The 144,179-nt window shown below is 40.5% G+C and overlaps 2 protein-coding genes and 1 long non-coding RNA gene across 5 annotated transcripts; 2 read left to right on the plus strand and 1 right to left on the minus strand.

Moving 5' to 3' along the window:
- Positions 1 to 17,432: 17,432 nt before the first annotated feature.
- Positions 17,433 to 61,450, plus strand: RPRD1A (regulation of nuclear pre-mRNA domain containing 1A). 3 transcript variants are annotated; one of them, XM_068936176.1, is made up of 8 exons: positions 17,465 to 17,690; positions 30,096 to 30,225; positions 30,953 to 31,059; positions 31,139 to 31,233; positions 32,204 to 32,330; positions 32,429 to 32,604; positions 59,517 to 59,713; positions 60,377 to 60,521. In XM_068936176.1, exons 1-7 carry the CDS (start codon positions 17,540 to 17,542, stop codon positions 59,664 to 59,666), a joined length of 936 nt encoding a protein of 311 aa, XP_068792277.1. In that variant the 5' UTR covers positions 17,465 to 17,539; the 3' UTR covers positions 59,667 to 59,713; positions 60,377 to 60,521. The 3 variants fall into 3 exon arrangements, with proteins under 3 accessions (XP_068792276.1, XP_068792278.1, XP_068792277.1); XM_068936175.1 differs by having other exon boundaries at positions 17,433 to 17,690; positions 59,517 to 61,450; XM_068936177.1 differs by lacking the exons at positions 59,517 to 59,713; positions 60,377 to 60,521 and adding an exon at positions 35,533 to 35,630 and having other exon boundaries at positions 17,446 to 17,690.
- Positions 61,451 to 66,524: 5,074 nt separating this feature from the next.
- On the minus strand, positions 66,525 to 74,737 carry C2H18orf21 (chromosome 2 C18orf21 homolog). Its single transcript, XM_068936178.1, has 5 exons — positions 74,618 to 74,737; positions 74,355 to 74,377; positions 73,555 to 73,754; positions 68,760 to 68,968; positions 66,525 to 68,343 (listed from the first exon to the last, which is right to left on the minus strand). Exons 1-5 carry the CDS (start codon positions 74,698 to 74,700, stop codon positions 68,190 to 68,192), a joined length of 669 nt encoding a protein of 222 aa, XP_068792279.1. The 5' UTR covers positions 74,701 to 74,737; the 3' UTR covers positions 66,525 to 68,189.
- An 80-nt stretch (positions 74,738 to 74,817) lies between these two features.
- On the plus strand, positions 74,818 to 96,214 carry LOC104139205 (uncharacterized). Its single transcript, XR_011139806.1, has 4 exons — positions 74,818 to 75,064; positions 75,687 to 75,911; positions 77,309 to 77,445; positions 94,685 to 96,214. It is a non-coding gene; the product is annotated as an uncharacterized lncRNA (long non-coding RNA).
- Positions 96,215 to 144,179: the final 47,965 nt, after the last annotated feature.

The following is a 144,179-nucleotide window of genomic DNA, read 5'->3' on the forward strand; positions in this document are numbered from 1 at the left end:
ATTCAACTAAGTAATCTTAGTAGGTATGGCACTCAACCTTCTATACGGGTAAAGGCAAAATCATATGTGAGCAGAGTCAGTCCAGTCCAGTAGCAGGCCTTTTGCAATTACCCTGTGCATAGATTTGCCATTGACAAAGATGGGACTTGGGGATGTGCTAAATGAAAATAGTGCATACAACAGCAAATTTCCAAAAAAAGAAAGATATCTCTCTTTCACTTCCATGTAGTCTTACTGAGATCAATGGAAATTGCACATAGGCAAATAATAGACTATTTTGACCACAACAGCACAGACGAGTGTTGTGCCCTGTGAATGAGAGAGGAAGAGATTTCCCTCTCCCAGTCAAAACACAGTAGTTAATTTAAAGCAGCCAGAATTTTAAAGGTATGTTACTTTTTTTTTCCTTGTTCATTTACAAATGTGATGTTTTTCCTTTGTTCTTTTTCTAGAGAAAAAATCAGCTATGGATATTTAGGAGAATGATTACTCAACACATCATTGTTACTAAATGATACTTATTCAACTGAAAGCCAATACAGAATTTGTTTACCAAAAGTAAAATGGTATCCTTAGTGATCATAATCAGACAAAAGCTCTTTGCATCACACATCTTAGCCACTAAGATATGTAAAGTTTTAGGGTTGAGGATAGAATAATCTTTCAAATCTGTTGGTCTGGAATAATAGTAGAGCACACACTGTGTCTTCAGGTTTCAAGCTGGCAAATATATCTTCCGGTGAACCTCACACCAACCTCGAGCACTAGCAGTAGCAACACAGAAGCAAGTGAGAGTAGCTCAAATAATGTTATTGTTAGAGAATGAGCAACAAGGCCTGGACTGTGTTGGCATTAGCAATTATTTAAACAAAGGAGATCATGTTCTGAGCAGTTAAATAATTTCTGTTGTTAAAGGGAGTGACTTTCAAATAACTTAGGGTCTCAAGTGTAAATGAGTTTGGAATTAGGCTTGCAAGTAGTTTGTGCAGTGTGAGTTACTTAGGTTACAAAGGTTTAATATCATTTTAGTGTTTATGATGAAAATTGCTGTACCAGGTATATATAGGCCATGATTTGCTAGCCTGGAAAGGAGACGACAGAGTGGTGATGACGGAAGTCTTTAAGTGGCAATGGAAACTGAGAAAATGAGTAGGAAATGATTATTTATGGTTTCCTACAGTACAAGAAATAGGGGGCATTAATTGCAATTATCAGCAGCTTGAACAGAAGGAAGCACTTTTCTACAGACTAAAATCAAACTGTGGAACCCATTCATAATTGTGAGTTCAAAGTAAAACTGGATTTAGAAAGCCATTAGAAAAATCCAAGGAAGAAAAATCCATCAAATGCAAGGATGTAGCTTCAGACAAAGGAAGGAAATATTTTTTTCACTGTAATTGTATTTGTACACAAGATTTTAATAAAGAGAATGTATTCTCTATTTGTTGCTAGAATATAACTATTTCTAAAACTGCTTAACAGTGTTCTTTATATATTTCTGTTTTATTATACATTTTTATACATCATTGTATGTCAATTTGTAGTTGAAGATATTTCTTAAAATCAACTTTTGGAGGCAGGTTTATTTTTCTTCCTTCCCTCATTTTTCCTTTTTGCTACTGTCTGTAGAAAAAAGAATATTTCTCATTCTTTCTTCCATGTTTGTTTTTTACTTTTGGTTTGCTTTATATCTTTGACAATCTGAAATTTTTCTAAAAATTTATAAACAGGCAAAAGCTAGTATAAGGCAAGGAAATAGGGTGGTTTCTTCTTAGAAACTTGAACAAAGTTACAGTGGAGAAGAAAAAGGACTTAGTACTGATGGCAGGGAAAAGTCATAGTGGAAAATTCTAACTGTAGCAGAAAGAGAAAGGCCTAAATCATGACTTAGTTAGATGTTGACAGAGAAAAAGAGGGCAGACAGAGATGGTCAAAAAAGAAGATGATGAAAGTCTGTGCAGCTTGACAGGGTCCTGATCTCAGCTGAGGCCTTTAAACCTCTCACAGTATGGCTAATTGTTAGTAAACATTGTTTAGAAGAGGCAGAGGAGGAACATGACAAGAACAGGACCCTGGGAGCCAGAAGCACAGTGATTAATGATGTTCTACAGACATGCAAAAGAAAATGCATTCCATGTTCACAGCATCAAATTCAGCTGCAATCTAACAATGATTCCTTAATTGTTCTCTTGGCATATGGCGTGAGTCTGTTTTTCTAAAAATCATTTTCTATTAAAATTCCTGGTAAGCCTTTTATCTAAACTAGAGTGAACTGAACAGTGACACTTGCTCTGGGGAAAAAAAACCCAAGTAACTCTGAGCGAAATGGCTGCAGATACAGTGGAGGAAAAGGGTCAGCCTGGAACAAAGACTACATACCATGTTGTAGCCAACTGTGCAACCTAAATAGCTTGAGGAGGAGAGAAGCGAAAGAAGTGTGAACTTCAGACTTGTCCTGTCTAAGGAGGCTCTCGTCCAGCTGGTGAAAAATTGACTCTGGTAATAGCAATTTTCTTCTGGAGCACTTCTAACGCCAGAAGCGGCAGGGCAGAACCTGAAGTGCTCTCCTGATCCCTAGCCAGTAGAACTACTCCCCTGGTATCAGATCAGAACAACCATGCTACAGTGTTCAGTAGAGTCAAGGTCTACCTTGCTGCCCTAGGGCTGGGAAAAAGCATATAAATGTGCTTAGTGTTACATTTACGTTCACCCTTCCCAAAATATAGAAACATCAACAAATCTTGCATCTTTCCTCATCTTTTGCAATCATATGCCACCAAGTTTGTTGACAGTTGGTGTTCATAGCAGAAAAAGAACTTTGTCATTCTTTCCTGCCATGTTCTTTGTCAGCATAGCTTTCTTGCTGTGATTTCAAGGTATCTGAGTGGTTCATTTCTGAGGGATAAATTGCTGTGCATCACTCATCCCTCAAATTGGGAGCCATTTTTGCATGCCACTAGCTTAGCTCTTAGAGTTCTGACCACAGTAAGCACAATTCCAGTAAAGAAGTTTAACACAGAAAGCCCTAAAATATTTTGGAAACAATCTAGATGTAGAATAGTTAGTCAGAAGCATAACGTAGATTTTTAACTGAATACTTATTCACTGTGTATCTTCAGCTCTTACAATTTCTGTGAAAAATAAAGAAAAACATCCCTTTTGAATCCACGGCCTTCAGAAGAAGTTGGCTTGGTAGTGCTTGGTTTTCTTTACCCAAAGATTGTTTTGCAGTTCCCTGCTCCAATGCTTTGCCCACAGAGCTTTTCTCTAAAGTAGCTTTTCCTTTTCTTACAGCATAATTTTGCACTGCAATGCACAAGACACAAAGATGAAGTGAGTCTCTGAAGTCTGCTCACAGAAGTGACCTCATGTCATTCTGCCACTAGGGCTACATACAGCTGGAATGGGAAGGAGGAAACAAAATGACAGTACAGCTCCACTGGAATGTGTGACCTAATGCTTCTCTCAGCGGATGGTATTAACGGGAAGGCTGTAACCCCAGTGAAGCTGCACCTGCAGCTAGCCGCAAGCAGCAAAGGTGGTTTCTTTCACTACAGTCAGCGAGAGCTGCTTGCTTCTCTGCTTTTCCGAAGTGGATGTTTTGTTTTGGCACCTGCTTTCCTCTTGGACTGAACTAGCATTCAGGATTGACTTTCCAGGCAAGCTGCAAGATCAACCTAAGCTTTGTGACAGAAGGCTGTGATATAGTCGGGAATTTACTGGTGAAGATAGCTACGGTTTGGGATTGATTTCATCTCAGGCTCTTTGGTATCTTATATTCTTCTGTGCGAAATAAAGCAGCTGCCTTTTTCTTTTATGTTGTTTTTCCTCTAACAATGTAGAAATACATTTACACATTTCTTAATGAAAAAGTAAACAATTGATAAAAAGGCAGAATTTACAATCTATGAAACAGTATTGGCAGAACATAGTGAAATAGCAACCAGTCTTATTGCAGAGATGAACTTTCCATCCAGCACTCCCTAATGAAAACAAAATCCAAGAGACACATCTTACTTTACAAATGGTACCTCAGAGCGGCAAGCAGAGATTCTACCTGATTAGCATCTGGCTGCACAAAGCATCTATCTGAGATGTGCCACCAGAATCTCTCATTTGCCACCCCCTCCCCAAAAGCACTCATTAATCAATTAACAGTCGAAATGGGAAGATTTATTCTGGGTACTGTTGAAAGCCTAATAGGAAAGCAGATTTTATTCTGATCAGCTGGGAAAACTATTGCAAGATATAATCTTGTTTTGCCCAGCTTGCAATTCTCTCTCTTTTCACTTTTAAGATGATACCAGCTCTGACTTCTGTGCAACGTTTTTGCTTGTTTCATGCTCCATTTTTTCCAGAAATCTGCTCATTAGCAGGTAGCTTCATGTCACTTTTAATTTCAAAATTAATGGTTAAAATCCATTCTGTGTCAGTAATATAATTAGTGGCATGTTGACAACTATTCCTTATGTCTTTGAGTACTGTATCAAATAAATTCTATAGCCAAAACAGAGAATATAGAGCTAAGTGGATTTTTTATACCAAATCAGAAATAACATATTGCTAGCAATGATACTGTGAAAATATTTATGTACTCTAGTATATACATACTGTTTACATACATACTGTTACAAACATGTTTTAGTTTGTAATCAAGACCAAATGTAAATATAAAAGATCAGTGACTGTTGGTTCTGTGTGTGTAATTGATTCTTTGGAAAGTATTTTTTGGATTATGCAAAATGTAAGTGCAAAATAGAAAATGCAATTGCTCAAATCTGTAAGGGTTCATTTGAAAAGCTTATTCCCGCTCCCTTGGAAGGTACTGGCTTCAACAGAAGCAAAAGCAGGACCTTAGGGTGGAGGTCCCTGTATTGTTTACCTACCTATTGTTTACATGCCTATCCACAACTAGATTTGAAATATAATCTTGAGTGTAGGAAAAGCTCTAGCAAGGAAGGTTGAATTCCATTTTTTTTCTTACATCTAGTGGGCAAGGATATGCTTTTACGGTGTACACTTGCCAGTGATCAACTTCACAATGATCAGTGGCAGAGACTTGGGCTATACAAGCTTGTGAAAGTCCAAAAACTCATGTAGGCATGCTAATACACTGATGGTGTTTTACTGAGGTAGCTGATGCTGTCCTTTGACTGAAACCATTATAAAAAAGATGAAAATCACCTCTGCTCTACACAATAAACTCAGATTGTAGTGCTTTGTTTTGCCCAGTAAACCCTTCTCAACTACTTCTTTTGCACTTTAAATCTTAAGATCATTTCTGGAGAAGTTAGAACTACAAAGGCCCAGAAATATTAAGTTAAAGCATACATTTGCCTACTAAAAAAAAAAAAAAAAAAAAAAAAGGACCAAAAAGGCCTGAGGAGAAAGAGAAGGAACCCAAATCTCAGTCAGGCCTTGCCATGCAAAGAATGGATTAAAATTTCACTTACAATTCAGACCTTCCTCATTCTTCCATAGGCCTAGTGGCTTCTTGATGCTAAATCTGAGGGTTTACCAACTCTCAAAGTATACTAAGACTGCAAGTGTTTGCACATGCATCGGAATATAACAGAGACCTATAAAACTTCCAGCATTTCCATGTTGTTAATCTAATTCCTATGTATTATGGTGTAAATATACCCAGAAGTCATATCTCGGTGCCTGAATGATTCCCACTCCAAGCAGCAAATTGGTCAGAGGCTAGTAAATTTTCAGCTGTAAAGCAAAAGATCAAAGATTGAGGGTAGAGAAAAGCATCTGCTTTCTAGGATTTTTCATGTTGAATGGGTGATAACCCTTAAGAACCGCTAGCAACCCTCCTGAGCTCCATTTTTGCAGCTAAGCAAGTGTACAGCAGACAGGCAGGGAATGGTAAGGACTAAATGCCATGATAGCAGATAGCAAAGACAGATGCATTAAATGAGGACATGGGGCAGTTGTGCATTGGATTTTCAGAGATATTATGCAATAAAATTAGGTGCTTATCATATGGACACAGGGGATGTCAAATCAGAACAATTGTCTATCGTTTTCTATGTCTATTGTGTGGTTATCCTCAGTACACTTCAGATTTCAGAAAACAGGCTTGCAGCCATTGCAGAGGATATTTCAAGAGGCTGAAGAAACAGGCTGCCAGAAACCTCATGAAGTTCAGGAGGGAAAAATGCAAAGCCCTGAATCTGTTGTGGAATAAGCCAATGCATCCGTACAGGCTGGAGACAAACTGGTTGAGCAGCAGCTCAACCAGAAGAAAAGCACTTGGAGGTCCTGATGGCAGAAAGTGGAAAACCCATTCACAGTACACCCATGTGATAATGGAGGACAACCCCATACTGGGCAGTATTATTGCACTACAAGCAAGTCAAAATAAGTGATACTTGCCCTTGGCTTGGCACTTATAAGATCATGCCTAGAGGACTGGGTCCGGCTTTGGGGTCCTCAGTACAGAGAGAGAACAACAAACGGAAAGTCCTGTGTTGGGACACCAAGATAGTTATGGGACTATACAGAGAGATGTGAGGGAACTGAGTTTGCTTAGTTTGAAAAAGAGAAGGCTAAAGGAGGATCTAATTTCAGCCTTCCATTTCACTCTTCAGCTACAGAAAGGGCAGCTCCACACTCTCTTCAGAGGTGCACAGGAAGAAGCTTGACAGGCTGTAAAAGAGTTGTAGCAAAAAGAACATAGGAATGAAACTGTATCTGCCATTTCTAAACCACTAGTGACACCTAGTTGCCAAGAAAAATACTGCTACATTAGCACTGCAACAAAAAATGCATCAGTGTTTATGCTAAGGTACAGACTCAGTAATTTGAAGGTTCTTGATAGCGTAACACAGAAAGCAGAGATCTTGACAATAAAAATATGTGCATTAATTCTCTGCTTCATAAAGTACATGGAACTTTGGAATGTGGCCTGTCAAGTGGAAGGCATTGACATTATATTACCTCAGAAATATTCCTGTAGCTATGTCTGTGCTGTCAGGCTAAATCATTCACTTCTCATTAAGGCCAGATCTCCTGATTGTCCGTGCATGCTACATATTGATGTGCACTCAGATGGCTTTTGGGGTGCTACTAGCTGGCTCCTCAGGTGGGTAATCTTGGACTTGGGTGGAAGCAGCTGGCTCACGTGCATGTCCTGCTCTCATAGGCAATACAGATGTAACTGAGCCAGGCCTGGCTTCAGCTGCCCTGCTTATAGTACTCCAAAGACCTTTGGGTAGGCCTTGAGCCTCCATTCCCTCACACTGGCCCCCGTGCCGACTTGCCTTCAGTGTCTCCCTACAAAATGAGCTGTGAAACAGTACTTTTCATTTCTTAGTTAACCCTTGTATCACTATACCGGCTGTGCAGACTGAGTTCATGACTCCCCACGGAGCTGGGTAACACTAGGGAAAGCCTCAGATCCAGACCTCATTACTTGGCTTAAAAATGTAACAACAGCAGGGAACAGACCTCCTCTTAGGTTAAAACAAAAGCAATGAGAGCAGCCCACTTTTGGCCTGGAGGATTGTCCAGGACCAGGCAGATTTTCTTGTATAGGACAAGAGCCAATCTCCAACAACTGTTTTGGTTTGGAAAGTCTATTGGTCAGGGACAAAAAGTCACAGGTGAAGATATGACACAGCATTCTGGTTCTGGCAGCCAGAAGAGGGACTATGTCCTCAATGCCCCTGGGCAGCCACAGTCTCCCAGAATTGCTACAGCACCCTCCTATCTTTCCCTTGGTCCAAATGTTTCCTCCTCCTGCTCACCATTTCCCCCAAAAAGGAGGAATCGCACTTCAGTAGACATGAGGAACATGTATTGTGAGTGGGCAGCAGCTGTGGCCAGTCATGAGAGGATGGGAGAGTCACAGTGGCAAAGCATATAATGGCCTTGACCACTGCCAGACAATGACAGCATGTGTGGTTACCACTTAATAGATAACGGAGGCCTCAAGAAACACAGACTTTCAATGGCATTCTTAGCTGATCCCTGCACACGACTGTTTGGCTCCCGTCATCTCAATGTTTTGAGTCAGATATGACAAAATGATGCCACACAAAACAAATACAGCAGAAGACCACGTCACTAACAACTATTGGCAAAACTGTTGCATTTGTAAGTCGTGTTCCTGAAGACGTCACAAGAGCAACATAAGAACCCCATCATCTTCACCAGCTTCCTCTTTACATACCCTCTTTTCATTTATTGTCCTTTGCCCAAAAAGCAGGCTCAGAAAGACATTTTGGGGGCCAACAAATAAACATGCCTTTGAAATAGGTACTCACTGCTCTGGCCATACTCAGGTATGCTCAGTGTGAAGGAGAGAGGAGAGCTAGGGGGCATCAGAAAATACAGGCATTGTATCTATGAACACCCACACATTTGGGGAAGCTGTGGCTACGGAAGTCATTGATGTTTTTGACAACATAACTGAAGACTAGCATGTAGAAGATGTGACTGATGGTTCTACACACCTGTGTAATAATAATCCTGACAGTCAACTTTTCCACCCCACCTACTCTGTCTGCTTATTGATCAGTAGAGTTTATGGTTAAGCAACTCCAGAAAGCCGCAAATACCCTCTTGGACAATAGAATCAGAGTCCTCATGATTGCCTGCTACAATTACAAAGTGGCTGCCAGCTCACAGCAAGGTTTGTTACAGGCATCCCTTTCCTCTTAAATTTCTGTACCATGACTTGTTGGTTCAATGTGGAAGACCAGGTGCTACTTGTCTCTCTTCTCTCCTTGGTGTGAAGAGTGAAGTGGAGCCTGGAAAAACTGCTTTGCTCTCTGCCAGCTAATACAGCTTTATCTATTACAGAGGATGCAGCTGGTTCTCAGGTGGGCCTCCTACCTACTGTTCAAAGCATCATTGGCCTTATTAGCAGGCTGCATGCTGTGGAACCAGCTAAGACAGACAAGACCTCATTTACAGTGAGTAGTGAAAGATGACAATGATTCACAAATTCGTCTGAGGTGCTCTGTGCAACAGGAGAGTAATGCTGCAGAGCTGGATAACCTACTGTGCCATGTGGATGCAACTGGCACAAGCCATATCAACTTAAACCTACAACATGGATTTGTACTTGTACTCGTATTATTTGGCTCAGCAAATGTGAATAGTATAGTATATAGACATAGTGCAGAGCACTACTCCATCAGAGAAGCACAGAATGATTCAGGTTGAAAGGACTTCTGAAGATCTCTAGTCCAACCTCCTGGTCAAAGCAGGATCACCTATGAGGTCCGACAAGACTGCCCAGGGCTTTATCCACTCAAGTCTTGAAAAGCTCTAACGAGGGAGACTGCACAACCTCTCCGGGAAATCTGTTCCACTGCCTGACTTCCCCTGTGGTGAAAAAGCTTTTCTTTACATGAGGTTGGAACCTCCCCTGTTTATTTTGTGACTATTGTCTGTCATCCCCTCATCACGTACATCTGTAAAGAGCCTGGCTTTACTTTCTCAGCCACCTCCTCGTAGCTACTGAGAAGGTGTTATTAGGTCACCTCAAAGCCTTCACTTCTCCAAGCTAAATAATCCCACTTCCCTCAGTCTCTCTTCACAGGTCACGTGCTCCAACCCTCTTGCTATCTTGGTGGCCTTCTGCTAGACTTGCTTAAGTCTACAAACATTTTTCCCATACTAGGAGAGACAAAAACTGGATGCAGTATTCCAAATGTGGTTTAATGAATACTGAGTAAAGGTGAATAAGCGTGTCCCTCAATCTTGGGGCTATGCTCATGTCAGTATTCTGGCAGCCATCATCTCCAAAGTAGTGAGGTGAGTATACAATAAAAAAATACAGCACTTCCTTCCTAGAGGTTGATGGTCTCCGGGACATAGTGTCCTCTGTTGTATCACAAAGGTGAATCAGTGCACTTAATTTGATTTAAAGTCAAATTTAAATTTGCATTTTCCAAAATTTCAGAGAAGGTACTCCACATAGTATATCAATCCATTACAATTTTCCTTTTCATTGCAAAGATAACATTATTTATTGTTAGGAATGTGCTTTATTACTTTTATGCTAGGACTAAGAGCTACATACACTCTGTGGCACATATTAATGACCCATTAATATATTGCTCAGATGTTTAAAATTACTCAGCTTAATGTTTCATGCTCTTCTGCACACCTGAGTTAATACATATCTTGGAATGCTTTCTTGCCTAGTTACAGTACTACCTCTACTAAGGAAAACTGGGATTTGATTGCATCCATATTTTAATCATAGTGTATGTTTACACAGTCTGACCTCACTTCAAAGTGTAGTGATGAAGAAGCCGGATGTACATAGCTACTCTGGCTGAATGCCTGAAAAAAGGAAGAATTTAAAAAAGCATCCTTACATCTCCACCACAGAAGGCCACAGAAACCACAGAAAGGACTAAATGCTAGTGAGAATTTTCCAGACTATGCAATCTATCTTTCTGCAGTAAATATGGGAGCCATTTGCTGGGTCATATATACATAGTTCAGTAAGTGGTTGCTGTTAATCTTGTAAGCAGCAAATAATTTCTGCCTTTAATGAATTACATTAAAGGGTGAAGTGCTTAGTGGTAGGAATTTATATAAAAGAGCCACTATTCACCCCTAGCTTTTCGGCTCCAGTATGCTGCTTGTTTAAGTGACTTCAATGGACTTCTTCTTTTCATTTAAGCTTTCTTTTATTCTCTGCCTACAGGCCTTAGCACTAATTCAAAATCTTATTTTTAATTTTTGCCTGAGATATGGCCCCTTGATTGCCAGTAAAAATTGGGCTTCGTCAATAAATTACCCAGATGCATTACCACCTCTCAGTTAGGAATCATTAGGGTCTTCTTTTTGTGTTTGTCCATTTTCATGCTCTTACTGGATATGCAAGTAGGAGCATGTGCGAACGGGGTCGTTAGATACACAAGCATATTGTAATGGAAAAATACGAAGTGTAAAACCTCAGAAACTGTTACACTGAGATTTGTGAGAGACCATGGACAGTCTGGACACTTGGAATAATAAAAAAAGAACTGCTGTATTTTTGAGATCCAGGCAGCAACTGGTATGCTGATTAACACAAATTCTCACACAGGAAACAAGACTAGAGAAACTTCATGCATCTCTGAATACTATTGAAGCTCCTGGGGTAGGATATTATTTGAGAAAAGCTACAAAACAATGGTAGAAAGTGGCAAAAGTAGCAAGCCCCAAACAGAGCAAGTTCTAGTCTGCTCTGATCCAAGAGGTGAACTCAGTCTATGACAGGGACTCACCACATAGAAGAGGGAAGTGTTGGATTTGTGTCTATACCGTCTCAGATCACATATGGCTGATGAATAGTATCTAGTAAACCAGTACACACACAGATTGTTTTACTGCTCTACGCCCTGAAGCAAAGTAAGGCTTCCTAAATAAGTTCAATGAAGCATAGAATATTCCTAAGGATAAATAAATCACCCAATTATATCTCTGAGTTTCTGTCATAGTAGGACCACTGTTAGATTCAGAGTTATGTTTGAAACCCACAAAAAAAGGCTTTATTTGTATTCTATATGTTATGTCAATCATATTGTCCTTTATATGACCCTGGGTTTGTTAATGGGTTTTTTTTACAGGGCTTCCCGCCATGTTATAAAATCATTGGTGGGGAGCAACGTGTGTTCTAGGGGCCTATGACTGTTAATCAAAAGAGAATATTCCAGAAAGAGGGCAGGCTCAGATGCTGGTTTGCAAACAGGTCCACACTCTTCCCCATGCTAAGGAGGATCCAGAATGGACCAATAGAAACATGGGCCTGAGTAAAATTTGACCAATAGTGGCATTTTGTTGCCTGCAATCACATCATGGCTTACCTATAAAAGGACCATGCGCCCTAACATCAAGGGCTCTTTCTTCGGCAACACAGAATAGAAGAACTGACCTAGAGTAAGAGCTGAAATCATGAAGACTGGAGCATTGGGGAGGAAGAAACCTAGTGGTCTTTACCAAGGCCTGAAGATGCTAGGCAGCCATTCTGAGGGCATTCCTCGATTGAAGACTGCTCCACCAGAGGCTGCGGGACAGCTGGCAGAGGAACTACATTGGTGAAGTCAGGCTCCATAGACCCGCTGCACCCACCCTGACCTGGGACGCTGGGTTAGGTATTTGGAATCCTGATCGCTACTGACCACTGAGCAGTAATTAATCCGTGGAGACTCATGAGTTGAATCCGGAAGTGCGAAGCAGCACACCCACCCCTTCCTCCTTTTTGGGTGTGGCCTGCTTTAATACTAGAGCTTTATGCTACGTGGCGGCACTCCCTGCCTGGTGTGGCCTGCTCAGGATACAGGCATTTGGGCCTGGAAGCAGCGCCACAACTCCAGGGGCGGTGCGGTCTGCTCAACCTTCCCACACCACTTGGTGTAACCCCCGAGCATCTCATCTGGTAACAGCAGCGCCCCCACCGTGTCATCACCTTGTGACATCCCACCCAGAAGAGGAATACATGTGTATTTGGTTGCTATCCTCTGAGCTCGTAGACATACATATATATATATATGTGTGTGTGTGTAAAATTGCTTCTCTTTTATATCACATCTATTTTAGAATTGAAGCTTTGGGGATATAATTGTAAATAAGTTAGTACATTGCAGTTACTATATATTATTATCAAGATATTGTTGTTGTTATTGTTACTGGTCATTATTAAACTTTGTTGTTAACCTATCAGTGGACATCTCTGTAAACTCATTCATAAGGGATAGGGACTCCTATACTACCACTCGAACCTTTCTGGTATATGAGGTCTGTCGAATTACCTAACCAAGCCAAAAATGCCTATCAGTTGGTTTGGTTGTTCTGCAGATGGCTCTCGGCAGTTTCCAAGAGGAAGTGACTTATAGAAGTGACTTATAAAAGTGACAGCTGTTTGGGGGGGAATATCACAGTGGAGTGCCCTGAAGGAAGCAATCAAAGTTAAAATTGACTCTGAAACTAAGAGATATTCATGTTCATGTTCAGCAAACCATGAAATAACATACTTAGGCTTTGTGAAAAGCAAAGAAGTAGTCAGGTGGTATTTACTCTTTTAAAGTTGGCATATACCTCTTGGATTTGGTAGTTAAGAGTGCTGTTCTGCAGAGCATTAGCAATTATTTCATACTAAAGCTGTCTTTGTGAACACTGGAGTGCAGATAATGACAAGTTTCACCAAGGCTTAATGAAGATACCTGAATCTACTCAGAGAAAACTAATTTTTTGCATAAACCAATTTGGAACAGCTAAGTTGTACTAAGAATGAAATCTTGATCAAGGATGCTTTGATTATTTAAAAGACAATCTGTAAACTAAGGTGAACAGAGCAGCCCTAAGCATAGGCAAAATAATATTTTGAGTAACATTTGAACGCCAGAGGCATGAGGCATGTCAAGCCATCCCTGCCTTGGGCAAGAAGTGGGAAAGCAAAAAGACAAAGCTGGGACAGATAGCCAATAAGAATGTAGGGCCTGCAGAAGTGAACTTGTTATGCCTCCTGGTAGGAGACTGGGAGAGCTGGTGCTAGTGATTACTGCTGCTCCTGGGAGGGGCTGCTCGGCTTCTCCAGCAGTACCCTAACACACTCAAGGGCACATTTTTGTGACACTGGCATAAGTACTGTAGGTAGAGGAGCTATGCCCATTTTGCTGTTCTGGTCACTCTACTAACCAAAGCAAACCACCTACTTTGCCCATGCCTTAAGCCTTATCTGAAAGACGAGAGATGCAGAGTTGGTATAGACAATCTACCTTATCCCTCTCAATACTATGCTCTCTTAACTTTTGCCCTTTCTTGCCAGTTTCAGAGAAAATACATAAGCCTGTGTTATCTTATCTTTTGTTTCTCTACCTTTATAATTTCTGGATATAAAAAAATCATGCTTTTGTCTTGGAGCAGCTTTGTTTTGATCATGGCTCCAAGAGTACAGGGAGCTAAACTCAGTAAGCTCTGCCGAGAGCTGTGCAGTCCAAGAAACAGGGTTCAACCTTCTGATCATGAGGTGGAAGGACTCAGGCAGAGAAGGAGCACATATATAGTTTTGTGGCTTGGCATAGTTGTGAGACAGACCTATAGTAGAGTCAAGACACTGCATGCCCTTGTCATCTTGGTAGAACCAAGCCTTCTCTTTGAACTAACACTAGATGACAGAAATGCTTAGGTATTTGGCAAAAACAAAAACAAAATAGAATGACACAGACTGGTGGTGGTGTATGCGGAGGGTGCTTTCACTTTTTCCACAATGCACCACAAGCACTGTTATTTTAGAGACAGATCAGCCCTTCTAGTGCTAAAACACTTCCTAAGATTCCCTCAAGGTAAGAGGGAATTCCAGTTGTTACTAGAGTGAAATTCCGCATTTAAGAACAATTTGATGTGGATGTCCTTCAGTGAGAGGAAATGAGAAGCATAAAATCTGCTTCTAGAACATGAACATACAGTGTATAGATGCTGTAAAGCCTTTTGGTGACTGCTAGTGCAATCTGAGATGTAACTACATTTTTGAACTACCTAGAGCTTCCTGGGCCCATATTCTACAAAAACATCAACTCCGCAATTTAATCACATTCATTGTCTTAGAACTCACATGGGGTCAATTCTCTGGGTACTGGAGAAGACAGTGGACTATCACTAACCCATGGTGATCAGATAGAAGTGCAGAATCAGACAGAAAGGCAGCAGGGCATAATTTTGCTCTTAGCAAATTAGAGGAAAGATGTTATTATGGTTTGAATACAGCAATGAGCGGAAGAAAACGTGACATCTGTTTATAACTCTGCCCTTGCAGAGCTGGGTGAATTTTTCAAAAGCAAGTGAAAGAGCTGGGACTGTTTAGCCTGGAGAAGAGCCTGGAGAAGCCTGATAAATGTTTATCAGATTATTATGTTTATCAGACTCAGGGGGAATCTCATAAATGTTTATAAACATCTGATAGAAGGGTGCAAAGAAGACAGGGCTAGATGCTTCTCAGTGATGCCCAGTAACAGGACAAAAGGCAATGGGAACACACTGAAAGACAGAAAGTCCTGTCTGAACATAAGGAAAAACATTTTTACTTTGAGGGAGGTTGAATATTGGAACAGGTTGCTCACAGAGGTTGTAAAGTCTCCATCGTTGGAGATATCCAAAACCCAAACGGACACAGTCCTAGGCAACCTGCTCTAGCTGACCTTGCTTGAGAAGGGGGGGGGGTTGGATCAGATGATCTCCAGAGGTCCCTTCCAAAGCCAGCTAATCTGTGATTCTGTGAATAATTCACCAATTGTTCTCTGAATTAAAGCTTCTCTGAATTAAAGCTGAGGTTTTCAAAGCTCCAAAGCAAACGAATATCCCATTGTGAATACTTGTTGTTTGAGATTCAGCTGACTTTGATTAAGTCTCATAGAAAACTCTGATTCTCTGACTGGATGAGCATAGCTTTTAGAATTAGATTATTGATGTAAACTTTTACAATTAAAAATTTAAAATGTGCTATAAATTCTAGTTTTGCTGTATAACACGTAATAATCATTTAGTCCTCTTGCCGTTCAAATATATTTATTTGCAGAATAAACAAAATACCTATCTCAGAGGATTTATCCTTGTTTATAAAATGTTTCGAGAATCTGGGATGAAGGATGCAAAGGAAGCACTAATAAGCATTACTGCAATTACTACTAACATTCTCTAGACCCGCTTTGTTATTTTTCCTTATCTTCTCTGCTTTAACTTCTAAAGTTTGCCCAGTTAGTTGTCAGATCCTTTTTCATCCACTATTGTGAGATAAATCTATATCTTTTTCCATAGTTGCACACAACATTTTCCACCATTAACTTCAGAATGTGCACCTCCAGAAAATATTATTTGAAAGTTAATTTCTAAATTGCTATTCATATTTAATTTTGCTAATGCTTGCATCTATGTTAGCTCTATCTTAATTTTACGTCAGTGGCCAGTTCTATATAATGCCAACAGTGTCCTCTGCTGTACCTAGCAAAAATAGCATGGTACTACACATTCTCTTTCATTCATGATTACCAAATTGCAGTGAAATTATAAAAAACAAGACTTCCCAAAGATTAGTGCAGCTCTTTGCTTAAATTCTTCTGCCGGAAATCATCCAAAATCATCAAAGCCGGACAGAAACAGACGATTTTGTGAATAAAATTCACCTGAAAATATATAACACCCCCAAGGTTTTATGTTTGACATGACTCATACTTTAAAAAGAACCAGTATTAAGAAAATTCCCTGAAAAGAATGCTCATGAGAATCATCTGGGCCATCTTCTCTGAATGTAAGACACGAAATATGGAAAAAAATTAGTTTTAAAAACATTTTAAAGATTTTTTCACAACTAGCTTGTTGCTTTTCAGTAAGAAGCAACTGGATGTGGATAGGGTTACAGGAACACTGTTTTAAGGGTGAATACTTAAACCACTGTCAGGATGCCCCCAAGTACAGTATAAGCATATTTTTCTTACACATATAATTGTATAGAAATATTAAAACAATATCTGTGACATTGCCTGCAGTTGTAATGATTAACTACCCAGAGAAAGGATTCAGGACGAATCTGTAGGACCTAAAGTGCATAGTCAGTGTCAGTTACTCAGTGATATTTAAAATAAGATGTGATGTGAGACATTTTTAAAAGAGAAAGACTAAGACTAGAAAAGCTACACATGCCCGGCAACATACAGTATCTTCCACCCAGGCACAATACTAAATAGATTTGGATTCTTCAGCTTGAAAAAGAAAATACTGAAGACGACACAATATGAAATCTCCAAAACGATGAACACCACCAAGAACCTGGGCATGGAACAACTTTTATTCACTGTTCCCACAACAGTAGAACTAGCGGGCATCCATCAAAGCTTTTAAGGGAACAGGTTTGAAACAAGGAAGAGGAAATGCTTCGGCACATAAACCATCATTATGGAATCATTATGGAACTGTGCCACAGGGTGGGGTCAAAGCCAAGAATTTTAAAAAGAAAAAGAGAGTGAAAGAAAAGGTTTTTTTTTTTTTTAGAAAAAGGTTGCCGAGGGCAAGAGAAGGCAGAGGGAAGGACTTAAGCGAGCTGCCCCGCGCCCTGGTGTGGCTGCGGGGGCACACTGTCGCCCGCCCGTCCACGTCCACGCCCAACCCCCCCCCCCTCCCGTCACCCCTCCCGTCACCCCTCCCCAACGGTCGGGCGGTTGGGGCACGCGCGAGGGCCGCTGGGACACGCGCGCGAGAGCGCGCGCACAAAAGGCGGGAACCGCTCCCAGCACTCCCCTCCCCTCCCCTCCCCTCGGCCGGAAGTGAGGCGCGGAGGAGGAGGGGCGGGGCCCGGCCCGGCAGGCCTCCGGGAGGGTCGGCGGCCGCCGCCATTTTGTTCGCGGCGGGCTGCCGGGGCGCGCGGAAGTGGCGGCCGGCGAAGCGGGAAGGGAAGGGCCGGGGAGCGCCGGGCTCCTCCCCCGCTGGGCGGAGCGGCGGCGGCGTCGTCGACGACTGAGCGCGGCCGGGCCGCGGGGGCGCTGGCGGCGGCGGCGAGGCCGAGCAGCGGCGGCGGCGGCGGCAGCGGCCCGGTATGTCGGCCTTCTCGGAGGCGGCGCTGGAGCGGAAGCTGTCGGAGCTGAGCAACTCGCAGCAGAGCGTGCAGACGCTGAGCCTCTGGCTCATCCACCACCGCAAACACTCGGCGCTCATCGTCAGCGTGTGGGAGCGGGAGCTGCGCAAAGGTGAGGCTGCCGCCGGCGCGGGGCCCTCGGCCGCCCGCCGGTGCCGGGTGGGGCCTTCGCCGGGGACGGCGGGGATGGAGGTGGTGGCGCCTGGCCCGGCTGCGGGGGAGGGGGCCGCCCTCGGGGCTGTGCCTGCCCGGGGAGGTCGGCCTGGTCTGTCGAGACGGCGAAGGGGCGGGGAGGGGGAGGCCGCCAGCCGTCCGCGGAGCTACCGAGACAAGTAACAAACCCTGCTTTCTTGATGACTCTGGGGTTGGGAGGTGTTTCTCCTTTCTCTTCCCCCCCCCCCCCCCCGCGGTCCCCCTCTTTCTCCCTCCTTCCTTCCCTCCCTCCCAGAGATGTTTCTGAGGATGCTGCTTTTCGTGTTGACTTGTCCCTCCCCACAGCGGCAAGGAAAAAAGGGGCAAAAGAAGGGAAGGAAGGCAGCGAGCGCGGGGTATAGGGCTTCTTGTTATAATAGTAATAGGTAAGGTACTTACAACATAACCGTTTTTATGCGTTATCTTTCGTTGTCTGCAACAATGTTAGCTTTGAAAGGGTCTGTGTGGGCTGACATGGTGGCTTTGCCCACTTATACCAGCAGTTATTCTCGTGGAGCAGCTGAAGATGGGAATACCTCAGGGGATGGGTGATTAATATGTCCAGAGGGGTTATTTACTTCCTGTTTTTGCAAGTGGACTAATACTGATGTTAGCATAATACGGATGAGTTTGTTTCTTTAGATGTATTCAGTTGATGTTACTGAATGCACAGACTTAGATTTTTGTGTGGCTGTCCTTTTAACAGGAAAGAACTTGCAACTGTAGAAAGTGGTTCAGCCACTGAAAGGCAGAGATGGCCTGTGAAGCCTTACCTGACCTGCCTAGAAAGTAACTAGATCTTAAGTTGACTCATTTAAAAAAAAAAAACAAAAAAAACCAGAATTACTTCCTAGAGCTCTAGCATGGTCTAGAAAATGTTATTGCCTTCCAATAGCAACTTTTCTACTCTCAATAATACTTGAATCTTTAATGGCAAAAGTAGAGGGCTAGGTTTTCAAGTGGAGAGGAAAAATGGAGCTAAGCCATTCCCTTAGTTTCAAGCGAATAACAGGAGAATATGACCTGCAGAAATGGTATTTGTTTTGGTATGCTAAGAGTGTAGGGCTGGATCATAATTACCTCTTAGGTTAGAGGACATAACTTCATAGAAAAAGGATTGAACTACCATAGAACAAAAATCTTGAATATGAAACAGTACAAAACTTTACAGTGCAATATGGAAGCAGGTTCTCATAAACTCTGTAGATATTCACATGACTACTGTATTTTTGTTTAAAATATATTTGTATGAAATGCTGTCTTTTGAACTTTCAAGTCTGAGTGTTTTTCCCCTTTAGAAGAAGGAATGACACATTACAGGATGTTTTAATACATAGTTTCAAATAATTCAATTTATTATCTAAAAAAATGTAGATTTGATGGCTTATCTCATAAGACTAAATAAAAATATTTCACTATATGGTTGTTGCAAGATTTTTTTATTTTCTTGTTCTGACAGCAAATGAATGGGTCTTTCATCTGCATATGAAACACTTCATGTTCCTGGGTCTTCTAAAATAAACAACTTCAAATTTTCAGTGTTCTCAATGATTGGTGCTCTGCCAGTGATTTGGTCGTCTTGAATAACATGCATAGTACTAGTTCATAACAAAAACATCAACGCTCAGCTCTTAAACTTTAGCATTAGCATAATTTTCCTGTTGTCCAATATGAGTAACTGGAAAAATGAAACTTTAGAAACATGGGCTGAATATTTGGAGGGGGCATTGGGAGGCAAGGATAAAGCCTCTGTCAAGAACTGATGGGTATGCTTTGCTTTCTCGCAGCTTTCACTGAGGCAATACTGTCCTGGAACTGAAAATTGAACCTTGCCTTTCTAAATCTTATATCCTTTGGTTGTATCACCTTTTTGTTGTTGCTCCCCTTCTCCAAACCTTTCTACCCTACGCCCTTTCAGGCTTGTGAAAGATTTGGCTAAAACATTGCGTAGCTGACTGAGTTGAACACAATATAGTATGAGATTGAATTTTTCTGGATGCTTTCAATTTTGATAAAAGACCCTTTTTTGTGTTTAGATCAGGTTGCATAGACTTTTCTTAAGGTGACTTTAGCTATTGATGAAACAGAGTTAAGATCATTGTTCTTTTGCTCCTAAAGATTTGTTTCTGATTCTTTGCCTTCTGGAATAGTTAATGTCTGTATCATGCTGGAGTAGAAGTGAAGAGGGGCAGCACTTCAAATGCACATATAGGTTATTGGGCACACTAAAATCGTAGTCTGCTCCTGTTTACTTGGATTATTGGCAGTGTTCTAATACCATATTACAGCATATGTACAAATCATCATATCTTCACCCCTTCACCTACAATTGTTCCATAGTTGAGCTTTCATTGATTCACTTGTTGTTCCTGTACTTAAATGCAAACTTAGAATGGGCAACACTTTCATGCCTTTGCTGTAACTGAGAGGGGTTATGTAACACTGGATTTGTCTTGCTAAATTCTGGTGTTGCTAATGATTTGTTAAGTGTTGATATGTCTTCAGTAATCAGATATACATACATCTATGTTTTTATAATACTGCTTTCACTTTTGTCTGAAGTTCTTTAAAATGCTGGCATTTAGCATACATAGGATCGTTCTTAGGAACAGTCAAAGCTTGGAGGAAAGTTAGTATGATGTGTTCTAGAATTGACTGTTTAGCAAAAGTACTGATTACTCTGGATTGTCAAGAGACTCTTAGTAACCCTCACAACAGTATGCTGAAAAAAGATGTCTTCATCAAATTACTGACTGTAGAAGAAATTATCGTAAGGGGTTGCATGCTCTATGTCTCAAGAGACTGAGTGTAGAGGCATCCTTTTTTATGATTGACCTTGAATATTTGCTCATGAAAAACATATGGATTAACTATGCCACTAGTGTGGAGCTGTGGCAGAGCTGGTGTTCTGCCTGAGCTATTAAATAATCCTGTTTTTGCACCTGTGCAAAGCCAGTCAGGCATCACTCCATGTTTTAGTGTATGCTTCTTTCATGTTATGCGGGGTATCAAGTGTCTATTACTATGATTAATGGAGAATTGATTCTGTAGTTCATTGATCTCTAGTTCATTGATCTCTTGGAATGCCTTGAACTTTAAATGACAAGTGTAACAAAACTGTCATCAAAACAGCTGCTTCTCCCTTCTGCTGTTGGTTAAATGTTTCTGTGACTTTGTTTGCTGACATTATCTTGTGTAGTGCTGCAGCTGAAAAATCTAACAAAAGCAATAATTAGCTTTTAACACCATGAGTTTCTTGATACAAAGCTGGTGCTGGCATTAAGAAGATTGAGCAAGGAACTCCTGGCAAAACTCCAACAGAAGAAGGAAGTCCACAGAATGTGGAAAAGGGGGCAGGCCACTTGGGAGGAATACAGGGACATTGTCAGAGCATGCAGGGATGCGACAAGGAAGGCCAAGGCCCATTTGGAATTCAATCTGGCAAGGGATGTCAAGGACAACAAGAAGGGCTTCTTCAAATACATCAATAGCAAAAGGAAGACCAGGGAAAATGTGGGCCCGCTGCTGAATGGGGCGGGTGCCCTGGTCACAAAGGATACAGAGAAGGCAGAGTTATTGAATGCTGCCTTTGCTTCAGTCTTCACTGCTAAGGCCCGTCCTCAGGAATCCCAGACCCTGGGGACAAGAGAGGAAGGCTGGAGAAAGGAAGACTCTGCCTTGGTGGAGGAGGATCAGGTTCGAGATCTTTTGTCCAAACTTGACATCCATAAATCCATGGGTCCCAATGGGACGCACCCACGAGTGCTGAGGGAGCTGGCTGATGTTATTGCTAGGCCTCTCTCCATCATCTTGGAAAGGTCCTGGAGATCAGGAGAGGTGCCTGAGGACTGGAAGAAAGCCAGTGTCACCCCAGTCTTCCAAAAGGGCAAGAAGGAGGAGCCAGGAAACCACAGGCCTGTCAGCCTCCCCTCCATCCCTGGAAAGGTGATGGAACAGCTCCTCCTGGAGGCCATCACTAAGCATGGGGAGGACAAGAAGGTGATCAGGAGTAGTCCGCATGGAGTCACCAAAGGGAAATCATGCTTGACCAACCTGATAGCCTTCTCTGATGGAATGACTGGCTGGGTAGATGAGGGCAGAGCAGTGGATGTTGTCTCCCTGGACTTCAGCAAGGCTTTGGACACTCTCTTCCATCACATCCTCACAGGTAAGCTCAGGAAGTGTGGGCTAGATGAGCGGACGGTGAGGTGGATTGAGAACTGGCAGGATGGCCGAGCTCAGAGGGTTGTGGTGAATGGCGCAGAGTCAAGTTGGAGGCCTGTGGCTAGCGGTGTCCCCCAGGGGTCAGTCCTGGGTCCAGTCTTGTTCAATGTATTCATCAATGACCGGGAGGAAGGGACAGAGTGCACCCTCAGCAAGTGTGCTGATGATACTGAACTGGGGGGAGTGGCTGACACACCAGAAGGCTGTGCTGCCATTCAGAGGGACCTGGGCAGGCTGGAGAGGTGGGCGGAGAGGAACCTCCTGAAGTTCAACAAAGGCAAGGGCAGGCTCCTGCACCTCAGGAGAAATAACCCCATGCAGCAGTACAGGTTGACCTGTTGGAAAGTAGCTCTGCCGAGAAGGACCTGGGAGTTGCTGGTGGACAACAAGTTAACCATGAGCCAACAATGTGCCCTTGTGGCCAAGAAGGGGTGCATTAGGCAGAGTGTTGCCAGCAGGTGGAGGGAGGTGATCCTGCCCCTTTACTCAGCCCTGGGGAGGCCTCACCTGGAGTGCTGTGTCCAATTCTGGGCTCCCCAGTACAAGAGAGACATGGCGCTACTGGATAGAGTCCAGTGGAGGGCTACAAAGATGATGAGGGGACTGGAGCATCTCTCCTATGAAGAAAAACTGCCTGTTCAGTCTGGAGAAGAGAAGACTGAGAGGTGATCTGATCAATGTGTGTAAATTGGGATCAACGTGTGAAGGGGGAGTGTCAAGAGGATGAGGCCAATCTCTTCTCCGTGGTGCCCAGCGACAGGACAAGAGGCAATGGGCAGAAACTGAACCACAGGCAGTTCCACCTAAACCTGAGGAAAAACTTCTTGACTGTGAGGGTGACAGAGCACTGGCACAGGTTGCCCAGAGAGGTAGTGGAGTCTCCTTCCCTGGAGATATTCAAAAGCCGTCTGGATGTGATCCTGGGCAATATGCTCTAGAGGTCCCTGCTTGAGCAGGGAGGTTGGACTAGATGATCTCCAGAGGTCCCTTCCAACCTAAACCTTTCTGTGATTCTGTGAGCACAGTATCACCACTTTAGGCAACAGCCTGCATTAACGGTGGCTTAAGTTGACCATGGGACTGCATGCTTCTGAATTTTGCAGTTGATTTATGGAATAAATAGTTGATAGGGACGCAACTCTTTTAGTACTTCATTTATCGTAAATGCCCTACTGATTTTAGAACGTGTCCCACAGTTTGGATTTTTATTCTAGAGCAGTGTAGGATTTTTTTCTTTGGTACTTAGGTTATGGCAACTTCAGCTTTGAAGTACCTTGTGAGGCTTAACTTTTGTGATAATATTGACACATACTCTAATTATTTTACAGAAGCCTTTTGAGTGGAGTTTAAGGAGAATTTGTAAAGGCTTGGAAAGTGTGCACTGAGGAAAATGATCCTGGTTCAGCTAGATTTGAAGTGTATGAAATGCAACACTCAAATAGTTACTTACCAAGTAAGCTTACTACTACTAAGTAGTTAAGTAATACTAGTTAATAAAGTATAATGGGAATGCATCAGTCATTCTCAGAATACAACTGGCGAGCCCCTCTTTAAAACCATTTAGTGCTGTGTACCCATAAAGGAATTGTCTTACAGGGGCTTATTCTAACAAAATACTGTATTATGCATGCAATTTTGTTGTGTAAGCCTGCAGGCATGGAGTGGCTGTGGGGAAAAAAAAACTCTTAGGGAACTCTCTTTCAGAGTCTCTCTTCTGAGATGGAGGCTGAATATTTTTTTGATACTTGCAAATCAGGTGTATTCTGTTGCATCTGTTTCTTGTTCCTTGGCTTCAGAATTCTTTGCAGCCCTAGTCTTTTGGTGAGAACTTCAGTTCTGTGATTCAAAGTTGAGCCTTCAAGAGTGAGTGCTTATTCAGTATGCTTCATGTGATATTAATCCATTAAATATTGGATTTGTAGTCTTGTAGGATACCCTTTGTTCTTTGAGTTAATTTTAAATTGCAGAAGTTTCACCAGGTGTTTAACTTCTGAGGACAGTAGTAAAGGGCTTTTTGTTTCAAGCTCCAGTTAGATGCATATAATACCTTCCTTTCCTTTTTGAATTCCAGTCATGTCACTGGTTATTGATATTTATATCCTGCTAACTTCCTAACAATTCTGTCATGTAGAATCTTTGAGTTTAATTTCAGATTCACGTCTCTGATCTGTTACTCAGCACCTCAGAGATTAGTTAGACTCCAAAACTGATCCTGAAACCCCCTTAATGACCTGATCTCTTTTTTTTGACTGTAGTTGTTGTCAACCCTTGTCACTGCTTGTTATCTTTCCTGCAGAGCTTACCCAGGTTAGCAGAGCCATTGTATATCTGCTTTTAGATGGCATAATTGTGTGAGCATATCTGCCTGCATTGGTACAGAAGAACATATTTTTAGCGCTCCACTCTGCTATTTTACCTACTTTTCCAGTTTGCTCTGTCTGATTTGCAGTGCTGAAGTGGTTCAGTCGTATAAGAAACAAGTATTTTTGCATATGTATATTTTCCTACTTGTCCTCAACTTCTGCTGCCTGAAGATATGCTAGCGTTTAGGTCCTCACTCGTTTTGGCTGTTGACATCGATGCAATATATTTCCTCTGAAGCTTAGAGGTGTTGTGACAGTTGTTCAATGCTGCCAAAAAAAGGCAGTTGGAGAATTGTAATAGGCACACTGAGTACGCCTAACAAGACTGAGACCACATTCGAAAGATGTGCTACATCTGAATTACTTTGATATTCCGTCAGCAGCCTTGGAGCACTAGGTGTGTGTTTTTTTTCTGCCATGAAAAAGAATCTTTTAGTGATTGTAACGTTATTTTACTTAGTGGTGGCACAGTGCCATTGGTTAATGTGCTAGACTTGAACAAAACCCATTTATTCTCTCATCTTCTAGTTAAACAAAACTATGGCTTACTGATTTCACTGGTTAGCAGATCTTCTTGAGAAGGTCAATATGATACTTAAGATGGAGGTGCCTGGGTACCTTCCTGCTTATCAGTGTGAAGCTTCTCTTGTACAGAAAAAAGTTCAGAAATCAACCACAAGCAGACAAAACTTCAGGTAAATATTAGTTGTTGAACTGAGTTTTTTTAAAAAAAAATATTTAATATGTAGGCTTTACTAAATGATGCATCACCATGAGCAGCAGATTGGCCTTTATAAGAGGCTTTCACTTGAAATAGTTGCATTTGGATATGTAATCCATCTTTTCTTGTGCAGCACTTTGCTATTAGTCTTGAAAGAGCGCAGGGTGTATGAGTCGATATGCGTTTATTGTTGTGCCATTAGTGTCCTGGTACCAGTACCTGTCTGGCTCTTGTCATTCTGGTTCTGAATGCATAAGATAGGAAAAATTACTGAACTTAAACCTGTTGCTTTTATTGGTATCCATCTTGCATTGCACCAGGCCAGGCAAGGAAAGGAATTAGTTTAGTTTGTGTGTTCAGCTGCTTCAAGATGTCCTAAGTGCTGTGGGAAGCTTCTGCAGAATAATTGTATTGGAAGGGTTTCCTTAGTTTATGTTCAATGTTTTCATGTCCCCACAGTAACTGCATTCTGGTGGCCTCTTTCCCAGCAGTGGCTGTATGCTGTGTTACCTTTGACTATTAGGCTCCAGATTCAAAGTCAAGATATCTGGACCCTCACGCCCTGAATGCAAATTCTCTGGGTAGTCTGTGCTCTATTGTTGTTGACTCCTTTCCCTCCTTCAAAACCCGACACAGCAGTTCTCAAACCTCAGTGAATTTCACTAGGAAAGTTAGGTGACGGGCGCAGTGCTGAGCACTTGGCCTAACTTTTCATAACAGGAAGTTAATGAATTTTCAGATTTGTAAATGCTTGTTGCACAACATGCCTCTTAGGGGTTATCTTCTTTGAATCACTCATTCTGATGCTAGCTTCTCAAGGTCTTCTGTAAGATGTACTTTTAAGTCGTGTCTCCAGAAACGCTGCACTTGTATTAAAAAATCAGTTTGGTTCTCAGTGAGGAGTCAGTGATCTTGCAGTCAAGTTTCAGGGCTGCTTGACTTAAAAAAGATGAGTTGTTGGGTCTTGTGTAATGAAAAGTTTGAAAGCTTGCCGGATGCATATAAAGATGGCATGCAACTTCTCATCCAAAATTATGGAGCATGTTATGGCACAGGAAGTATTGCAGGGTTTTTGGGGAAAAGTGCTGATGCTTTCATACTCTGTTACACGTATGTAAACTAACGTACTACAAAATATTTGAGCCAAAACTTTGAGTCCAGATTAGAGCACTTCATGGAAAGTAAACTAGAAAATTCTGGGAGGATTTTTCCTGAAACCTAGTAAAAGGTTGTCTCTGCTGGCTTTTTGCTGCTTAGTGCTGTTGACTGATGAAGGTTTTTTAACCTACTGATACCCATTTTCTCTGAACTTCTTAATAAATTATATTTTCCTTCAAGGTCATTTGTGTTGCAGAGCTGGCCTATAGATGGTTAAAGCCTGAGTTGTGTTTTCAGTTGGCTCGACAGTCTATTCACTTGCAGTGGGGTGCAAGTGAAATCCCTTGTGCTTGCATGTGTTTTTTTGTAGTTTTCGCTTGTATCTCTAGGATAGCAAATACCTCTTGGTTCCCTAGAGATGTAGAACAGCATGAAATACATGGACATATTTCTAGCAACCCTGGTGGGAGCTGTTGTTATTGATGTCAGGCAGAAAAGCTTTGTAAATGGCTAAATCTGAAGACAAATGTGGGTGATTATACTGGCTTTAATTGCCAGAGTTAATTTCAGTGAAAATGACATGCTTGCTGCCTTACCTGATGAAGTGCTTCCCAGACTTGCTTGCACTAAAGTGGTGGCTCTTGGGAGTCACAGTTCTCTAAGTAGTACGGATTCCTGCATGCAATGGCAGGGTGTCTGTTGGGCTGGAAGAAAATCAGAAATGCTGTGGCCAGATTAACAAATACATGTTCCTAAAAGGTGTAGGTTGCTGAAAACTAAGACTCGATAATGAGCGTGCTAAGTCCCTACAGTAGATACCTGATTACCCTGGTTGCAGGTGAAATACCATGAATACCTGCAGAGTACTCCTTGTCGTTTAAATGTGTCACGTTGTTTTTTTAGCACTATTCTTTTCAGTTGGCAGATGCCAAAACCAGTTAATCTTGTGGTGGATGCTGTTACACAGTTAGTCTCATTATGGATACTATTAAGAGGAATCTGCTTAAAATGGCTCTTATCCCAGCCAGCACAATTGACCTCCTAAAATATCTTGGAAATCAGTGCTTCTGGGAGCTTTGACTGTTGAACTGGGTAAATAGGAAATCTGACTGAAACAAGCAGAAGAATATTGTGAACACTGCGCGAAACTTCTGAAAGCGTGAATCCGTTCAACATGAATCCATTCTGAGGTTTGTGCATGCAGCTGCAGTGGTAGTGTAGCAGTGATACTGCGGCCTGACTGCTGCTAATGCTGTATGCTGGAGTGCGTGCCTTTCAGATCCTTCCTTAACCTAAGATCATACCTTTTCTTTCATTTTCTTTTTTCAATATCAGCTTTTCTTTAGTAGCATTGCCAAGCACTGAGGACACTTTTTTGTGTTTTGAACTTCAGCAATTAATTTGCAGACATAATAGCAACAGATTGTTTGGGGTTTTTCAACTCAATTGTCAACCTGAGTTGCTAAAGATTCTTTAGCAACTGAAGTCTTGCATGCAAAGCAGAGCTACAGTAACCTGTGTGTAACTCTTGAAGATCTGTGAAGTAAAAGAACACTGAAAGTTGGCATAATTTTTAGCTTTGGAATTTTGTGCGAAACATTCTTATAGCAGCAGAAATGAAATTTTGGTTCAGTGTTCTCTGTGAACATAGGGGTAGAATGTTAAACTACAGACCAAAGCCTTGTGGTAGTTTAACAGTGTGTTGAGGTTTTTTCCACTCTTTCCATTAAATGTAGCTTTGTTTTCATTGAGTAGTAGAAGGAAGCTAAAAAGATTAATATTAAACTTGAACATATTAAAAGCTTGAAAGTGACTTTCTGGGTTTTAGCATCCCTTTTCCAAACATGGTATCAATCTGCCTACTGTAGTGAGAGACAGAGTAGGCTTTATGAGAATCAGCCTCACCTGACTCCATGACACTATGCATCTGCTGTCTTTCTGGTTTCAGGCGATTTGGTTATTTGCTGGAAGCAAGAAAGTTAAGGCCTGTTGTCATCAAGGACTAAAACATGGCTTCTTTTTTTTCTTTTGTGAAATGCATAGATGAGAACCTAAAATACCTGCAATCCAGAGGGCGTAGTATGGAGAACTGTATGCCTGATCAGGTTCAGAGCCCTAACTCTGAGTTCCTTTAAGAAATTTGAGGGAGAAAGGGGTGTGGTGGGAGGTGACTTTCGTAATAGCTGGTTAATTTTGGTACAGCATGAAACACCCTGTGCTTTCTAAGATCCTCTCTTTGAATTGCAGGGGTCCTAAATTCAAGGCTTTCTATGTATTAGAACTGTGAATTACCTGGAACATGTGGATGTCACCATGTTTCCAGTCACTCTTTAACATATAAATGTATGCTACATAATTTCTAAAGTCTACATTTTGTTTTTAGTTTATACAATTTCTAATTTCAGGATATTGAAGTGTAAACAGGCCAGATGATCAAATCAGATTTTGACCTAAATAAATCAACTTCTGGGGTGTGTTTGTGTAGTGACTTGACTGATTGGAGGAAAACTTTTAGATATGCTTTATGTCCAGCAGTTCCAATCTGTTTTTTTGCTGCTTGTTAGTTCATCTTTATTTTAGCAGACTCATGCGTTTTTGCTATTAATAGAACACCTTTTCACTTATACACCAGAAGTTAAGAGTTTGCGATTATCTGTCCAAGAGAACGGGCATTTAATATTGTAAGCAGAAATCTTGGAGTCTTTCTGTAGAGCAAAACTTATACTCTGAAGCTTTTCCTTGGAGTGAAAGTATCTTAACATTTAAGTTTTGTTTTTGTGAGGATGGTTCTGCTGCATGTTTGAGAGATTGGAGAGGAAATTAATGAAATTAAATCATGTTAGGAACTGAACTGAAGCTTAAAAGAAAGCGCTAAATTGGCTTTACCACAGTGCTACTTTCCCTGAAAGGACAGAAATATTAAATCTTTTGTCTCAAACTTTTCTGTAAAGTTAGAATGTGCATACTGAGATTGTGTGGGGGTAACAGAAATAGAGGATTCTTCTGATGTTAGTACAAAATTAGATTTGATACAGTAAGAGCTGCAGCTCTAAGAAACCTGTTGACTAGTGAAAATTAGATGAAGCGTGGCAAAAATGAAATAGATGAGTAGGGAGAATTAAGGAACAAGGAATATATTTTCAAAAGTAATGGAAAGTTGGAAGCTTGTGTTGTATTAAGTTAATGGGATTGGGGTAAAATGCATAAAATGCTTGGAAAAAAGATATACCGTAGCAGCCTGAAAGTGATTTTTGAAAATGTTGCCTTGATTACAGCTGCAGGCACATAAATGTTTTAGTGATTAGGAGGCAAGGTGGGGGAGTATCATAGATGTCTACAAGTGAGTTGCAAGGGTTGAGTAGGGTTTGACTGTTCAAGGGTGGTTATATAAGGCTAAGAGTGAAATTCAAATCCAAACGAGATATTTCTTCACGTGAGTGGCAGTGGACCTGTAAAAACCCCTTGTCAGAGAACTTTGGGTGTAAAGAGTTTTATGCAAGTTGAAAGGGAAGCTGAGGTGCTTGAAAGAAATCATGAAGGCTGCCAATAGACAGATCAAATCAGGTTCAGGAAAACACATGAAAATAGTTGGAGGCCGAAGAATACTTCAGCAGGTAAAAAAAGTCATGTTTTTTCTGTTTGCTTTTGGTGATGGTGGAAGCTTGGGTCATATTATGAAAGTAGAAGAATCTGAGCCAAGAGCTGCAACAGAAAAGAAAAAAGACAGTGTGGTGGAACTCTGCAAATTGTGCATGTGTAGACACATACACAATTGAAGTGAAATGTTGTAAGTATTCATGAGATGGGGGAAACACATTTAGTCTGGTCTTTGCATTTAGCGTAAATAAGAAAAACTAGGTATTTATTGGAGGAATAAACTTCTAATTATTCTGGATTTTTATCACTTTCTCTTTATTAGCAAAGCCAAATAGGAAGTTGACGTTCCTGTACTTGGCCAATGATGTCATACAGAACAGCAAAAGGAAAGGACCAGAATTTACAAAAGATTTTGCTCCAGTAATAGTGGAAGCTTTTAAGCATGTTTCAAGGTACAGTAAACTATGCCATGTGCAATATCCTTCATACTATATTTTGAAGGGGGGGGGGGTGGGGAACTTTTTAGGGAAGTCCTCAATTCATTTCTGGCCCAGCGAGTCCTCATGTGCTAATTCTGTACTTGAAGTTATGTTAACTTATTCAGAGTTCTTTTAATCTTGAGTACTTTTAATGCTATTAAATGAAGGTATATAATAGTCCTCTGCATTCAGTCCCTTTTGCCTTAGAAAGCAGTGCCTTAAATCATGACTTTTTTTATGTTCATGAGGTACAACTTGGAATTTCTCATTACTGGTATTGCATGATATTTTTTCCTCCCCTAGGAGCCCATCCATCTCATTGCAGGAGTAAAATGCTAGAGTCTCGAAAGAATTATTTTTAAATACTGCTTTACAGCTCTAAAGCCTTATTTTAAGGCAAATCTATCTACAGTGCTTGCCTAATAGGGGTACAGACCAATTGATTTAGAGATTGAACAAACAAGTAGAGAGGGATTGGGCACTGGGGTCTCTTTTAATGCATTGTTGGGACATCTTGGACTGGTCTTTGTTCACTTTTCTGTAAAATGTGGTTTTGTTATTTTGTGAGGCTATTCAACTTTTGATTCTTTGGTTTTGGGAACGTATGCTAAGATTTTTGTGCAAAGGGTAATCACCGTTGCAGTTATGATTGTTTTGTACTTCAACCTAGTGCTGATTTTTGCTTTTTTCCTTGTAACAGTGAGTCTGATGAGAGTTGTAAGAAACACCTTGGCAGAGTGCTTTCTATCTGGGAAGAAAGGTCTGTTTATGAAAATGATGTATTAGAACAACTTAGGCAAGCTTTGTGTAAGTATTTTGTGCATGTATGAAGATTCAGTCTCTTGTTTGAAATTTTATTTCCCTGACTCTGTTTCTTTCCATTTAGATGGAGACAGAAAGGTCAGGAAGCGTACATATGAACAGATAAAAGTTGATGAAAATAACTGTTCACCTCGAAGTTCTCCCACTGATCCTCCACAGGTAAAAGCATGTTTAAAAAAATTTTAATGGCATATGTTTTAATGTTTGATATACAATTTTTGAATGCTCTTATTTCTGATTACTCTGCTTTTTTTTGTCCCCCATGAGATTTTTTTATGGGCTGGATCAGTGCTCAACATCTAGAAAATTGGAGGGAGAGTGACTACACCTCTATCGAGTCCAAGTGTTTCTAATATTCCCTGATAGGATATAAAATTTCCCTAGTGCTGTGCTTAGTTGTACTTTATGACCCTTATTAGTTTCATAAGGAGAGACTGCTGTGCTTTTACCTATCCCCAAAACCTTCTTATATCAAGATGAGATGGGTCTGGACTGGTTACATCATTTTGTTTCCTGAGGGTACCTCATGCTGTGAATCTTCATTCTTCTGTGAAAAGGCAACTTAACATTACAGTGATGTTTGGGCAATGTAAAGGAACTGTTGGCTTTGGAACAGTGTGTGGTTTAAAAATGAAATATAAAAGTCTCATTATCTAATATGTCTTTGCAAGGTGTAATCTACCAAAGTGTTTTGAACAAAATCTGTTTGCTTTGGTGCCGCCTTAAACTTCATTTTGAAATACTTTAGGTTACAGATTGGAGCTGGGAGGCAAAACTGCAAGAAAGTTAAATACATTCTAAAAATGTACAGTAAAATAAAAGGTACTGTAAAATATTCATTAGTGTCAAAAATAAAAGGTTTATGACTAGTCCTAGTGCAAGAATTTAAATGTAAATCTGTCTTAGGAATATGACCTTTAAAACTAAGATTGCAATGTTATGCTGAGAATTAATGGCTTGGTTTTATATTTTTTTAGTCTAGGAGAAGACAATGTTGCTATAATGCTGATATTGTAAATGCGTTTTAAAAATGCCATTAAATTTTGTTCTGTAAGCTTTCTATGAAGTATTGCTTTGTATTAGGTTTTATTTGTTTAAACTAGCTCTCAATCTTGCATGCTTTTTTCAGACCACAGATCTTATTAGAGCATTACAAGAACTAGAAAATGCTGCCTCTGGGGATGCAGCAGTTCATCAAAGGATAGCTTCTTTGCCCGTAGAGGTCCAAGATGTGTCACTGTTAGACAGAATAACAGGTAAGGTCTGGGGATCTGAAACCTGAAAAGCTGGCATGAGAACTTAGAAACATATAATGAAATCTTGCTTTACCTGTTTCTCTCTGCTTGCCTTTTAGATAAGGAATCTGGAGAGCAACTTTCCAAAATGGTAGATGATGCATGTATGTTGCTGGCGGATTACAATGGCAGGTTGGCAGCTGAAATAGATGATAGAAAACAGCTAACTCGAATGTTATCAGACTTTCTGCGATGTCAAAAAGAATTCCTTGCAGAGAAAGAACATAAGCTAGAAGTGCGTAACATTTTGTTTTAGTCCATTCTTCACTAAAGCTTGATCTTGCAAATGTTTTTAGTTTGCGTAAACAAATTTTCTCTCCAAAGGTAAATATTTAATCACTACTCTTAGGTCTTTGCTTCCAGCACATTAACAGGAATTCTCTAGTGTTGGTATTCTAAAACTATTAAACCAGCTCAACATTAGATAGTATTACAATTGTAATCATTTCAGTATTTGTCTTTCTATTTAACATGTTCAGTTTTCATTATGTAGAGAGACTTAATTTGACTAGTGTAGTTAGGAAGTTTTACTGTGAGTGGTACAAACTTAATTTTCTGTGCTGCAAAATTTTTTCTGCTCATTTATTCACTGAGGTCTTCATTATGTACTGTATGGTTTAATAGTGTCGTTTTTTTGTGAGAAGGGTTCTCATTTCTGGTGAAGACCTGGGTTTTTGAAACCACTTTTAAGAAAATTTAATAGCTGGTTTCAGCATGGGTTTTTGAAACCACTTTTAAGAAAATTTAATAGCTGGTTTCAGCATAACTTTTAACCTGATTCAAGCTTCTATTAAACCCAGTAAAACAAATGCATTGCAAAGTTTTAGGTGCTTCAACCTGTAACGCAGCTGATTAGCAGTATTTTTGGCACTGAGACATGTAGGATAGGGTGAATCATTAACGAGAGGGATGCAGGGTGAACAGTTCAGTATGAACAAATGATCCATTGAGTTACTCCAATCTCTGCTACTGCTGGTAATCTGTTTTCGTTTCCTACCTCATAATACTGTCAAGCCTCCAGGTGAACATCTCACCTGTCCTAAATAAGTCCCTTATTTCATGTGTTGCTTCCCAAGTGCCTTGTCTCAGCTTTGAGACATGAGTACCAACACTATCTTGGGTATTGCAGGAGGAGAATTAAAGCCGCATCTTCTTGCAGTGGCAGGTAGCTATGCGGTTGCAGTGGACTGTAACTGCAGCATATACACCTAGTTCTTGTAAGGTGCACAAATGAATTGCTTTTCGGGTTGCACAGGCCTATCATGAAAACTATCTTTACTCCTGTTTCTTTGCCCTTTTATAACTTCATACCTTGTGTTCAGGTTTTTTAGTGACTTGATGCAGGAAAATACTGTTCACGATGTGTCTGAAGAGATCAAGCAGCTCAATTATGTCATTCCTGAACTACTCTTATTTCCTCACTTGTGCTTCCTTTTGCTTTGTGCCTTGCAGAAAGGTGATTGATGAAGGTTCTTCCTGCCAAGTTTGTGTTTGTGTTCACCTGAGGGAAGGATAACTGCTGACTTCAGTTAAGATAGATGCTGCACAGTGTAGTATTGATTGCAGAAGCAACTGATCAATAATACAATACAACTTGAAAGATAAATGAACAGGAAGCTTTTAGTTTTCAGTTGCCTGCCCTGCCTTCCCCATGTGTGTGAGCCCGTGATGTGTTTGAAGGACAGAGGTTCCCATGGTACTGACGTAGGACTGATTGTCTTGAGACACTTGCTTCTCTTTGTAGAAGATCATTATCTGCAGTTACACTCTGTTTAGATAGAGTAGATCATTGGGATAGCGAGTGGATCAAAAGGTAGTGACTTATTCCTTCAGACAGGTTTATACTCTCCTGAAACCACAGAGCTTGATGCATCAGAAATTTAAGCAGAGTGCAGCTGTGAATAGATTACACATTTTTTGATTCAAGAAACAAGTTGAATTTCTTGTTATTAGTAGACCGAAGACTCCCAGAATATTGAGGTAGACTTCAAGGATCTTTTTAGGCTGCTTAATATGTATAAGTGCAAGCTACTGATAAAGATCTATAAGCCAAGGTGGTGTGGACTCGAGGCTCTAATGAGGAGCTGTGAGTGAAGAGATTGTAAAGAGCAAGAACCTAAAATCGAGCTTCTAAATTTGTGTTTAGGTGAACTTTTTCTTATGCTCACTACCTGTAGCCACTTCCAGGCTTGGGAACTGAAGGCTGATGAACAGTCTGAAGTTTTGAAATGTAAGATCGAGATGCCTTTCTGATGCTATCTGTAGGGCTAGCTGACAGCCATTCCTTAAAAATAAAGAACATATGAATTCTGTCTTCTGCGGTAAATACCAATTACCTATAGTCAGATACCCATCTAATCCTTTGTTTTCTGAAGCAAGGGCTTAGTTTCTGCAGATTGGGAGAACGCTATACCTCAGACTCAGCATTACTTTTGGGCTTCTCATTTGAAATAGCACTGGAAAATAGCCTGTCTCCTAATTCTTTGAGAATGTGTTTCTTGAACTGGCTGTTCCTAGGTTTTGTATCAAGCTTAACTTCTGGTAGAAGTCATTGATTCTAGACAAGTTGGTTTCCTTTGGTAAAGAGTTGACTATTGTTTTTGTTTTGAGTGTAATGCTGTCTCTGGGTTCTAACATATCAAGTCTTCATTTCTTTCAGAATTTGTATCACCCATCTGTCAGTATACTGTTGATATGCTATGTGATTGCTTTGTCAAACCCAGGTATGTTAAGAAGCAAGTGATTTTATTAGTGGAATCTTGAAATATAACAAGCTGTTGACCTGGTTTAATGGTATTAGAATTTGAAATCCTAGAGAGTTCTTGCTGAATTTTAAACTTGGAGCTTTAGTCCTAAATTTGCAGATCGTTTGTCTTCTGAAGAGAATTTACGGGTAAGTGACTTTCTCCACGTAACTTGTTTTTGCATGAATATTTTTTAAAATTATATCTAAACGGAATTTCATGATTCCCGTAAGTCAAGGTAGTGTGTGCATTGGCATTAAATCTTGACAGAAAATTTTGACCACAGATAAATAATACGGGGTATCATGACTGCACAAAAAGCTAACCATGCTGCTTGTTAGGTGATTGTCATAACTCTGCTCTGGGTAAGTAGTGTCATCTTTGACTCTTAAACTATGTTTTCTTTAATGTCTGTCTAGCTTCTATTGCAGGTGGTGGACATGGACGCATCTTCTAATGATGTCACCCTCCATTAGTACACACATCCTGCTAAAAATAAATTTCAGAATCAAAATCCTGTATTGTCTGTTGTTTTTGAAAACTGAGGAGGAGAAATTTTGTAACTACTCAACCAAACCTATGCTCTTTTCATCCATATTCTCACAAACATTACTGAGTTTATGCCCAAGATCAATAAGTGTTTATCCACTGTCACTGCTTTTTCTTGGAGACTAAAGCGCTCATGTTTGTTGCTAAAATTTGTAGGTCCTTCTAGTTAAATTATATGGGATTCTGTTTGCAAAAGGTTAGGTGTCACTTGCATTGAAGTTGCCGTTACCAAAAGGAAAGAAACTGTGAAAGCACCACTTTTTTACTTAAACTTTTTAGCTCATACTCTAGTTACTGGGTTTACATGAATATCAGAAATGAAAAGTGATGCGTGTAGAACCTGTCCTTCACAAGCACAGTAAGGAACTTACACTTCATCAATTTACATTTATTTTCCATTTTATATAGCTAACAGAAGATGCATTTTATAATTGATTTTATGGCCCTTACAAAAAAAATCTTCCTAAATAGCATTTTCCTTCACTTTTGTAAGTGTTAAATAAGTGTAAGTGCTAAAAGCTGAGTGTACTTCGGTTGTACTTGGAAACTTGTATTGGATTTACAAGTAGATGTCACTCTGTCCGTTAGAGAAAACAAATACTTGTTACATAGTGATATTGTAGGAAGCATTTTTGCAGAACTTTGAAGAGTAATATCACTTCCTGTTTTCCACTTTGCCTCACTGCACCCCTTCTGTCTCCTTCCATTCCCAGTTTTTGAACAGAGAAGTTGGTTAATCTCAGTCAGGGCTGGTAAATAGAACTATTTATGTAGTACAAGAACAGAATAAGCTATACACAACTTAGCCATGTGCTTTCATCTCCTGTGATAAACACCATCCTCTAGATATTCTAGAATTAATATGCCCTTAATTATAGGAATGACTTGAATGAGAGGAGTACTTGTTTTACTGGGGTTTTTTTCAGTTTACTTTTACCTCTTCCACAATCTCATTGGTAATGCAATAGATAGACTCTTGAATTTCAAATAAAAGCTTTGGAAGTACAGAATTTTGCATGAATTATTTAGAAGTCTGGACGAGGGATCATCTATGACCTTTTTCCAAGCATAACACCTGCAGGCAGCCTCTGTTCGTCTTCATTTACTGTAATGAAAAAAACATGGTATTGTTCTGCTAGTGAGTGTATACTGGGGTGATCCAGTCTCTTGTACGTAGTACTTGCATCTACTTAACACCTTAAATTTAGGAAGATTCCTATTGCTAAATCCAAATTTTTAAGTACTATTCTGGGAGGCCTGCTGTATTTTAGCAGCTTCCATTTAATTAAGAGGTTTCTGTTGATGTTGCTGTTTTCTTGCATTCATGATTTTATACAGCTCTGCAAACAATATTTGTGTCCTTAAACTAGTGCATCTGTTCATCACTGTCTGGTTTTTTTTAGTATGTCAGAGAACATATGTTCAATGCATTTTTAGTATTTCACAATTGAGCTATAAACTTGCCTTCCTAAAGGGTTTAGTTTCATCACTGGATTTTTAGGGTAAATACACGCAGTTAATCATCCTAGTCAGTAGCTCTAGAAAAAAGAGGGTATGTTTTTTGGGTTGGGGCAGGGTAAGAAAGAGAAGCATCAGTGCTCTATGAAGTTCCAGTTTAATGGGTTTCAAATGCAACCAAAAGTACTAAGCTAAGTATTTAGAGATGGTGATGGCATACCACAACAAGCCTCTTGCATTCAGGTTTCTCAATACAAGCCTGGATTGGCACTGTTTGTCTCCCTCCATGCCCTTAGTGTTATCACAGGGCGTAGTATTTTCTTGTTATTTCTTTAGACCCGCAGACTTACCTAGTGCCTTTGTATGTGGTTGTTTTTTTGTTTTTTTTTTTAAAGTGTCAAGTGAACTTGGGGTAATATATTCAGTCATTGATTTCTTACTTCTCTAGTCCAGTTGAAATAGGTCAGGACTCATAACCTTGCAGCTGAGCTGAGCAGCTGAAGTCTTTTGTCTTGCACTTGAAAAAGCTGAAGATTCATCTGTAGCCTGAACCCTATGCTGCTTTTTGTTTGTGTGGTGTTCACTTCATAGCGTTGTAGGTGATCTACAACTCCCCAAATGTGATAGACCCACAGTAGCTTGAGTTAATCTTGAATTAGAACTGAACTGTGCTGCAGCTGCTGCTGCCAGTGCAATGATTATAAAAACTGTTAGTTGAGGAATATCATCAGGAAGTGAGAAATAAGGTGCATCCATGCTTCTTAGGTCTGTTTTGAATATTCAGGATCTTCTGATAAACTCTGGACAGTAAAAAATCTCCCTGTAAGTAGTGATACCAACCACAGTTTTTTGTTGCGGGGTCTGGCATTGTGAATTACTGCATTCATTTCTATTGAGGATTACAGCTCCAGGAGTTGAAGCTGGTTTGTGCCTACTTCCATTTCAGAGTAGGGTGTGACTTCTACTGAAAGATGTGTTTGAGTCTATCAAATGTTCCTGGGCTGAGGAGGCTGTGACCTTGGATCTCCTGTTTCCTCTACTTTAACTCTTAACTTGCAATAAAGAGGGAGAAGGCATTCACCAGTACTATTTTTCCTTTTGCGGGCCAATTTCAAGTAACCTTAGCTGTTTTTCAGAGAACTGTATGTAGCTTCTAACCATCAGGAGAGGCTTGTAGACTAAGGATCTCTAATGGATGGATTCACTTCATTCTATTTTTTCCCTGCTATACCCTCTATGAAATAGAAAAGGATATGAAATAGACCCGGTGCTTGAAGTTTCCAGATGGCTAGTTCTAAGCCCTCGCTCACAGGCTTGCTTGGAATGACCTTTTAAAGATGCTTTTCTTCACATGTAGTGTATGTGACTTGAGACTCCAGTCATCTTAAAGCTGAGTTGGTGCAAGTCCTTTACTGAATATAGTCCTTGATGTTGGAAAAGAAACTTAAGTATACCTGGTAGTAGATCAGAGGTGACTGGGGAGATTTCAGCAATCAACTGCAAGACTTGTCCCTTTGAAGATTTACTAGATTAGAAGTTAAAGTATATGAGGGGGGTACTTGCAATGGGAGATTGACACAGGTTGCATCTCTTACCTGCAATAGAAATAGGCTTCCTAAACATACTCACAGATTGCTAGCCTGTCTTTTAAATGTAGTTGTTCTCTTGCTTCCACAAACCTTTTATTTCTGCACTAGAAAGTGGCAAGAAATGCTGTTGTAAAGGTTAAGCTTTTGTAGAAGTAATTTACTGGACTAGAGTGGAGAATAGCAGTCCTTATGTCAAATGCAGCAAAGCAAGGTCCAGAGGTCAGTGCATTTTGTTCCTCAGTGCCGTACTCGTTTTATGAGAGTAATACTTCATTTCCTTGTTTCTCATAACAAGCTTATAATCTGTCTGCACTTGACCAAGACCAATACATAGCCTCTTTAAAACTAACAACTGCGATCTCAGATACTCTGTTGCAGGCTGTAAATAACAGTGCCATAATTAGTAGCTGAAAGAGTATTAGGTATCAGAGTTCTGTGTTGCCATTCAGAGAAGCAGGAAACTCTTGAAGCTTTTCACTTTCTCAGTGAAATTAATCAGTGTTGAGATTTGAACATAAGTCCTGGCTTTTGTAGCAGATCTTGTAAGTTTTCCCTTGCTTGTCCTTGTAAAACAAGGATAACTTTTTGCCTCGGTTCATCACGTTTTAAAGCATTGTTCGTCACGTTGAAGATGCTCTACTTTTGAAATAGAATAATAAAACATTGTGCAACTTTGTTTTCCTTAAACTTTTTACCAGTTTTACCCTTATTTGTAGAGGGTGGTTTTTTTCAAGCTTCACTCTGCAGCTTACCAGTTACTCTTATTTAAAAAAAAAAAAAAAAAAAGTGTGTGTGGGGGGGGAAGACCAGGACTTTCAATCCAATACTCTGAGGTACCTTTTAAATTCCTTATTGTAAAAATTTGCAGTGAGGATAGTGGCCTTAGTAACAGCAAGTATTACCTAGATAGTGAGACTTCTAGACAAAATGTTCTTGGCTAGAGCAAGCCCGAACTTGATATTGCTAACCAAATTAAATGGGTTTATTTCCACCATCTTCAGAAGAACAAGTTTTTGCAGGTATGTAATGAGATTCCTCTTTTGTGCTAACAAAGATCTTAGGATGGAAAATTGAAAGCAGAGTAATCAGTGGGATATGCTCCATCTAGAACTACTTGAGTTTTTAAGGGATAGGTATAGAGTAGCAAGTGACTTAAAATGTGGTGCTTTCTTCAGCAGATGTTCCCTTTGCTTTAATCAGGCATTTGCTGGGGGAAAAAAAAGAGTTTAAGAAGTGAGTGCTGAAGCTCAAGCACCTATATATGTCAATGGGAGTAGTTATTTTTTTAATTGAGACTATTCAATTTCTACAGGCCTTAATTCGCCACAGTAATAGTGCTGAATAAAGGAGACTTTTATTCCTGATGTTTTTATCACAAGACCTGTTAAATTTTAGGAATATCTTTTTGAGTTTTACTGCAAATACAGAGTCAGCAGAACTAAACCTTGCTTTTTTTCCCTCTCCCCCAGCTGAAGCTTACTTTCTGGAACTGATATTTGTGTAATTCATTGTTGGAGCCCCTGTGAAGTCTTAAGGAGAAACATAGGATTACACCATGATAAGAGGTAGCTAGGTTGGGGTAAATTCATTGTAAAATGCAACTGCACAGACTAAACATTATCCTTTCTCAGTTAGTTTGTGAGCTACAAAGAAAATATTTGCAAAACTAGCTTCATCAAAAAGAAAAACATTGGGGATGGAGAGGAAAAAGGGAGGCAGGCTTTTGGAAAACTGCTTCACAATTTGAGATAATTTGTATAAACGAAGTGAATAGAAAGAAAATAGGAAACATGCTCTAGGTAATGGCTTCTGGTATTTTCTTCTAGTGGGAAAATGAGGTAGTGTATAATTGAAGATAGTTGTGTTACACTTGGAAAAATTTTCTGCTGTCGTTAAGATTTAGAAACTTTATAATAAAATTGTGGGGGTTTAACAGCTTTCTGCACGAAGTTGAAAAGCACCACACAAGTTACTCTTTACTTAGATCTATACACATAATTAGATTTTTTTTTCCACTGCATCTCTGATAATGGTCTGGCTGGTTGGTTGGAAAGGCTAACCAGAAGTGCTTCTAGAGATATCTAGGGATATCTCAGTGACAGGAGGAGAGAAAAGAATTAAAATCCTGCTTAGCTTTTTCTCTCAGCCTTGTTGAAAAATACAAAGCAGGGTTTCATTCTGTGTGCAACCTTTATATGCTTACACTTAAAAACAGTGTGGTGTTAGGCATGAAAAGTAGCTTGCATGAAACCTGATACAGAACTTAGTAGTGCTCGTGAGGCTGTGGACAGAAAGATGACACCCTTTTGAAGAGTTTGAATTTGCTCAGCATTGAAACAATCTACCAAACAAAACTTGTGTACAACATAGTTACTGTAGACACTGGGAGGAATGCTCATGTTTACTTATATCCTCACATATACATAGGAAAATAATTTGCTTGCTTTTGTAATAGGTAGAGGTGACAAATATTTTCAGAGTCCATTAATGAAATCATAAGCTACCCTTTCTTATCAGTCATATTTTAATGTCTGCATGGGGAAGAAATGTTGGCTGGCACAAACTAACTAATAGATGTGATGTCTTTAAGACAAAAGCCTCCTTATATTTTAATGAAGTCATTTTAGGAGTGAAATATTCTTTTAGAATACTCCTACACCATGTTGTGAATGAGGACAGTGCAGTTTCCATATTTTTTTTTAAAGAACAACTTCCAGAATTGATATTTGTCCCTTATGGGTGAGATCTCACTGAAAACAAATACTGTTGGAGAGTCCATTTAAACCTTGGATCATTTTTGTGTTTTTAAAAATTCTCTTGAGTTACTTTGAACTCATAGTTGAGCATCTTTAATCAGGCACCAAAACTACTTTGTTTTCCTAGTTCCAGTTCATGAAGATCTCAATGTTATTAGTGAACTAGTTGCAAGATTTATTGAGCTTTATACGTCTTTATGGTACGTATACTCCTTTGAAACAGCTGCTGAAGATCTGAAGGGCACCTTAAAACTTTTCTGTTAATAATTACAAATTTTCTGTATGCAGTTCCTGATGAAGGTACTAGTAGGTAGACAAACGCTAACCAGCGTATTGAGTTTAACACATGGTAGTGGCGTCTTTTTTGTTTGACCAGTAGCTTTCCAGTTAACTCTTAATAAGAGAGCTTTTCTAATCATTTAAATGGCAAATGTCTTAGTAATGTGCATATCTCCTCAACTAAGGCATAGGTGTAGAGGTAAGAAATACTGTTTCGTAGGATTCCAACTGAAACAATTATAGAGATCAAAACATCACACTTGCACTAATGCTTAAGTCAGTATATTTCCCTTGAGAATTTTCACTTATAAAAGGAGGTGGGAGCATGTTAAAAAACTAGTGCTGATCAGGTGGGCCAGTTCATGGAGCAGTAGGTCAAGAACTCCAGCTGAGAGAAGGTGTAAACTTGTAGAAAATAATGCTTCTCTGGGCTGTGCTGTTGCTGAAAACTTGAAAACAATTCTTAGGAACTGGTATATCTTTCTGTTAAGTGTGTAAATTGCCATACTGAATTTTGAAGAGTGTTTAAGCTCATCAGTAGCAACTCCAGTTTAAGTAAGACTGACCTGATTCTGAATATCCATCTACAAGGATAATGATACCCCAGAAAACTAAGTCTGGAAGACTTACCTCCATAGTGAAATACGCATACAACTTGTGCACATCAAAACAAAATACGGGGGGAAAATGGGCAGAAGAGGAGAATGACAGGGCTTTATGTGATGCTACAGAAACCTAGTGAAGCGTGTGTTCTTGCTTTGCTTGTAGTTGGAAGCTGAGATTCCTGTTCATATACCTGTGTGTATACATATGTACATCACATAAACAAACTATTCTTGTTCTGGCATCTTCTCTTAAAATGAGTTGTCTTAGAATCTGAATGATCTTTTTCCTAGCTAGATTTCCCTGACTGAGAGGGACATGGTATAGATATCTGGTAGGAAAAAACAGATTGGAAGATACGAATGGAAACATGATTGAGGACAACGTAAAGACACCAGCACTGATTACTGATGATCTCTTGAAGTTGTATGCATTATGCTTATTTAGGAGTTAATAGAAATGGAAAAGAGTAATGGAAAAAGCTACATCAGCAGGAGATCAGGAAACAATAAGTATATTCCCCATCTGTTGTACTCACGGAGAAGTAGTTCTCTAGCCTCGTGGCTGTGGAAAGGGGGAGATGGAAAAAATTCTCTGCCATAGGACTGCTGACCTTCAGCTAATAGTAGTATAAGGTTGCTCTTATGCTTTCCTTTAAATTTAATTTAGGCAAAAAGCAAGGGCCAGAGTAGATTTATTTCTGCATTCATGCTGAAACAGTTGAGATGCTTTTCAGCTGTGGTAAAACTAAAAGAATCCTAGATTAGTCTACTTTGAAGTTGTTGGTAAAGTTTACCACTGTCAAAATCTGGAAAACCATGGACTAAAGATAAAGGAAATAAGGAAAAACAGAATACAGGAAGAATACAGAGAAACAAACCAGGATGACATATAAATTCTGTGAATGATCTGTATGTCATCCTGGAATTTAATTCCATTAATGTATTACAAAGATGCATCTCCAAGATAAAAAGCACATTAAGTTGATTTGATTAATTGTTGCTTAGAGAGCGTCAAGCATTTTTCTAACATTTCTCAGCTAGTGCTGGCTGTGTTTGGAGGGAGAGAGGAGTAGACTGCTATCATAGAAGGCTTACAGACATTGTTTGATCTGGTTTCTCAGGAGACTAGACTAATGCAGTCATGCTACCTATCAATTCTTTTTTCATTTGTCAGGGAGGCGATTGTTATAGTCTAGTTCCTTACAAGTTTGCTAGAAACTAGTTTTCTGAAAACACAGATAGAAGAGGGACCCAAAGGAAAGCTCCAATAGCTTTGTTTCCCCTTAGTCTACTCTCCAGTCAGTTTGTGTAGCTTGGAACTAGCCGTAACTGCTGCTGCTCTTCACCAAAGTAAATGTTGGGGACCATAGAAGACATCAGGGGTTGTTGGGGTGGGGAGGGGAGGGAAGGGATGGAAGGCCCACTGGGATTTACTGTGGGATGGAGGTAGGAGGTTTAGTTATTTGTAGAAATCAAATAGAGTTACCACTCATTGAACACTTTTTACCATCGTGCTCCTTATCTTGAATAAATAGTGCGATTGAGGGTGAAAGTATTTGCGTGCAATAATAAAACTGACATGAGTATTTCTCTAAAATCACTAGTCTGAAGAACTGATGTTTTTAGGCTGTTCTCTCCCTGTTGCCAGCTGCATTATCATCTTCCTTGTTGTCGTTATGAGATGAAATCCTTGGGTTTGTGTCTCCATTTAGTTTTCATCATCTGTGAAATTGACCTCACAGCAGATTCTAAATTCTCAGTGCTTTGGAAATTCAGGAATACGTTATGAATTTAAATTGATTTTAAAAACTGTTGTAGACCAGTCTACTTGATTTGAGAACTGTGCTATGAAGAAAATGAAGAATCTGCTGTTACAACCTTTTTTTTCCTTTCTTTCTTTCTTCCTTTTAAAAAGGATAAAGAGATCCAGTATTTGAAATAGGGTGGTACATACTTATGTAGGATTGTTTGGAATACTTTGCATTGTCTGAATGTCAAAAAGCAAATTTTAGTGACTCATTTTTCACACTTTTACATTACCAAACAAATGCTTTATTTAAGCTAATCAAAACGGTGTGTTGAGGGGTGTAGGCAGAAGAGGAATGTAGTGTGACTTATTGGACAGAAAATTGAGTGAAGAATGTGAGTCAAATATGTCTTACCTTTTTGTTTGTGGACAAGATGAGGACTCAGAGGAGGTAAATTACTATTAACAGCATATCTGGCCCCAGCCTTGTTTCCCTGAATCGCAGACTAGTTTCCCAGCCATAAATGATCAGTTCTCTCTCCATAGCTGGGTTTGTCTGTCACTGGCTATAAATCATTTGTATGTGTGGGTGAGGGAAGGAGTTGAGAAGTGGGAAGAATGCCACGTGCTTTTTAAATAAATCATAGAAGTTTAAGTGCATCTATATGCTGGAATATAAATCAGTATTTAGTAATTTAGCACAAGTCCCAAAGTATTTGAAGCTACTCTGTGAGTCTTTTGATTTTGGTGTGGGCCTGTGTTTAGTGACATATAAAATTGACTGTAAAAATAAGCTTTCACTCTGCCTGCAAATTAAAGATTTCCCTCTGCCTTCCCCTCCCCTTCCCTCCCCACTTCCAAGGAAGACTTCTGTATGCTGCTTCGTCTCTGAGACTCTGTAAACTGGATGCGGAGACCGTTTTGCACCCCGCACATGAACCAATCTTAAAGCTCTGCTGCATGCAGAGTTTTTTCTGCTATATCACGTCTGCCTTCTCCTTGTACAGTGGTCACTAAGATGACATTAAGAATGTTGCATTTTTATAGAATCTCCTCTTTCTTACCTCTCTCTACCTGGTTATTGGTTACTATCATACTCATCAAGACTCAACAGAGAAGCTGAAACTGGTGCTTTTCGTTGCCTAAGTATTCAGAGCATCAAGGTGAAAACTGGTTAAATTCCAGAGGTATACTAGAAGCATCATGAAATTTCCCATTTAAAGTTGCCTGTTAGTAGTGATGGAGCTAATTGACGTCCATCAGCCAAAGTGAGCCATGGTTAGAAGGTGGTGGCTTGTCTTTAAGGTCAGCCTATTTGACAGATGATTGAGCGAGCTCTACCGTCATTGTGCCAGCTTTATTCTGGAGCACTTGGCCTCCGAGACAGTGATAATCATTTGACATCCAGAAAAATCTTAAGCTTAAACTAAACTGTTTTTTGATGGTTAGGTTCCAGCCACATCTTCAGTCTTTCGTATTTACCATTTCTCGTGTTTTGCCCTGAGAAAGCAATGCCGATGATACATTAAGCAGTCTTTGGTTTTAAAAAGCTTAGGCTTGGAAGGTGTACCACTGTCATTAGTATCGCATACGCTGACCGTTTAGCAAAAGAGTTTAGCATGCCAACTTGAAAACCAGGCATTTCTTGTGTTCACTTTCATAGATTCTGTAGTTAATTGAGTGCCTTTCCAGTAGAGAAACCCATGATTCGCCATAGAACAATATTAGATACCATCTCTATGGAGAGAATTAGTTTTTATGTGTATACCTGTTAATTTGCTCTCTTAGCCATAACCTGCATGCTGCAGTTAGCTATAGCATTATCTGAAAATATAGGAGTGGGAAGTCCTTGTTCATAATATTCATAAGTGTGAAGGAAACCAGATATTCTTCCAAACCGATATTATCTCAAAGCCTTTTATCCCAAGGCAGGAGGGTTGTAGATTAAAGCACAAGCAGAGTTAAGAGGTACAAACCCAAAACAGAAAGTATGCTCAGTATGAACACTGATTTGTTTCTGGAGAATCTGCACCATCTGGCCATGCTCTACCATCTGAGAAACTAGCTAAGTTCGAGTACAGTTTTGTCCAATGCATGCCCGTTTCTTTTTCAGATGACCTATTCCCCTCAAGAACTAGTATTTCCTCATTTTCTGGATTTCTTCCTGTGCCATAGTGCTATTTTAGAACATAGATGGCAGCAAGAAGTTGAGTCTGCTAGGTTGTCCTCCAGAGAGTAATCTTTAAGCCATTGCTCCTTTGGTTTCCTGGCTGGCTTCTCATCTGTCATTTATGTGGATTGTCAATGAGTTTTCTTGTTACCGTGCTTATAAGAGAAAGTCAGCCCTGTGCTTTCGAAAATGTAACAGACTTGTTTCTTCTGCAGCCAGTTTGTACCCATTGTTCTCAGCAGTCCTGCAAAGAAAAGCACTTTGAATCAATGTTTTTTGTTTTTGTTTTTGGTTTTTTTCCTGGCTGATTAGTGTCCTCTGCCTTATGCCGAGAGAAGAATCCAGGCCAGTTTTGTGGAACAAAGAGGGCCTTCTGTTATTCCCAATCCCACACTCTAGCAGAGCTGTTACACTTAGTGCTAATTCTTGAGTCCTAGAGGAATACTTCCTTATTATTTGTGTAATCAGTAAGATTGGACTCTAAAGGATCCTGCAACTGCTTTCAAGCTAGATAGTTGAGAAAAATTTTTTGGATGTATGTGCAGAAGGTAAAATGACTATTAATAGAAAATTTTCAAATAAATCATAAGGTTCAAGACAAAGAAGCTACCTGTTGCTGTGCTGACTAGGAACATCTCAATTTTTTCCCTTCCTGTCCTCCCCATTGTACTTATGCCTGTACAAATTAGCAAATATCCTAAGCCATGCTGGAAAACAGCCACTGTAGTTGGTGGAGAATTAATGTTCTCTTCATGCAAAATACCCTGAGAAATTTTACACACTCAGTAGCAGATGTAGATTTTGTCTTTATGCCTCTGTTCAATAGTAGGCAACAATTCTTGAGCTTCTGAGTTTTTCATATGTGGGCTGTAGAACAGTCTTGATCACTTGAACTTCAATTTTGGAGTTACCTGTAAGTATTCATTGTCTTCTTGATATCTGAATAATTCATATCAAGCTAGGTAATAATACCTAAAAGAGGAAGAGAGATTACAGAAGCTACCCTTAATAAAGCAAATTTAATAAAGATTAAAGTGCTATTTGAAATATGTAATCTGAGTTTAGCTATCTTCAGTTACGAAATGCTGAGCACAAACTCCAGATGTGCATCATTTGATGTAATTGATAAAGGTTTAGTATTTAAATATGTATTTTTTTTAATTTGAAAAATTGGAATTATATTATGATTTAAGGTTTAAAACAGAAAATGTATTTTCTGTATATAAGCCAGTGCTCAGATATCAGGAAGAGAAAGTTGACTGAAAATATTAAATTTAATTGGACCTCCAGTTAAAAAACAAAAACCAAAAACTATCAGCAAAAAATATAAATGCAAAAATGAATTGCATTGAAGGGTAGCAGGCACAATCTCAGTACTACAATGGGTGGAATGGGTACCTTACAATTCTGACGATTAAGTGAGGTCTAAATTTGCATTAAAACTATTTCCACAGGAGATGCTTTCTATTCAGTCTGCAAAAGGTTCCACGGCCAAAAGCGTTCTCTTATATTGTTGCTTACAGCTCTATTTGCTTGGTAAAGCATATTATGTGCTTTTTTTATGGCACGTTTCTGTTCAACAGTACTTTCTCTTTGAATGTTTCAGTGTATAGCATGATTTTATGCTATATCATACTATCTTTGACATACTGCATGATCATCCTTTTTCCCCCAGAGTTCAGTTTGTTTGGAAAGGTCATGAAGCATGCCCTGCATTGCTGCAGATTCTCACATACATGTTAGTGACTGTGGCAAGGGATTTTTTTGGTTTTACTTGACCCTCTTGTCTTGGCTCTTGCTAACGTAGCTCTGAGCAAGTCACTTTCCCTAAATAGTGACAAAAGCATGTTTTTACAGTTCATTCTTTTTAGCTGTGAAAGGGGGAACAGTTGGGCTCTCTCTGTGCTATCAACAGAGTTATTTTCCGTTTCAGTTCAAGCCCTGCTTGCTGTGCTGTTGAATATCAAGTACATGCTAGAGCTGCCAATGTGTCACTGAGGGCCTCATTTGGCCTGCTAAGCCCTTTCAGCTTATGTTCCCTGGCCAGCTTGATTTTTCACTCTAGGGTGGGTTTGCAGGATGCCAGCAGATAAATTACCTTTTCCTTTACAAGACGAGCCCTTTCAAAGAATTTAAACGCGTGGTGATGACACTTACAGTCACTCTTTAAGACTGCATCATAATTTTTGGTGCAAGGGTTTTACTAGTGCTGCTTGTTGTCATATGTTTCCTCTTCCACATGCCCTTTTGCATGGCAGTTGCACCACAGAATGGAAGGAAAATGGCATGCCCACGCTTGGTACTCCAGCCATTTACCTCAGAGCAGGCTGGTAACATACCCAAAGAACAGTTTTATTGCTTCTTTATAAACACTTTCTCCGCCCTGCAACTGATTGTGTCCAGCAGACTGCCAATCTTAAAACGTGTGTTGACAGGCTGTTTTGCTGTGCCCGAAGCCTTCCAAAGCAGCTTACTGGCAGAGAAGTTGACCGTTTTACACTTGCCTGAACTTCATCCAAAGGCTCTGACTTACTTCATCCAAAGGCTCGGACCTGCTGGTTTTGTTTGCCTTGATGCTAGGCTTAGTTTAGTTACTATTTTTTTCTTTCAAATGTAATGTTTATGAGAGATCTGGAAGTGTGAGCTTATGGACAGTCCAGTCTTAATGGACTACTGAACAAGCAGAGGACAGATGGAAAAGTATTTTAGACGTTCTTAAATTGCCCTGCAATTTAAGCCGTGTATTCAATTTGATTGTGATGTGAGCTGTTATCTGCATCAAGAGTGCCGTCTCCATTGTTTCAGTCCAAGTTTGTGAGAGTGGATTTTATGTGGATAAGAGGGAAAGTTGAGGTATCTATCACACAAAGACCACCGGGGTAATGTACCTGGTGAAAATGTACCTAAGTGACTTGTACACTGACATGTAGGAAGCATGTGGAAAACCAGGGAATTCAGGCTATGTACTACTTTGTATAATTCTATTTTTTCAACATCTTAGAAACCTAAAAGAGCTAATTTAGGAAATTCAGTGAAAGACCTGATGATAGAGTAGCAGATTTCAGGTGTTTTATTGCTACCTACTGAAAATTCAGAAATTACAATAGAGTGATTTATTAGAAAACTCTGAAATACTGTATTTTGCAGACTGTGCTTCTTCCCCATATCCCCCTCCATTCCAAAATACTCATTTATAAAAATTGGATGAAAATTGAAAGAACTAAAGAATTTTTTCCATTATTTGAATTTTTCCTTTGAAAATATCTATTGAACTACTCTAATTTTATGTATAAATATCATAATAATAAATAATTTTAGCAACGTTTAACTTACTATGTTGACCCAGTGACCAGATCTTCAAGGGTCACTTCATCTAAGACTGGATATAAATCCAGACGTACAAAACAAAGAAACCACAGGGATTCTTAGAGCTGTTACATAAACAAGGATAATCATTTAAAAAGCCTTTTTGTAATGAAACACAGGTGGCTTGAATGGATGAAAGATGTTTTTAAAAGCTAAGACATTTTAAAAATGATTGCTAACCTCTGATATGTATTCTTTTATCAGTAAATCACAGAAGGATGTGCATTAACGTGGTTATTGCAAGCTGTAGGCTTTTTGGATGAAAATAGCTCATAATGGGGAAGAAAATTTCAGGAAAAAAAACCTGCTGCAAATTTCTTTCCATGTTCTCTTTAATATTATTTAACTGTTCTAAGTTCTTCTTTCTCTCTAGACTTTTTTCCTGTGGTTGCTCATAATTTCTGTCCTAGCAACAACTTTTTAAACCCTTTTCTATTATAAAATTAGCCATTTGAGCAATTCAGAGTTGGGTCAATAATGTTAAAAAGGGTTGGCATGGCAAATTTACTACATGAAATTGGCTGTTTGAGAAAAGATTTTTAAACTGTGATTCTTTCTTGTAGTCTGTCAATGCTGTCACCCCCCTTATGGACAGAATTCTCAACATAATATTTTAATACTAAGGCTGGAGAGTAGGCATTTGGTTTTTTACACGGTGGAATTTGTATCTATGGGCACCGCCAGGGAATTAAGATACTGCTCCTTTCTTGTTGGCTGTAGAAGAGGTGTGGCTGTTTGCTTGCCTCATGTAGTGAAAAGCTTTCATGGGAATATTCCCACAGGACATATGAAGGCAGGTTCAAGAAGAGAATGAGTCAGAATATCTCCTGCTGCTGTGCAGTAGACTTACTTTTCCGGACTTACCTGTCTCACACGCCCATACCCATCACTAAACACTGCATTTGAAGCATCTATTTCACACTCCTAAAAGGAGAGAAAAAACAGAACTATTATGCAGCATATCAAGTGTGTCTTACATTGCTTATGTGACTAATGAAACTACTCAGCTATGTTTTCAATTATCAAGAGATGCTGAGCACTCAGAACTCCCATTAAAGTAAATGAGACTTGTGGATGCTCATCTTCAAGCTGTAATTAAATGCTCTTCTTTAGAATCCATATCTGTACAAAGGATGTATCAACCCACATATTGAAACTGTGAGAATGATTCGGCAAGTGTAATATGAAACTGTCTAGCTTGTAAAATTTATTAGAGTGTACACAGGTTTTATGACTCCCTGGCATTTCTTGGTTTATTTTGAGAAATTCCCTTCAAAATCTCTTTTAAAAATAGCCACATATCCTTCATGTAAAAGATTTTTCTGAAATTGTGTGATTGTTGTCCTTTGCATCAGTTTCTTAAAGTTTTATAGGAATAATTTATGAATTGGAAGAATAACAGAGGGAAATTAAAAAAAAAAAAAAGAAAGAAATTAGTTTGAAGAGCTTGTTAAGAGTCTTGAGTGGCCTGCGTTGATAGATTACTTAGATAAACAAGGCCAACAGCATTGGGCACATCTGTAGCAGGATATTGAGGTCCTTCATCCATATTGCTTATATTAGTCTCACTTGAAATATAGTTAATATCCCAATCTCAGATCAATCAAACACTTCTGAATCAAATACTTCTCATTTTTTTCCTTTCTTGCTCACGGGTTAACGCTTCACTGTGTCCACACTGCGATTGTAAAAAGTGTATGCATTAGCCTGCTTTAAGCTCTGTGCTGTTACCACTAGACAGCTGCTAGTGCTTAACCGCGTTACTATAAAACTAGGTCTCATACTTAATAGAGAAGTCTTTTTCAGAGTAAAAGTAAGTAGGACCTGAAACCTTTGTCTCTTGGCTAGCTGTAGGTAAATCCCCTCCCTGATGATCTGAAGTGTTGCTTTCATTCTCAGGCTCCGCTTTCATCTTCAAAATAGCTACTAGTAGGCTTGACTTTATAGCATTGTCATACTTTCATATGTATGTTTGTCTCTGTTAAATAATGAACATGAGAGTACACATTTTTGCACTTGGACACAGCATTGGCTTTAGAAAGATGAGCTGCACATATGGAATCTGTAGTCTGAATTGAGACCATTGTAATGACCTGTAGGCAAGGGTTGTATGAAATGAAGAGCCTATGCTGGACAAGTATAACTTCTAGAATTCAGCCGTTAGGTACAGTAAACATTTGAGCCTGAAGACTTTACACAACTGTTCTTAAATGCATTGCTAAAGACCTGTTTTTTTTCTAATGAACAACCAAACTGTTCCATGCATAGATTCCTTCAAAGTTGATCCCTGATAGCTTTCAGAATTTGGATTCCTTTTGGATCATTTGTGAATAGCTGAAACTTTAAAAAGCTATCTCTAAACCTGAGACCATTTCATTTTTATTTTCTTAGTTCCAAAACTGTTCTTTTAGCCCTTGTGTGTCTTACTGTATAGAGTATCGACTTGAATATTTGTTTGAGTGTAGTTACTAAGAATTGTTCCAAAGTGCCTGATTCCTTGACATCAGAAGTTCTTCAGAGCTTCCTCCTATCAGCTAAGAGTTGAGATTTAAGAATTTAGTGTAATTAAAGTATCTCCTAAAAATGTGCAGCTTTGAGTTTATTGTAATGGCTGAATTTCCAACCAGATACAAATCCTATAACAGATAATGAAATACAGGAAAGTAGCCAAAATTTAACCTCAGACAGACATCTTTCATTGGAGCTGCTGATCATATCTGCCATTGAAATGCTTTGAGTCATTGTCCCATAAAAGATTCTCTAATTAAAGCAGTGTCTTTACATAGTAATTTATTTTATAAATTAATATACATCATTGTGGAACTTTTGTTGATTGAGTGGAGGTAAATATAAATGAAGTCAGCCTAGTAACACCGCTTGTAATTAAGCTTATAAGTCCCTACTTTCTTTGCTTTAACCTTCCCAAACATTGACCAGATTTCTGTGCTGAGAAAAGTTTTGGCTAACAGTTCATCTCCAAGAATGAAACTAAGAACTCCAAGAATGAAACTAAGAACAAGTTTATCATAAAGCCATCTTCAGAAATGTCCTTTCCTTTGAGATGACATAATTCATGTTCCTTTTCAAAGGATTATGGAATAGGGAAACCCTTCTTTCTGTCAGGGACATGCATTTTTATGTACAAGAGAAAATCAACCTGAATTTAATGAAATTACAAGCCTTTGGAAAAATCTCTCTTCGAATATCCTCATCAGAGACTTGTGAGATAATACTAACATCCATGAAGAGTTTCTCTGCTGGAGATTACTCCAGTTCCGGCTTAAGAAGACTTCCCCAGCAGTCAGTTTTCTAGACAGCTATACTCTGTGATGACCATGGGCCAAGCACCTGAAATGAAGTTGGTATGTTGTCCATGGTCTCCATGAGTCTAATGGGGAGGTGGATGCCGACTGATGTGAATGTAGAACTGGGAAAAATGCCTATAGAATTTAGAACTGGGGGCTACAGAGATTGGGATGGAATCTAGGAGAATAGACATTAAAGTAGGTAAAGAGTGGAATAGAGGACAGAGCCTGGGAGGAGAAGAGATCAGCTGGCTGAGGAAATATGAAGGAAGGAACTGACAGGCCCGAAGAGGGTGACATCACTCAGGATTGAAATGGAGGAGCTGGAATTCCTTTGGACAAAAAGACTGGAACCAAAACCCAGTACGAGGTAAGAGAAATCTCATGGATATACTGTACAGGCAGTGAACAGGGAGCGGCTGAGTAAAGGACTGCGGAGAAGTAGGTGGAACTGGAACCAGAAACAGCCAAAACTGTAGACAGAGTGGTAAGTGAAGATCAAGATTGGAGAGGGAGGAATTCAGAGAGCCAGAAAGGAAGGAAATTAGAGCAGTTGGACAAAAAACACTTGTAAGTGTATGTACTGAATGTAAATACAAACAGGACAGGGAGTCTGAGGGGCGTTGAATAGCCTTGCTGGGTGAAGAGCTTGGGTCTAGGAATGGTATTTGAGGAATGGAGGAATGGAGACAGAGACCAGGAGTCAAGACTGAGGTGAATGAGGTTTGAGACCCAAGTTTAGACTGAAGGAGGCTGGGGAAAGAAGTTTAATTTTCAAGAAAAGGGAAGAGCAGTTTTTAACCACTGTGAAGGACTTCATGTTTCTGATACTCACCCTTCTGATGAGTAAAATATCTAGGAAATGCCCCGCTAAGAGGCTTTGTTTCTATTTATTATCAGTGCACTCAGGAATTTACAACCTAAAGATGTGTAGTGTATTCCTGTCGATAGCACAGCATACCAGTTAATATTAGATAAAGTCACTTAATCAAAGTTTCCCCAGGTGGTCAGCAATTTATTATGTGGGTTGTGCACTTCTGAGCTCATTGCTTCCTAATGTTTCATTTTCAGATGTATGGAGGAGTCTATATTTTAACTTAATGAAGAAAATTTGCTTTGAAGTATTATGTTCTTTAAAATTTTATGTACTAAGGAAAGCCAGATGCTCAAAACTAATGGGTGCTTTTGATTGTGATCTCTCCCTCAGCTTAAAGAAGTTTTCTGAAGAATAGATTGCTTTGTAATTGCCTCTAAGAAAACTATGAGGATGTAAGTAAATCTTCATACAGAGCAGAGTCTGGATAACATGTTATAATAAACAGTGTATAGGGCAATGCATAGAACAATGAGGAATAAATAGAATAGATCCTCGTTATTTCAGCACTATCTATTTTTCACCAAATGTAGTAAGGCCTAATGGAGAAGTGATAGATGGTTGTGTACTGGAAAGCTGAAGCTTTTTTTCAGAAATATGTTTTCTGGTAAACAGACAAAACTAAGCTATGCAAGTCAGACCTTTCCTAAGCCTGTCATGACTGTCCTTGATTTTCCAGCCTGTGTGTATGTAGTGCATATAGATGCATTTAGATTCTGTTTGGTGTCTTCCATGCTAAGCTATTTCAGGGTTTTGCACACCTTTAACACTGGTGAATAGGCTGAGCCTTTAATCATAGTAGTGAGGAACCTGAGGCTTGTCTAGTTTTTAAAGGCAGCACAAAATTCAGCCCTGCTCATGTATTTTTCTGAGGGACAGTGAGATTTACCTGACTCCTCTAAGGCCAGGTGTCAGTCTTTCTTGCAGAAAGCTACCCAGACAGGGTGATGCCCTAGGTTTTTATAAGGTGGAGTCTATAAATAAATACCATGTTTGGGAACTTGAAAATCTAGATGTCAAGATTTCACATGCTGCTTGCCTTCAGCTGAAGCTTTCAAGATTTCTAGTGGTTTCTGTGCTGTTGCACACAGCAGATGAGAAGCCTTTGTGCTGGGATGGGACACCTACTTCTGCACCTGATATCAGAAGGTTGGAACTGACCTAGAACATCAGAGATCTCAGTTTTAAGCCTGATGTACCTGCAAGCCATGGATCCTTTTGCACCCACATGCCCTCAACAGCCGAAAAAGTATTAAGACTATTGATTTCCACCTTATGTTTCTTTCTAAAGCTAACAAGGGTCCCGATTAAATATTTATGTGTTTCTGTGAATCTTTTATTCTTGCTTTGGAATCGGACAGGCATGCTTTTTCCCTTTGCTATATATTTGCTGCTACACAGTATTTTGAGGCATGCTGTATCCTTATAGATATATGCTGTAAAGGAGAAGGTGTTTCCATTGAGGTCCAAGTTGTTTTAGCTGTAGTATATGTATAAGATGATCGCAGAAACTCTATATGAAGATCTATTTCAAACTATTTCAGTTGGAAGGGAAATATTTTATGCTACACAGTGAATAACCTGATTGGCCTGCCTATATTTTTATTATTCTTGATGGTTGTGGTGTCTCATCACAAATTATTTGGCCCTTTTGTCTGGCACTTACTTGACAGGGAAATACTTTTGGTCTAGGTGTGGAAGTGGAAGCAATATATTGCTGGCATTTCTTTCACAAAAACTCCCTATTGTACTCTCTCAAAATAATGGGAACTTGAGTAATTAGGGGCATTCTAATTAGCAAAATGAGTTGTTCTGTATCTCCTAAACCTACTGTTATGACTGGAAAAACCAAAAGTTATTGCTTAAAAGTAGTCTTATCTTAGACCACGGAAGAAATTGAAAAGACTTTAACCCCATACGTGAAGTTGTGCATTTATCCCAAGAGTAAGACTCTCTGTAGGTAGCAAGCGATGCAAATTCTGCTCAGTGTGACAGAAGAAAACATCATACTTTTGCCTGTCCTTGATGGTGTGAAGTAAATAGCTTGATTTTGCCTTGTTTATACAGATACAATTTGAAATATATGTTAAAATCAGTATAATGAAAATGAAATTGAAATTCTCTACAAGGATTTCTGTAGTTAAGAGTGTCAACAATGTGAATAAATTGTCAATTAGTTGTATTTAGCATTTCTGACTGAGTAACAATATCAGAAATAAAGCCTAAAGTTTGTATTCCCAGTCTCTTACTCTAATTATTAAATCATGCTTTCAGTACATATACTGAGTAAAAGGATGTATATACACGTGCATACTATTATGATAAAAGAAACCTGTAAATAGCATTGTTTGTGCTGAATACCTGATGCCTGTCTTCCAACAGTCCAGGACTATTCAGGTAATCAAAGTTATTTTAGCAGCCCTACAGGTACAGAAGCAAAACCTTTCAGAAGTGACTAGTGATTTTGCATAGACTTAAAACTGTGGGAAAACATCCCCTTTGAAGGTATCTCAAAACTGTGAAACGGCTGCACTTTGAAAATTAGCCCTCTTTTGAACTTACTCACCAGTCATGAAAACTGGTCATCTCTGGTGATTTGGTAGAATGATTTGGGGAGTGTCATGGAAAGTTAGCTGCTCGAGATCAGGTGAACAATAAGACTACTTGGCGGGGAGAATTGTCATGGACATCTAATCCGTAGTTGCAGATCTGGCAGAAGCTTTGCACTACCAAAATTGTGTTAAAATTGTATTCAGTAGCTTTTAGTGCGTTGATAGTATATAGCAAATTATGAAACCTTACATCATTTTTACTATACTGTTAATTTGTAGTAGTGCTAAAACCAATGCTAAAAGTGAACTTTCTCAAAGGTCTCTATTTCTAAAAAGGCCTAAGGAATGCTAATTGACTTTTGAATCCCTGAGAGTGTGAATTATGTTAATGGTGTTGGCTGAGGAGGAAGGCTATATATGGGAGATCGAATTTGTGAGAACATTCTCCTTATTCAGAAAAAGGAATCTTCTCTCAGTAATATTGATCAAGCTGATATTCACTAGGCAACAAAGCCCAGATGAAATTTGTATGGACCGTGATGGATTTCAGAAATGTGATGTTACTATGGAAATGATTTATTACCAGGAAAAGGGAATTTTGATGGAGTCAAGCCACTGGTAATCTAATGTAAGGCACAATTCAGAGGTTTTGGAGCAAAGTCTTGAGAGAATATAGCTACCAATTTGATTGGTGCTTATTTGCCTGGCCTCTCACTTTCAGCTTTTGAAGGGATGCTGATTTGCTGCTTCACAATTCTTAATCGACAGACGATGTGCTTGGTCAGAATTCAGCTGTTTTATACACAAGATCTTTAAAATCATTCCAGCGGTTATTTTGTAAATTTTTTTTGCTTTTGTTTTTAACTAATTCTGAGCCTGTTGAGCATTTTGATTCTGCTTGCAGTTCCACTTGCCCTCTTCTGTACAGCAGTATGTTTTCCACGACTGAGGTCAAGTCTCTTAGCTTCAAGCTTGTTGTATTTCTGGGTAGCCAGCTCAATCTCCAGTCAGCTATGCTCTAAAAGTAGGGTTGTATATGCTGACAGATTGTTTGCTTTACTAAACAATGAAACCTGTCTTTTCCTATGAGTTTAAAATCTGTTCCCTGAAATAATAGTCAGGAGTACATTCCTGCAAGCTGGACTAAAACAAATAGTGAAAAAGGCATGAAGTGTTCTATTATCAGATTCGTAGACTCTGATAGAGATAAAGGACTGTGGCTCTTGTACAAAATCAGCTCACTGAGGACTCTGGATACTGCTGTAATGTTAGATGTTAAACAGTAAAGTATTTGTAGCCTTTGGGCATTACTGTGAACCAGTCAGGATACAGTCTTTCATTTTCACAGCCACTTCTTGACAACACCTGCATCAGTAACAGTGATTTCGGCAAATGAGACCAAGTGATTGTTTTCCTAGCAAAAATGCGCTTTCAATTGCAAGACTTTTTTTGTTCATCTGCATCATAAAAGGAATGCTCCTTTGTCCTATGCACAATCACCGAACGTTTAAACTTCTGCTAACTATGAATCTATATAGTTTTCACTGTGTTTGATACTTCATAAGACTCTGAACTGTATGGAATATTCCAATTTTAAATATGAATTATATTAAGGAACTGATAGTCATAATTCAGAGGCACTTTTTTTTTCTCTCTTACTCTGCAGAGATTTAAATTATTTTTACCTGTGTTTTACCTTCTCATTAGGAATTTGAGATTTCTGTTGGTTACAGATGATGTCTTACTGCCCTTTGTAAGAAGGCTGCTCTGCCGCTTATGGTAGCAGACTTTGCATTTATGGATATTGGACCTTGTCCATAGTCTGGATCATGCCCCAGCTATTTAACATTTGAGTTCTACTACAAAAAGGTCTTTTCATTGGTCTTCCTTCTTTTTCTGTGCTTTTAACAATATAGAAAAAAAAATTTAAAGTTATTTTCAGACCTTGTAAATGGAATGATTGCTGTCATCTGTAGTCATTTGCGCAGTGTTTCTGTACTTGCTGACAACTGCCAGTATTTATGTTTGGCGCTTTTATAGGACGACTTAGAACTCTTTTCATTATTATTGGTCGTAATCATCAGTTCTTGGTTATCCTTGCATAGCCAAGGATATCCAGTTGGTAGAGTAACTTTTTCCTGTCATTTCCAGCCATTCCCTAGCTGCAGCAAAACCTGCAGCCCCGCTAAAAAGGGTGTGCACTTGATGTGAAATACAGGCTACCTTCAGGAACACTGCTTCCCGGCTAATACTAAATCTTTCCTATTCCCTAAAGAAATGTGTTTCCAAGTTTTAAAAATATAAATATTCTAGTAAATTATAGCCTAATCTTCCTATATTTTGGATTCACTCTGTCTTCATCTTATACAAGCTGATTTTCTTCATTACATCTAGTATTCCTAATAGGTGAGCACTAACTATCTTACGGTGCGCTGGTTTACAGTGTTGAATATTTTATCTTGTATAGTGTTAGTTTTCATGTGAAAAGTGCTTCATAATCATTAAATATTTTGATTAGGAGTGGTTTGACATGTATTGCAGTATAGTATGAAGTCCTAAATCCATTATTCAAAAAGTTTCTGAGAAGGCAGGGTTGAATCCATAAATGTATTGATGCAATAGGATTCTTATTGTATAATCAGTACTGAATACTTACGATTCATCAACTTAATGGGGCTGATCAACAGACCTAGTTGGGAGGTATTTGGTGTTTTTTGTTTCTTTCGCTATTACAAACTGAAAGTAACTTTTCTGACATCAGTAAATTTATCTTCCTACTCTTTGATTTAGAGCAACATGTGTGTATTTAATATCCTTACCACAGTTTCTAAGAATAACCCCATTTTATTAGCTTCATGCAGAAATGTATGTACTTGTGTCAGCTGGGATATTTTCTCTTGTTTAGTGTTTATCTATTTCCAGCTCAAAAGCAAAAAAGCCCCATAGATATGGTTCCAAAGTCAAATGCTGAGCAAATCCTACAGCTGATGACTCTATCTCTAAAATACCTTGTTGTCTGGATTCTCACATATTAAAGAATATTTAGTCATCTCACTTGCTGAAGGAATCCATTATCTAGAAAATGTCAAGTGCAATAAATACTAGCGATGGTATTAGAAGACGAATCTCATATTGAATGCTTCTACATTACAGGAGTACAAGCGCAAGCTAGCCAGAGTGTCCCAAGTCCGGAAAGAGCTCAGGTCACGCATCCAGAACCTTCCTGATCTCTCGCGACTCCCCAATGTCACGGGCAGCCACGTACACCTACCATTCGCAGGAGACATCTACAGTGACGACTGATTGTAAGAACATCCTTCCATAGCCTCTGCTTTTCTGTGAAATGAGGGGTAGGTCATACTGCTTGGTACTCTTGTAGTATTATTTTTGTATATTGTTGGAGAGTGTCAGTAAAAATACTCTGAATAATTTATAAAAAAAATGGTTCAAAAAGTTGATTTGTTTACTATTTTATTGGCAAGTGAACATAAGGGTACATTTATAAAAGAGTGGCATCTGTGTCTATTACATTAAAGAATGGGTAATTATCTTATATTTTGTACAGAATTTTGTTGGATACCCTGTAAAAAAAACTGGTAAGATTTTTCTTATGTACCCTATATTTAATGTAGATCCATATATAATCAAAGCATACTTTGAAGTATGCTCCTAAGTTGACACATTTCAATGACTAGGAAGGCATTGAAACATTATGAAACATAAGCATTATGGAAATCACAACCTTGTGTTTGTAAGAAGGTTATTGCAATTTAATGCAAAGATAAAAGTGATCTTACTGACTATTATGTTTAACTTACCCACTTCCAAAACAAGTCAGGTGGTTTATTTTAAAGTAAATGTTCCAATTTTGTATTGGAAAACATAAATCATGTTACACTGAACACATCATCTTTAAATGACTCAAAATGTTGCAATAGTTTAGTATTTAAAAAAATATATATACAATTGACCATTTTAATTAGGTATCAAAACGGTAACTTTTCTTTTTACAGCTGCTTAGTTTCCTAGTTGGGGGACCATTCATTTGTATTCTAATCCCTTTCTGGAACATCCGTCTCCATCTAAAAAAGCTGATCCCAGAAATGTGAGGCCATTTTACAACTTTAATTAAAGTGAAAGGCCATTCTCTAAACCGTCCCTATTGTTTAATGTCTGTTATTAAAATCTGACAACGCTATACGCCATTTAAATGTGCAGCAGCATGATAGCACCATGTTGTAGGGCAGCCGTGTGGTAGCTTTGGGCCAAATCATCCTCTTCCATTGAGAAACCTAGGAGGCCAGAGTGAGCTACTGCTCCCTTACTTCCCACCGCTCCAGCAAACGTTTCTAGATCTTCACCTTTTTTCTCAGAAAAGGAGGAGACAGTTCAGGCCTATGTATAATTTAAACTATGGAAAAATAGTGCTGAACAGATGTTTTTAAAAAGATCCTTTGCATGGCACAAATGTGATGTTTGTCTATGGGTAGCTAAACTTGTGAAAACTCCTTGTTACTATACTAAGTGCCAGCTTTTAAGTTTACTTACAAGCCTAAAGATACAGATAAGCACCTAGTGGCTCGCCAGAAAGTTTTGGCTCTTTTCAGTCAATTGGAATTAGTCACTTAACTGTTTAGGAGTGATTTTAAAAATGTCTGTCTGCACCTTTTGGCATTTAAATGACCTTGAAAACCTAGGCTGGAAGTGTTTGAGTTGGATATGTCATCTGAGTATTTAATGATAACATTTTGTTCATGGGTTTGCACTTGTCAGACATTGTTTTGCATCAGTTAAGTTCAAGCTTACAAATTTAACGCTCCTTCTCACATGAAAGCAAATTCTTAAAAACAGTCTGTTCTACCTTCTCAAAGATTCCAATGATTCAGCATAGTCCTGGTGTGAAATTGTTGAAGATAGTAATTTGGCACTTGTCATTGACTTCCATAGGACTAATCTCTAGAATATTTGTTGAACAGAAGATAATATTTCTCTTGAAAATAGTTACACTCAAACATAAGCACCTCAGTCCAATTATCCTTTCTTATGGAAGTTGCCATGAATTAAACTGTGTTAAGAGAGGAAAAAAACCAAAAGATAAAAATACAAACAGTTGACATAGCATTCCTTCTTCCATACAAAGTTTGACGTTACCCAGCAGTTAGAGAGGACATGGATCTGTAGATTTAAAAAAAAAAAAAAAAAAAAAAAAAAGGATATCAAGTTTTGCCTGTGGGAATTTAAAACTAAAAGAAATCAATGTTCATTTTTTCCCTGAGATTTAAAAAAAGATGATGCAATGTAGAATATTAATTTCATCAAAAATTCTGATTGACAGCTAGGAATGCTGAAAATAGTTCATCAGCCCTTGCTAGCTGTCCAAAGATTTATAACAGTTTTGAGTGGCAATTTTCCATTCCACAGGAAAAGAGTTAACCATAAATAGCCCAGAACAGTCTTTTTTAGTTTAAGATGTAAAATTAAATAAAATCTATTGTCATCTTTAATGATAAGAGAATGAAAGTTTAGATACAATTTTCATGCTTTAAATAATTCTGTTCTAGCATGTTAAACCTTAGCTATATAAATGTAGATATACATGCACAAGTATTACAGCTGCAGTTAAAGTTTACTGTTGCTAAAGAATAGCAGAAAATTTGTGATTAATATTGAAACAGTACTTCATTAAGAATTGTAAAACAAATCATAAAATGAGAAAGCCCACTGGTGAGTTTCTGGTTGAATCCCATCCATGGAAAACTTAATGAGTACCCAAAGGTGACTACAGTTGCAATGGCATGGCTTGCTTAGAGTCTATTGAAGGATCTAGGCCTTGGATATTCAAAACTGGGGGAATATGTTAAGCTTATACAGTCTTTTGCTACCTTAATTTAAAATAATAATGAAATTGAATGCTGAATTTCCTTGATCTCTCAAGAGCATTAAAACCAACACAATAGACTTGTTTTTTCTCTTTATAACTCTTAGTGATAATATTGCTTATCTACAGACATGTAGCACTGATAAAAGAATGAGGAAAAAAATCTCAACTTTTTCCTGATGTATATAAGTTTTAATTTTGAAAGTGCTATTTTCTGTATATATATTTTTTGTTTTACTGTGAAATTGTTTACTTCAAGGAATGTTTAATAGTTGAAGGGTTTTTTTTTAATTATCCCTCAAAATTTGTTTGGAAAAGAGGGCTTGAGGAAGGTAAATATACTCTTAGAGGAAGTGTCATATATTAGTGGCTGAATGGTCCTTTATCTCTATGGGAAAGGCATCAGGTTAGAAGATGTATATTGTAACTATAATAGTCTAGCAGGAGATAACATTGTAAGATACAAATGCAGCCCTGTAGTGTAAAAAGATACCTCCAAATGCTCCAGTTCCAAACCCTAAAATATGTGTGATGCCTCAGGAAGAAAAGGGGCTGGGTGGGAAAAGAAAGGGTGCCTGGAAGCTGAGCAGGAGAAAATGTCCGAGTGGAAATGAAAAGCAAAACAAATGTCTGCTTTTGACAAAACAGAAATAATAACGCGAAACTCGGGGCAACACAATGTTTTAGCTGTAGATGGGATGATACAATAGGACTGCTTTGGGGTGCTACCGCTCTGGGAAAAAATGTGGGTGCCTCCTGCCCGTCTCTTGTAACGCAGTATGATTCTGCTCAAACCACAATGCCAACCCTACAAAAGGCACAAATACAGAATATTGGGAAATTTTTCATCCAATAATCAGTTTATTTACTTCACTATATTGCACTTTTATTGAGCATTCTTGGGGGGGGGGGGGGAAGCAAAGACAATCCTGCAGCTCTTTGCCGCATGAGAATGCTTGGAGGTCTTCCTGCTGGAGTCTCTGGGACTGCTTGTGTATTCTAGCATTTGTGGGATCAAGCTGCATTTTTGCAAAATGTTATGGAAGCTATCAAAAACATCTACCCCTCTTCTGTGATTTTAAAAACAAAAGTAAAGTCCTTAGTTACAAAAAATTATGATTCTTAGGAATTGTGCTTTTGTTGCTCCTTTTGAAAATTAAACTATACACTGCAGTAACATTAGCTTGTATGTATTTCACTCTGCTAATGTTTGTATTAACGTATTAAAATAAAACACCTCAATTAATCCCTAGGAACGCAACCCAAACTACATGCTTAAATTCCCATGCTTAATATTTTATCTGAATAGTCTTCTGAATATCCAGCTGAGAGCTTTCACTATAATGAAATTACATTCCTGATTTCCTGAGGTTTAAAAATCCAATATATTAGGAGTTCCACGGACTAATATTGCTCTCACAAGCCAGTGGCAACTCAGTCCGGTACGTCAGCAATTACCCTAAATGCACGCTTAGGATACAATAGCCCCCTGCAGAGATAACCATAAAAGTCATGGAAATCATGCTTAGGCTGACTGGCCCTCTACAGAAGAGCTGGATTTCCACCTTTTGGAACATAAGCTAATAGATTCATGGTTTTCTGTGGAAAGATTACTGAACTTCAAAAATTTGACTGTTACATTTATAAATGTTTCAGGCCAGTTCTGTTCATTACTCAATGCACATAATCACGGTGACTATTTCTGCAAGTAAAGAAAGCGGATTCAAATGTAGTGTCTGAAGAGGTTTGTTTTTTAGCGGATGACCAATTTTGTGTCAGATCCTATTTCAGTGTCATTCATCTTGATTAAGCAGTAACACTCTTCCATCTCGTTATTTAGAAATCTAATTCTGATTCCACCTTTACAACATTTTAACTATCCTACTAAGCATGATGTTTTTGTGGGAATTTGCCGAAGTTCAATAGCACTCTTGTGACTTGTTTGCAAAAGAAATTGACTCGTTTGTTAAGAGCTAACAACAACAGTTTGAAATGTAAAGATGTTTCATTATTGTGCTCTTCTGACAGAACGTGTAATCCTTGTGTAATTTGTCCTCGAAATAACACCTGTCTGTATGCTCTTTCATATTTAATAGAATAAAACGTTGTTGTAAAAACATCTTTGCAATCATTGTTTAGTGCTTAGTCTCATTTTGTGGAATGGCTTTAATGTAAACTGCTTCCTGTACTTAAGAGTAAACCAAAATCACGTAGTGACGCTGATGGAATGATTAGTACTAATTTTGAAGTTGAGTATCCTCTGTATTTGTATCTGTAGAGTAAACCGACAATTTTCAGTGAGCAAGCAGTGCATTAAAATGCCTAGGGTCAAATCTCAAAATTGTGAAGAAACTGTAAAAAAGAAATATTGCCAATGCACTGTAGTCTTTAGCTGAGGAGTCTTTTTTGGGGTGGGGGGGGGGTGAACCATTTGTAATACGTGAGTTTGCATTTCCCAGTACTCAAAAGGGGAAAGTGGTTCAAACTGATGTTTCACAATAAGCCTTTAGTTGAGCTGTGAGCCAGCAATGTGCCCTTGTGGCCAAGAAGGCCAATGGTCTCCTGGGGTGCATTAGGAAGAACAGTGCCAGCAGGTGGAGGGAGGTGATCCCGCCCCTCTACTCAGCCCTGGGGAGGCCTCACCTGGAGTGCTGTGTCCAATTCTGGGCTCCCCAGGACAAGAGAGACATGGCGCTACTGGAGAGAGCCCAGTGGAGGGCTCCTAAGATGATGAAGAGACTGGAGCATCTCTCCTGTGAGGAAAGGTGAGAGAGCTGGGCCTGTTCAGCCTGGAGAAGAGAAGACTGGGCAGGGAGGGACCTTATCAATGTGTTTAAGTATTTGAAGGGAGGGTGTCAAGAGGCTGAGGCCAGACTCTTCAGTGGTTCTGAGTGACAGGACAAGAGGCAACAGGCTCAAACTGAAACACAGGCACTTTTGTCTGAATATGAGGAAAACTCTTTTACTATGGGAACGACCGAGTCCTAGAACAGGTTGCCCAGAGAAGCTGTGGAGTGGAGTCTCCATCCTTGGTGATATTCAAAAGTTGTCAGGACAGGGTCCTGGGCAACATGGTCTAGGTGGCATTGCTTGAGCAGGGGGAGTGGGGGGGGGGGGGAGGTCCAGAAGTCCCTTCCAACGTTAACCATTCTGTGAGCTGGTTGTATTAAGCAACATCTTACAACATTTTCATTATATGGGCTTATCATGCTATTATTATCAAAGATAAACCATTGTGTAAATAGTTTGCATGAACAGGTAAGTAACGGTAAATTTATAATACTGTGTCCAACAGGTGTATGTTTAATAATGAACCTTCTTGGTCTTGCTTTATGGTAAAGTCTCAGAAAAATTTTGGAAACTGAAATGACTGATTATAAAAGGCATTGCTCTTCCAGCTCTTCAAACACAAACTGAATACCACTGCGTGGAAGATGTTTAACAGGGAGGCTCATTAATAGTCTGTTGCAACCAACCATTAACCTTCAGTGTTTCATCAGCTACAGGAACGTATAGGCTGATACATGCTGAAGAGTGCATTGGGTTTTTTTTATATATATTTTCCACTATATTGATTCTGTGACAGTGCAGTAACAGAGAAAGACTGTATCAGAGGTATAGGAATAACATAAAGGCAGTTCAGATATAAAATACCTGAAACTATTGCTGCACAGCATCTTGAAGCATACTTTTAAAACAAGGAGTAATGCATACTGAATGAAAAATTTTACTTTTCTTCCATGGTAAAGTGGCTATTCTGATAGCTTGCAATATCATCCCTTTCTCAGACTGTATCTGGACTTTTGTAATGTCTCTAGTAATTACAAAGAAAAAGATGTGGTTTGGAGCACTTCAAGGCTGTATCTACATTAACAAGTAGCACATTGCATTAGTAATAGTTCTGGAAAGCAAAACAGCTGCTGCTCAGGATTTAGCATCCATAGTACACTTTTTAGGGAGTTGTACTTCAGACTAGGTGGCCCTAGGGACTGGCTGCCCATTAGCGGTTAGAACACATTAGTTGTAACCCTGGAGCATCTTATCTGTGCTTTTATCCATAATTCACAGTATTATCCAGAAAGAAAGGTGGTTCAGGTACTGTGAGACCACTCTGTTGTGTAAAAAGCAGAGTGAACAGGGACAATTAGGAGATATGCTTCAAAAGCACACTCTTGACGTGACCTAAAAAAAATTACTGTTGGTGCACCTTTAAATTTACCACATACCCAAGCCCTTTTCATGTCTCTCAAGAAGCAGAGCAGTAAAGTATCTGAAGTACACACTTCTAATATAAAAATTTATTATAAAACTTGTTTTGCAAACACTTTTATAACATACATTCTCCATGAACAAGATTGAAGTATTTTCTCAGAGTACTGGATCACAAGCTTGGTAAATAACAAACAGATGAATTAATACCAAGTTCTACATCAGAAAAGGTGCAACTTCAAGGTCTGTGTTTTGATCCTAGAATGGCAGTTAATTTGATCTTACCTGTACTTAAACAACCTGAAGTAAACGTTTCAAAACTGTTTTATGTATGGCTAGGAGATATAAAAATGTTGCATGACAATCTTTGAGAAGGTAAGTAGAATTTGCAACAATCTTTACCCCCCCCACCCACCTGTTTTGAAGTTTGCCAACTTATTTTTTGGTCCTATTTCTTAACTGGTGCGCATTGAATCTGCATGCACTTAAAAGGACATATTTATTAAAACACAAAATAGGAAATATAGAACTTTAAAACCAAAAATTCAAATGTTTTTCAGCAGTTGATTCTCTTTTGAGAGAGGAAGTCTGAACCATGATTTGCAGAACTGCCACTGCAGACCGTATGCAGACTATAAGCTCCATCCTGAATCTTGGCTTTTTATATTGTCCTCTCACCTCCTGTGCTGAATTGAAAATGTGAAATCTGAAGGTGGAAGACCACTTTAACCTTTATCAGCTTCTATGCACATCAAAATGTTCTGGGGCAAGGAGATAACTACGGTCCAGAGCAAGCCTACTTTTCCAGACTTAACCGCAGGAAGGAAGTAACTATAAAGTCTGATGGCTGTCAAAACTGAAAGATGTTTAAAAAAAGAGGTTCTCTCCTCAGCCATTTTTGAAAGAAACAAGACTGATCCATTTCGGTAATACAAGAGCAACCAGAAAGGAAAAGTCCTGTATACTTTATGGCTGTGCAATCCATACACATAATGAAGTGGGGTACTGATAGTAGCCTAGTGTGAAGCTCTTGGTAGGTATTCAGAGCTTCCTGCATTACAGTGCAAGCCTCGCAAAGTTCTGTGTTATCTTGGGAGCAGCAGCAACTGCGGTCCACATCACAAAGAACATTCTTCAAATAAAGAAGAAACTTAGTTTGGATGATAGACTGTTTTATCTCTCTTTGTATGAGTGCTGTCTTAAAGAGTAAGTTATTTTGGAACCTTTGTAAAGACTGTAACAACATTTAAAATAACACAAGTGTCAGAAGAACAGTGACACTAGGGGACAGTAACGCTGACTTCTTGAACATATTATACCTGCAGAATGCACCAACCAAAGTGTCTGTGTTTAACTCAAACACGGGAAGCAAGGATGAGATCTTTTAAGTTCTGTTGTGATGCATTATCTTAAAAATAGAGGAGGGAGGTGGAGGAAACTGGTACATTAATGGATCCAGTATTGTCTGCTTCCTCAAAGGATAGATTCTGGCTTTTAATTCTTGGGCCATTAGAGACTGCATAACTTGTACAAAATTCCCAAGCATACTAGACTGGTTATTTCTCTCATGCAGGCAGTCAGGCCCCACAGAAACAGAGCTTGCATCTAAAAAACACGGCCTATTCTTACACAGTAAATAGAATAGCTTGAGTTTTAAGGAAAGCACGACTTTTGCTGATTTACTACAACTGGAAAAATACTTATTGCTGTAACTTTTATTATTTTACAATAATAAATAACTAAAGTAAAGTCAAGAAGGTTTTCAAATCTGCCTTCTGGCTTTTCTCTTTTTCTTCTAGATTAAGCATCCATTTTAGCTTAGAAAAGTGAAATTTGAAGCTTCGAGGAGTCTTGGAAAAGGAGCTGGTTGTCGCCTGTCCAGATACACATGTTCTGAAACATAAAAGACTCAAACATCTTAAAGGTGAGATACCCAAATTAGTATAAAGTAACTGTATGAAAGTGCATATACATCTGAGTGAAAATTTTTAATGCAAGTAGTGTATTTTCATATGAAAGCGAGCAGTTAGAAGTACATTTTATGCAAAATTTAAGCTGGACATTTCACATTACTTAAATAACATAATTGTGCATTCTTTGCACATCATCACTTTTCATCACAATCTTTGATTGTAAAGGTTAAAAAGGCAAAGCTGATCTCCTTATTCAGATCACTAAGGAAAAAATATTTAATTATCAATTAAAGGTTTAATCTGAATTCACTGAGTGGAACATGAATCCCTTTCCCAACAGGTAGTAGTATGCTCTACTCAGTAAAACATCTCTTTAAATAGGAGAGAAACAGATACCTGGGAAGTGATGATGGACTCTTTCCTTTAGATCCAGACCTACCGCAGCTTAGAGGGGTCATTTTGTTTGCAGATGGAATTTTCCGATCTGGTGTCTTAAGGCCAGATTTAATGGTTGGAGTACCAGAATGGTGTGTCACGGCAGCCAGAAAATCTCTGCTTTTACCATAACGTCTTGTTGTTTTGTTGCATGAGTTGCAAGTAACCAGCTATGGAGAGAGGAAAGGAAATATCAGCTATTTTATCAGTCTTTTCCCCTCTGCATTACAAAGCATTGTAAGAATTATTCAAACTATTCTCTGAATATCATGACACAAGCCCAACTAGTTAAACATTTGCTTAGGTGAAACAAAAACATTAAAAAAGCAACACGTAATTTACATCTAGTATTTTCACTTAGACTTCATAAACCAACCAGGTCCCATGGGTTTATTACCTAGAAATAACTCCAATCCCCTGGCAACTAATTTCAGGAAGCCCTTAGTTCTGAATGCAAACACGTGATGCAGTGAACTATGAAAAATAATCCCGTGGGAACAGAAAGATGAAGCAGCACCTGAACTGGCTGTATGATACCTTGAATATTCATCAATGGTATTCATATTTCACTAAAAAAATATGATATACAAAGTGATCAAAACTCATTAAGCATACTCTAACCCCAGTCCCTCAAAAATAAACATCCATAACTAGTAACAGCAAGTGTCAGTGACCAAAGAGGCTTTTTATTAGTGCAAAAATACTTACTACAAAACAGCGGAAGTTCTAGACAAAGGGCACCTTGTCTTCTTTTGTCTACTTCTAGACTGCAGGGAACCTCCAGCAGCACAGTATGTTACAAAGGTGCAGCAAAATGGATACCGTCAACAGACAGTGATAGAGACTGTCAGATATTCCTAATGCCCCTTAACTGCCATGGCAACTACTCATGCTAAGAAACATGAGAGTAATTCAGCCAGACAACTTTTAAAAACACAGTTACACTGGCTGAAAAACACAGTTACACGATAAATGTTTCTGGCCTAAAAACATATTGAAAAGAACTTCACAAAAAATGTATGCAGTTTTGAAAACATCAATACCTAATCATTCTTCATTTCAAAGTGGGCAAATTTATCTAAATTCAGATTCCTTAGAAAGAATTACGTTTTAAAAATTGCTAAATAAAACATTTTCAGGTAACTGTTTTGATTGTCTCTAGACATTAGAGAGACTAACAAATTAAGAAGATCAACTGTTTATACAATTCAGGTATCAACATATTTTTACTCTTCTAAATGAAATTCAGAGGGGGGGAAAAAAACCCAGCATCAAATGACCATACGTTACTCCACACAGAATATAAATAGAGGTGAAAGCCTTACAATTCAGGAATCACTGAACTGCACTTCACAGCACTTCACGGCTAGTTTCCATTCCCTGAAAAACCTATACTGATAACTCTAGAATTTTTAAAGAGCCCTGAAATAGTTTATAATGTTATTTTCATGACTCTCAAATCAAGATCAAGATATTCCTGCTTGCTAAGAAAGGTATCACATATATAGCCTCTCATGTTGCTGCTTGGTGTAATTCTGAACCACACCTGAAGTTTCATCCTTGCAAGTCACAGAATCACAGAATCACAGAATCGTTTAGGCTGGAAGGGACCTCTGGAGATCATCTAGTCCAACCTCCCTGCTCAAGCAGGGACCTCTAGAGCATATTGCCCAGGATCGCGTCCAGACGGCTTTTGAATATCTCCAGGGAAGGAGACTCCACTACCTCTCTGGGCAACCTGTTCCAATGCTCTCTGTCACCCTCACAGTCAAGAAGTTTTTCCTCAGGTTTAGGTGGAACTGCCTGTGGTTCAGTTTCTGCCCGTTGCCTCTTGTCCTGTCGCTGGGCACCACGGAGAAGAGATTGGCCTCATCCTCTTGACACCCCCCCTTCAGATACTTACACACGTTGATGAGATCGCCTCTCAGTCTTCTCTTCTCCAGACTGAACAGGCCCAGCTCTCGCAGTCTTTCTTCATAGGAGAGATGCTCCAGTCCCCTCATCATCTTTGTAGCCCTCCACTGGACTCTATCCAGTAGCGCCATGTCTCTCTTGTACTGGGGAGCCCAGAATTGGACACAGCACTCCAGGTGAGGCCTCCCCAGGGCTGAGTAAAGGGGCAGGATCACCTCCCTCCACCTGCTGGCAACACTCTGCCTAATGCACCCCAGGAGACCATTGGCCTTCTTGGCCACAAGGGCACATTGCTGGGTCATGCACAACTTGTTGTCCACCAAGACTCCTAGGTCCTTCTCTGCAGAGCTGCTTTCCAGCAGGTCAACCCCCAGCCTGTACTGGTGCCTGGGATTATTCCTCCCTAGGTGCAGGAGCCTGCCCTTGCCTTTGTTGAACTTCAGGAGGTTCCTCTCTGTCCCAGCTCTCCAGCCTGTCCAGGTCCCTCTGAATGGCAGCACAGCCTTCTGGTGTGTTAGCCTCTCCCCCCAGTTCAGTATCATCAGCACACTTGCTGAGGGTGCACTCTGTCCCTTCCTCCAGGTCATTGATGAATACATTGAACAAGACTGGGCCCAGGACTGACCCCTGGGGGACACCACTAGCCACAGGCCTCCAACTAGACTCTGCGCCATTCACCACAACCCTCTGAGCTCGGCCATCCTGCCAGTTCTCAATCCACCTCACCGTCCGCTCATCTAGCCCACACTTCCCGAGTTTACCTGTGAGGATGTGATGGGAGACAGTGTCCAAAGCCTTGCTGAAGTGCAGGGAGACAACATCCACTGCTCTCCCCTCATCTACCCAGCCAGTCATTCCATCAGAGAAGGCTATCAGGTTGGTCAAGCATGATTTCCCTTTGGTGACTCCATGTGGACTACTCCTGATCACCTTCTTGTCCTCCCCATGCTTAGTGATGACCTCCAGGAGGAGCTGTTCCATCACCTTTCCCAGGATGGAGGGGAGGCTGACAGGCCTGTGGTTTCCTGGCTCCTCCTTCTTGCCCTTTTGGAAGACTGGGGTGACACTGGCTTTCTTCCAGTCCTCAGGCACCTCTCCTGATCTCCAGGACCTTTCCAAGATGATGGAAGTCTTAGGTATTAGGTTACAGTTTATTTACACTGCTCATTTTGGAAGCTGTTAGTTCCTGATAGTATTTTAAATACGTAATACCAAAAATACTTAAATCATAATCCACAGCACAAACGCAAACAGAATTGAACACAATACAAGTGCAGTTTAAACTGAACTGCAAACTACTCATGAATGCATTTGAGGAATCTCTCCAACTATAGAATAAATCTAAGAACCCTTCATAATTCTGTAAGACACTGCTCATCTGCTGTCTAAAGAGATGGTTCAAGTGTACTCTAAAAGTTTGTGATTCTACAGCAGAAAACAACTCAAAGCAAAGCTCCCAGCTTCTCAGAAGCCCTTTCACTTGCTGTTTTTTTGCTGCTGCGCTACAATGATCTACAGTTAGGAAGAGAGAGTAGTCCCAAAGGAGCCTTATTGGACTGCTTTTTTTTTTCTTAAATCCTGACAGCTGATGACATCTACAGTATTTCCTGAGTTTCATGTTGTCTTATTGGCTCTCTAATCATTTTTAATTTTGCAAATTTTACTCGACAAATCAGCAGGTTCTTATCTGAGAACATAACAACTATGCCAGCAACTGTGGGGCACAGTAGGGTGCTGTCTCATTTATTAAGACATCTGTTTGCATGTCCTGCTTTAATAGTAGGGTATGCCCTACACCTATAAGTTAAATATATGCTTTTATTCTTCAAAACATTAAATCTTATATTCTTGAATAATTTCAGGAAAAAGAACTAAAGCCCCCAAAGGAACCTTAACTCTGTTTAAATGACACGCATTGTTCATTTTTGAAAGACTTTCTATAAACACTAATATTCAGCTAAATTAAAAAAAAAAAGAGCTTATGCACAAGGTAACAGTAATCTTTCAGTTACGACGGTCTAAAGATATAAATGAAGTAAAGCTGTTAAGTTGAGCTAGTATACTTTTAGACCACTGATATAACTGAAAAAGAAATGCTAATCTTTCAGTCACTCAAACTTTTTCAGATCTGAAACAAAGGCAGTAAATGTCAAGCTATACATATGGGTAAAAACAGCCTAACTGACTTCAGTCAGGCCTTAACTTTGGGGCATGTTTTTCACATTAGGTATGTTTTTGGGGGATTCATAGCAATGTAAGGATTTACATTACTGCAATAAGACTTTGCATCTAGCAGAGTTGCCTGCATAGTTTTACCACATTCATACAAATAGGACAAAAGGAGCAGGCAAAAATCTGACATTTCTGACATTTCTGCCATTTCTGCAAAGCTATGCAAACAATACAACTCATACAATCACTGACAGTGGAAATGCTAAAGCTTCCTAACAGGAAGAAATGATCTCATTTTAAGTAAGATCTTAAGATATCTGCAGAGGCTATCCAGAATGCTGCTAAAGAGAAAGACATCACAGGGAGGGCAGTGCTGTTTGTTTAACTTTGCTGACATGTTTTTTAGCGGGAAGGAAATAAAAGATTTCTGTTCTTGCCATTGTGCTCTTCAGCTCTCTGTTGTGGAGGGTAAATTTTAAACAATGTTGACTGTGAATGTGAATAGAAGTCATCTCAAAAGAAAGGAAGAGTTGTGTGCTCACAAAAAAAAAGAAAGGTGTAGGCGTGAGCTCCGCTTTTAAGAGACAGACTTCCATATCCTCCTTGTTATGCCACTGAAAGGTTTCAAGGAAACATCAGAAACTTTGCAGTTCTAAGTAAATATCCTTACCAAAATGCTTCTTGAGTCCCTGTACTTTTTCAAAAGCTTTGTCTGTTTCATACTGAGTTTATGGTTCTTTGCCTCTCGTTTTAGAATCTTCTCTATCTGTGGAGTCACTTTCATCTTTGGTTTGAGACGCACACGGTGGTTACCAGGAACCAGGAACTGGAAGCAGTAAGGACATATGCTTTCTTTTTGCAATTCATCATCTGCAGATTAATCAAGGTAAACAGTAAAAGTTAAACAAAAATTATCGTTATGTTTTATAGGCAAACATAAAAAGGCATATGCTATGACTGTTAAGCCCCTAATAGGCAGCATACTTGATATTTCAATTCTACTAAAGGGCACAGTAACATTTTTTTCCCTCTCCTCATAACATGTTTGAACTTTTGCAGGTTACAGCCCGGCAGGCAGTACGCACTTTGCTCACGCTCTCTCCTGCGAGGTGCGTTTTCTACCGCACACCATCTAAGCAGCTCTGCTTCTATTCTGGGTTTCAGCGGCAGCTAGCACCTAAGGGGAAGCTGAGGGCCCGATCTGCTTTACAGAGCGCCGCGCAACGACTCACTGCTCGGCTTACGCACAGCGCAGGTACAACCCGCGACGCCACCCACGCCCTGCGGGTGCCCGTGCGCTCTTTTGCCCGGGCCACGCTGTCGGCCAGCGCCGCCGCCGCCGCCCGGGACCACAGCCACGCCGAGTAACCTCCGGAGGCGCCTCACGGCGCCCTCGAGGAGGGCTCTCCACGGCCCCGCCACAACGCCGGCGCCCCCGACGTCGCAGCTGCCGCCGCCGCCCTCACTCGCCTCTGCCGCAGCTCAGCGTCCACCTGCGGGAGGAGACAGCGGCTGACGTCACCGCGCCCCGCCCCCGACGCGCGCTCAGGGGGCGGGGCCGCGCGCACGCCATAAATTACAGCGACCGCCCCCCCCCGCACCTCACTCCCCCTCCCTCTTCTCTCTCCCCCCCCCCCCCCCGCATCTTACCCCCCCTCTTCCCCCGCACATCATCCACCTCTCTTCCTCCCCCACCCCCCCCCCCCCCCGCGCGGGCGCGCGCAGGCTCTTACAGCAGGAACCGGGCCTGGCCCGGGCACGCGCCCGCCAGCCCGCGCGCCGCCGCCTCCAGGAACCGCCGCCGCCGCCGCGCCATGCCGCCGCCGGAAGCCGCCTCCAGCCAGGTCCGGCCGCTTTGGAAAGGGGGCGGGGGGAGTGCAGCGATCGGCGGAAGCCCGGCGGTACCCCGCGGCCGCAGCGCCCTCGTTCCGGCCTGGCGCGGCCGTTTGCCGCGGGGGAGGGGGCGGCCGCGGGCTCTGCCGCGGCGGAGGCGGTTGAGGGGTGCGGGTAACGGCTGCCGCGGAGCCGTTGGTGGCGGAGGGGGGCGGCCGGGGCCTTTCTCTGCAGCCGGCGGCCGGTTTTTCACCGGTGTGAGCGGCAAGGGTCGGAAAAGTTGCTGGGATGCCTGCCGCCCGCGAGGCTGGGTGCCCTGAGAAGGAGAAGAGCGACGTCCGGGAGATGTCTGTATTCCCAGCTGCGCTAACGGTTTTTCTGTGGGGAGGGGAAACTTCTGCTTTGGGGCGGGGCGGGGGGAGACGATTTTTGCCGTCAAGGGGTTGTCACGTGAGAAACTTCAACCAGCAGCTACCGAAAGCCCCTCGATACTCACAAGTGCGGAGCCCCGGCTATCTCCCACTCTTATCTAGATGCCCTTTTTGAAAGAGTTTTGGCAGCGATGTACTTTGCTTTATCACTCCGCAAATATGCTCCTATTAAAAAAAAAAAAAAAGCAGCTTTTCAGTGTTTGATGTGTATTTTATTAATTCCCTAGGCCCCACTCATTTGCTAGATGTTCTTTTCCTTTGATCTCTTGGTAGCAGTGTTCATTTAGGAGATGTGTTTATCTGAGCGGGCCTCAATATCTTATCAGGGAATTTGAATAAATATAGTTATTTCTTATTTTCTAACACAGAGCAGCTGAGGGGTTTTAGAAATCGAAAAGCATGGAAGAAATTGAATTCTAGGCTGTCTTTTAATAGGTAGGACCTTTGCAGTAAGGTCAATAAATCCAGATATGCTAATAAAATGTTAATAATAACTACAATTAGAACTTCAGCTGACTTTATTTTTTTTAATTAACAGGACTTTTTCACTTAACTTATGAATATTTCACTTTTACTGGAGAATTTTTGGCTTTGCTGATATAGCTTTTGTGCAAACTACCTTTTTTGGGTCAAAGAACAGGGATGTCACACCACATCTATTTAAAACACAACCACTGTTCATCAGTCAACTGATGCTTGGCAGATGAAATATTCCATTCATTAATAGTAGGAAAAAACTGAGATGGGTCACTTTGGAACACAGGTAAGCAAAAATAATTTCAGAATGTTTATTGGGGGTAACCTGTTTTTATCATTTATAATAATTAAAACCATGCAAGTTTGCCCACTAAGGGACTACACTGCAGAGAAAGAGTGGCTTGCAAGGCAAAACGATGCTGTGTTCTCCTTCAGCATCTGTATAGCAAAAGGGAAATGTTCTAGGGAATTTTCTGCTGACTGTGGTTCGTGTCTGTCTCTTCCTAACCTTTGCAATGTTGCAATGGACCAAAACATTTGCACCAGGATATATGTGTGTGTGTATATAATTTTATTTTGGGGGGTGGTGGGGGGGTTATGAACAAGTGCCTGAGTGACTTGGTTGACAAGCACTAATGGTCACTGTACTAATTAATTAGTGATTGATGGAGTGCAAGGGATTCATTTTTATTCCTCTTCTCCCTTTCCCTGAAATGATTCTAATTTTTTTTTTCTTCTGGCCTTGAAACTAGGCTGTGCTATTCTCTTCTTTATGCCAGTTCACTGGTTTCTCTTTGCATTTTATATCTTCATCTTAAAAGAAGTGCACACTGTACTTCCCAGTGACACTCATATACAGTGTAGCGTGTTTCCTGTCAGTGTCTAAGTTAGAGTAAATGCCTCATGAGGCAGGAACTATGTTTCTCCTTATGTTACATGTTATGGTGCTGAATGTGCTAAGCCAATACAACTCTGGAAACAAAGGGGGAAATAACCAAGAATTCATGATCTGTAATTCATGGCTCTCTATGGGCCCAGTTCTGCAGAACACCCATAAAAAGTCAATATTTCTGTGCATCCCATGCTGGCAGGACCAAACCCTTAGAATCCACTAACTCTCAGCTGCCCCATACAATACTTAATTTATGGCATGGATGGGGTAAATTCACTTGCATTTCAAGGTAGAATACATTTGTCTCTACTTTTTCCTGGCTTCTGTTCACAAAAAGCACATTAACAAACCCATGTTACCAACTGCTTCCTGCTTCTGTTGTTCAGTGTTTTGTAGTTACCACGGCTGACCAACAAGCTGTAAATCTTGCCTAGTGTTTTATAACAAAGGAAAAAATAGAATGATTTGTGTTGACTTCTGGTCATCGTGTTTCATTATTGATTTAAAGCAGGGCAGCGAGAAAAGAATACAGTATGTCTACTGCTTTGCTGATTACCTAGCACAGTGGTGTTAGCAGTCAGTAGAGGGCAATAGAGAAATACGGTTTGTGATACCTAAAGGATTTGAAGCACTGATTATGTGTTTACAAAAAAGAAAAAGAAGAAAAGAAGAGCCAGGAGGATAGGTTGTTCAGTTTACTACTGGAGACCTGTCTGTAACAGACCACCAAGAAAACAAAATTTTCAAAGAGAGCATCTGTAGCATCTCTGAGTCTTTCCTTTTTTCTTCAGTGACGTCGGATAACTTAGCCAGAACTTATTGATGACTGCATGTTCAATGGACTCAAGAAGGTAATGGGAGATGCAAGAATGTACTCTTTTGAAGGAACAGAAGAGGAGGCATTTCAAAGATCCTGCAGGTGACTGAGGTGAGCAAACTAGCACCTTCTCTTTCGTGTGAGGTAGTAGATGTTCAGTCAGCTGTATCAAAGTCATGAACAAACTGAGTGATTGAAATTATTTGAGAATTTTGCTTTTTCAGGCATGCTAGTGCAAAAATAATTTTATCTTGGAAAAAAAATGGGTAGTGATGGTGTGGGGTAAGCATTTCTAAACATGCATTATTTTGGAGATGGGGTATGTTAAAATTGGTGATTTAAGTGCAATATTTTATATTGGAGCTATTGGAGACATGCTTATAATTGCACAAGGTTTCTGTATTGTAGTTTCCAGACTCTAGTTTACTGGGGAAATCTTTAAAGAAAATGAGATGATTATTGTTCCTTTGAGGGGATTTTTGCTAAGCTTTTGGACAAATACGACTTGTAGGTTTGGAGAAAATTATTAGGAAGTTTCAGATGCATGGTGGAAATGCTCTCAGATTTTGCAAATCTTTTATTGTTAGAAAGGTACTGAGAAGTGATAAGAAAGAATATAGCAGTAACAAAAAGAGTTAAGCCACAAAGATCAAAGGGCTGACAGAGGGATTGGAAAGCAGAAAAAAGCAAGAAACTAAATTAGGAAGTAAGCATATGAAACACTTTTCCATTGCCAAGATCTCAGCTGGTGTCACCATAACACTTGGAAAATACCCTCAGGATGCTAGGAACCATTAAAGCAATACAGATTATCAGAGGATAAACTTCCACTTCAGCAGCCATCAGTACCAGAAGTGACCAACAAGAAACACTTGGGAAATGAAAGATGAAGAATTGTCATTCCAGCGATATCACAGAGAAAGTGCAAGGATATCTAGAGGTCAGTCAGACACTACCAATCTGAGGCAGGGCAGGCTGATAAATAAAAGGGATAAAAGAATATTCTGAAAAATAACACTCGCTAGCTTCTTCTTTATTAGCTTTTAAAATCTGATGGTATGTTCCTCATGAGCCTGGATGTATTTTAAAAGTGATGTGATAGGTAAGGAAACAGCACAATGATTTGTCTGTGCTTTGTATGCCAAAATGTGCAAAAAATTAATATGATGATTGTTTACTCATTGCTGAGAACGCAGCTTCCTTGCAGCGTGTACCAGAGTGAAGTGAAAGATAACATATATAAAGTATGTCACTATTTTCCATGGGTGGGCAATATCTGTCTGACAGGGAAAGGGACTCACTGAATATCAGAATCCCCCTAATGCCGAAAGCTACAGGTTCCAGTTAAGTCTCTAATTTTTTTCCTTCCTTTTAGTCTGTTTCCAATGCTCTAGATTTTTTGCATACCTGTAAATCAATTCTTGCAACAGATAATAGAAATTAGAGTTGGTCTTGAACAAAAACCTCAGAGGAAGAAGTGTATCTTAAGTTTAAGGAAATTCATATTTGCATACCAATTCTTTAAAACAGTCTGTGGTGTAAATGTTTAGTTCTTTCTCTGAAATGTAAAGCTCTAGGAAAACCTGACAACAAACGCTTTCTTATAGATGATACCTATTTTCAGTGAAATGAACATGATTGGTTGGTGTTTGCTGAAGAATTTCCTTATGGGTCATATTGCTACAGATCTGGTTGTAGGAATTTTCATAGTGGAGAGCCACACAGTTCAGTGGCTGGGGCTGAGAAATGGGAGCTGCTGCTTGTTCAAGTCAAGGTTTTGCTTTGCCACTGTGTGACTGGGGTACACGTTTAAGCTCTTTATGGTCAATTTATCCAGTGGCAAACCTGGGATCTTGCCTAGACTAAGGGCTAGGCTTTGAATCACAGGCCGCAGATGTACAAGGACATCCTCTTTATGTAGAAGATATGAGAAAGGCCATAGTTTCGACACAGCATCCTTCAGTAAGCAGACAGAGATACTCCTATGCCAGTTCTGGATGCAAGTCCTCATTACCTTGACTCGAATTACTCCTCCATTTTCACTAGCAAAACAGGTGTCTGAAAACATTGAAATCTCAAGCTGAAGTTCCACCTATTTAAAAAAAAAAAAAAGTTAGTTAATGTGTTAATTGTCAAATAAGCCTGTTTTGCTTAATGAAATGTGAAATGGCACCTACTGTTAGGAAAATCAGTGTGCACGGGAGTTTGTCCCAAGCACTTAGGGTCATTTATTGCTGTGCTACAGTACAACCCAGGGCTGCTATTTCAGCCTCTTGCCAAAATAGGAATGTTTTGCTTTCTGATGAGTCATCTGGGTTTCAGTCAGATCCTTTAAGATTCCCCCACCCTGTTGTTCTTTGCTGTATAGTCTGGCCCCTGCTGTAGAAGCCTTGCTTTCCTGGCCTCTTCAGCCACTCTCAGCTCCGCTCCTTAATTAACTTGGAGGGAACTGCTGTTGAACCATTTTCTCTGGCATTGGGGCTGAATATGCAGCATTCCTAGCCTTTTCTGGCCTGGGGTTTAATGGAGCAGTGTTGACAACTGACCGGGAGTTTACCATGCAACTGTGCAAAATGTTACCTGCATCAAGCCAGAAAGGTCAACCAGAGGAGGAAGCTGTAGAGGTTCTCCATATTGGTTGTATATACTCACAAACAACACAGAAGAGCTGTACGCTTTATGGAAACACTTCTTTACTTCTCTGTCTCTTTTTTTTTTTTCTCTCTTCCTTCCACTTCCAGTGCAGAAAGTGGATATGGGAAGTTTAGGGGTTTTTTGCTAGTTTGTTTGTTTTAAATTTTGTTTACTTTCAGTTCTTTTCCTTTGAATTCTGAGCAGCCTGCTTTAAGGTGGCCTGTGTTGTGTGGGAGGTTGGACTATTTCTAAGATATTTTTTCCCCATAGGTGGTATTTTTGTGTATTTGAAAATGAGCCAGAGAATAAAAACAAGGTATTCACTGTGAAGAACTGTGACGCGGAGTAGATCTTTGCAGTTGCTGGTCTCAGTGTTTCTGGGTTTTCTCGGAAAATGCTTTGGCTAGCATGCTTAGGCTGCTTTAACAGAATACTATGATGCAGAAATTTAGTCTGCTGAGGGATAAACAGTTCTGAAGGCTGTACTCTCTGCTGCAATAGAGAAGTGACTTCTCACATCTGTTTATAATATCCAAAGTAGATCTCATATCTGAGAAGTAGCCATCTTTGCTGATTCCTCCAGTTTTATTCTTGATGAGGAGGGTGGCAAGAAGGGAAAGGAGTATTTATTGTTAAAGTGTGTGAAATAATATGAATTTGAAAGATTTGGATCAGTTTCTTAGCAATCAATTAATTTTGGCTTAGTTCATTCAAAATTAAACTCTTTGCCCAGCTGGCATCCTTGCTGAAACTGAGATCTTTAAAGCTATTTACAGCATCTAAAAACAAACGTCTCTTCTATTAACTTCAATCATAAAGCCCATTAAAGTGTGCAGAAGATCTGAGTCTTAGAGATGACAGTGATGTATATAATTTAGACACGAGAGAGAGAACAAAGAATCAGACTGATGCTTGGAGTGAACTTTAAGCCAGAATTTCACAGTCAAGTACAGGTGGGTGGTGCCGTGCTCTTTTGTCTGCCTCAAAACTGCTGAGGCACAGTGGTAGTGTAGCATATTTTATTTGCATTGGGAAGAGAGCACTTGAGTCTTCATTGTTTTAATGTGGCATTGCCACTAAAACTTATTTCTCTTTTAAAGGAAAAATTAAAATGGGGAGGATGCAACTACTTCATAAGTCTGAGGCAGCTATAGTAAAGGGGAAAAACTCCACGTGATAGTAATTTAATTAGACTGGAGTGTTAGTGGCATGACGGGTAACGGAAAACATAAAACTTCAGTGAAATTTGCATTGTAGCTGCATAATTCTTCAGTACTGAAAGGAGATACTTTTTCTAAAATTGTCCTACGTGCAAAGCCTGCATTCTTTATTGTGTTACTAAAGGGTGTTTCTATGGAAAATAAAACAGTAAGGGATAGGTGATTCAATAAAATAATTTGTGTAGCGCCCCAGAGTTCTCTGCTTTAGCATCCCAAGCCAGAAGAGGCTCAAAGCAGTTACATGTGCGTATGTTAAACAAAAATCAATGTCAGGGTTGTCATTAACTTAATACCCATTTGAAGAAGGGGAAGAGGCTTCATGCAGTCCCCAAATTCTTTTTAAAAGGCCTGTAGCCTCATGTTTTCATGTATTCTATGCATTACTAGTACATAAACCTAATGGCAGTGTTAGAGTATGGCTTGTCAAAGACTCTTGAAAGGTCACTTTGGCTCTCAGCAAGAAAAAGGTCTATTTGCCCTCTTCTGAAAAGTCATTTTTAAAGTGACTAGGGTATTGGCATGGCAGACATACCAAACTTTGCCCATTTATAAGGGGCTTAGTTTGTGTAAATGAACACTATTTTCATCCTTAAGCAATGTTTTCCTGATGAAAATATTCATGGATGTCTAGTATTTATGACACGATGGTGCATTTGATTTTTTGCTTTTAGAGAACTGTAGTCTGGATCAGAGCCACAAGTGAGGGAGACTTCTTTTGAACTATGCTTGAATCCAGAATTCAAGTTCAGATGAATTATAGAGTCAGGTGCAACATATGACTCAATGATTCTTGATCCTTTCCAAAGTTTGGAATCAGCATGACGCTTCAAGTCTATTTCCTGTGAAAATAAACGTTTTTCCTGGTTTGCTGTGGTAGTCCCACCTTTCCTGTTAAGCTACTCTGTGAATTCTCTGTATCCCCTTATTACTGTTAAGAAGAAAGAGCTGCTTTTCACAAGAGTCTGCATAAAAGATAAAACAGTGGAAAGCCTAAAGGAGTAAAGGGCCAGATAGAGATGTACTGGCAGGCCTCTGTAAAGAGGTTGTCACAGTGCCTGTTGGCTCTCTGCTGTCTTATTTGCTCTGCTGGTTAATCATTCGCTTGAGTGCCCAGGTACCATGGTGATGGACACCCCACCAGTGCCAGAGAGCAAGCATGCAGCATATTCAATGAAACATGGAAACCCAAAATAAATATGAATTTTGAAAATCTCCAGCATAGCCAATGATGCAGTTTCCTTTCCTCTCTAACAATACAAATTAACATGGTAGGACGTAGGCTCTGTACTCCCACTGTAGTTGATATCCACAGCTTTTTCATGAAAACATAATTTAGTCTAAAGGGCTTCAAGCTTCTTCCATATGCCGAGTATAGCTGCACAGAAAGGCCAATGCATAAATGTGCTAATGTAATGTTTGTTCCATTATCCCTGATATTAAAACCAGGGAAAGGACCTTGTAATGAGAGCTAAAACAATCTTTGGACTGTTAAGCTCTGATAGCTTGCTTTGTGACCTTTGTGAACCTAGGGATGTTAAGTGCAACTTTGGCCAGTAACTAAGATTAATGACTGTTGGAATGACAATCAGCAAGCCCTGGTGCATTGTTCTTTCCCCTCCAAAGCTGAAGCCTTTTGTCTGAGTAGCTCCTTTGCAACATCTCTGCTGTCCTTTCAGGTTTTGAGGTCTGAACCTCACAGAGACCTCTTTTGCTGGTATTACTTTTTATAGTACAGTGCTACTTATAGTTCCGTTTGAATATTTATGGTAGCAGCCTGTGGAAAGTTAGCACTGAGCAGTAGTTTTCCACAGAGGGTATTCCTGTGTTAGTATCCCTTAAAGATGGCTGTGCAGTGCATAGAAACAAATGTTACCTCTTTATCACGGCTGCATTATGAGTTTGCTCCTGTTTTCAGCATCTTGAATTGCTTCATGCTGCTGCTTTCTGAATACTGGTGCCTGGAGCAGGTTGAACTAGCATACTTGCAGTCTATGAACCCTGAGCACATGACATGCCCAGGAGACAGACTAACTCAGAGGAGTGACTCAGATAGAGCTAGATGCAAGGTATGCATTCACTCGAGCTGGATAATTGTTCCTCAAACTCCGCTGATCGTAAAAACTAGCTTTAACTTTTGTTGCAGCCCTCAGGAAATAGGAAGACATCCTTTCCCTCTTGTATTTCTCTCACATGATTAAAAAAAAAGTACCAAATATTTTTTTTCAGGCCTATCTTACCCACTGTTCTGTCAGCAATTAGCTCACCAACTGGTCTGGGCTAACTTCTCATTGATGTATGGTAAAAACACACAGCAAAGCTCCTCACCCAGACAGTGAGGCAGGGCTGCTGGTGCTGTTTGTTTGCCTAGTATGGGGTAGGAAGGACATTTGATGCATTGTTTGCTGTCTGAAGGCTGGAGATGCTTCCAAGCAGTATGAAGGCAAAGCAAAACCGTTTGAATCTCCCGTGTTACTGATACCTATATATATATGTATATGTATGTGTGTGTGTATATATATGTATATGTGTGTGTATATAAAATAATACTAAATATGAAAATCCTATTGAAACTTCTAAGCAAAGGGTGAGTGCTGTTTATGAGGCTTGTGGGTCAGGACAGAGGTTTCTGCTTCCTCCCTAGCCTCTTGAAGGTCGTTGTCTCCAAAGATCTGAGCCACTGTTCTTGCAGGGGTGGGGAAGAGGGGCCAGGACGTATGCCCTAAGGATTTCATTTACAGGCACTGGAAGTGGGATCCTGTCCTCTCCATCCTTTTGCGGTATGGGACTTTCCACCCCGACACATTCTGGTCCATAAACCTTCTGGGATCCACAGATTGTCAAAAAACGTATGAGTACAACAACTCTGCTCTCTCCTGGTATTTTACTGGGGAGAGAACAGCCCTTGAGGGGAATAGGGAAGGAGCATTGCTTGTCTCCTGTGCCTCTCCTGGCTTCTGGAAACAGGGCAGGTAGAATCATCCCTTTCCCAGGTGGAAGTGGTGCCCAGTGACAGGAGGAGAGGCAACAGGCACAAAAAATTTCTTTGCTGTGGAGGTGGTTGAGTCCTAGAGCAGGCTGCCCAGAGAAGTTGTGGAGTCTCCATCCTTGGAGATATTCAAAAGTTTTCTGGACAGGGTCCTGGGGAATGTGCTCTAGGTGACTGTGCTTGAGCAGGGGGTTTGGACTAGATGATCTCCAGAAGTCCCTTCTGACCTCAATCATTCTTTGATTCTGTGAAGGTGGGCCGGATTGCATAGGAAGGCACCGAACAGGGGGCAGGCTAATACTGAGAGTGTCAAAGCAGTACCTTAAGTTGACAATTCTGGTGCCTGTAGTACAATTGCAGTACTGGGCTGTGGTATCAGAATATGGACTCTTGCTATTGAGAAGACAAAAACCTATAGTGCAAAGTCTGTGGGTTTCCTTTAAAATCTGTGGGTTTTGTTGCTGAGCTGCTACTAGCCATGCAGACAATCCTTCCTGCCACTCATTTCCTCATTTCCATTATTCCATATTTTCTTTAGTATCCCTTTGAATTAAATCTGAGGAGTATTCATGGCAATCACAGGTACTATTCCTTTTTTTCCCCCCTCAGCTTTCCCTTCCCAAGAGTTTTCCATTTTGAAACCACCCTAGCAACATGTGCAAGGTGAGTCTGAGTTGAGGCATCTCCTCCTGTCAGCAGATCCATGCACTTGTGTTTTTTTTTTTTTTTTCCTATACACTATTGTGTGGAGCTTGGCAAGCCTTTGGAATGTCTCCTGGATGGGCAGCTCTGGGTTATCCACCAATTTTTGGTGAGCTGAACTGAAAATAAACATGAGCTTGGGACACTGAGCTCAGACTCAAACCTACCCTTTCGCAGTGTGGACCTAGAACTGGGATTTTTAATTTGGCCCTTTATAGATTATGATCCAGCTACAGAATTAGGTTTTGAATCTGAATGGCATTCAGATTCTATTGTATTCGTGTATATACCCTACCTTAGTATTTGTAGTGTATCTAGATCCTGATGCGCATTTCTATCACATTTTTCTAGTCACATTTTTCTTTTTATCTACAGTAAGAGCTGTGCTTCTGCTGCTTCTACTGTGTTTGACACCTTCTGATGGTAACAGTGTCTGTGGATGTAGAAACACAGCAAACATTCAGATATGAGGGTCGGATATATGAGTCCATTTCTAATCAGTTTTAACCTCTATTGGAACAGAACAGAAAATAGGTTTATGTAGGTTGCATAACTTAAGCCATTGTCTGTTCACTTTTAGAAAAGCGGATCCATGATTTTCTGTCCTCAAACACATAGTGGTTTCAACTTAAGACAGTCAGGCCCAAATCCAAAATGAGTTCAAGTGTTCCAGATATCTAATTAACAACAGGCATTGGTATACCTGGAATTAAATGGAATTAAATTCCTTTGAGGAAAGGGCAAATGAGGAATTAAGAAAAAAAAGGTAGTATTGTTTTTAATTCTTCAGCGTCTCTGCTGTCTTCTAGTCCTTTTCACAGGTGTTAAGTTTTGTAAAATTTGTTAAAAAAGTAATCTTTTAAAGATCAATTTAAGAAACTAATATGCAATCCCGACTTCAGAAAACCTGCAGAATCTTAGTTTCTGAAGGCAGCTGTATTTTCTGACACCATCGTACATTCATGACTAAGAGGAAACTCCATTATTTCACTGGATTGCTAGAGAAGTAGATTTGAATTTCACTTCATGCGTTCTTATCCTGATGGGCTGACTTTGAAACATTCAGCTTCAAAGAGAATGAAGGTGAGTGTGTTCATATGGAACAGATTGATTTCCTGGAAAAAGCCTCCATTGAGATAAACTTCCAGAAAAATACCATGCGACTGTCAGGAGATGAAGTACCTCTATTGTTGTGAACCTTTGCTGGTCCCGCTGAAGTTGATGGGACTTTGAGAAGGGGCTTCATTTGATACTAGAGCTTTGGTTATAGACTTGTGTGAGTGTTGAAGGTGAAGGCAGTGATCATAAATGAAGTGTCAGCTTCTCAGCGATGAACTGATGTTCTTTTTGGCTTGCGTTCAATGTGCTTTGAATGAGAAGTCTTGATTTGTATAAAGTGTTTCTGAACTATTATTGTATGGATATTAAGCTAATCTACTGCTATCGTTTGTAGAGCCACCAAAGAAACAAGGGAAAAAAAAAGCATACTGGCATTGCAGGTGGGTAGTCTGACAGCTCCTGTTCAAACTGTTGCCAGTCCTGGTTCATGGATCAGCCAACAGCTGTCTCCTGAATTGTGTTTGCACCTGTTTCCTCTTCTGGAGTAAACAGTCTCATCTGAAAGGAGCATTGACAAAGGCCACAGTTGAGTTGTACACCCAGCCTGGCCCACTGATATGAAGGAAATAGCATTTTCTTGGTGCTTGCAGAATGAAAGTGGCAGCTGTTACCATGGAAATAGTCAATTTCTGAAAGGAGAAGTTTTGAGGAGGCTGATCCTCACCACTAATATAAGAGATTACAGTAAGGACAAAAGGTTAAAGTTGGAGATGTGCTAATTGGGTGCTGACTGTTTCTCTGGTAATGCAAGGATGGATAGAAAGGAATTCTGTGTTTGATAAAATGGCATTGTCCTGGTTAATCCCTTGAACCTATTGTTTTGGATATAGAACACTGATTGGATTCGTCCTCAGTATAAATCCACTGATGTGAGTTAGAATAGGTATAAATTTAGCAGCATGGCCTGGGAAGATTCTCTGAAATACTGCCCTAAGAGGTATTTAAAGGGTTAATTTTTTCACAGTCCTTTTCAGATGCATATTCCCAGGTTTGCTTTGTATTTTGCAAGTACTGCTGTCCTCTCTGTCCTTTTCTCTCTGCTCTACACACTTTCTGAGGTGCAGAAATTACTGTCATTCTTCAAATTTCTGCTTAAACATGCTAAACATTTTATCACCAAATAGGAGAAAAGGCTTCATTTCCCCTGCACTTCCTCTGTTGACTGACTGTGCCAGGACAAAGTAGATAATATAGTAAAGTCATCTACAGACAGGAATGTTTGGGCCAGATCCTCTCTGCTCATAGGAAGTTTGGGCCAGGTCTTTACTGACTTCAGGAGAGACACACTTCTGTAAGAGCTGAAAATATGGCAACATGCTATTTCTGTTGAATTTCTAGAGCATTTCAGAACCATCTGACCAGCTAATAACAATTTTAAAACACTTTCACATTTCGGCCTGGATTATTTCACAAAAGTCTTAAATAGTCTTAACTAAGACTCCCATTGATTACCTGTGTGGTGAGCTCTAGCTTTTCAAATAACCTTGGGCTCTACATTGTTTTAATTATTTATTTTCACTTGCAAGTAGCCTATATATCACAAAAGCCTTTATCTGTGTAATTAGTTTTACATGGATTTTGTAATGAGGACAGATTCTGAAAAGCTTACTTACTGCTAGGACCCTTCTTTAAACCTGAATGAATCTGTCGTGTATTTACTGCTCTTTTTTCCCTCAAACTAGTGTTACTCTTTAACTTAAATAGCTCTTCTCCCACCTGAAGGTCTCTTCCTTGAGGCATTTCTAGGCAGCAATTATATCCTTACTTAACTTTTGTTTTGCTAGGCTGAACAGCTGACCTCTTTTAGTGACTTTGGATGGGGGATTGCTGTTCTCTTGCTCATTTTATGGAAAAGTGCAGAAAGGGGCTTCTGTCTGAGTTCACCTTTCCTGAAAATAGACAGGATTCCAGGATTCCATATGACCTTGCTTTGGACAAGGTCACTGATGTCTCCTAGATTCTACTCAAAATCTCTGTCCTCATATCCTATGGTTGCACTTGCCTCTTTCATTGAAGCATCATGTTAGCAGTTCAGTCATCCTCTGGCTGGCAACTACTCAGTCTTCATTAGTTTCCAGATGGTGAACTCACAGCTCACATTTGAACTTTCTGCATGCGACCTTGCTGATTACCCCATTTCTGTAGCTCCTATCTTCAGCAAGCTGTTCTATTTGTATAATCCTACTCTTCTGTATTGGCAGTACTTCCCAATTCTGCGGCATCATGTTCTTGTCTTTTGTACCTGGATCACAGTGATCAAGAGCTATGAAAGGACAGTAAGTAAGTGCCGAGAGTGGTCCTAAAGATCCTCACTGTTAATGAACATGATGATGGTTTTCAGCACCACTTACCTGTTATTACCCTTAGCTGTTTTTTAACCACCAAATAGTCTTCTCCTTAACTCTCAGATTTCTTAATAATGTCTGACACTGTGTAAAATGTTTTCCTGAAGTCCCAAAAGATGATATCTACTACATTTCCTCTGTTTAGAAAATCACTTACTTCATCTAAGAAAACTATATGGCGAGTATGGTCTTCCTTTGGCAAACTTGTGTTGCATTTTATCACACTCTTTATCTCCTTGCCTTTACATATTGTCTTCCTCAAAATGTGTTTTAAAGCCTTGCATACTAATAAGGTCAAATTAAATAGCTTGGCATTTCCCAACTACCTTATCCTTCTCCCCCTCCCCCCCCCCCCACTTTAAGTGAAGAAACTATATTTGCTATTCTTCAGTTTCAATCCCAACTTGATAGTGCTGTTAAAAATACCTGCCATTGGATCAGCAGTTCATATGTCAGATTTTTTTTTTTTAGAAGTCAGAGTTGGTGACCAGACCTCAAGCTTGAATACCTTTAACTTTTTGAGTTGAGCTTTCATGTTAGCTGTGGTAATATCTATTCACATAACCACGTTCTCATTATCCACCTTATCTTTGTCTTTGAATTCAACATCATACCTTTTATTGAAAACTATGGTAAAACACTCATTCAATTCAGAGACTTTCCTTGTGTTATCTTTAGTTTCTACTCCATCCTTTCTGCACAGTGGCACAACACTTTTCCCTCTCATCTTTTTTTGTTTATATTACTGAAAAGCCTTTTACTATTTGTTTTTACATCCTTTGCAAGATCTAACTCTGTTGGGTTCTTGATAGTTCAGACTTTCTTTGTACTTCCTGACCTCTGAGATATATTTTTAGTTTGCAAATAGTCCCTTTGGCATTCTGTGTGGACTCTGCTTATTTCCAGTACCTACTTCTTGAAATGGTTATTCATTCAGATTAGGCCTGGCATCTCCTCTTATGAGGTCCTGCTAGTTGCTGGTAGCAGTTTTGTAAAACCTACTTATTCAATTTACTATACCTTTTCTATATTACTGAATAGGCATAGCTTGAGAAAGCTTATATGCCCTTTTTATCAATGTTTTACAATGCTTTACTATGCTAGTGCAATTTTTAGGTTCCTATGCCTACTTTGTTTCTTTCTCACTTAGATAATCCTATTAATGTCACAACCAGAGTTGCTAAGATTATTTGTGTGAGAAAGGGTTGCAGATCAGGCTCTATGTTCCTTAAGGTACTTTCATCAGGTGCAGCATTTCTTTTTTAGCAGAACTGCAAATGCCTGTTAAGAGATGCACATGCAGTGTCAAAATTGTGGGATATTTTGAAAGATCAGACTACTTGGAAATGGTTCCAGTGAAGGGTGCAGGGATTTGTGTGTCCACGTATCTACTATTTCTCTAATAGATTTTAGGCACTTGACTCAGGTTTAATTTCTGTCTTTTTATAGTATTATTAGATTTTTCTTTTGCCACTCCGGTGATTTGCAAATGTACAAGAACTGTACTGTGTGCTCAGAAAAAATGGACTTTCACGGAACTAATTTATTATATGCAGAAAGATTCTCACTAACTACTTACTGCTTGGATTTTGTCAGGTCCAAAAATGTATCATAGCTGTGCTGTATTAACACTGGAAAAGCATAGTCAGCAGCAGACTGTGCTCCAAAGAGCTTGCAATTGAAATAGATGAAATACACTCAGGGCCAAAGTAAACAAGCATTTTTACAGTCCCTGTGAAACAGGGGAAACAAGCCCCAAGCCACAAAGTCACACATCTAGGGCATGACCCGTAGCTGAACTCTGTCTCCTTGACTCCTCGATCTCGATTGCAAGATGATTTTTCCTAGTTCTACTCACTACAGTCATTAACAGGAATAGAAAATTTCAGTATGGTTCTGTGAATGAAGAGAGACAAATTTTCCATTATTTTCCTGCTGTTTCACTTACTTTAATAATCTTTCTCTATAGGACAAAGTAGTTGGTAGAAAGAAAGAGTGATGTGTTCCCCATTGGTGTTGCATTGCATTTTTAGCCAATCTAGTGGAGTAATATACGTTAACTATTAATTCAGATAAGTGGATGGTTGGATCAAAACCTAGTCTGGCTATTAATCTCTAAATTTTGAGCGGTAGGTATGTAGTGACTAAAGAAAAGTAGATAACAATACAGAAAAGCTATATGAAAAGCTTCTGTGTACTACACTGACCCTACTCATAACTAGTATTACACACTTCTGAGAACATATTAAGAAGGCTTGAAGACATCTAGATTTTCAGATTAGCTGGTGATCTGCATAAATGTGACCTGAATTATGACTCTCCTGTGGTTTCTTAGGAATCCTTTTTCCATTGTAAATAAATCATGAATTATATTTAAAAATCATGAGCTAATGAAAAAAAATTTTAAAAAAATCTGTTGGACTTAGTTATTTTGAATAGTGTCAGTTTTTTGTGGGGATGAAAAAAAAAAAAAATCCAAATCTCTTCCTTGTATAAATACATCCATTTACTTAGCTGGAATGCCACTCCTGTGTGTCAGTAAGATTCAGGAGAGATTAATAAGGAATTTGTATGTGATTCAGTACTTGCCACTGTGTAACTTCACAGCAAGGCAGCATCCAGGGTTGTATGAAAGAAAAGGAAGCAGAATTTTGTTTTTAAAGACTGTCATCTCATGTACGTACAAAGCTGTTACTTCCCTCTCTGGCAGCAAAACTACCAGGGACATTTTTGAAAAGATTTACCTGGTGTATTTACCAAAGAAACAGCAACAAATTTCATAGAAGTGTGCACAGAAGTGTTTTTAAGGCATTTCAGAGAAATTCTGATCAAAATGGTATTCAAGCTATGAATACCTACAGAAGAATTCTCAGGTACCAGCACCGTGTTGTAAAGAATGCTACGGCAGGATTCCCACTGGCACCGATGTTGCAGCTACTCGCATAACAAGTCTTGTGCTCAATAATTTATCTCAACAGGAAAAAAAAATTCAAATCATTTTACCACTGGAAGTGATTTTTTTCTCCTACTCTGTTCTAAAATACCTATCATGGATCTTTATTCTGTTCTCTAGTTCTAGCTGATTACTTTTTGTCAGGGGAAAAGGGTAGTACTCAAACAATTAGAAAGAATCTTTTCCATCAGACACGCGGAGGAATGTGGAAACAGGGCTGGTAAACAACTCTCTGTAATGGAGAACTGCCCCTTCTAGAATACGTGCTGGCTTTCTGAGCAAGATTTTCAGAAACCTTAGGTTTTATACACCTACATGAAACTTCTCAGGAAAACAATTTTACCACTTCAAGGACACACCTTCTATTAACACCCTATTAGAGTGATGGATATAGATTTTAAAATCCTGAGAGGGAAAAGTAACTGGTGATTTTCAAAAGTGTAAAGTGTACAGGTCACTAGTTTGAAGTAAATTGGTAAGTGGTTACCAGTTTTGAGAAACATATCATTTCTCTTAATGGTTATTTGTTTAAAAATAATGCATATTTGTGACTTGGCTTATATGTCTATGTTGATTTTTCTTGGCTGCAGAGAAAGAGCTACGATATAAATAACATGGCATAGGTATTTACTCAGCAGTCTCTCCAAACAAACTGACCTGATTAAGGTGAAAGTTTTTCATTCCAGCAATTTTCTGTTGGTGCATTAGGGATTTGTAGTGAAAGGCATGTTCTTTTTGCAGATTTACTTTATTAAAAAACAAAAACATATCAAATCCCAAATACTTTAAACAAAATCAAATTACTTTTAATTCAAAAAAGGCTCCATAGTACCTTCTTGGTTTTATAATTTAGTTGCTTCTTTCTCCTACTGTCTTTAGAGGCCCGTTTCCCTGTCTGGACCTAATCTCCCATGACGTGCTACTATTTCTGCTTTATGGCTATGGACACAGCCTCTTCTCTGATGAATCAAGGGAAGTACAGTGTAGAAATATAGCTTCACAAGGGAATGAAAGTATGAGTCATTCCAACTTTAATATCTGTGAGGGTCAAAAGCTTATACCTAAACCTCCCCTGGAAAATTGAATTCTCCTCTGGAAAGAAAAAACACAATTCTTAATTACCTCTAGACCTGTTTTTCATTTACTATTGAATAAATATGTTGACTTCAGTAGAATTAGTTCAAAGGAAGTAAGTTTAGAATTTCAGCTATGTAGAAAGCTAACGATGCCTGAGAAAGGTTCAGTCTGAAGTTTGCATGCAGTCTGAAGTTTGCATGCAAATGACTGGATCTGACAGGAGAAAGAGAGGGTTAACAGAGTTGAAAGCATGTTGGGGCTATTGGTATTCCTAACCGATACTGAATCTGTACAAATAATTTTTTTATTGGTGGCTCTATTAATCCTTTCTCTTAGTTCATAGCATTTGATACAAAAAGCATTATTACACAAGTGTTATGCATGTAGCATGGCCCATACAACTGAAATCCAGCTGTGAACTGTAGTATCAACTTGATGTCAATTACTGTCTGTGGCTCTAGCACAGGTATCTTTAAGCATCAAACAACAAGCACAAAGTGTATTTCAAAGTCTAAAATCCAGCCACCTGACTGAAAGCTCTCCAATTTGGATAGAATATTCTCCGCTTGGATGGCTTAATCAATGCTTTGTCTTTACTTCATCAGCATAAAAAAATACAAAAAATAAAGCTTCTCTATCAAGAAATTGCTTGCTGTTTCCAAGCTGGCCACAGAAGTCTGTATTAGTCATCTTTACTGAGTCGCTAAATCTTTATGCCTCCCTCTCTTTGGAGAGTCATTAAGCTTAGAAGAAGCGTAAGCCTCTGCAGACATATCAAAACTGTTGGACAGCAGCTTGTTGAAAACTTCTGCATTATGGATTGTCCTCATTGACTGGGAATAAATTAGTGCCAGTTCCAGTATTTTCAACACAAGTTGCAAAGATACTTATACATCATAATTGAACCTTTAGGCTGGTGCTGGCACAGGTATTTAATAAATCTAGGCTCTTCCAACTTTTCTTTTTATTAACCTGAAATCTTTTGTAGAGGCTGTATATTAATTAGAAATCTGAGTAACTGTTATTCAATATAACTGCAAGGCTGTTGAGGAAACTGATTTTCAAAAAGGCTGTTCACACACATCCTCACTGGCTTCAGCTCAAATGGACAGTGATCAGTGCTTCTAAAACTCACACTTGTACAGGGTATGGCACAGCTCTGCTCTGCAGTTAACATCCAGCCTTGCAGGAAACCGTTAACCACAAGCCAGCACTGCAAACCAAATGTTCAGACCAAACGGTTAGCCAGTGTTTCATGTCCACACACATGCAGCAAACGGGTAGTGTACCCACACCTACACCCACCGTGGCTTCCATTGATTGACCTTTGGTGAGTCACACTGTGACAATTTAAGCCTTGCTGCCCTGCCCTTTGCTGGAAATCAATGCTGTAGCCACAGAGGTGGCAGAGTGTGTCCCAGCTGTACCCTGGTGTTTTGTCTGCTTTACGATGTTGGCCTATGGGTAAGCAGCAGGTGCATGTTTCAGCTGACGTGGGTGCTGGCAAAGGGGCAGGTACGGGCATCCTATTAAAAATCACTGTGCCAGAATTCATTTGAGCTCATTCATGAGAACCCCTCATCCCTTTGGTGAGTGCAGGTGGAGGAGAGGGGAACAACCAACCTCCCACCTGTATTTCAGGGGCATAAGTCCCTATCAGGAAAAGGGGTGGGAGTAATCCCTGCCCACAGGAAGAGCTGTTTGCTCTCTGCCTTTTCAGATGCTATCCAAGGGTATGAGCTATGTCTTTCCCTTCATCTCCTGCCTGTGATCTCAGGCAGGCTATCATCTTCTCCTATAAGGTTGTCAAGGCTCAGGAGCACAGATATGGGTCCAAGTTCTGCCAGAATAGGACCTGACATCTTAATAGCGTCAGAAAGAATTGGGCTCTAATATCCAAGGGCAGATTTTAGATCATTTTTTTGAAGTCTACACTCCAAGTTAAATCATTTTGTTGTCAATCAATTCTTAGAGAAGAATTACATCTCTATGTGCTGTCTTGTATGTTATAAATACAATTTGAGTATAATATATTTGTTATACTTTGAACTTTAAGTATTTCTGTGATTTTTCTGGAGGGCTTCCTTTAAAAAAATATGTAAGCTACTGACCAAGAATGTAGAAATGATTTGGCAATTTTATTTGGAATAATGGAAAAAGTCCAAAGAAAAAAAATTCATGGTCTACTTGAGACAATTTATAAGGAAGAAAAAATAGGGGGGAAAATCATCAAATAAATGACTCACTTCATATAATTCACCTCAGTCTAATTGGTGACTCTCAGATTCTGAGCATTTCTTAATCTGATTTGCAGGTAATGATCTGCTGCCAGAATAAATAAATCTTAGAAAGTGCCAGCACAGCTCAACCATTTGCTGTGATCACTCCCACATAAGAAACCTCTATCATCATTGTCTGTCTTCAGGTGTCTTCTCTAGTGTGGTAAGTTTTCAAATGTATGATCTCCTTCTGTGTCAGGAGATTTAGAAAGTAGGAGCGAGGCAAGAACTGAAAGGTCTAGCTCCACTCCTAGATTTTACTGGCAGAACTGGAAGCTCTAGTCAATAAAGCTAGTCATAGGCATGTTAAACGCATGTAAGGTTCGGTAAGGCTGTGGAGTGTAGTAAACACCACAGAACTAAATTACAGTTGTAACTGAACTGTAGTTCGTATTTCCTTCATTCCTATGAAGCGGACAACATTTAGAGTTTAAAATTTCTCTACTTGTTGTATTATCTGAAATTAATTTTTTATATACTTGCAACTGTAGTTGCAACTTAGTTCTTTCAAAATGATGTCAGTCTCTAAATCATTATCTGGTACTAAAAACAACTAACAGAAATCCATGTATAGCTCCTACAGCTCACCTTTGGAATGAAGACCTAATTACTTCTTACTGAATTTGATCCAAAGTTCATTGAAGCAATTTGGAATCTTTCCATTAAAGTTATTTGGATTTAGATCAAAGTTCTTTTCCAAACACTGGTTTAGCAACACAGAGTAGCAGGCAGTCACCCTGTCATCCACCAGCATTGCCCACAGACTGTGTATGTTTTGTGTATTTGGTATTCTATTTGACATTGTTTCTGGAAAAGATGTCGCCTAAGCTGATGATGTCCCTGTGGTCATGTAGAGCATATGGAACAAACTTTCTGCCCTGAATACCTATTTATTTGGCAGTCACCAAAGTCTGCAGGTTCCACTCATTCCAGCTTCATTGTTGGAGTTTTCATGGGAAGTGTCAACATTAACAAGATTTTAAACTGCAGGTAAATATAGAACATCATTTGATTCTGGCAAAGAACTGTTTGCCTCAGCACTTGTGAGATAATGTAGAGTAACCAGCAAATCATTGATGAATCTGTAATACACCACCATTCCCTGGAGTGCTGAGGCAAAATTGTGGTGAAGAAGAAGGAAAGACACCAAAAGTGATTAAATACAGTGATAGATCTGGACCTTGGGAGACCTCCAGGAATACCCTTCTTTAAAAAAAAAAAAAAAAAAAAAAAAAAGAAAGAAAAAAGAAAAAGAGAGAGAGAGAAAAAAAAAGTGGGGTACAGAATTATTTGCTTAATGCTTTTATTCTGGTTTAATAAAAGCTATAAGGAACCCCCAGGTGCTGTATCTTTTCTGAACCTTAACTCATCTGGATTCATCCTTGAAGTTACTGTAGTTTTATGCTTATGGTAATGCTGTTGACTTGTCACTCTCCACTAGTTTCCAGTGAAACTCTATTGCAAATTCTGTCAGACCATTAACCCTTACTGCTACTGAATGCCTTATTTGCTTTTGCTGTCCATAGAGATAATTAATAAATATATCATTAAGTCTCTTTAATAGATCTAAGTATTTCGTCTTTCTTTGTACGTTTAAAAATATGGTCATTTCTCTAACCGTACCCAGCAATACTTAAAAGGGGGTTAGAGAACTTCAGTGGAGCTACCTTAGTGTTAAAATGTTATGACACATCTGTGAACATGGGCAGTTAACCTTAGAATAGCATCTCAGTGGATGCTTACCTGCTCCTTATCTGTTTAGTCTTGTGTGTGACTGTCATGGTTCAATTGTAAATCCAGTGGAGTCAGTGCAAGTCCTTCCATAGTGAGGGCTGGGACTTGTGGTTAAGATGACTGCACTGGGGAGATCTCTGCTCAGTTTCCATTTCTGTTAATTTGCTCTGTGAACGTGGGCAAGTCACTCATTGTATGACCTTGGGGCAGTCATAATAGGGGTGACAGAGCTTCTTTCCTAGGCCCTGCCTGCGTGGATGGTCTGCTTTACGAGAGGGCTATATGTCTTGCTATATTTCTTTGCCTAAGAAGTAGCGTTCTAATTCCATTTGGTGTCCCTGGTTACTTAAAATAACAAATTTAACTTTGCCAATTTCAAATAATGACATCAAGATGAAAAAAAAAGCTCCACATCCCATTAGTAATCCCTAGAGTATTCCACTCCCTTTGCAAATTTATTTTGGAGACTAAGCAAGGTTATACTGCAGTATCAAGTACAATGATATGTTTGGAAAGTGGCTGCAAAGCTCTGGCTAATACTCATATAAAGTTGAGATTAGAAAGTACATTCCACCTACTGATACCAAAAATACTCTGTTAATGTACCAAAAATAAACATTCATTTAAAGAAAACAAAGCAGCTCTTAAGTGATCATTCTGAAAACTTCAATGCCATTTTGCAGTCATTTGCGTTGTATGATTCATGCCCAAAATATCATTTCCTACATTCTCTTAAAATATACTTCTCTATTGTTTAAAAATAAGATGCTTTTTTCTTGTGCCCTAGCTTTTGGGTTTGAAGGTAGGTGGAGGTGGTTGTTAATCTTTTATCGTTTGCAGCACTGAAGGTGTTACTTTAGACTATATTGGCCTTAAATGATCTGAAGATTTTTAGCTTTATTTTTATGTCCACACCAGTGGACATCCAAAAGAACTTTAGCCTCCAAGATGTCATCTGAAAAGCAGAGGGCAGTGTAGATGGGCAAAGCAGCCCATATTTGGGCCATGAAGCCCTGCCTGTTTCATGACAAAGAGCCATGACAAGGATTTTCAAATCTGTATAAACCCCACGCTCTAGGGATTAGGGAGGAGAGAAGACAAGAATTGACTCCTTTTGTTTTCCTTCTCACATAAAAAGAAATGTTCTCTCCCAGGCATCACCAAGGAAAAAGGCAATGCCTTCCTGACAGAGAAACATATATTTAGCATCATGATTTGTTGGGAATGTTTGTACTAGCTTCCTGAGAAATACGTGGATCCTCTTGATAATGCTAGACGATAGCATTCTGCCCTGTGGGAAGATGTGCACATAATAGATGGTGCCTGAGGCATGTTTGCCCACAAGTGGACTCTCTCTCTCTTTTTCATTTATGCAACCACCTGATTTAATTTTATTATTTTATCTATTGAGAGCGATCTCTCCTTAATCCTAGAAATCAATACTTTATTTATGAGCATGCAGATGTTAGGTATGCACCACTTGCAGTACTGGTGATTATATTATTTTTAATATATGGTAAAAGTAGAGTATCACTGTTTTCCTGTGTTTGAAGATACTTTTGAATTGGTAGTTTGGTCATACTGATTGTGAAATAGTGTATTTTTGGTGTTGTCTGAGATGATGTACCTTCATGGGAAATGGTCCCAAAATCTGACCAGAGATTGCTTTTGCTTGTTTGAGAGCCAGGGCTGCACTATGCTCTGACCTGTGATGGAGATTAGGTCATTTTCCTTGAAGTTTTATTGTTAAGGATCCGAATCAATAAAGTACTTATGTATGCATGTATTTAAGTGTATAAGTAGTCCTTTTGAAATCACTGGATAAATTCCTGACTCCATTGAGGTCAATGCCAAACTCCCACTGAATTCAGCGAGGCCAGAACTAATTTCACTGGAGTAGCAGGAGTGGGGGAGGGTTGTTTTGTGTTTTTTTTTTTTTTTTTTTTAACCAGTGAATGAAGGAGAGCAAACCTTTTATGATTTTATTACAAGTGTGGTGCAGATTTCCACGCAGAACTGTTAAAGTGTTATATGAGTTTTGTAAAAACCTTCCATTTTAGTAATGCCAGTTCTTTCTTTTGCCCTCACTTTTACATTGTATATTAATGTTAACTATATTACTACATTGACCTGAAATGTAATATAAAGTGTTTTAGATAGCGTTTAGATACAATTGATGTAAGGCTTCTTACTGTGTCAGAGTAAAACCATTCAAACATATAAAAATAAATTGATTTGTCATTATCAAAATGCTCTTAATTTAAGATTTCCAAATCTGTTTCCTTTAAGATACTCATTTAGTGGGAAATTCTGAAATACTGGCATTCTTTCTGATTTAGAGCATAATCAGATTTTGAAATGGCAGGATTTTCTGCAGAACAGAAATTTCAATTTTTACCAGCTCTAAATGCAGCCAGTACTTAACCCACTGTGTCTGTTTACCAGCTCATTGAAAAGCTGTGTGCTGAAGTACTATGTAAAACTGGAGTTTAACAGCCTAATCTTATTCATGATCAAAATGACATGAACATGTGATCATACTGCTGGTTAAACACATTTTCTCTAACGCTTTATTTTCCAGAAGTTAATGGCCATTATTACAGTTGTTTCTACTGAAATGTTCTTCCACATTTCTGGCTGACAAGATTTTTTTAAATAGAACCTAAGCTTTTGAAGAAAATAGTATGTTTCTTTTACCATCCTCCCGTGCTCAGAAAACAATTCCATGATATACAGTCATGACTAAGTCATAGTTTTACTTTTAAAAGCTTTTGCGTTAGATCGATGTGCGATATAGCCTCTTTTCTTGACCCTTTTATTCACTTCTACTCAGAAGTCTTAATTTCTTGGCAGAGCACAATATAGCAACAACAATTCTTTATCCACTTCACCTGGTAATTTTATCTACAGACCATCAGTGTTTGTTTTTATGTTACTTGAATAGTGATTGGTTGGGACTGACTCTGTCTTTATGCTATTTTATGTGAATGTAATGCCCTTGGTTTAAATAGGATAGATTCTGGTTTATGCCTGTGGCTGCAAAAAAGGATTTTTGGACATTTCTTCATGTATTGAGAGCGTTAAATTCTTGGGTAATGCAAATGCCTGACTGATGATGATATCCTCGAAAGGTTTCTGCTTGTTTCTAAAATATCTGCTTTATCAGAAGTTTTGTTCACACAAAGTCATGAGAGTCCTCTGTTCAAACAGGGCTAGCTATGGTGCAATAACTGTCCTCAGTGGTTCAATGGGAACTTTTCACAAAATTGGCTGAGTGACAAGTAGCATCAAAAATGTTCTTTCACTGTCGTAATGGACCTTGAAAATCTGCTAAGCCCAGGAGGACAAGGGAGGTCAAGGAAAGGCAGGATGTAAAAAATAATATTAACACATCACAAGCAGAAGCAAACATAGTGAGAGTTTTGCATTTTTATGAAATTTTATATGCTCACAGGAAGCATTATCTAGTGGTTAAGGTATAAAATGGGGAGCTGAGTGATGCTGCTTCTATTCTTGGCCATGCTGCTGCAGGTTTTGTTCCAAACAGAGAAGAGCAGAGGTCAAAAATATACTTGTATAAAAGAGCTTTCAGTTTTTAATGATAGCATGAGATAAGGCCATATCCCTGCGCATTAAAAAGGATCAGAACTTTGATTGTAGATAAGATTTTTATGAAAAACAGCTCAGAATTTCAAAAAGGGGACAGATCAGAGTTAAATGAAAATGGGTATGAAAGGAAACTTGCATTCAGTCTGAAGTCATGTGAAGAGAGGTGTAGAAGTATAGGTGGGGGTCAACAGGGGTAAAAAACACAAAGGGCAGCCATGGCACAATAATTAGTTAAAGGGTCATAAAATGTGTCCATATCATACACCCATGAGATTTTAAGAGCAGTCTAGCATAGGATATTAAAAGCCTCCTTTTGTATGAGTGTACAATTGCTTATATAGAGAGATTTGTGCGAAATTCATGGTAGAATGCATAGTCTCCACAGGGTTTGTGCTTGAGTTGAATGGGAATGGATTCAGACATGGTCATGCCGAACTGTGCACAATTGCACAGGTAATATACACATGTGAAACTGCTGAGTGAAAAAAGGAAACTTCAACCGAGAGAGCTTGGAAAGTCTGACCTTAGTTATACAGAGCTCTGTCCTTATTTGCTATCTCCTGATGCTCCTTCATGCCATCACCATTTTCTCCATGTATCTGTAGTATACAGGATCTTATTGAGCAGTTAACTTTTAATTTACAAAGCCCAAGTTAATGTACCCTAGATTTATTTTCTGTTTACAGTCTGCTGTTCTGTTTCTAGATTCTGAAGCTGATAGTGCTTGGACATGTTGAAAATGTGAAGGTGTATATTTCCAAGACAATAAAATAGATATGTCTTCACAATCACAGCTGTGCAGAACCATTTGTCTCTAAATGAACATCAGGCGTAGTCTAAGTTTCTGATGTTAGAATGTGCCAGATGTGCCTTAAGTGTTACTCCTGTGCATGCCCAGAATGTCTCAAGCCTTGGCACTGCTGAGCAGTTCAGTATCTGTTTCACACCTCAGACCTGTCAGGATTTCAAACCTAGGAATTCATGGCTTACCTGCAGGATCCAGTCTTATAGACATTCCTTGTGCATGGTGTTCACCCTTTGGTTTAGTGGCATTAATCCAGAAGTTAGGACATCCCACTTCAAGTCCCACATCTGCCTGAGTAGATATGAAGTTAACATTTTCTACTTCCCGAGCAAGTAGCTTAAACATCAGTCTGTAGGGTAAGCTTTGAGTAAGGGTGATGGGAGACAGAGCTGAAGTTTTCATTCCCTCAGCTGAAGGTGTTAAATCTGTATGGATTAATTAAATGCTCATTGGATCAAAGAGAGAGAAGCTGAGAGAGAGAGAGAGGAAGAGTGTGAATGAATGAACTGTACAAAGGGCTAGAGGACAAGGGGTCAAATACCTTCAGGTATTTGAAGGATTTGAACCTGGGATTCTAGTCCCAAGTGAGAGCTCCAAGGAGGTTGGAGAGGCCCTATCTGTCTGTATTTTGTGAGAAAGGGATAGATTAAGTATCCATCTTTAGGAGACGTATCATAGCTATGAATCCCAAGTGCTGCAGCTCAGGATAATGCCTATCTTTCTTAGAGGGGCAGGAAGAGGGGCACCTCCATCTCCAGCGCTGTCACTTGGTCAGGTTCAGCAGTTTGGCCTTCTATAGGTCACATCTTGAAGCACCTAGATGTCTCCAGGTGCTATCTAGTAGCAGCTCACTATCTAAGTTAGGTTATAGATCCTTAAGTGTCAAAGCATCAAGGAATATGTGCCTGAGGATATAACCCATCATACTTTTTTATATCAGGAATCCTGATGACATCTGTAAACCTCTTTGTAAAGCTCTTCAGAATCTCCAAATGGAAAAATGGAATGACAATATTTTGTCTGTATTTATAATGGATTAAAAATCTAAGAGAAGCCAGGTTTTAGGGGACAGAATATCTTTTATTAATCATCTGATATGCTTGGAGGAAGTGTATCAGCTTTCAGGCACGAGTCTCTCTCCCTTATAGTCTTGATCACCACGCGTTACCACAAGTTGTTGCAAAATCAACCTCCTTGTTTGTCTCTGTCTTTGGATCTGTTTCTCTTTTTATTGCAGGAAGTTATTCTCCCATGTTATTTTTTCCTTTCTGCCTCAGATTTTGTGATTATTCTAGTTAGTCATCTTGCCTGAGGTGTAATTTTTGGATGCTGGACTGCATTACATTTACAGCCCCAGGAGACTTCTCTGCAGCAGCAGAACACCCATCTGCCTTGTTCCATCTGGTTTCCACTTCTGCCACCTGAATGCACAGAGCCAGAAGAGTGGGCCCAGCGTTTTGGATTTCAGCATGCACACATGTAGGGAGTATATTAAATGATTAAATATTTAATAGTTAATTATTAAATATTAAAAGATGGGGTTCAGAGAAGAACAGCTGGTGCTTAATTTATTGAAATTAAGGTGCACTGATGTACTTGGGTTCATGGCTAAAAAAATTAGTTCCATGAGTCTCAAAAAAAAGAAGAGAAGATGGGGAGAGAGAGCAAAAAATAATGAAATTATTTTCTTTTGTATTTCTAAAATGGCTGTCAACTCTCTGTGGAAAGTCAGTCTACAATGTCAATCTGTGTGCCCATTCTCCTGCTCTTCTTTGACTTCAAGGATTCTAGCAAGGCATCCACAAGTTTCTGCAAATGCTCTGCAGCAGTGACTGAACCTGTTTGTTTTCTGTTTTCTCTTTAAAATCTTTGCAAGCATTCAGAATTTATACATACTTATGCATTCATGAGAAAGCAGCAGTTGGGAGAGAAATGAAATGGCTTTTCAATGAAATTTGGCTGTAGCATTCACTCCCAGTAAACTGAACACCCTGTTGTGCTCTATTTAAAGGTGTCCCCAGGATGCAATCCAGTTTTGCATCTCTCCAAATCCAAGGGGTTCTGAGACAAAGTTTTGTTGCAAACTCAGTCCTCAGGCTAGGATTCAGTGTGATTCATAGACACTAATATAACTGTGTATTTTTTCCTTGTAATCAGTTTTCCTAAAATGCTAATTGACTTCATTGTTTTCAGTTTCAAAAGAAAAGCAAGTCTTCTCCCAGTCCTCTAGGGATCATAAATATATTGTCCACCCATATGAGGCTAAACTGTGATAAGCTAGCACCTGTATCTTACACTATAATTCAGAGAGTTGTTGATGGAATAAAGCTAAGATACGAATAAGGGTAGTAATGCCCTGTTCTTTTGTCTTCACCTTTTCTTCGTGGCCCTTGTAATAAATATACAGAATATCAGGAGGGCTTCAAGAAACTTTATATGAGAAATAAAAATTAAGAACTGTGATGAGGCAACCTGAAAATTGCCAGTGAGAATAACAAGGCATAAACAGTTACTTGCAAGGCATTGAGATCTTGGGAAGAAAGTATCATAACAGTGTTATATAATGGCTCCGTTATAAGAGTGTAGATTCTTTCCCGAGCAATGTTAATGAGCTCCTCTAAAACTTTGAGGAAGGTTATAACAGTCTAAACTCACCTGATACCTTGGTCTAAATTAGGCATACATTAACGTTTCTGCGGTCACTTGATGCGGAGTAGAGGAAGAAAACCTACAGTGAGACACTGGATGTGCTATTAGGTAATGTTAAGAATTTTTATCGTAATAATTTTAAAATATTTTAAATATAATGCAATGACGGAATAGTATAACAGTTTTAATACAGTAAAGCAACATAATAGCAAATGCAAATAAGTGAAATATTACAAAGAGCAGAGGAAACTGAAAGAGATGAACTTTTTGCATTGTTTTGCTTTTTAGAAATTACTAAAACAAAGGTTTAGGAGTTGATGCAAAATTTATGACCTAATGATTGTTTCTGGAGCAATTTTTTCTTTTTATTCTAACAACGGTAAATTCACTGCACAGAAGTGTGAATGTTCAAAATTTCTTGATATTATTGAATGTTCTAAGCTCGGATAGTGTTGGTAGTGGAGCCCTCTCCCACCCGTTCATCCACCTCCACTCCTTTCAACATTGTAGATATGCTTCTGCATGTCACCAGGACATGTTAAATTGTAGCACATTTCTTAAAAGCTATTCAATTCCTTCTCTTTTCTGCAGGTGCATGAAAAATGCTTTTGTTGGCTCAGGCATTGATAAAGCAATAGCAATTTCTGCAAGCTTAACTATTCAACTTTGTTATTTATTTGGAGAAATTTTATGGAGTGGGGCAAGGGAAGTGAAAGTGAGGGGAGTTTATTGCAATTTAGAGTTGAAAGAATGTGGTAATTAGCATGAAACAAGAATGAGAAAACAGTTTTCCACTCAGTTTGGGTACTGGCAAGTATTTATTTTATAGGAATGTCCTTTTCTTCTCCTTATGCCACAAAGCAGAGGTGCCCCTAAGGAGTCTGTGGAGCTTAGCTAGGCAGATAGATCAACTGTGAGTAAATTTTAATGAACTACAAGCAAAAAAGGTTGAATGCTAATGCTATATGTTAGTACTTGTAGAGACTGAGGTGATTTTTTTCTAATATCTTTATTAAGCTCTCTACGTCTTATACTGAACATCTTGAAGTCAACAGGAAAACTGTTATCGACTTTGAGGAGCTTAGGATCAGCATCCCAGTTTATTGGGGTTTTGCTTTAATGAATGTAACGTATATTAGATGATGTCCAAATGGCAATAATTGTAATTTCCTAACTATGTGGTTCAGCAAGCAGGTGTAAGGCAGTGGAAACCTGCACTCCCGAGTGCTGTATCAGCGCTCTTCCATTGACTGACTGTATGACCTTTGGCAACTGACTCACCCCCTCAGCTTCTATGTTATTAATTTACTGTAAAGATTCAGAAAATATGAAGAATGTATTTTTTTCCTGTCAATATGCAGCAGCTGTGAAATTTGAAGTACAGTATCTTCTGTGATTCAGGGAAGGAAAACAAATGCTTGAAGGCAGCAAGGCAGAGGTTTCTAGGCCTGCAGACAGATCCACAGTGGCTGGTAGCCAGAAAGAGGAAGAAAAAAAAAAAGCATTGCATGCAAATGTATCTGCACATAAAGATATGTCCTCAGAAGAATAATATATTCTTCCAGGTAAAAGGGAGTGTAGCATAACTCCACTGAAGATGATGGTGTTAATGCAAGAGTAGAGCCTAGTATGGCCCACGAGGAAGAGGGATCTTTTCCTTTTTCACCTCTTGAAAATGGCATTCACAGGAAGACACAGGGAGCAAAGAGGAACAGTGTTAAGGAAAAGGAAGGAAGTCATAGGAGTAGGAGGCTGCCGTGGTGATGACCAACCTTCCACTGCTTTAAGTCCTGATGTGTATGTATTACATTGTGTATTCTGAATTTAATTAAGGTGCCCGAGTGCAGCACTGATAACACTTCACAGTTTTGTCTTCTCCCTTTGTCTGAGGCACAGCTAATTAAAATAGGCATTAATTAATCTGTGCTTTGGGGTCCCTGAACTTTAGGTGATTAAAGTATTATAAATAATATATTATAACTTATAGCATGGGGATATCTGTGAAAGAGTTTAAATTAATATCACTGACTGTAAAATGTGAGTAGTCTTGAATTGCCCTGCATGGTAGGGTATGCAGCAGTTTAAAGTGACCGCTTTCATCTCCATGTCTCAGCATCCTGGAAGAGGTCAGTTTAGCTCTCCGTCCCGAGGCTCCCTTCTCAAGCCAGCCAGAAAGTCATTTATGCTAGAAACTGTCCATCTTTGATCTCACTTCCTTTTTCTGATGTAAAGATTCTGTCTTGTAGTCAGAGGTTTGACAGGCTATTGCTAGTTTTATATCTGCTCTAGATAAGCTGTGAGTTTTGAGCAAGGCATTTTTTATGGCTTCGTGCTTTTAGTTCTCTAATTATCTCACAACACCTCAGTCCTGTTGAAAGGGATGATGCACAGGAGATAATTAAATATCGAAAACATTTTTACTGTCTTCACAATGGCCCTTGTAACTTTTGTCTTGCATCCATTGCTGTCTTTTTATGATAGTTATGATGAAGCATGTGCGCTGTCAGCAGACTAGACCTCTTAGTCTAGAGTACTTTATTTTGGAAGATAAATCCAGTGGGCAGTAAATGTGGTAATGATTGTTAATAAAAATCTGTTAGTACTTGCTGTATGCAAAAGTCAAGGCTATCTCAGGGCTAAATAGGTCAAGCCAGATACCACTCTTAATGATCAGCACAGTGGTGCCACCCTCACACCCTCCTCAGTGTCTTCTTCACACCAGAGAAGAAGAGGAGGGTCACCTCACTGCAAGGAGTGTTCTTCTTCAGACAAATTATTAAATCAGACAGTCCTTTAGCTTTTGGGGAGGGAGTTAAAGATCTGCTTATAAAAATGACTCTCTGTTCCAGTCTTCCTGTCCTCCTGTCTCCCCTCTTTCCACAGACAGAGTGGAAAACTTCTGTTAGAAAGGACTCAAATGAAATACTCCAGCTACTGAGAATTTCAGAATCTGTATGCAGATTTCTAGACTGCTGTTGGCTGCTGATTTCTCCTTACAATCACCATGATAGCAATACTTAACTTATTCTGGTAATAAAAAAAAAAAAAATTACTTTTTAGACATTTCATCTGTGAAGCACCAAACCAAAAAAAAGAGATAAATTTTGTAATTTAGTACACGACAACACAAAATTGGAAGCCCACAATCAGTGGGAAGTAAAAGCTTTCAGTAATAAAGCTACAAGGTGAAAAGTTAAAATTGCTGGTTGTCACATCTATCCCACTGCTTTTATCTGTAACTGCTTTGCTCCTTGTATAAAAGTGTGGCTTTATGTGCATTCGCTGGGGGTCTTCAGAACCGTAAAGCCTTGTGGCTCCCAGTTTAACAACTAGAATTAACTACTACTAATGTACAGATTTGTAAGAATCTAAGGCCGCATACCAGTTGCTAGGTTTTATCAGAGGTGCATGTAAAAATCCAGTTTCTTCCCTCATGTAATGTCACTAGCTTCAGCACTGAGTGTTACTCTGAGGCAAGGCCATTTACAGATGCTTTGTAACTGGATTCCTCTTCAGCTGCAAAAAGGGTGAGAGTCTATTGCAGGAAAATGGTCCTTCACACAGGCTTCAAGGGGGAAAAGGGAGCTGCTTCTTTCTTTTAGCCTCCTCCCTGAACCCACAGTCATTCCATATCTTGTAGGAATGAAGGAATACAGTGGTTAATCACATATTGTGTAAAGGATAAAGAACTTCTGGACTTCTTTCTAGCAGTGTCTATTTGTGTTTTCCTGCATCTGAAATACAACCTGTCACTGTATTGCCCTTCCTGAGCCGTTCTTCAGTCCTGTGTTCACAGAAGCATGTGTCCTCTGGCAGGTGTGAGACAGCTGTAAGTACCATCTCCCAGCTGGTAACCCAGCAGGTTGACCCAACCTACAGGCTGTCTTCCACAGAGCACATCTATGGTTTGCAAACAGACACTTCCGTGCTTTCCCCTCTAATATACTTCATGCTGGGGAACTACACTTTGCAAATATCCACCATCAACTTCACCACCACGCTTCAAATTGTTTTCCTGTAGAGTTCAATTTGATAAATTATCCACAGAATACTTGGCAATATGGACAGCCAGTGGGCTGACAACTTATCTAGTTAGTACTGTCTCATTCCTTATTCTCCTTTCTCTCCATGTCAGTGTGTTGTCTCTTATCCTAAGCATCCAGTGCAAATTCTGTGGGACTGAAGTGGTCAAGTAGTTGTCCTACATATTATCACTGCTTAGTGCATATGCTTAAATCTTCTGAATAAGATGGCAATACACATAACAAGAAGGAACAACTCCTTTGGAAAACGTCCTTGCACAAATTGCTGCTCTAATCTTATTCAACTGCCATTTTTTTATCTCTTGATATGTAAGATGTAGCAGGATCCAACTGCAGCCCAGACTTGAAAGGGTTATGCAATCCCTCAGAGGAATAAACACCACCATGCCTGTGCCAGAGATGTAGGTATTGTCCATATCAAGACACTGGCTCATTCAGTACGTTTGGGTGACTTACTGGAGGTTAAGCAGAAAGTATGATACGTGGTTCAATGAAAATGACATCTTGATGGTTAGAAGTATTTGAAAAATGCTAGGAGTAAAGCAAATTATTAAAAAAGGAAAGAAAACAAACCAGCATCATTCTGCTACTGTATAAGTTTATGGTTCATCCACACCTTAACCTTAACTGCATACGGTTCTACCTTTCCTCTCAGAAGGATAAAGGAGACCTGGAAAAGGTTCAGGGAAGAGTAACAAACATGATCAAAGATATGGAAAGATTTTCACATGAAATATAATCGAGGACTATTCAGTCTGGAAAAGAGATCGCCAAGGAGAAGTATGGCAGAAGTCTACTAAATCATGAGTGAGATCAGAGATAGTGCATGTGACATTTACAAGAACATGGGGGCATCAGATGAAGCTATCAGGAACCAGTTTCAAAACAAGCAAAAAATAGTTCTTCCAACAACAGATAGGTGACTTGTGAAACTCCCTCCCTAAGGATATGGTAGATACTAAAAACTTGCAACGAGTAACTGAAGTTCATGAAAATAAATCCACTGAGCATTACTGAATGTGTAAAGCCCACATTCAGATCAGTAAGATCCTGAGTTAAAAAGCATTTGGAGGCAGAGGGAGTATTAGCAAGTTTCATATATGATTGCCCTGTTCTTACTCTTCCATAAGCATTAACTTATGGCAGAGCTTTTGTGTTTTGTTGAGGTGCCAGAACAACTGATTGCCAACAGTCCCAGGAGGAAAAATTATGTTCAGAGATCTCTTAATGTTAATTCCATAAAAGCAGGGTGAGGTAGAAGCTGGGGTGGACAGACTTTTGGTCTAACCCACTGTGGCCATTCTTATATTGTGCTTCTATATATCTAAAATGGGAATGAAAATTAGAGCATTTAACTCTATCTTCTTACCCTTTTATTGTTTTTCTTATAGCAAGAGTGGTTCAGTTACACACACGCACACACACGGAGTATTCAACCAGTGGCACCTCAGGCTAAAAAAAGAAAAGAAGAAAACAACTTGAGCTTTGCCCCCACATCCCACAGACAGCGGAGGAGCTCTGAAGAGATGTGGGTTAGAGAAAGTCAGTGGACATTCTTGAACTGCAATGTTGTCTTGGAGAGTTGTCATTTCAGCCAGAAGAGGGTTAAACAGGCCCCAGTGCATGTTTTGCAATGAATTCTGTGATGGTTCCCCAAGATTTATTCAGTGGTACAGTGTGAGAGATACCATGGTGCACTTTAGGTATTTTGTCTAGTGCATTTTCTACCAGTAGAAATTTAATAGAATCATTTTCTGCCTTTGAAATACCAGATGCCATATTGATTTTTCTCTTATAAATGCTGTTATTACGCATTTTGATGTCTCCTTGCTTGTAACAAGACATAGAGATTTACTGTAGGGTATGTTTCTGTATACGTTTTGTAAATGAGCATAGTTTTGAGTGATGGAGATTACTTTTCTTTTTTTACTTCGAACTGAGTTAGAAAAACAGTATTTACCAGAGGAAGATTTTTTGAACATTTGAACTACACAGAAGGTTTTTATTCAGTAGTTAATTTCACCTTTCCTTTACCTGAACTCTTTTATGTGGAACCACAAAGGTAATCTCTGTCTGCCTACTACAACAGCTAGGTGAGCTAATTTTAACTGACTATGGCCTCTGAAGGAGGAATACAAGTCCTCATTTACTGGATACTAGTATTGCCTTTACTGCAATTTTTTGTGTTTATACAAATACAATGTTTCATAAATTTCTCAGACCTCTACCTTCTCCCAACTCTATAATCAGTATTTCCCTAGTTGGAGGTAAAGAATTATCTGGGAGGAATGACAGATGACTGCAGTAACACTATTTTACACCTAAATCTTCAAAGATTATTTAAGCACTTGTTCTCCTATTGAAGTTGACAGGACTTTGGTGTCTGGTGGATCTTAGCCTTAGTACACTAGAGTTTCAGCAAAAAATTTAGCTTTATACCTCAGCTCCAGTGCCCTTACAAGGGTCAATTCTCAACGTCATGTTCCCCTGCTTATCATAAGCACTCCAGGCAGTACTGTTTGCCAGATGCTACCTTTCACACGCAGTCTAGACTACTGTGAATGTCCGTTTGAAAACTTTTGCTTATTCTTTTTTGCTTTCTGTCAGATGTGCGTAACTGCAAACTTTCTCCAGCTCTGGCTTCTTATCTGACTGACTATAATAAAATACAGAGTTCTAAGTTCATGTAGCATCCAAAACTTTCCTTGGCATCCAACTCTACTGTAATTGCCATCACTGGACAGCCTAAAGCACAGCATATGCTGAACCAGAACAATTTTTAGAGTACTCTGATCACTGCTTGGAGTCTTTAACTTGGTTTACAGCCAGTTCACTTGAATTAAAATAGGACCACAAACTCTAATCTGGATTTACTCAGACACACTTTACAAAGTTGGCACATCCAGTCTGTGTAAATGCACAATTTGGTTTAATCTAAGTTGTTTCACTTGATCTAAATAGACTGTCCCCCCCTCCCCGAAAATGATTTTTGTTACTGTTGTTTTTTACTACAACCTAAGAACATTGCAGAAGAACTAGTGGCAGCTGTAGCAACCAAAGACTATGCTTCTGAATGATTCCCATAAGGAATGTACAGAGACTGTATTTCTTTGTTTTCCATTTCCTTTTTCCCATTTTCACTCCCACAGCTATCTTTGAGAACCTTCTGTTCTGTTATCTGTTCATTTCATTTCCCAATATCAAATGCAGGATGCCCCCAAAGCACCCCAAATTTGAGGTTTTCCACCCAAAGAACCTTTAACTCTAGGGAATGGGAAAAGTATTAAATGGTATACAAGAGATCCAGTTCAGTGTCTTTGTTCTCACTCCACGACTTTGAAAGGGCTGTTTCCACAGTTGCGAGGGTGACACACTTTGCCTCTTTCTCCCCTCCTTCCACGTGGTTGCCTTGGGGGCAGGCAGTGGACGACATGTGCGACTGTGCTATGAAAGCAGTGCACTGATGTGGTAGTCTTGCTAGGGCACATGTTCTGGAGGGCATTTCCCAGTTGTAGCAGAGAATGTGCTTTCAGACTTGCCCCCTGCACAGTGGACGTGTTCAGTGTTGAGGAGGTTTAAGCTTTGAGGCTGCCCTTACCCGGACACTGTAGCCACAGGCTCTGTGACCTTGGACTAGTTAGTTACTATTTCTGTGCCTCTGTTCTACTTCTTTTGCAGTTAGCTGCAAGAATAAAGTCATTGAAGTATATGAGGTGCTCAAATACTGTACTTCAACAGTCTGAACTTCAAAAAATACCTTGTATGTTATTCCTTCCTTATATGAGCATTTCTGCTCTCCAAGAGGGCTGGGAACCAGAACGGAGTCTGTACAGACAGAATGGGAGCGCAGTCTTTTATGTACTTGCAAACATGAATGGACACATTTTTGCTCTTTTCGAGTCAGAAGGACTTTGCGCAAAGATTTCACTGAATTAAAAAATAATCAAATACATGGAGGATAGAGCAGCGTGATTCACTGGTATCTGATTCCATTCAGGCTATGTCTGCCTATGTCCTTCTCTACTGAGCAAATGCAATGAAACAGGAGATCTGTGCTCAGGAGACAGGTACCAGACATATCCAGTGTGTACAGTTTCTTACTGGCTTTGCCCCTTCTCCAATCTGGTCCGGTGTGAGCCAGTTCAAAAGCATATACTGTAGCAGATAGGGCAGACAGTTTAGTAAACGCCTGTGCTTGAGCACATGACTTAGTACAGTACCATCACAGTTACAGCCTAACATGTGTGAGCAGCAACTAAGCTAGGGCTAGCGTGTGCCCTGCTGGTAGGATAGAGGGTGCAACACTGGTGTGGTTTAATAATTTGGTATAATTTTGTAGGTTCTGTAATCTTCTGTGTTCCCATAAAGTTCAGCATAGCTGGTGCCAATGGAAAATGCAGGGTTATGAGCTAATGGTGTTAGAAGCTGCTGCACTAAATTTGGTAGCACATTTCCACACAGATTGCCATAACGTTGCTGGCAAGTCATTATGTAAGCAAAAATTATCAGCAGGGGCGGCGTTCTTAAAAGTATCACTGCATGGATAAATACACAGCCACAGTCTGAGGCATAGCTGTGCTACTTCAGTGGAAGAAGAGACTCAGAAAATGTACACAGCAGACCCCACCTTGGTGGGGCTTTTACAGCGGATAGCGTTTGGCAGTCCGAATCACACTTGCCAGAGTGGTGAATGATGCAGAGCTTAGAGACCAGAATAAGCTCTTTTTTTTTTTTTCATCTTGTCTTTTTCCCTTCCGTGTGAATTTGCGCAACAAAAGAGACTGCAGTCCCAAGTTTTGGAATGGATCCAGCTATCAAAGTTCAATGGTGTAGTGGCAACTAACTACTTTAATTCAGTTTGAAGTTAGAGTAATTTAGCAAGAAGGGAATGTATCACAAAGAGCTATTTAATCCCACACATACATTAGACAGCAAATGGGATGTACATTATTATTATATCATTTCAAATTTCTGTCAGTTGTGCTGTGGGAACAATTTTTTCATACAGAATATTTAATTCTGGAAGCAATAGTCAATGCTTAGTACTAGAAGGAAGTAGCAGTGGACAAAACCACCCACAGACTGGCAAATTTAGAACATCTATAAATCCATCATCGGCTCCATTATTCACCCTGTTTCAATTACATACCACAGATAACCCTGACAGGAGCTTAATGGTGAATATGGAAATCGATTCCTGGAGAGGTGGAGTTTAAAGGCTTTATTTGCACCTCTGATCCTAGTACTAGCTGGGAGGAGCTATGTGGCTGGTGCTGTGCATGGCTGACAACACCTCTGAGGCTCATTTTTATATTTTATGCTACAGTGTGGCACACCAGGCACACTGTGCCTACCCCTATTTTCTGGTGCCCACTGGACACCACTTGTGAACCTGCAGAGGATTTTCACATGCGTCAGCAGATGCCTATTCCATCCCACCTTTTCAGAAATCTTGCTTTCGTTGTTGATTTTGCCCCATGCTATCTATATAACAGCGTAGAAACTGGTAAGTGGCAGCACTTTCAGACATATAATGGCTCTAATAGCTGCTTAGCTCTAAAGGAAGCAGTATTCAGCAGTGTCTCTCCAGCCCTTGGAGTCATTCACCTGAGGGTCACTATATCAGTGACAGGTATCACTGGATGAGGTTTTTATACCAGTCCATAGGTATAGTCACATGCCTGTCCTCAGTGTTATGTCATTACATTAGTTAATTAATTCAGCTTTAATGACTGAATAGCTATCTGCTTTGAAAACTGGTATTCAGAAAGCTGCAGAAAGAGTTAAATATGTGCAAGCAAGAAGCGGGTGCTGTTACATAAGCATATTTCTGTGGGAGAAGGACTGCTTGAGTCACGGCTGAATAAGAAATGAAAACAAATTATGGCCTGTCATAATGACAGTGACAGTCTCCTTGTTCGTTGTCACCCCACAGGAACAGGGAGGCAAAAGAGTCAGAACTGTGCTAGCTGCAGTGTCTCCAGTGGAGAACAAGAACATGTGGCAGCAGGCACGTGCTGGTGGCTTCACAGCGAGGATAGGGACTGACCATACAGATTACAGCCCAAGGGAGAGCAGCCCTGCCCAATGAGATAGACTTTGTGTCATCAGCCTTTCTCCCAAACTGATACCAATCTCGAGGTGAAAGTGACAGTTTTATGGGATTTCTTTTGTGGTGAGTGATAGCTAAAGTGCTGTGCGAACTTCCTCTTCCTTTTCTTTGATTACGAAAAATGATTTTTTTTGTTTAAGAATTAATGCCTGGCTCAGTTTTAGTTTTGTCTGGGGAGAGGAGCTTCCTCTGAGATACCCAAGCTGCTGGACAAGGAACTGCAGCCCTCTGACAGCATAAACCAGCTCTGCCTAAAGAGAGATTTCTTGCACTGGTTCAGGCTTGCTTAGTGCTGGTGCTGGTGCTGGAGAAACATGAGCACAAAAATTTTATTTTGACCTAATCCTCCACCCTTCTGGCTCCTGAAATAGCTATGATCTTGACTGATTTGTGCATTTTATGCACATTTGTTGTGAGCTGGAAAGCAAGCAATTGATCTTTTGACTTTCAGACTCTTTGGAGTTTGACTCAGAACTTGGACAGTCTTTCCAGAGGCACAGTGGCCAGGATGATTGAATTCATCAAGCATAACGATATTTAGAGATATCATGGGGATATGACGCAAACTTTCTCAGTACAGCAATGATGGCTGTCAGCAGAAGTCCCAAAATAAACACTTGATTTGTTGAGACTGCGGCCTTTTTTTGGGCCTATTTCCAGAACTGAGCTTATACAACAAAATAGTCAATCAACCACCAAAAGTCTGCAAAGTCACGATGTGTGGACTGACTATAAAAAATGTGAAGGCAGACTTTGTAGAAGACAAACGAAGTCATTTGGAAAATCATAATGGATACTGAGAAAACTAATCTTTAGCAGAAACGATACATCTACATCAACATAAAAAACAGCAGTAGACCACAATATTTAGTCTGGTTGTGCAACGCTGACTTAACGGAGTATGAAACGTGGCAACCCATCTGTGGTAATTGCAAGCTATTCCATACCGCGGTTCATATGCCCTAGTATGGAGAAGATCACAGTATCTCCCAGCTCATCCTTGCACCACAACTCTACAGTAACCTCAGTGTTCAACAGGAGATATCAAGGACAAAACATGAAGGAAGTTCCTTGAAATAAAGGCCAGATGAAACACTTACCCTAAAGCTGCAAGAGCTATTGAAATAATTGCTAGCTCCTTAACCTTTCAAGCAAAAATTAGCTGAACAGTACTAAGTGAAGGATTAAAAGGGGGGGCATAGGGGGAGGAGAAAACTGGAAAGAGAGAGAAGCTTTTAATTTGCAACCTACTCTCTTCATCAGAATTACTTTAGGATAATCAGGCAGATGCGGATGTTTCCTGGAAGGTAACGCTTGAGTGGTGAGGATAAAATGCGATGGTTGGATAAAACATGCTTGCAAATTTGACAGGTTACATTATCTTTTATTGACATCCGAACAGAACTGCCAGACTCTGGAGGCTTTATTTTTGCATCAGCCTCTTTTTTTTTATGACATCTGCCATCTTTAAAAATTAAACAAACTTTTTATTGTAGAGTTTTAACAGATTATCTCAAACAGTCTTGACTGCTTCTTGGTAAATTGTGTGATATGTGATGTGCTGCTGACTTTAACCTGCATTTTTTTTCTCCTTTCTCTTTTGTGTAAAATCATTCAAAATAATTTATGAAATTCACTCTGTGTTATAATCTAACTTTGATCTGGGGAGACAATACCAAGGCGAAATGGAAAAAGATGGATTATAGTCACTACATTAATAGACTTGCACCAAAAAAACCCTTTCACTTTATGAAATGAGAAAGATAAGAACATGAATTAATAATGCTTTAACAGCACTGGCACAAAATCCTTGAACAGTAATGTTGCAAAACTACTCATATTGATTTAAAATTTATATTTAAGACAGGTCTGGAAGTCCCCCTTCAGCCACATCAGATATAGATTTTCAATTTACAGGATTGTTTTAAATCATGGTCTTTAATTCAGAAAATATCTTATAAAGCCTTTCATGTTTAAAAGTAAATTCCTTGTCTTTCACTCTCTCAAATTATGCTAGTTAAATTTTAGCAGTCATCATTGATAAATGCTTGTACATGACCGTGTCAAAGCAGAACTGTAACATGTTCCATAGAGGGCTTGTCCCAGGTTGCATAGTTATAAGGCTTTTGAGCCTGGAATGAAGAAAATCCCACAGTGAATACAGATTATAAAATGACTGGGCTCATGGAGAGCTTAAGGTCACCAAGGGCCAAATTCTGCCTGAGGTGGTGTGCACCTACTGCGTACAAAAAGGGTTTGTCTTCCTACAAGGGCAGAGTTTGTCGAAAATATTTTGCTAATGATAAACAGAGATTGATGGTCTTAAAAATAGAGCTAGACAATCTTCCCTCTACAGTATTATGTAGTGTGTTCAGTTCTTCACTTTATATTGAAGTAACAGCGACAGGAGAATTGATTATTGCTTTCTTGCGTTTCAAAACAGTCTTGAGAACTTCACTGGCAGTGTGCACTATTCGTTCAAAGAGAACTGATTAGAGCCTGCAGCTACATTAATGTGCTAATATGTAATTAGTACAGTGTCACCTTAAACACCAAATTAATTCACAATGGTAGGTAATTTGTAGCACATACTCACATTTATTTTTCTACAAAATGACTGAAATTTATAGTATGGCCCAGTGACACTGTCCTCTCCAAAGAATAAGATGAACTGGAGTGGAACAGATGTAAAATTTAATTAGAAGAACAAAAGGGTATTTGTCATAAATGCAAACCATGCAACAAAGGGTGGGGGTTGTGAAAGTCATCTGATTCCAACAGTGGCAAGAAACGTCTCCCTTAACTAATAACAGTAATGGGCAGAGGAGGCAGTATGCAGATCCAAAGGAAAGTGCTAGTTTACAGTTAATAGCTTGAAGATGAGGAGCAATCACCCTCACTCAAGTTCAAATTAACGTTCAGTGGCCTCAGTATGCCTGTGATATATTTTTGCAACTGGAAAATAAGCCCCTCCTCATTTTGGGTCCAGCCACACCACCTAGTCGTAAGGGCGAGTTTGGTGATAGAAGTCAGAATTCCTCTCAAACCTCCAGTTTAAAGGTGATTTTGATTTGATAGCTGAATCTGGAATCCCAGCTCCTCATCCTGGAAGAAGGACTGGTTCCACATCTCTGTAGCCAGTTGAACATATTATACCTATTCTTGCTCCTTAAACAAGCTATAGAAGTAATGATGGTCTGGCTAATGATATCCTGACTGATTGCTCTTGAATGGTTCCATGTAAAGTCTAGGCCAACCAGCTTGGTCGAGAGGATAAATTCCAATGATTGTTCACTGCATCTACGCATACCAGCTGCCCCATCTCATAGAGGGAGAAGCAACTGAGTCACCATTCAGAAGGACGTTTGCAGACCTCTCCCTCACCCTCCTTCCCCTCAGTATCATCAAGACTCAGAGGTTATAGCCGTGGAGTGAAAGACAATTTTTCTGTCAAACTGGAGAAATGAATCCTGAGGAATGAGTGGGTTTTCCATTTGTCCATAGGTCAACTTAACCCTATTGGAAGTATAGAACAGATAAAAAGATGCTTTGTACAGGGCAGTTTGCAGTGCAGATGCAATCCTGCTTTCTACCAGAGACGTCTCACAGAGCAGACGACCAGGCCATTGCAGAGACGCTTGTGAACTCAGAGTAACTTATCTTGGAAATGCCTTCAGTGAACAAAAATGAGGCGACACAAAAGAACAAAATATATTCTAATTAAGCAGAATCATCTCTAACCCAAATGATTTGCATGCTTTTTTCCATAGGGCATCAGCAAATCTTTAAGGATGCAATTTCAACTCTAACCTTGAAATTCCTTGCTGTAATACGACTGGAGTGAATCTCTTAGCTTTATCTGAACATAATTTTTCTGTAAAAAGCAGATAAATTCTGGGTCCCAAGTTTCTAGTACTGTGTATTTTGATTTCCTTTTAGTGCCTATATAGGCACAGTTTAGGGAATTGGTAAAACAGATGGAGCTTGGCATGACTTTTTTTCACACTGAATGTGAAACTGATATTTTTTAGTTTTACTGCACAGCTGAGATAAAAAAGGCAGGGGGTTAGAAATAACTAATTTCCAGATAAATTGTATCATTCATTGCAAAAATATCAGAATACATGCCCAGAAAGATTTGAGTTTTTTTAAGTTGCAGACTCATGGCTGAAAGCTGTTGTTGCACTAATTATTAGACAACCTTGGGAGGCATGTTATTGTCAAAAATACTGACGACTTTCCTTTTGATGTCCTCATATGGAAAGATCTTTTAATTCATAGCTTTGTCCTTTGCCTAATCTGAGCTGTGACTGGTTGAACTATACTTTCTTCCATGCAAGATAAGTCCGGAAATGAACAAAGCTGATAGCTGTGAGTTTTATTTGAAGTAGATAGGAAACTTACTTAAAAAAGAAATTAAAAATCTTTGGAACAGAAGTTAGACATTTTAGAGCAAACAACTTATATAATTTACTAAATTCTATTAATGTGAGTACTTATCATCACAGTGCTTGAATAGGCATTTCAATGGGTCACCTTCATAAAAATAGCAGCTAAGTACACTTCATTTCCTCTACCACTTCTTGGAGTTTGTCTGGAGAAGGAAAAGTACCTAACAAAACAGAGACAGAATAAAAGTGATATGTAGAGAGTCAGGGACAAAAAAGCAATAAATCTGCCAAAGATATTTTGAACAGAGATAGCAATAATCTTGTCTGGTGTACCTGGCTCCAAATTGCTGATCTTTATTGTAATGCACAGCAATGTATTGTACTGGATTGACATTTTAAAAAAAAAATCTTTTCAAGCTCTGCTTCTCAAAACATTTCACTTGGGAATGAATTGTAAGTCCACACGGAAAAGAACACATACAAGTAAACGCTCCACTCATAAGAAATTCAGCAACAGCTCTGAATATTTTCGTTAGCATTAATTTATGACTTGAGTTGAACAAGTGGTGAAAAAAAACACTGTCCTGTGAATATTCGCTTGGATTCATCAGCCAATTTCAATTCAACTCTTTGAACCAATTCTAGCGGCTGTTTCCTGTGGATATTTGGCTTGGAGCTTTATTAGCAGAAACTGTTCTCAGTAATGCCCATTTTATATCCAAAAGTGATTTTTTTAACTGGATATCCACACAGTGTTAGTTAGTAATTAGACAACTAACCTCATCAGGAATAAGTCTTACATGGCTTATATAAACAAGAAATGCAGTGTGATTTGCAAATATTCACAGCAAACTGCTTACAGGTGATCTGCAGACCTGGAATTATTCACTGATGGCATTCATAAGTAATTCTGCCTGACAAATTTGGAAATGCTGTGATCTGTGTAAGGGCAATTTGCAAACAGGAAAGAAAAGGCAGAATACATTTATGCATGATTCGTTGCTAATTATTTACCTAAGCTTTATTTGTCATTGAAAGAAGGATTGCTAACAAAGTTACTAAAGTGCTTTCAGTCTTCTGGTTTTGGAGCTTACTGGAAAGGCAGGAGGGGAAATTCAAACTATTTCAAGCTGGTGTGTCTTTACTGAGGTCAACAAAATGGCGGCTTCTAACTCCAAGTCTGAACTTGACCTTTTTGCCCCAGGTTGGCAGCTAGTTGGGTCCTTTTTTCCATTTGCAATGTTGACAGTAGCAATAGCACACAGTGTTATCTGCTTGCTGTCCAAAAGCACCTGATTTCTATTCTTCTCTGCTTCTCTTTCACAGATTGACACACAGGTTGAATTCAGAAGTACAAGAAAAGAGCTCTGCCTGTGGAAGGAGCCTGCGGTCCAAAGGGTTTGCTCTAAACTATTGTGAGACCTCCGGCTACAACACAGGACATGGGAGCTTTTCTGAACCCTCGTGTCTTGTGTTGCAGCCAGAGGGGCGCATCTTTTCAACCAACTCTGAGACATGCAGAAGAAACCAACATGGAAGAGGTGTAAAGAGAGAGTGAGAGACTGATACAGGCATGGGACTTCACTGAACATCTGAGAGGAGCAGACTCAGGAATGTGATCCTTGGCTTTAGTCTTTGAAGCTTTCTCCCAGAGCCAGAGGAGATGTCAGATTTCTGCCTGTTCTTGCATGCAGATTGAAAGATCTAATCAGGTAGTAAAAGTTACTGTGCTGAAACTGCCATTGGCACTGGTCTTTTTTTTTTTTTCTTTCTGCAAATTTGACCAATATCACTGAATTAAACACTGAACTGTTTGCAAGAATTTTGTGAGCTGTCTTTTGGAACTCAACATTTTTGTGTCTGTACTTCAGCAGTTGTAGGTATAGCTTTCAGTAGAAAAAAAATTAAGTAGCCTCACATATTTTGAGGAGAGAACATGCCTATAATTAATGCTGAACTTTTTTGATTGTTGCTGGGACAAATTTTTCAGTTCTTCTCCCATCAAAAGCTGACTTCAGGGTGGGCTTGACTGAACAGGGGCTGCAACATGATATCTTTATTTCTTTATTTATTTTTCTTTATTTATTTTTCTATATTTATTTCTTTATTTAGCTTTGCCACATGTTTAAAACATTGTATGCCAGTATGTCCCATCTAATCAAGTATTAAAGTGTACTCAACTAGAATCATTAGATTGGATATACTGGGATGTAATTTTTAAAATATGTACCTTAAAAAATCTATATGCCACTGAAATACCTAGAAAGTGAATCTGGGCTTGAATTTGGGGTTCTTGAAATAAAATGGGTTATTAAAAATGCTATAGTTTTGACGCTTCCATTTTAGCATATTGCAGGAGGCTACAAAGAAGCGTATCCTCATATGGCAATAAACGTGGTTAAATTTGGGGGTAAGATCTGAAAAATTTATAGTATGTTTCCAGACTGTCTGAACATTCAGACATTGCCCCACTTTGTATTCATTGATTTCAGTGGCGATACACACAAAACCAAGCCCAGCTCAAGGGATTAAGAATAGCAGAAGATGGTCCTTGGATCTCATCACAAAGCTGATTTTTTTTTGAAGATTCATGTACCTGATAAATATTGTGTTTCTGTAGTCAATTTCAGATTGCTTTTTCCTGTGGGCAAAATAAAAAGGCACTTAGAAGAAAAGCAAATAAATATTCGCACCTTCACTTCTCTGATCAGGCTCTGTATTTCCTGCACAGTTTGTGCAGTGATCATTTAAATGAGAGATAGTGCTTTCACTCAGAAAATGTCATTCCAGTTCAGTGCTCCTGGCTTAGTTTTTGATGCCATTTACAGTATTCAGTTTGTCTTCCTGATCTTTGGTGCGAATCAGAAGAAAAAATCTGCAATATAACCCATGGGAGATAGATGCTCCAGTGCCATCCAGTGCCCCATTAATTTCCATTGGGTTGAAAAGACTGGTTGTCTCCCTACTCCCCTGTAGCATCTCTTTCAATCCCAGGAGCATAACAACCAATGTTTGAAAACTCTTGCTAGAGAAGCTCAAGCTCCTAATATTCTCAGATACAATTCAAGCTCAGCCATTTTCTAAGGGAAAAGGGACTGAGAAAGTCTTCCCAGTCCCAGTGGAAGGCCTTGGAGGAGAGAACGCTTCGGGGGGAAACAGGGAGAAATGTACTTGGATAGAAAAGCAGGTCTAGGTGTAAATCTCTGCAGTTTCCTTCACAGACTTGCCCTAGCTGATTCCAGCCAAAGCGTTTTACCCAGTGATTTCCCCTCTTTTAAAGTATACCATATGGGATAACAAACATTCTAAGAGCTTTCTAAAATAGTCAAAGTGATGCTTTGGGGGTTTTTAAGTGATCTTTATCAAGTTCGTCTCTTCCAATGACAGAGATTAAGATTTGTACTGGAAACGCAAAGGAAATGATTTGACCAAAAAATATGTATATACTTTGGGAGAGGGGTATTTTTTCTGCCTTGGAATCTATCAGCTAAACTCTATCAGTTAAGACAATTTTCGCTAGTAGTTAGCCATCAGACTGTAGCCAAACCCCTAGTTTAAAGAAAAAAACCAATAGTTAAGTATAGTTTAATTTTTTTCCAGAAGGTTTTGTTATTATAAACTGCGATTAATGGTTTTAAACCAGCAATACTTCATTTCTTTTAAAGGAGAAAAAGGCTCCTAGCAGAGCATCTTTGTTAGAGCTGTCAGTGTCTGCGTTCATAAAAAGAAAAGAGCTGTGATCAAAACCTGGTAATTTCTTGGCAGTTTAGATGAGCACACCGCCAATCAAGAAAGCCAAGGCCTCCTAATGATATTAAAATAGCAGCAAATGGAACTTTCTCAAACATTCAGGTGTCTTTGCGAGACCCTGTTTGCTCCAGTGAGAAGTTTATTTGTTGGCGATGGCTGAATACTTGATTACAGTAGCTGTGCTAAATATCACTGCTGGCGCTTGAGATATATTTAGATTCAGCTCCCTCTGTCTCAGAAAACACAGCAATTAAAATGCAGCACTGTAACATAACGTAACTGATAATAGGTGTAGACTGAGCAGAGTTTGAGGCGTTGCCAAATCTGCTATGGAAACCGAAGAGGAAGCATGAAAATGGTGGGAGCTTTTTCTTCCCTGTACTAGTCAGAGCCCCTGTTCTTCTCTGTCGGTACAACGTGCAGCCAGGTGGTGATTTTCATGAGAGCCTGAAGCAGTTAGGTGCCTTTGACAGTAATAATCATTACAGCATTACACTTGCTGTCTATAATTTATCTCCTTCGCAAGATTTGCCTCAAATAGTGAACCAAAGCTTAGCCCTGAACAGACCCAGGAGATCCCTTTAGGAGGCTCTTTTCCCCCTCTTTCCCCCTTCATATGAGGTACACACAGCCTTCGTATCCTGAATTGGAGCGTGTGAGTCTCACCTGGACCGTCTTCTTGCACAAATCAGCACAAGTCAACACAACCATCTTAGCTCTCCCTGTAGGGGCTCCAATTTCTTATGCCTTGTGTTCCCAGAAGGTGATGCAGAAGCAGACTCGGCATGGGATACACAAATCTTAAGGTTTACCCTAGGCATGCCCTGAACCTTTTGTGACTTCATCTGTTCTCTGCTTCCCCATCCTCCTGCTTCCCCTCCTCCAAGCACTCTTGACCCCCTCTGATTCAATGGGAGCTCAAGGTGTTGAGCCCTGTGAAGGCTTGGACCTGAAGACAGGCCCAGAAGAAAGCACATAGCAGCAAGCTGTAATACATAATGCCTGATTGCATTTTTAAAACATTTTTAATACGCCACATGCAGAAAATTGGGCTTAATCTCCAAGACTCATTATTAGTAGTAATAATAAAATTCATAAACTTGCATCTTGAAGGACAAAGTGGGAAGGCAATGTCTGCTTGGCACTTACTGTGTGACTTGGCTGGAGGAAACCTGGTTTGCAGCAAGTGTGGAAAAAGCCTGTACTTTAAGGGCTCTGACCTTTCCAGGAGTTGCATTAACCTTGAAAAAGAGATTTAATAAAGAAGTATCCTTGTCCTCATTTAATCTCTGTGTGTGCTTTGAAAGTCGCATACAGTTCACTGAAAGAGTTTTTCTGTCCGTCTTTAGAAAGTGCACATCCTGATTATCAGCGCTCCAGATTGACAGTGTGAAGAACCAGCCTATCCTGTTTATCCATGAAATAGTTGCACTGTGTACGTTCCTCTAGCCAGAGGGTTGCTTGGAAAGCAAAGGGCCTGGTCATTCTTGCAGGCTGATTCATTTTGTGATCGCTATGTAGAGTATGCTAACAAAAGTGGCAATTCATTCTAGCTACCGGGGGAGGGGAGGGGGATAGAAAAGAAAAGAGAAGACAAAACAAGACAAGACAAGACAAAAAGAGAAAAGAGAAAAGAAGAAAAAAGAAAAACTGATCTTTCATTTACAGCACCATTCTTAAGAGCTCCATTCTTTCAGTGTGTTTTTAAAATTGAATTGTTATATGTGTTTTGTACATGTCCTTATTTTTGCTGAGAATTTAATTGACAAAAACCTCATTTTAGGTAGAAAAAGACGGTTTTGCTGGAAGCTTAATAGCCTATGCACCATTAGGCCTGGTTATAGTCAAAAATGAGCAGTAAAAGTGCCACCTTCTAGCTCAGGTCAGCTTCCTGAGTGGATCACAGGTGGTGTTTGTTCACTTTACTGGCTAAAATAAATCTCATTTCTCTTGGCTGTGAGAACAATGCAGGTAATGGAGAGTGAGGTGGGCTCCAGGTTGCATCGCATATATTCAGCAGAAGTTAATTTAAAGCTTTAATGAGGAATATTTATTAACAGTCATGATGCAGAGCAAATATTCATTAAGAGCCATGGCTGAACTTTTAGAGAGAAGTGGTCAGAAAAAGAAAGAAGTGTCCTTGTAAAGTAAGCAGATATGACCTGGTGTCAAACAGGAACTAATACCACAGGTCCATATAACCCTCTTCCAAAGGAGCCAGGTTTGGCGAGAAGGGCCAGTCTGTTGATAGCCCTATGGATGGATGAAGAGAGCAAGTCAAGATCTCACAGAGCTGTAACTCTCATACATAAGCTAATCCAGATCCCCATGGGAGTGACAGGGTGAGTCGGGTCAGTGCCTGTGGCAGCTGGACGGGTGGAATACATTTCTTTCCTCTTCACACTGGCCTGCAAAGCTAGCTATTTGTGAGAGGACATTTTTCAAAGGTGTGCACCTTTTTTAAAGGCAGAGTAGCTGCTGTTGCAGTACAGGCTTTATCTCTGACTGTGGTTGAGCTGAATGCTCCTTTTGGCACACTGATACCACAGCAGCATTGCTGATTTGCATGTACGCTGTACCAAACAATACCAAAATCACGGGGTGCTCTTACCTCAACATTTGGCTTGCGTCTGGCTCCCCTGCACTTCTGATGCCTTTTTTCCCTACTTCTGCTCTCCAAAGATGAGGTGGAGGTAGCAGCAGCAGGGAGATGAGTGGGCTTTCCTATGCAAGACCGACTGTGCGCCCTTCCTTGCTGTCACAGTGCCAAAGAGCTCCTAGACATACAGGGTCAGAGAGGGTCTGTGGGTCTTGGGGGTAGCTGGAGCAGGAGGAAAGTGGGCTGGGATTAAGAAGTCCATAGCATGGGCATGGGTGAAGATCTTCAGGGAGGGAGGGAGGAAGAGGAAGGGCCTGAGACCAACATCTCCGGAACTCCACTGCCTTCTCCAAGAGGCTTTGCAGTTTGTGTTCATATTAAGCTACCTATTTCAGTATCAATACTTTAACAGTTTTGAATGCCATTGCCCCTAAACATTCAACACAGCAATGCAAAACCACTATCTCCGCTTTAATTAGAGAAAGAGGATGAGACTATTTCTGTTTTGAAGCCATGACATTAAAGAGATTTGGAAAGGAGAAGAGTACAGAAAAAGAGAGATAAAAAGTGCATGTGTGGGTGCATGCATGCGCACTCTCCAAAACGTGGCGTAGGGGGAAAAGAAGAGCAACCATTTGGGAGCTGATGCTATAGATGCCCGTTACTCTCGTGTTTATCCAGAGCAACTCCATTAACTTCTGCTGAGCCACCTGGCTTCCCATCAGTGTAACGGATCACAAAACTTTGTCCCTAGTCTTTACCACATAAGCCATTTCATTTTTCAAAGGATTTGCAAACCTGCAAGCTGAACTTGAATGTCATTCACAAAAACTGCTCTGTTTACCTCTCTGTGATGCATGGGCAGAGGGGTGGTATCACACCAGGTTTTTAGGCAGTTTAGCGTTCTCAATTTGAACTCCAAAATAAACACCATAAAAGGCAGACGTGCTTCTTCCCACTGAGCTTGCAGGGCAAAAACAAGGAGTAGAACTGAGGTGAAAGGTGCAAATATAGATGGAATGCATCCACCAGACGATGAGCAAACAATACCTCAAAATAGATGGAAAATACTTTCATGACTGTGATGGGGCAGGCTTCCCTATTCCCACACATGGTGCACAGTTACAACTAAGACTGTTATGGGCATCCTGAAGAAAGAGCAAATCCAGCTGGCAGAAGGTTTCAAACTTTCCGTTGTGTCAGCCTCCCCAGAATGAATCTATTGTACTTTCTGGATTTCTGCCAGGCGGGAAGCTGCAGGGTTCCCGCAGCAGCCCTCCAACTGTATGCGTGCAGTCGTCGAACCTATTATCTGCCAGGCAGATGCTCACTGCAGCGCCCTACCGTGCCAGGTAGCAAATCTCAAGGCCCAACCAGTGGCAGCAGTTTCTTCCCTACTTGCTCCCCTCCCGCAGTGCCTGCAGGAGCCCCTGCACGCCTGGGAATGTGGCTTAGTCACTCTGTGCAGCCTGCTTCCCTTGTCCTCTGCTGGTACGAGGGGGAGGAGAGAGTGGAAAGGAGGAGAAATTGATTGTAAGCACCAGGAGGGACTACACCAAACGTTGCTCTCAAAGGGCTGGCCTTCCACACGCGGGCATCTGCCCCCAGGGAGTAGAGAGAGGCAGGCAGATGCGGTCGAATCAGCTATCTGCAAAGGGTAAGCGAGTAGTCTTGAGATTCAAGTGTCTATGCCAGGCTGTCTCCAAAGCCCTCTGCAGGCTTTTTCCCATGGAGAGCGTACCAGTGCATATGAGAGAAATTAACATTAACGGGGCCATGGCTAATCTAATGCTTGATTCTGTCCATTTTGTAAAATGAAAAAAAAAAGAAAAGGAACCCCCTCTCTCTCTTCCTGGAGCTTGTATGGGCTCTGTCCATAGCAGGAGGCCAATACTGAAGTAGTGCCTGGAGCATGCTGGGCCTTCTGCTTCTTATTCAGCAGCGGGCTCTAATACAACCAAGAGAACCAACTGGCTGAAACATTTTAATGCTCAGGCCTGTACACGCTGCTGCACATGTGAGGTGTGGGGAGTTTCTGGATGTAGTAAAGGCTAGGAATGAGCTAGCAAACAATTTAAAGGGATAGTCAGTAATTCTTGCTACATACTGCCTCCTTCTATGCAACAGATCCATCCACACATATTATAAGAAGCGCTTAATCACTGCGTTATAAATAGACTTGCTACGTAGTTTTTCCCCTGAAAACAATGTCAAACCAAACATGCCTACTCTATTCACTTCTCAAGAAAAGACAAGAAGACATCTTCTAAGCCTTCCTAGCTTCCCCCTTAGCTGTCTCCCTGTTAAAAGCCTTAACTGTTAGCCTGTGGGATGCAAACCTGCTCCTGTTTAAGTCAATGTGAGTTTTATCATTGACTTAATTAGAAGTGAGATTGAGCCATTGGGCATGTGAGTGTCTTTGCATAGAACTTGGAAAAAAAAAAGGCAACGGAGGCAAACAAAATGCAGTGCCAAGCTCTTTCATCGGAGCAGTAACCCAGCGTTGCCCAGCCTGCCCACAGTCATGCTAAAAGCAGAGCCCAGACTGAAAGGGAGCACTCACAAAATATTATAGCTTAATTACTGTATGGTAGGAAAGCGCTGAAGGGGAGAGGAACTTCCGCAGTTAAATATTTTACCATTGCAGCACTGACTAATGTTGTCTGCTTGGCACTGACTTAGCCGGAGTCCTTGCCTTGTTCCACTGCAGGCTGCCCAGCTCGCCACGCTCTTCAAGTTTAGATTGTAGTTTAATGACAGACATGCTGGCTACCTCTGAAAGCAGAGAAAACATTTCTTTTCTGTGTATCTAATTTGCCCATTATTAACATTAGCCTCAATCTTTTAAGTAGCTGATTATTAGGAAAAGAAATAGCAATGAAGCAAGGAGAGAATATGATAGGGAGATTTACTGTGTGGGAGGCAGAGATAAAATTAGATTTCTTTAAGCCGTGTAGTACAGTTATTAGGAAGTTAGGCTAATTTTTCAAGTAGCTGTCACTTAAATAACCTTATCTTATTATTCATGCTGAGGTATTTACTACAGAAATTCTTTCCCCCAGGTCATCAGTTTTTCCAGTAGCAGAAGTTGGGAGCTCAACAATTGTTTTGCATCCCTGAATAATGCAGTCCTGTGTTATGGTAATGCAAATAATAGATTATTAAAGGACATGATTTAAAAACACTGTGCTGGTTCTAGTGAAATTAGTTTGTTTGGTGCCTTTCAGTATTTTCGCTCTCTCTCTCCAAATTTTCCATCCACAATCTCTGAGCAGAGATAGAAATAATTTTTCCTGCCTTGATTTGTTCTTAATGCTGCTTTTTGTTAAATGCTGCCTTTTCTATAGCTGCTAAACAGCCTCAGCTTCAGCACCCAGTGTCTCTACCATGACAGGGCTCTGAAGAGCTTTTTTTTTCCTCATCGCTTGCCCTTTATCCTCGCTTGCTCTACTCTGTTACTCCTATCCCCATGCTGCCACCAGTCCTGGCCTGCGTATAAATGAACCAGACTAATTTTTAGGCCAAGCTATGGGCTCTTAGGCATGCGCGTTGCTCTTACTATGGAAGGCAGTGGGTTTGGCAGTCCCATAAGGAAGTCCCCAGACACAGCTTGGCAAGTGTTTCCACTTAGGCTTCTTTCAGCAGCATGTCTCCAAGTCTACCCCTCCATCTAGTTCTGGTTTGCAGGAGTGCCTCAGCATCTACGTTTGGCCTCCGCTCCGCTGGCACACCACCTTGCGTGCTCCTCCTTATGTTCCCTGGGGAGCCAGAAGCGCTCTGCGTACACTTGATGCCGCTCGGGGTCTTTGCTGCAGGTTCAGCCTCTCAAACCTCAGTGGGACTTTGAGTCTTTTAAAAATGAGGAACCTTGCAGAGAACAACAGGTTATTGTTTTAATACTGGGAAACACACTGGAGAGATCAAGGAGGGAAAAAAAGCATATCCATTTGTTGCACTTTCATTATTTGTAATGTTAGTTCGGTCTCTTGCGGCTGACAGTTTGCTAGTAAAGTGGGCCCGTCCTTTTTCAGATGGGATGCTTTTTAATCATTGCCCTCTGTTGTGCAGTTGGCTGACTGTAACTGCGCGTGCCAAATTCGCAAGATTTGGAAAAGTGGTCCGTGCACCACTTAGAGTGATGCTAGCCGTGTTTTTTGTGGGAAATTTGAGCATGGAAAGCAACAGTTATTGAAACTGTAAGTTCCTCAGAAACTGCTAAGATTTGGGAGCCTCCTTTAAGGTTGCAAATCCTTGTGTACCTGAGACCAGTCTAGGCTAGGCAGCAAAAAGGCACCCTTGGATCCACAGGATATCAGCTGTGGGTCTCCTGGGTCCAAGAGCAGGTAGCTATTTCTCTAGGGGAAGCTTTAGAAGGTTGGGGCAACCACGGATGTCAGCAGAAAAATGCTTGCTTGTTTCAGACAAGAAGTATATGGACTTCAAGGTGAGGAAAATAGGTCCTTAAAACATGGCACATGTTCTAGTAAGGGGAATGGCATGTGCAGAAGATCCCTACTCACACTGCTGAGGCCATCACCTCCGAAACCGTGCCTTACAGGAAAACATCAAGCTTTAAAGCGATCCCTTGGATGCATGAAAATAGAAGGAAAAAGCACTGAGAAAGCTCTGAGAAAACACAGAACAGGACAAATGTGACTGGTTGGGGCAGGGGTTCGGGAGGCCGCACATTTTTGAAAAAGCCAAGAATAGGAAAAGGTCAAAAAACGTGGCCAGTGGGGCATGCATTTCTCTTTGAAACTTCAGAGAATATGGGATAATTAAGCAGCATCAATATATTTATCTTCAAGGCAGGCACAGGATCGGAGGAGAGATGGCTTGCTGCGGGTGTACGGCTGTTCTCACTGCTGCCCCTAAGCCCCTGCGGCGGCAATCCTCAGTCTGCTTGATCACGGCCTTTGTCTTCTTCTTTCTTTTTCTCTCTTCCTTGCTTCCTTCTTTCCTCTCTTTTTTTTCCCTTCCATCTTTCTTTCCCTCCTCCCTTCCTTCCTTTCTCTTTCTCCTTCCTTTATTCCTTTTCCCTTCCCCTTCTCTTTCTTTCTCTCTCTCTCATTTTCTCTCTTTCTTTCTGTCTTCTGAATTAGGCAAGTATCCCTGCTTTTTATTAGCACTGATGGGCGAGAAAACAGACTTTGAACCTGCCCGGTAAATTTGCATGGCGATTTCACAGGAGTGTCAGGCTCGTCTCACTCGCAGAAGCATCTGTCCTTAGAAACGTTTGTAACAGAAGTGACATTGCAAACAAGACAAGCGTCCCCAATGAGCCAAGGAAGCTTTGCAGCATTAAGTTGCATTCAGTAACCTACGTCAGCCTTCAGTCAATTGTTTCCTTAACCCAATTAAGGCATTTTGCTTTTTGTAACCACAAACATTGCACTTGTTTTGTTCCTCTGTAAGAACGGAAAACCAGGGGCAGGGAAGTATATCTCAGGGAGGGCAAGGACCAGCAGGAAAGGTGTAACTGGGACATAGATTTGAGGTGGGAAGTCTTGTGAACGTCTTGCAGATTTGTTTGTGTCTCTCCGGCTGACCTTGATCGGTTCCCTGAGATGTCTTTTGCGGCAGTAGGACAAACCTCCTGCTCCCCGCCATCACGTAGGAACAGGAGACGGCCTCCTCCGCACCAGCACACACAGGCTCCTCTTCTGCAAAGGCAAGCGAGACCCTGCAATGGACCACGTCGCTTGGGAGTGGCCCTTGCTCCCGCGCTTGGGAGAAAAAGGGAGTGGGGTTTGAAAGGCAAGCTTAACAGTACTGCCTTTGTCCAAACCCATGGCAAAATCAAATTAATAAATATTTGCGCACTGTGAGGCCTAATGCACAGCCTGTAAGTGCCTTGGACCATATAAAAGGCTAGAAGAGGCTGATAAGGAGGTGGACTTTATTTAATTAAGTGAACTGTGAGATTAATTGAATTACTTTCTAAAAAATGCAATGCGTGGGGAGCACACAATTCCCGTAGGGCTCTAATCCCATTTTTTGGGCTACACTGGCCAGATACAGCCATGTGCAGCATCCAGTGGAGGGTATGTGCATTTCTGGTGGGGCAGGCTGATCCTCCCTGCTTTTTTATGCCTTACAAAGTGTAAATTTCAGAAATGAGTAGTTGATCTACTCTGCATGCAGTGCCACTTTGCCCAAGGCCAGCCTGGGTTTTTCTCTGTGCATCCGCTTGCTCCTTTGGACCATGCCCACATGCTGCTATTTCGGTTCCTGACCTAGCAATTATCCAGCTACACGTATGTGCAGCAAGCACGCCGAACACAGCTTCCTCCCCAGTGAGTTCAAGGAAATTCAGGTATCTCTTTCCCTCCTTTTATTGAATTGACCCTTTGCACATTATCCGGTAATTCTTTTTCCTGGTAATTGAACTGTAGCAATTTATAGCTATAAAGGTATATCCTTCTAAAATCCCTCTTTTCTCTGCTGGCAGATTGCAATTCCTTTCTTTTTAATGACTAATTAGCCAGGGACTTTGTGGATAAACTGTTGCCTTTAGTCCCTGGCTTCAGGACCTCTTCCTGCTCAGGTGTTAAAGGCAGAGAGGTGGCAAAGGCAGGGTTCGGCATAAATTCACCCCGCATCGCAAACCTGTCGCCCGCCTCTTTAACTCCTGACATGACAAAAGCCAAAAATAAGAAACAATAGGTGGGAGACTCTCTGTGCTGTGTCGTCTGGCAGCCGGACACGCTACAAGTTTCTTGCACTGGGAAATAGCTGAAAAGAAGGACTTGCTAACTCGCTTCTCTTGCCGTCCGCATACACCGGGGCCAGGCAGAAGGAGCCAAAGACTGGGGAGCCAAAGCGTCGCACGGACGGCCAGTTGCGCCGGGGCAGTGGCAGCGCCCCATCAACCTACAGGTGAAGCAGCCAGCGGAAAATGATTCTCAGAGCGCGCTGAGAATTGTCTGTCATCGGCTTATCAATTATCCTCTCAATTATCTGACAGTTTAAACACCCGTCGAACATGGTTAACCAAAGACGCCGTTCTATTTCCTGAGAATAAACGCAGTTCCGAGCTGCTAATGGAATTACGAGGACGTGTTTGAGCCTGGATTTGAGATTTGGTAAGATTTTTTTTTGGGGGGGGGGGTGGGTTGGGGGATCTATCCAGTCTTAGCCAATATAACAGATCAAATCAGAGGTTAATTTTATGGCCAGTTCTTAAAGAAGCCAGAAGTAAAATGGAAAGTAAGAGCTTTACCTTTAAAGGAACGCCCTATAATCTAATCTCACATGGGACAAATTGATTTACACATATCTTTGCTAATCTAAAGAGTATCTCTTCCAGGTCATAATCATCCTTGTTATAAAATATATTTCAGGAGAAAGAAAACATTTAAGTGAGGAAATAAAATTAGGCCATTTTCATTTGTTTCTTTTGATCTTCTCAGGAGGAGAAGCCCCTATAAGGAAGTGTTTTTCTGTTGCTCTCCGAAGCCCAGCTACGGCAGAGCCTACCAGAAATATTCGCCCTGACATGGAGGGCACGGCACACACTGGGGGTTGTCTCAGGCGTTTGAGGTATCCAGACAAATCACTTCTTCTCACTGGAGGAGAAAAAAATGTCATTAAAAAGTGTCATTTAATGTGTTCTGTGGTGGAGGAAGGCTATTGTTCTACAGGGCGCAGCTGATATAGTTCCTTGCACACAATATGCAAGTAAGCCAGCCCATCTGTCCTATTCCGCGTACCTGATGAAGCCACTTCCTATTCTGATTTCATTTCCAGAAGCTGAGGTTCCTCAGAGAGATTTATTATGGGGGTGATGATTTCAGACTTTAAAAGGAAGCCACAGATGATTTTAAAACACAAGATGCACTTACAAATAAATCACGCCTCACTGGATGGAAGTTTGAGATAAGCTGATTTTATCAGGGTTTTTTTTTTTTTTTAGATGCAAAATTGCAAAATTTATCTTTCACAATGTGTGGAGGGACATGGAGGCCTTGGATATGGATTTTCAAATCTGAAGACTTGGATCAACTATCAGTCCATGTTTGAATGAGGAGCTGGGTTTTTTCTTTTTTTTTTCCTTTTTTTTTTTTTTGGCTTTGAATATAGCCTAGATTGCTCTAGAGGGATCCTCTTTTCCCATCCGAAAATTTTGTCCAGACACAAATTTGAAGACTTTAGCTATTTGTCAGGAATTTATGACCCATGGACAAACAAACCTCTGCAGTAGGTCCACACTGGACCTCATGGTGCTTCACAAATGGGTTGTGGGTCTGTGGGTCTGTGGCTTTTGGGCCATATCAATCTTACTGGCTGCCCTACAGTCAAGGCAGAAGCAGGAGGGCTGATGCGCCACGTACATGTCCAGGCGGGAGATTGTGAACATGAGATTAAGCTGTGGCCTGAGCTGAGCTCTGAAACTCTTTCTTGAACCACGTTTGCTGGGACTGCCTCTGTCAAATACATTGGACGGCTCTGGAGGCTTGCTTGGAAAAAAGTACGCGCTCCCTGCACAAAGAGAAACCATCTATTCCCTCTTTCTAGCTAAGGTTAACTGACAGTGTCATATGTAAGCACAAAAGAAAAGTATCCAGGAGGGAATATGTAGTCTGTCTCACCCACCTCCATTCTCTCTTGCTAAATCAAAGCTACCTCTGCAAACACCAGACTAATAGGAACTTAAAGGGGCAGCTCCAGAGAGAACATGGTCCCCCACTTGCTAGTGCTTGCCCTTTTGTGGTAAGATTTGTGATATTTGATATCATCCCCAAAGCCCCAGTGCTCTGAGTCACACAATTTTCTGAGGATTGTTTTCTCAAATTTTAATTTCTGGAAAAAAGCCTGAAGATATGGTCAGAGTTCTCCTTCCACATTAAGAAATTAAATTCTTTTTTAACGGTCTCTTACTTAAGGCAAGCTCAAGCTTTCCTGAGCTCTAGGTTTTGGAAGCGCAGCAGTAACGAGGCTCTGTTACAATCATGCAGCGCAGCACAATGATGCTTGTGGTGTCCTACCATTTTCCCTTGGTGTGTAAGGGAAACGATAAATGCTTGCTTCTCCTCCACGGGCGCCAAGGGTGGTGAAGACCCTCAGTATCAAGAGGCACCAGAAAGCCAGCGCTCACAAAATTGCTGGATAGTCAGACTCTCATCCATCGTGCTGATTAAGGAGACAAGACTAGGCTTTTCTCACGGAAACACGCTCCGAATGAGGACAGTTTTATCCTCGAGCAGTGCTTGGGACTCACCGAGAGAGGTGAACCAGCACTGCTGGAAACAACAGTTGCACTCAGGTGGGTCTCTCAGGAAAGTGAGCGACTGCTCCCTGCCGTCGGCGCTGAAGAGACCTCTCAAGGCATGGGCACCTTGTGTGCCCTACCTTCCTAAGGAGGGAAAAATAGGAGAAGCAGTTTATGGTGCTAGTTGTACAAAGGGAACAGAAACGAGGGAGAAATAGATTGGATTTTAGAGCTACAGTGTTTTACAGTTTAGCCTTCATTTTTTTAATCTGGTTGAATTTCCGTCTGTGGGGCTGTCATTGCTGCCTGTGGGAGGGAACACCAGCAAGGCAATCGTGAGTGCAGACTCTTGTCTGTGGAGACCTATCTCCCTGGACTGCTGGGACAGTTGGTGAAAAAAGCTGACCTTTTCCTGAGGGTGATTCAAAGCAGAAATTTAACTTTATGTTCTCTCTCTCTTTCTGCTCCTTCTCCACCCCATGGGGATTATGAACGAGGCCAAATTCCCTTCTAAACAATCCCCTCCCTGCTTTTCTTAACACGTTGCTTTGTTGGACTAAATGGGGCTCAGCATGTCAGTTGACCTCAACAGCCATTAACAAATTTGAATGAAATCTAAATCTGTAAGGAACAATTGCAAAGAGTGCTGTCGTGTAGCTCCACAGGAGTCTTTTGTTTGGAGTAAAGTTGCATTGGCAGCAAGGAGCGATGGCTTTATTTGTACACCGGTTTCAGGTGTAAACAACTGCTTTATGCAAAACCTTCTATCCATAAAGCTCTTCTCTTGCCTAAGGAACTGTTTAGTAATTACCAAACCCTGTTCAGGTGCCTGCAACACAACATGAGATGTTGCTTTTTTCTCTAAAGATATATATATATATATATATATCCTTTTGATAACTTATAGTTGCTACCAGAAGCTCTCAGTAACATCTGCTTAAAGTAACTTTTATGGCCTATTTCTCTTTCCTGCTATATGTGTTCTCATTCCTACTGAAATCCCATGGAACCGTGGGCAACATTGGCTTGTGGCACTGGACTAGCTGTGAGTTGTGCTTGAAAATGTGCCTATATGCAGGCAAGTGACAGCCGCACATGCCATCAGGTGCAGCGGCAGAGAAAAATTAGCTCTGTGTCACTGCCACAGGAGAGCCTCTGCTCCTACTCAGATTTAGCTCTGAGATGCTGCTGAGACAAGGTGCTGATCATCTTCAATTTCTAGGGATTCCTGTGGTCAATAAGGGCAGGAGGCTGAGTTCCCTATGGAAACTTTACCCCTTGCAGTATTAAGCTGCTTATTCCCCAATCCCTCCAGCCTCCAAGACCTCTTGTATGCAACCTTTGCAAATCACTCTGAGCCAGCAGCAACGGCTCCAAATGAGTGCTCGATGGATGTGTAGATGGATGTGTAAACACTGCAGGACTTAGCTGTGCTAATATGCAGAGTAGAAATTTGCATTTCCTACAGGCATGCAAAAGGTGCCAAGTCCTCCAAGGTCCATTAAGGTCTTCCTAGCTCCAGAGGAACCTAAATCTATTACTGAAGTATTTGTGAACCTGTCAAAAATACCGCTTACCTCCTGGCAACCTCTATAAGTATCCAGGACTTGCAGAGATCTTCATTTGCAGGAGGCAGCACAAAGCCCCTGAAGCACTGCTGCAGAGTCACTTGCAAGTCTACCTCAGCGCTAACTGCAAGAAGCCCAGGAAGAAGATTCCCAGCCTCTGCAGAGATACGGCCGGCTGACCTGTTATGCACATGCTTATGGGCATTTCCAGGGGAGGCCACAGCCAGGTGCAGCCGACACAAAAACCAGGGGGCGAATGAGGGCAACTCAGCTGAGTGGTGGGAGCCCACCATTCAGGGAGGTGAGTTCAGTTTGCTTTGGAGAAGAATTTGAACCCACCTCCAGATGGGTCCCATCCACCCATCTTTTTTGGTAATCTCCAGATCACGTTTTTTCATACCTTTCTGCTTTGAGTGCAGTAGGAAAAGCCTGCCAGTGCTTTTTATTCTTCCAGAGAGTGAGCTAGGTACGGGATTGGCTTCTCTTTCTGTCTGTCCCAAAGACAACAGCTTGCTTAGCTACCCCGAGCAGTAGGTTTTCGAGGACCTCTCCCCACGGCACCTCACTCTCCCTTGAGTTAGGGGGTCTAACCCAGAGCTTTATGTGGTCAGTCACTGCTCTGAGGAGTGCAGCCCGGGCCGAACAGCACTCACAGGGGCTCATTTAGTGAATGGCTGTGGTGAGAGGCTACCACCAGCCTTCTCCTCCTTCTGCTTTCTCCCCCTTCCCCTGCCCCCAGAGCCATTTGCAATTACCAGGCTGCTCTTGCCCCCGCTGCAAAGCCAGCATAGTGCCTGTGAGCAGATCCCAGCGCAAAGTCTTATTTTAAACCGCAGTGTTTAAGCTAGGCTGTAAGCACTGATGTGGCTGAGGAGTGGGTGCTCACTCCCTGTTGTCACTGCTGGGAAGGTGGAGGCAACCGCTGGCCTGGGGAATGGACGGGGGGAAAGAACATCTTAAACGATCACAGCCACAACCTACGTCAATAGGAGGCAAAGCCCCACATGTGTCTGAGGTTTAAGTGCTTTACAAGCTCCTGGGAAACAGATTTCATGATGCTGCTGGCAAGTTTTATAGGTAAGTTTTTAATCCTTGTCCTATTAATGAGGCAGCTAATGCACAGAGGGTGTGAGCTTCCCCTCTGTGGGACGGTGTGCTATCAACCGTGCAACATGTCCCCAGATCCAAATGGCAAGGTCTTGTCTGTACCTTTGGGGATGTCACACACGGCACGGTTCAAGGTATGGGGTAGCTGGGGCCAGAAAGATGCAAAGCCTCTGGAAATCACACGAATTCCTGGTGATTTTATCTATCTGACCTGTTTAGGAGTGATCCGCCTCAGGCCACGGAGCAACTCTGGGTGAAACCCGTGACCTGCACTTGGGGCTCTGACTCCCACTTCTGAACTTAAGCTAGGTTCTGCTTCCCTGGGCACAAGCAGGGGAGGTCAACAGACCCAAACTTCCCGATTCCCTAAAACGCAGAAAAGTTATTGCTGGAAACGTTCTTTTTAAAAGCACTTGTAATTGGCAGCTCCTGCCAAGTATTAACAGGCCAGTAAAATCTCTCTACATAAACTGTGTTGTAATTAGCGTGATTTGTTTAATGTCACCTTGTCTGGCTGTCTGAGAAACTGTCTCAAAATGTAAAAACATCACATTTTTCAGTAGAGGGAGGGGAGTCTGACTGCACCAAGACATTTTTATTTCTCTCTATCATTTTGCAGTGGCCTTTTCAAAGCACTCAGGCTAGCCAACCTCGGCAAAGTTAATCAAGAATTCACAGGTGAGGAAGATTACAGCAATGAGACATAATAACAGCAGCACCGTTATTAAATTAATAAAAGTAATATGCTAGCACTAATTAGTGTGTATTGAATTCAGCACACAGGACAACACAGTAGAAAGGCTAGGATACCCTAAAAATATTATCTTGCAGTACACTTGGCGTGTGTGCAAATAAGCGACTTTAGGGGGACCAATAGACAGGGTGACTGGAGAAAGTGGTTTGCTTGTCCCTCCAGGCACAAGACTGAAAAAAAATACCTCAGGAGGGAGGAGGGTGGAAAGACCTCCATGGCTGTAAAAAAAGACAATGAATGTGTGGAGGGGAGAGAGAGTTCTGTGCCTAAGGACTTTTTTGGTACAAAATTTGTGACTTAGCATGATGCTGAGGGGGCAGGACAGCAGTCCATTGAGTCTGCTGTCTTCTCTGAGCGCTATCATTTCTGCAAAGCCGCTTTGGAGGAAGACATCTAGTCTCAACCACAGCGGAAGAAATAATAGCAAATAGCAGCAGGGGAAGTTTCTTCCTAACCCCAAGAAATCTAGGGACAGTTTGCTCTTAAAACTGAGGCTTTGTGCAGTTCGTACGTTCTCACTCATTTGACATTGGTTCTCACTCATTTGACATCCTTGTCATTCATGGAAGTATCTAAAAGAGGTTTGAATCCTGCTGAGCCCCTACTGACAGGCTAGTTACGTGAACATGCCCCCCCCCCCCAAAAAAAGGAAAAAAAAAAAAAAAAAAAGAGCATGCCCTCTGTTTTAATCCCTGCCTACAGCGGTGCTCTCGCAGCGGTTTGGGGGTGGGAGCCCAGCCCTCGGAGCCAGGCGCATCCCTCGGGGCGGGACGGGTCCCCAGCCCGGTCCCAAACGCGCCCGCAGGTTGGGAGCCGCGTTGCGCCGAGCAGGGCGGTGAGGACAGTTTTGCCACCAGGTGGCAACAAGGAGAGCGATAGGAAAGCAGGCTGCGGAAGCGCTGAGCGGGAGGAGGAGCTGCAGAGAGCAGAGAGCCCCGGGGCAGCGCCGGTGAAAAAGCCCAAACCTGAGTGTGATCCCGTTACTGCCCGGTAGCGCCCAGAAAAAGCCCCAGACAGGCCCAGCGGGAGGAAAACCGGCCAGGGGCTACGTGCACCTGCGCCTTCCAGCCTGATAAACCGACCCTCGGCTCCCCCGTCCCTTGCGCAGCGCTGACCGGCCCGCTCAGCACCAGCCCTAGCCGATCAGCTTTCGTCTTTCCTCCTAATGCTCTGATTTTATTCCAGCTAATTGAAGCAACGCCTTAAAATTCACCGCACAAACTACATTTGATTAAGTCTACTTTGGTTCATATGATAAAGCACTGCAGATGGAATGCAGCTAGAAAAATTACATTATTCTAGGACATATAAGTACAGTTAACTTCAATAAGAGCAGAGGTAAATTGCTTTTTGCTTGAGATGTGGGATTTTACCTCAGTAAAGCTTTAATCAAAGAAAAATATTACAGGGGAAGAGACACCCCCCCCCAGTGTAACATTTTTGTCTGCTAACCACTCAGTAAACTTCAAGTTTAAATCACTAAATAAAACTGAGCCTGTATATTAGTTTTTCTCAGTTAGCACATAAACAATTAAGTTAAGGCAATATCTAGTTGTGAATTAATTTGTGTTTATAATAGAGCAAAAACCACAGATAGTCAATGTGAATAAAAGCTGTCCATCAGGAGTCTATCTGCTGCTGAAATTTTCATTGGAAGCAGAAGAATGGAAGTTAAAAAAAGATATTTAGATGGAGCTGTGTTCACACTTATAGCACTTGTTTTTGCAGACAAATGAAAACTAGCGTAAATTAAGCATGGATGACAAATGGTACAGAAGGTGCTAACCTTGCTTTTGTGGGGAAGGAATCTTGTTATTTAGTCTCCAGTGGTTAATGTTATGTGTATCAGCCGGGGGTGCTTCAAGTTACTGCTTACAGCCCATCACAACCTGTTTTACACTTGGGGAAGGGCTATTCCTTTTTTTTCTTTTTCTTTTTGGCCAACATGTTTATGCTGCTACCACTCTCTGCCTTGCCTAGATGGATGTCTGCTTGCTAGGTCACCTGCAACCCCTTTCTCATATGACTGTAGCTGCATGAAGAAGACGCTGAGCTGTACTGCTGTTTAGGATGGGGTAGCTGTGACACACTACAGCTCAGCCCAGATTTCAGAAAAAAGGTTGATCTTTAATTGCATCTGGCACTACCCCATGGCCAGGAAGGTAATAGGAAGACATTGAGAAGACAACTTCCAAGAAACCTTCGAAAAAGTTTCACAGTCCCATACTTCTGCATGCTGCAGAAAAGCACTGCCTGGCATGTGATCACAGGGAGACCTCACTTCTCTAAGGGGACACCCAACCACTTTAACAGTGGATGATACCCAGCAAATATGCTTCCTTGGTCACTGTGAGGCTGGAAGGACTCCCCCAGTTCCAGCATGCATTACTTTTGGAGGTTTCCTTTTTAGCATGATGCTTACTGTAACCAGCAAGCATAACTTTAGGAGAGGAAATAACATTGGAGAGCGGGAGTCTCTCCTTCTCCTTTATGAGGGAACTAGCATCTGTTCATATGATCAGATGCCCCTTGATTTCATAAGGAGGAATGAACCAGCTCCTGGGAGGGAAACAGCATGCAGAGATTTGCAGGTGGTGAAGATCAAGAACCTAAAGCCACCTTTTCCTCTTCCCTGTGCTGATGAAACTGCTTGGTGTACCACCTGGGCGCAACCTCTGCCTCCCTGTGCAGGAAGCCTGATATGGGAGTTGGAAACAACAGAAAAAGCAGGATTTCTCCTGCACCCCCAGGACACGGGCTGAGGTAGGAAGACCCCTACTGTGGCCCCTGGGGTATAGTCTCTGCTACGGATGGCCTGACGCCTGGCACGGTGTCTGCAGCATGCTCCCCACCCTGTCGAGGCAACGTTTAGCATGGGGTCCTCCTGGACTCCCCTGCGCAGACGTGTCTGATGGTGCAGAGGCAGGAGCCCCGTTATACTTGTTTTACGCAGCCGCTCCTCCAGAAACACTACCCCTTGCGAATCTGAGCATAAACCGCAGCAAGGAAACGGCAAATGCTTGCAGTGTTTGCTTTTATTTCACTTCAAAAAATAGTTGGATGACTGACAAGACGATGAGAATATTGTTTTTTCCTCTTCCCTGGTACAAGGGAGTGAGTACAACGTTCGCAGGGTTGAAGTAAGTATGGCAGAGGTAAGGACTTGGACACCTTCTTTAACTTTCCACCTTGCTTCCACTCTTTGGGTACTGTGCAAAGGAATGAAGCACATGCATCTGACTGGCAAATCAAAGGGGATCCACCAAGATTTGCTGCTGAGTTTTCAGCCGTGATTTTTCTCAGATCCTTCCTACTAGACCCAGAAAGTCCAATTTTCTCTTTCCAACCCCTCATTTTTATTCATGCACAGAGCCCCATAAGTGATAGGATTTTATTGGAAGGGTTTCACCAGGCCAGATTAGCATTTACCTCTTTTTGAGCGCACACGTATCACTGCCTCAAAATGCAACACTTTTGATGTAATTTTGACCCCATCATTAAAGGCTCCACTGAAAATCTTGCTGGGTTTGTTAGTGATATATTGACTTCAAATACCCAGCTAGTAAGGCCACCCTTGAGTAAGGCTAGGAAAGCAAAACAAAACAAAACAAAACAAGGAAAACGTAAGTCTCTCAATGAAAATCAGCACTTTCGAGAGGGAACAGGCAATTTGTGGAATGGAGTTATTTGCAATCCAAGAGAGAGGGGTCTTGTGTCTCTCAGGAAAGCCAAAATATTTCTGAATCGTTCAGTTTTTAGTAGGTGTAGTTAGAGGCACAGTCTGAAAGCACGTCAGTAAAAATAGATCAGTCACCTCAAACTGCCTCTAAGAGGTCTTTGCCGCAGCCCCCTAACACTTTAAGCAATGCCAGTTGTAAAATAACTTGGAAAATTTCCCCAGTGCAGGCAGGCTTGAAGAAGAAAAGACTCTCTTGCAATTCATGTGAGTGAAAAGCACATGACGTAAGTCACTCCCCAGAGCCATTGCTAAATGAAGAATGGATAAACAGTGTCGGCAGCATCCCCTCCCCTTACCTCCAGGCGAGAAAAAAAACCCAAGAGGTTCGAGGTGTTGTTTAGCCTGCTGCGAAACTCCCCAAGAGGATGAGTCCTCGGCTGAAAGAGGCATCTGCCGTTGCTTTGTGTGTGGATTACTTTCCCCGTGACCACTCACTCCCCGGTATGTTTTCTGCTCGGTGGATTTACGCGCTGAAAATATGCAAGGAGGAAGGGTTATAAACTCTCACTTTGCAGTATCACCGGCTCACATATTGCAGCTCAGCAGCCATGGACCACGTCCAGTATTAACACGCCAAGGGAGCTGCCATGTTTATGGCTCCTCCAGCCTCGCAGGAGCAGGGAAGGCTGGCAAGCAGTGATCAAGGTGGAGCTGAATGACATGCATAATATAAAGAGGGCAAAAATTTTTGAGCCTAAATATTCTTCCTGAAGAAATAAGGTCTATGCAATTGTGAGGATGAGGATGTGTGTGCAAGAGTATGTGTGGCCAGGTATTTCTCCCACAAGCCCCACACTGGGGTTTGACCCCACTGACCCACCACCGGTGATTTTGACAGGGGTATAGCAGCCTTAGAGGCAATTAAGTTGTTTCAGGTTGGGTGGAAATAGACGCTTAGGTCTCATGGGGGCAAGGCTAATAAATTCACCCTTCATTAGGCATCAGGCTAGCAGCAGAGGGCAGAGATTTTTTTGAGAACCGGGCACACTAATTCTGCTGCCCACCAAAGTTCCCCTCCACGATTTGCAACTGGCTGTGGATGGGCTGAAAAAAATCTCTGTGCATTTGAAATTTATTTGCAGACCTCTTTGAAAAAACATTTCTGATGTGCAGATCACCTGGGAAGAGCTGGCTGTGATTAGTTGCAGAGTCTGACTCTGCCACCCGCTGGCTTCTCTGCAACTATTTACAGACGCAGATACTTCCTAATAGGAGTAAGACTGTCGTAATCCAGGCCATAATTTGCCGTGGGAACTACTTACATGGAGCGAGTGGGAAATAGCCTGTTCTCTGCCTGGATGGCACAGGCAGCTCACTTACACAGCATAAGCTGCTCCTTGTGAATTATACCAGGGCACGTGCGATGTGGAAGGGGTACTTGACCCTAAAATAATCTGTTCTTTAACTTATGCTGGTAAATGTCAAGCTCTTCAGCAAGCAGAGAAAGTGAACATCATCACATCTGCAAGGTGGACAAACAGTAAGGGGAAGTTTTTCCAAGCCGTATTCTGCCAAATGGGGAATGATATTTGTGTTTCACAGACCGGTAATTAGCAAAATTGGATTTTGGGAGATGGGAAAATTGTTCAAAAATCTAATGTCAGAGGACTACTTTGCAAGGAGTACCTTTTTTATGCATGTCCCAATGCCCCTGCTTCCTTTAAGGAGACCGCCAAATGTGCTGATTTCCACAGTAGGCAAAGAAGTACATGATAACGAAGGCAATGACGTCAAAGAGAGTGCGTTACCTGTCTTTATAACCAGTGCAGTCACATTACAGCAGGGATAAGCAGTTATCCACTGCATCTTGTTGCAAAGGTAACACTCTGCAGGTTTTTGCATCCACATTCATAATGCAAAAATGAGGGGACAAATCTTCGACACCGCAGCTAACATCGAACACCTCTGTCTGTAGAAGGCTGAGCACATTGTCGGATGTTCAGGCACTTGCAGCTTTCATTTCCTCCCCTTGAAAATCAGACCACTTGCTCGGGAATTGCTGTGACTGATCATGTTAGTGCTTGCTTCAGAGATGACCATGCTCACACACCTGTGAAGGGTGTTGAGAACAGTAGTCCAGGACTAGCAAAGAAGTTTTGGCCGACAGGGCGTCAGACCAAAGCGGAGCTCACACCAGAGTACTGCTTATTTCAGGTCAGCAGAATTGAAAAAAGCCCTCTCCACCCGCACACGATTTTAGCTTTCACTCAAAAAACCTCCCAAACAGTAAAAACTTCTGACTTGGTTGCAGCTGCTAAAGTATAACGAGCGTGTAAACTGAGCTCCCTTTGAATCTGAAGAGAGCCTGAAGCAATGATTCAAAACTATGTGAACTTTCAACTTCAGCTCACTCAGGGCTGTGGACTCTTTGGCTGTGAAGCTGTTTTTTCAAGGTTTTCTTTTTTTTTTTCTTCTTGCTGCAGGGTTCATTATTTTGCAGGAGCTGGGTCTTTCTGCCCTGTGGGGCTCTATCCATCACTGCTGATTCTCTGCATCTTCTCCACATGGAAGAAGTAATTGGATTGTACTTTCTGCACACGACCAAGGCAGCAGGGAAACCCAGAGCTGTAGGCTAGAGAACTAAGCTGTCTAAAGGGTAGGGAAGCATGTGATGGCTAAGAAAACTAAATGGCTGCGTCTAACCACAAGAGCTTTCCTTTCTCTCCGTAGAAGGGCTAGGACGTGCTGAACTGCGCTCACCGGACTACACTGGCACTTGTGAAGGTCCATGATGCTATACCCATCAGATAACAGTGAAAAAATACCCCCATCCCCAAATAATCACTGCGGAAAATGATCACAGGTGCATTAGCTGTCTGTGAATATCTGAAGTAGTAAGCCATGCTATTTTCAGATACAGAAAAGCTAACAGCTAGGGACACTTCTTAGAGGTGTAACACACAGACATTATCACAAAGTATAGGGATGTTTCCACAATGTTAGGGCCTCCATGTGCTCCCAAATAGTTTGGGTATGTCATTCTGCTGCAGTGACTGCAACCCTTCAGCCCAATAAAAATAAAAAATCCAGTCATTTTATGAATTTCAGGATAAGACTGTATTTATTATTATGCCATTGGAAAATGTGATGTTGTAATCCCAAGAGTTGTGCTGTTTCTTTATTCCTGAAGATATCAGAATCCTGATGTTATCACGCTCATTGGGCTGGTTTGAGGAAAGTGCTGAGATTGCCAAGAGTTCATGCCGTCAGTCTTTAAGAGCTTAGTGGATGTGTTCTTTCCCTTCAAATAAATGACTGCTGGTCATTGTCAGTCCTCCACCATTTGGGTTCCTCCTCCCCCCACCCCCACCCCCGGTAAATTCAAGCTGAAAAAAAAGAAGCTGCTTGGAGCTTGATGTATTGTTTGTAGCTATACTGAAGAAATTATACCATTCTGGGAGCATTCAGGCTTCTCCGGACAGCTTTTCCAGTTGTAACTTCATTCTTGGTTGTCATCTC

Source organism: Struthio camelus, chromosome 2 (genome assembly GCF_040807025.1).
Source record: "Struthio camelus isolate bStrCam1 chromosome 2, bStrCam1.hap1, whole genome shotgun sequence".
Lineage (NCBI taxonomy): Eukaryota > Metazoa > Chordata > Aves > Struthioniformes > Struthionidae > Struthio > Struthio camelus.

Coding starts and splice junctions, on each gene's coding strand:
- RPRD1A (XM_068936175.1), top strand. CDS start 17,540: ATGTCGGCCTTCTCGGAGGCGGCGCTGGAGCGGAAGCTGTCGGAGCTG. Junction 31,234..32,203: donor CTCCCACTGATCCTCCACAG/GTAAAAGCATGT, acceptor TGCTTTTTTCAG/ACCACAGATCTTATTAGAGC. Junction 32,331..32,428: donor ACTGTTAGACAGAATAACAG/GTAAGGTCTGGG, acceptor CTTGCCTTTTAG/ATAAGGAATCTGGAGAGCAA.
- C2H18orf21 (XM_068936178.1), bottom strand. CDS start 74,700: ATGGCGCGGCGGCGGCGGCGGTTCCTGGAGGCGGCGGCGCGCGGGCTG. Junction 73,755..74,354: donor GACGCTGAGCTGCGGCAGAG/GCGAGTGAGGGC, acceptor ATTAATCTGCAG/ATGATGAATTGCAAAAAGAA. Junction 68,969..73,554: donor GGGACTCAAGAAGCATTTTG/GTAAGGATATTT, acceptor CTCTCTCCATAG/CTGGTTACTTGCAACTCATG.